This window comes from Chrysemys picta, chromosome 13 (genome assembly GCF_011386835.1).
Source record: "Chrysemys picta bellii isolate R12L10 chromosome 13, ASM1138683v2, whole genome shotgun sequence".
Taxonomy (NCBI): Eukaryota; Metazoa; Chordata; order Testudines; family Emydidae; genus Chrysemys; species Chrysemys picta.
In genome coordinates, this window is record NC_088803.1 from 42,784,986 (window position 1) to 42,900,635 (window position 115,650).

Here is a 115,650-nt window from a genome sequence, read left to right on the forward strand (position 1 = left end):
CACCCAGTTACCAAAATGTTCTTTTTAATAATCCATCTACACAGATCAGAACAATTGGTGTCATTTGTTTCTGAGAAACTGGAGCAACCATTGTGCCAAGGATGTCTGTCATCTCTAGGGGGGAAATATTAAAAGTATCAAATTAATTACAAAATAATATTTTTCCTCCAAAGTTCTATGTCTTCTGGGAGACTGATTTATGTCTTCAACTCCACTACGTTCAAAGAGAGAAACAGAGCAGATAGCAGATTATTTGAGAAATGGTCCTTTACAACCACAACTGTTTTTCAAATGTTTGCATCACAGTCTTGCTGGATGTTAAAGGAACAGAATACTTTTCTGATTCTGATGCTTTCTTCCTAGTGATATGCACTCTGTTAGGAACCCAGGCCTATAGAATGGACCCTGGAATGGACCCAGGTAAAGATCTGCTCATAAGCACAACCTGAGATCAACAGCTGGATTTAACACAGAATTAAATCAGCTGCATGCAGGCATAGCCAGGATTCCTTCTCAGGGTCAATTATGATAGTTATCCTAATTAGTCCTCAATGAAAATTCAGGATCTCCTTACTGGGTAGGTTGAAATACATGAGCTTCACTCTCCTGACACTGACAAGCAAGGACCTGCACTACATTTCAATGTAAAAGCAACAGCTAGAAGGCAGCATTCAACTCCTGTGTTGTATGCTGTCTACATAATCACATGCTATTTTTCTACATCACCCCTGTCTCATTCAGTGCAATTATTCAATATCTCTTTATCTTTCTCATTCAATGTGTGGCCACAGACCTTAGTTAATCTATACACCCAATCCCTGCTCCAAATACACAATTATTACTTTCCTCCTGAGTGTTTCTGTGGCATTCTCATCATAATTTCTGAATGCTTCATAAACATGAATTAATCTTCACCACCCGTGAGATTAAGTGGCAGTATTATTTCCATTTTACACTTGGGGAACTCAGGCACAAAGAGATGGAGGCCAAAATTGTCAAAAAATATCCACTAATTTTGGGAACCCAATTTAAGACACCTAGGGCCTACTCTTGATTTTCCAGAGTACTTAGCATTTTGATAACACTTTATATATTCAGGCATAACTCTCATTGACTTCAGTTACAGTTGTGAGTGCTCAGTACTTCTGTAATTCTAGCCTCAAGTGTCTCTGGGTGCCCGGAAAATGAGGAACACACAATTAGCAAACACCTGTGAAAGTTTGGTTTAAGTCACCTGCCCAGTATCATGCAGACATTCTTTGGAAGAGGCAGGGATAGAATTCAGTTACCCGGGGCAGCAGTCAACCACCTTAGCCATGAGACCATCCCTTTTCCTCCTTCAGTCCTCTGCCTCATTTACTGCACACCTTCCTCCTTCTACTACAAATGAAGCAGGGGTCCTACAGACAACAGCCTCCTTCACTACACAGCTCTGATTTATCCCTAGAGCAAATCCATCCTGTGAACTGAATAAAGCAGCGGTCCTCTGGAAAAAATAGTATGTGATCATGTAATTAACGACTGTATCATAATGCATATGCACAAGGGGGCTGAATTAAGGTTTTAAGGCAACCTCAGTTCTGGCATGTCCTAACTTCTCAGTGATGAAATTGCAACCTTAACATTCTTGTAATGTAGATCATTTATTTATTTCTTTATGTTTATGTAATATTACATTCACAGGATGTTCACAACTCTAGTATTCATCGTAATTACACTTCATTAGTTAGAACAGCCTGTCATAGCAACAGGTATATTGGAAACAACCTTCCAAAACAAGACACTCCACAGCATTCGCTTCTTTCTCTGGAGAAAGGATGAGAGAACAAACAACATGTGACAGATGTGAAGTCACGTTGCTTAAGGCACGACTGGAAGGCACTCAGATACTACACTGATAAGTGTGGTATAAAAAGCTACCTGGAATAGAACAGAACAGAAACAAGAGCAGTTTTGGGGGAATGGGGACTTTTTCTAACAATAGCATTTGCTTCATATGAGAGCATTTTTATAATTTAGAAATAAAAGCCTGCAAAGGGGTTCTAATTTGCAAGCACATGTGGTAATTGCTGCAGCAATGTAATTCAGATGTCAGTAATAGCACGTCAAACATACTGTAGATGATTGGGGGGAAATTATTCCTATTTTTTATCTTTAGTTGGTTCCATTTAGAAGAGTTCAGAAAGGAATTTTTATGAATTTTAAGCTGTAGGTGCTATAGTCCAAGCAACTGTTGTCAGTTTTAGATGGATATCACTTTCCAGCTAGCTTTATCTATCATCTTAAGAAATACTGCAGGGCATGAATTTATGGCACAGAATTTCAATTTCATTGGTAGTGTCTGTGACAGGTGCCCTGCATGCCGAACTGGGTCGCCCCCGTTGGTCCCGTACGGGGTTGGTACACCCCATCACCCAGTCGTCAGGACTCCCTGTTAAGCAGGTGATTGCGGCATTCTGGTCCCCTGACTGGGTCACAAACGAATGCCTTGGGCAGGAAAAACAAACAAACAGTCTAAAGCAGCAGTTCTCAAACTGTGGGTTGGGACCCCCAAAGTGGGTCACAACTCTGTTCTAATGGGGTCACCGGGGCTGGCATTAGACATGCTGGGGCCTGGGACCGAAGCTCAAGCCCCACTGCCTGGGGCCGAAGCCAAAGCCCGAGAGCTTCAGCCCCAGGGTGGCGGGGCTCAGATTACAGGCCTCCTGCCTGGGGCTGAAGCCCTTGGCCTTTGGTCCCCCCACCCGGGGTGGTGGGCCTCAGGCAGGCTAAGGCTTCGGTCCTCCCTCCTGGGGTCATGTAGTAATTTTTATTGTCAGAATGAGGTTGTGGTGCAATGAAGTTTGAGAAACCCTGGTCTAGAACCCTGCAGCCTCCTGGCTGGGGCAAACAGTAGCACTCGGGATGTGGTGGGGGAACCTGGCCCCGCCCTCTCCACCGGGTTCTGACCCAGAACCGTATGAGCTAGAGAACTCCCCATCAGGGTTTCAGGTATCCGCTTCTACAACCTCCCCTGGGTCACTTCCTACCACTAGTTGCATCCTAGGCCTCTCCACAGCTGGTGGCACCTCGGCTTTCCTGTCAGTCCTTGCAGTCAGTGACTTGTCCACGGCGTAGTCTGTGTCTACCAGCTCTACCACCTGGAGCGTCACAGGTACTCCTGCAGGAACCCGCAGTACACGTCCTGCTCCCTCCGCCGACCGCCTCGACAGAGCTGGGCTGCCTCCTTTTATCTGGCTCTTCCACCTGGAGCATGTGCAGCAGGGAAAGGGGGCGTGGCCTCCTGGGTCCATAGTGATTTGTCCACCCCCACTGGTCCTGTGTGGGGTTGGTACACCTTGTCAGTGTCCACTAATGTATATTTTATTAACTGTTCAGCTTCTCATTTCCTCACAGCTAATTCAATTCTTTGCAAACTATGGGACAGATCCTAAGAGGACCTATGAGATCCCAAGTTCCTCTTGCAATAGGAATTGTCAGGGGAGGGCTTTGAGCGCCTTGCAAGAAGTGCACCAGTTACCACAAGGTCAGGGCCTAAGGACTCAGTCCTACAGCCTTTATTCAGACCAGACACTCATTGATTTCAATAGGAATTTTGTCCAAGTATGGATGATAAGACTGGGCTCAAAATATCCAGTAACAATACAGATCGCAAAATAATTCACGTGTGTTAAGCATCTGGTTATTGTATCTGCCCAATAATAAAGGGCAAGATTCTGAAAGAAGCAATTTTTCATTGGTCCGATATCCAACCCGTTGGTTACCAATACATAGAAGCAAGTCACAATTTGCACAAGCAAATACTAAATTGCACACACACACGTGGCTGGGCACAAACAAGCCAGGCAGACCAAACAGCTACCTTTTAAGCTACGCAACCATGAAGAAGAGATGCTGTGCAGATCCTGTTACTTGGGAAACAGCCATAGGAGAACAGGATGCTGACAGCTCAAGGACTATTTCCCTCCAGTCTCACATGTATACAGTTGCTTGTAGGTGATTCAGAAAGTTATTAAGACTGGCAACCTGATGATTGTGTGTCTATGGCTTCCCAGGAGACAATGTCTGCCTGTGGCATGTGAGAAAACTCATTTCATTGTCTCAGCTGGATGGGAACATTATCACTGGTGAAAGACAGCTGCACTTGGTATAATCCACACATTATTATTTTATAATCAAGTTCTTGTTTAACATTCTGTTATTAGATTAGTTCTATCTAAACAAATGGGAACACCTCAGACTTTCCAACCCTGAGGTGAGGCTGGGTTAGTTTAGAATGAAAATGATGAGGCATATTTCAGAATTTATCAAATCCATCATTTCTGTTCTCTGTTATTAACAGCTATTTGCCAGTTTGCAACTAATATATTTAAGGCAGTTTTTCTCCCACACTGCCTTGCTGTTGCTCATTGTTAGAGTAGAGTCACTCAAAAGGGCTGTGCAGGGAGATTTGGTTTTGCTTGGTTGCTCATTGGTGCTGTGCATGCTGATTTGTTATTGTAGGGGTGCTCCTGATTGCTACATCGTGCACATTGTTGTTGTAGAGGTGCTAATAGGTGCTATGCTATGCACGCTGATTTATTATTACAGGTTTTTTTATGTGTTCTCGACTACTAGCTTTTAAGAAAGAAGCACAGAAGAATCTCTGCTTAAGAAGTATCATCTTTAAAGTACAGAGACGTGCCTGGATGAACACCCTGGATCAGAGCTGTGAGACAAATTTGGATCCAGATCAGAAATTCATGGTTGACTTGTATAGTACCCATTACAGTAGAGCAGACAGCACCAGGGTTGCCAGGTGTCCAGTTTTCGACCGGAGTGCCTGGTCGAAAAGGCACTCTGGTGGCTCCGGTCGCTGGTGCCATTAAAAGTCCAGGCCCAGGACTAAGGCAGGCTCCCTGCCTGCCCTAGCTCTGTGTGGCTCCCGAAAGTGGCCGTCAGGTCCCTGCAGCCCCTAGACGCATGGGCGGCCACGGAGGCTCCATGCACTGTCCTGAGTGCCAGTTCCACAGCTCCCATTGGCCGGGAACCATCGACACTAGCTCTAGGTTACCTCTGTAACACCAGCTCTGAACACGAGGCACTTTGGGGAAATCTAAATCCAAGCCTTCTACCTTGGGCCCCATCTCCTAAAGAATTACACCAGTGGTTCTCAAACTGTGGGTCAGGACCCCAAAATGGGTGGCGACTCCATTCTAATGGGGTCACCAGGGCTTGCATTAGACTTGCTGGGGCACGGGGCTGAAGCCCAAGCCCCACCGCCTGGGGTCAAAGCCTGAGCCCCACCGCTTGGGGCTTAAGCCAAAGCCTGAGGGCTTCAGCCATGAATGGCAGGGCTCAGGTTACAGGCCTCCTGCCTGGGCCTGAAGCCCTTGGGCTTTGGTCCCCCTGCCCGGGGTGGTGGGGCTCGGGCTTTGGCAGGACTCGGGTAGGCTCAGGCTTCGATCCCCCCTCCTGGAGTCATGTAGTAATTTTTTTTAATCAGATGGAGGTTGTGGTGCAATGAAGTTTGAGAACCCCTGAATTACACTGATTTTGCAAAACTGATAAAGGAACAAAAGACACAGGGCAAATATTGTGCCTAATCAACTCTGCCTCCCTGGCCATTTGAAGAACAAAATGGGAAGAAGCAAGCCAGTGTTAACTCAGGCTGCCGGGATGTCTGGACCATGTTAGCCATTTTAGGTAACTGCAACCCTTCTGCTAGGTGTTGTTAGCTGCAACACAGGCGGGAGTCAAGGATCTAGCGGTTCTGCTAAAAACTAACCAACACCAGCAACTCGCGCCCCCACCCAGAAACCTGGGAAGAACAAATTACCTTCCCAGGACACACTTCAGAGTCAATACTTCCCCACTTACAAGGACTGAGTCTGCATAGGAAACAAGTAAAGACTATTAGGGGACCATGGAACACAGCAACAATATAGCTATATAATTAATCATAAAATAAAACATCCAGCCCCACAGTATCCTTTAACTCAGTTTCCCACCCACCAATAAGCATCCAATAAACAAATATCCCTTTATCACACTACTTCCCCCCTCCATTACACCCCACTCACAGTTTGGTGTCAACGGTTAGAATAATCCCAGAGTTCAAGAGAGCAGTCAGGCAGCCCTGGCTCCAACCCCAAGGGGAAGTGCTGTCTAGTCTGATTCTGAGACTCCCCCACATAACCCTACTTTAGCAATTTCAGCTGTATTGGTACTGGGAAAGGGGACCCTCCTGGGAGTTCATTCAGCTCTGTTGCTGCCCTCTGCAGCTTCAGCAAAGAGCTGCTTCATCCCAAAGTCACCTCTCTCCACAAAGTCACTGCTGTATCACAAAGTCAACTCTGCACAATCTCTTCTTGTGAAGATGCCTGTATGTTGTCTCTTTGTAAAGTCTTTTCTGGAGCAAGATCAAAATAGCATATAGGACCACTGAGCAGAATCCTTGCCACAAGGTAGGCCTTTCCCCTCCCTTCCCTCTCAGTTCAACTCAGAGTTTGTGTACAGTTCTGGTGTCTCCCCAGACTCTCAGTTGGAGGATTTCTGGGTAGAAAGCTCATTTAAATAGATCTCTTGGTTCACCAGTAGATGGTGTAGAGAGCTCCTTCCCTGTGGAGTTTCTCTCTGCTCTTTCTCCTGTTCACCCACAGATGGTAGTAGCCAGCTCCCTACCCCTAGCCTAGAGCTTCAGGCCACAGGGATTACATAGTATGCTAAAACCCTTAAATTCTCACTCACACACTTAATGAGCTCAGCAGGGTGCAAATACCTTGTTTATTTGGTTGCCAGAGAAACAAAAGGATTGCAAAGAGGCATGGAACAGTTTTCTTTCAACATGGAAGGGTTTCTCTGCATTGAAGCAAGTAGTCAAGGTGCCCAACATTTTACACACTTTATTCAAGTCTTTATTACTGAAAGTTGTTTAGCGTGGTAAAGAAACAGAGGAAAGACTGCTTTGTCTTCCTGGCTGTTTCTTTTAGCTGTACTTTATATAAAGGCTCCTAAATACCCCTCGTTTTTGACTCTTGTGCCAAATGCTAGCTTTAATTATATGGGCGAGAGAGAGCTAAACTAAGCTAGATCTACAGCTTCCTGGCAACCCAAGCTTTAAATGGGTTTAAAGGAATCCAAGTTGCTCTTTTACAATCAAAGCATCTTTTTCTCACTGAAGTAGGTTGGAGGCCAGCGAGCACCCTTACAGGGCTGAGCTTGTGCTGGGGAAGGGCTAAGGCCCACCACCGTAGGGGGGAGCTCTGGGAAACTCACTCTAGGGACCTTGGAGGATGAACCATGCTTTCCGCTCTGCATCCGTCCAGTCCCTGCCACAAGAATGATTGAAGATTTGGGCAACATGCATTATTAGTGAGATCTGTTTAACAAGTTTAAGGAGTGATTTGAGCAAAATCTTTAAGTATCTACATATGGGGGACAGAAATGTGATAATAGAGGGTTCCGCAATCTAGCAGACACAGATATAGCAGTAGCTGGACCCAATGGATGGAAGATGAAGCTAGACAAAAATCAGATTAGAAATAAGATGCTTTTTTTAAACAGTGAAGGTAATTAACCATTAGAACAACTTAGCAAGACTTGTGGTTGATTCTACATCATTGGATGTTTTTCTAAGAGATATGCTCTATTTCAACAACAGCTATTTGACTTGAAGCAGGAATTAATTCATGGAAATCCTATGGCTTGTGTCATGCAGAAGATCAAAATAGATTATCACAACAGTCCCTTCTGGCCTTAAAAGTCTATGAATGTATGAGCCCATCACCTCCTTGCCCAATCCCCACACTCTTGGCACATAAGCAACCAAAGTGCCTGCCTCCTATGCAGAAGTTCTGCCCAGACCAACGAAAGTGCATGGATCATCTTGGTTGATGCATGGCATGCAAGGATCAGTCATATGAGGTGTAATGTAAAGACCTTACCTAGTTAAGGATACATTTTCATATTCCATTTATGCACCTTATATCATGCATGTGGTAACCCTCAGAATTCTACAACTTAGCCAGATTGGTCATAATTTCACCCATGGTTTGCATTTAGGCCCTCTGCTCAATACCCTAACTGACAAAGCATTTTGTTATGATCTTAGCAAAGTTCTTCCTACAATATTTAAAGGACTGCCTCTTGCAGTAACATTTCTCTTGGGGGAAAAAGTAGTTCAGCCACACACTAAACAAGCAATAACTTTACTACTCTTCAAACCCTGAATGTAGTTACAAAAACAGGAGAAAAGGGTTATTAACATCAAAGCTATGCTCTAGAATCTATGAGTCTATATTAAATGTTATTTCGGGCTTGTCTTCACTATGGAGTCTTTGCTGGTACAACTATGCTAGCAGAGCCCCCTAGTGGAGACATAGTGTAAGCCAACAAAAGGAGTTCTGCCTGCATAGCTAAATCACCTCCCTGAACAATATTAGCTAAGCACAGTAGCGCTCTTCTGTTGGCATTGTTACCAACCAATACCCTATACCAGGGATTTTGCCAGTACAGCTATGTCATGTGGGGGCGGGGGTGATTTTTCAAACTCCTAGCTGAGCTAGCTATGTTGGCAAAGCATTGTAGTTAGACGAAGCCTTAGGGTACGTCTATACTACAGTGTCACAATTAGGGTGCTACATCTATGCCACTGTAGCATAGATTCTTCCTACAGCAATGAAAGAGGTTTTTCCATTGATGTAGGTAATAAACCTCTTCAAGAGGCAGTAGCTAGGTTGACGGAAGAATCCTTCCATTGACCTAGCCACGTCTACACAGAGGGTTAGGTTGACCTAACTATGGTGGAAAGCGTGTGAAGTTTTTCACAGCCCTGAGTTGACCTTAGTTTTAGATTTAGACCAAGCTTCAGTTTTGGTTAGTATTCTAGCATTCATACTGTTCCTTTCTAAATGAGCTTCAGATTTTGGTGGGGAGTGTTGGAAGATAAGCCAGGGGACGCTGTTCTTCTTTCCCTTAAGGCTTATCCCAGAAGACTGCTTCATTTAGGGTTGTCTACACAGGGACACTCAAAATAATAATTATTATTATTAATAATAATCTGAAATAACTAAAGGTGTGCATTCAAAGCAGATTTGTTAAACTGCATTAAATCCATGTGTGGACTGTCTCATTCAGAATTAGAGTGGCCTTAATTAGGTTTAGCTTAATTCACTTCCAAAGCCATTGGCCAGGTCTACAATACAAAGTTTTCAATCATACCTATGTTGATCACGGGTGTGAAAAAATTCACACTCTTAACCAACACAGCTCTGTTGGCAAAAAAAACCCTGAGTAGATGCAGCTATACCGGCAAAAGATTCTATAAGCAGCCTTTCCTCTACCGGGCTAGAGGAAATCGAGGTTCTGGCGATCAATGCATCTAGTGAAGACCAGCTAAATCGACAGCAGAGCGCTCTCCCGTCGACCCCGGTACTCCACCGGGAATGAGAGAAGATAAGTCAACTGGAGAGTGTCTCTTGTCAACCCAGTGCAGTGTAGACACCGCAGTAAGTCGACCTAAGCTACGTCGACTCCAGCTATATTATTCATGTAGCTGGAGTTACATAACTTAGGTCGACTTACCGTGGTAGTGTAGACATAGCCTCAGCCATTGACTTCTCTGGGAGTTGGACTGGGTCTTTGTCGAGTTGTGTCTAGAGCTCTAGCCCAACTGTGGATTGCCCTACTTTATATTTTGCAGGAAAGAGCCTATTCACAGGGTAGCATGGTATAGATACTGCTTATGCTGTTCCAGAAGAACATGCATTATGAATACAGCTTGTGTCTGAATTTCCTTCTCACTATGTCTTAGTGGTGGGGGGAAAACACTGACATCCCTCCTAAAGCAACAGCTGTGTTTCAATTGAACTACCACTGGAAGGAAAGTCTCTCATTAAGTTAAGAGTGAATTGAGGTAGCCAAACCCTAAAACATCACTCCCTTCACAATCACATTTTAAAACACAATGGGAGGCCATATGTAGAGACGTTATTTTCACTGACACTCACTCTCTCTTTCTCTCCAAGGAATTCATACTAGGAGCTATTTTTTCTATTTATTTTAACTTATTCATTATCACCAGCTCATCACCCATTATAACGGAAGAATTAATCAAGTGTAAGCCTTATTGTATCAAGATATATATTCCATTTTGCCAATTATTGAAATTAATATTTAATATAATAATTGTGAAAGCTACGCAAGCTTTGTTGTTCTTCTCATCTTTCTGTAAATACTGTTTAATACACTCCCCAGGCAAACGGTGCTTACAATCCTTGTACATAATGTTCCCAAGGTCAAGCAATAGGAAGTAAGATATCAAGAACATCTTTGAATCCAAAGGCTGCATTTAAAAACAGAATTCACATGGACTGTTTACCAACACAGACATTTGTACTTGTGGCATGAGTCAGCACCCCATGGATCTGCTTAGCATAGTAAAGCTTACAGCAGACAATTTTCATTGCTAAGTCGATTAAAATAGTATCCTGTTTCCTGAAGATCTGAGTGGGAAACAATAGGATTTGTCATATGGTTGCTAACACATATAAAAAGCCTGTGGTGCGGTACTGCTATGTAACAGTGAATAGTGGTTCTAACAGACTCAGCTTTGCATAAATGTTGAGGATCCCATCCCTGCCCACCAAAAACCCTCTGAATGTTCCTCCTTGGTACAAATGTTCCCTGGTTAGATATTCAATTTACTGCTCCAGTTTTCAGAAGCAGAAGTCTGATGGCCTTGGTCAATAGCTCAAAATAATTGTTTCTTTCTTTGAGTTCAAGCAGACACAATCATTTCAAACCCACCAGCGGGGGTAGTTCCATATCCCAAGGAGTGACAGCTCTGCCTGGATGATGGCTCAGCGGGCTTAAACTTGATTAATTCTACTGTTATAATGGATGAAATGTCTGTTAACCATTGACTAACACTGCACAAATTGAGAGCAGAGAAGCAGCAAGTAGCCGACATGTCCGGCAAAATTCTTCTCATGGCTCTTTTTGTATTAGTCATTTTTATATCAAAATGAAGATAGCTCTGGCCTAGGGACATAATTTTCAGCAATCATTACTGATTAAGGGTGCTGAGCTTGAGACACCTTTAATAGCCTTCATTTGCAGAAAGTGCTGAGTACCGACCATCTGAAATCAGGGCCCCTTTTAAGGTGTCTCAAATTGGCCATCCAAAAATGGAACCACCTGAAGTCACTAGCAAACTTGGCCTAGCTCTTCGACATAGCTATTTCTTGCTTATCTTGCACATGGCCCATACATAGGGCCCTACCAAATTCACAGACGTGAAAAACACGTCACGGACTGTGAAATCTGGTCTCCCCGGTGAAATGTGGCTATTGTAGGGCGGTCATGGTATTGCCACCCTTACTTCTGCACTGTCTTTACAGCTGGTTGGCCGGAGAGCAGCGGCTGCCGGGCAGGCACCCAGCTTTGAAAGTAGCACTACAGCCAGCATCAGGGCAGTAGTGAGGGAGGCGTAGTATGGGGCAGGCAGGGCTGGCCGTATGGGTGGGCAATGTGGGCAATCACCCAGGGCACCATGATAAGGGGGGGCAGGATCACCACCCTCCGACACACACAGCCAGCCCAAGGCCCCTTTAACCCTGAGCACTGGGCCCAAAGCTAGGGAGGGCAAGGCTGGGAGCTCCTACCATGTCCCAGGCTCCAGCTTCTAATCCCAGATAGACTGAGGAGGGACCCACCTCAGGGAACCTCTCTGCAGCTGCTGGCTGGGAGCCCAGCTCTGAAGGCAGCACCACTGTCAGCAGCAGCGCAGAAGTAAGAGTTGCAATACCATAACCTCCCTACAATAGCCTTGCAACACCCCCCACATACACACAACCGCCTTTTGGGTGGGACCCCCAAGGTTACAACACTATGAAATTTCAGATTTAAATATCTGAAACCGGGAAATTTAAGATTTTTTAAATCCTGTGACCATGACATTTAGCAACATGGACTGTGAATTTGGTAGGGCCCTACCTATACTATTTAAACTTATTAATGATGTGAAGCATGTTGAGATGTACAGATCTCTTGGTGCTGCTGGGAGGGAACCCCACAGCTCTTATGCACCCCAACCCAAAGGTGACCTTAGCAAGAGATCCTGCCCAGCCAGACAGTGAGCTGGGATTTGGTGGAATAGATTTACAGTTCAGGGGCAGCTCAGGGAGGCAGCTCCAGCTGGGAACTAGTTAGGCACAGCTGAGTCTCATTAGGCTCAGCACCTTAAAAGCCTTGGCCTAGCTCCACGAAGGGACTTGGAGCTGAGTTGTGACGCTGAGTGTCAGGGGCATGTCACTTTTAGGTGCCTAGAAAATCACAGGAACAATACTGTGATCCACAAAGCCTCAGTTAGATGCCTATGCTCCTATACAATGAATGGGGAGAGACAGCAAGTCACAAAGCCAGCACGCTAGGTGTGGCGGCACCTAAACTAGCCAATAGGAGAGGCTGCCAAGGGGCGGGGGGGTGTTAAGTCCCACCTTTCTCACAGAGTTCAGCACCTAAAGTCCAGCTGCAGGAAGGTATCTACTAGGGTGACCAAATAGCAAATGTGAAAAATCGGGACGGGGGTGGAGGGGGTAATAGGCACCTATATAAGAAAAAGCCCTGAAAATCGGGACTGTCCCTATAAAATCAGGGCATCTGGTCACCCTAGTGCCTACCTCTACTTGTGATTCACAAAAGAGGGGAAAATAGGCATTCAGCTGCCTAAAATTGCACACAAGGCTCAATTAGGACGTGCTCTCAGAAGTCACCTATCGATCAGGCCCTGCACACAAGTTCACACAAAATAGCTGGGGTGGGAGGGAAGGAGAAGGATGACACCCTCTCTTTTAACCTTTAGCCAAGTGTCTAGGACACTCACCCAGGATGTGGGACACCCTGGGGTTCAAGTCCCCCTTCCGCCTGATGAAAAGCTATTGATATGATGATCTGCTATCTCTCAGACGAGTGCCCTAACCACTAGGCTTAGAGTCATTCTAACACTTTCCTTGGCTCAATTAATATTTAATTATTTAAATAAAATAGAACAACTTCAGTAGCTGAAATTGAGGGAGCCCCATCTCAGAATATCCCATAAGCTAGTGGCTGAGCCACTCACCTAAGAGGTGGCAGATCCCAGTTCAAAACCATGCTCAGTGAGTCTTCCAAATCCACTGGCAAGTTTCAGCCGTTGCTCTGTTTCATCAAACCATTAGCATCTCTCCCCATCCCCTGCTTACTTTACATTTGTTACTCCCATTCCAGAAACCATATAATGTGTGCAAGCTGCTGAGTAGTGGAAAGATCTAATCAAAAGTTCAGTTATAAACATGCTGTAGCTCACTAAAGGCTTCACTACAGATCAGGAAATGCTCTTGTCTGCAGGTCAGAGCAAGAGCCAGGGAGTCAGGAGTTCTAGGTTCTCTTCCTAGCTGTCTTGCTTACTCACCATGTATCTTTGTCCAATTTACTTTGGCTACGTCTACACTACAAGTGCTACAGCAGAACAGCCACTATAGCGTAGACACTACAGCATCAGAAGGGGTTTTTCCATCACTGTAGTAAATCCACCCCCCCCTGAGAGGTGGTATCTAGGTCAATGGAAGAATTCTTCCATCAACCTCGCGGTGTCTGCACCAGGGCTTAAGTCGGCTTAACTACATCTCTCAAGGTGTGAATTGTTCATACCCCAGAGTGGCAGACCTGCCACTTTTACAAAGAGCTGCATGCCATACTTGGTAGAGAACCCACCACCGCCCCACAGATACCTCCAAGAAGCCTCAGTCACAGGCTCCCGGCGACAGCGAGGAGGAGGAGGAAGAGGAAGAGGAGGAGGATGTGGGACATCCAGCTTTGCTGCGAGCCAAGACCTGTTTGAGACTCCACCGCAGTCCAGTTAGTCCCAGCAGTCAAGCACAGGTGAGAGGAGGAGTTGTTACCTGCTTTTCATTCCCCTCTAGAGTTAGGCGGCAGGGAAGGCGGCATGTGGAGCAGTTTGTTATGTCTGCAGAGATGTCCCTTAAATCCTCCTGAGAGATCTGAATGAAACTTTCATGGAGGTACTCTGCAATTCTGTCTCAAAGGTTTCCAGGGGTGGCAGCCTTATTTCTTCCTTTGCAGTCAGACAGCCTCCCACGCCAGTCAGCAATAACTTCGGCAGGCACCATGGCAGTACACAGGCTAGCAGCATACGGGCCCAGGCAGCTTCAGGACACCAGCAGCAGCTGTGTTTTCTGTGCCTTTGTTATCTTCAGGAGTGAGACATCTGCTAAAATCATCATTGCCTGGGGGAAATGGTGCCAGTATTCAGTGCCACTGCCTATACTCATGTAATTCTCGAGCAATTCTCTCCTCATTTCCCTCACTCCTGGCGGGCCAGGCTCACCATAGCTGGTGTTGTGAGTGGCACCATGCACAAGCATTTTAAAGCAGACACGTCAATAAGTATGTCTTGTTTAAAACTTTAGGGGAGCAAGGGAAGGGAGTTCTGAATCTTTTGCTTTGTGTTCTGACTATACTAACAATGGTACCTCTGTGTGTTTTCTCTGTAGCTGCTGCTGTTGCGGCCTTGAGAGGTTCCCTCTCCACACCCAAGAAATGCCTGAGGTAGATGAGGAGAAAAAAAGAGGACTCGGGATGACATGTTCAGCAAGATCCTGCAAGCTGCTGCTGCATCAGACTGTGGTTTGAGGGCCTGGAGGATGAATATTAGAGACTGTATGGAGAAGGAAACAGCGGACAGGAAAAAGTCCCAGGACTCCCAGCAGGAAAAGGAAAGGGAGATGCACTAGGACATAATGGTAGGGTGACCAGACGTCCCGATTTTATCGGGACTGTCCTGATATTTCCTTGTTTGTCCCGCGTCCCGACCGACGTGCGGTCGGGACACTGGACAAACAAGGAAATGCCCCGGAGCCTAGAGCCCGGAAGTGCTCACACCCCCTCCCGCCCCGACTCCGCCCCCTCCTCCCCCGATTGGCTCCCTCCCCGAATCCCCGCCTCTTCCCCGGGCTCACCATTCCCCCTCCCTCCGCAAGCGCTGGAGGGAGGCCCGGGAGACGCAGGGGAAGCGCGGGGCCGCGGTGAGTTACAGTCCGGCCTGGCCCCGAGCAGGCAGGACTCAGTTGGGTGGTTGGGAGAGGAGGGGGGCGACCCGCGGGGCCAGGCGGTGGCTGTTGTTGTCCCCCCGGGCAGCGGGACTCGGGAGCAGCCGCTGCTGCAGCTCCCACTGCCGCGGGGGGAGGAAGCGGCCATGGCGCTCCGCGGCTGCGGCGCCTCCGAACCCCCCGAGCCGGGGCCTGCTGCAGGGACCCAGCAGCGCGTACGCTGGGCCCAGCCCCTGGCCAGTCGCGTCTGGGCTGCTGCCCAGCTGGTGCTATCCCGCGGCGGCTCCGGGGCGGAGGCATCGGCAGCCCAGCCCCGTTCGTTCCCCTGCGGGACGGGGGGGCTGGGGCCTGCTGCCCCCGCTCCGGGGCCGCCGCGGGATAGCACCAGCTGGGCAGCAGCCCAGACGCGACTGGCCAGGGGCTGGGCTGGGCGCAGCGTGCGCTGCTGGGTCCCCGCAGCAGGCCCCAGCTCGGGGGGTTTGGGGGCGCCAGAGCTGCAGCCGCGGAGCGCCATGGCCGCTTCCTGCCCCCGCGGCAGTGGGAGCTGCAGCAGCGGCTGCTCCCGAGTCCCGCTGGCCGGGGGTGAGAACAGCCGCCGCCTGGCCCCGCGGGTCGCCCCCCTCCTCGCCCTACCACCCAACTGAGTCCTGCCTGCAAGGGACCAGGCCGGACTGTTACTCACCCTGGCCCCGCGCTTCCCCTGAGTCTCCCGGGCCTCCCTCCAGCGCTTGCGGAGGAAGGGTTTTTTTTTTGGCCCCGCCCCCCGCCACGCCCCCCCCGCGTTCCCCCCCTCCCCCCGCGTCCCGATATTTGTCTTGGGTGATCTGGTCACCCTACATAATGGAGCTGCATAACTCTGCACTGAGCTCTTCTAACACCATTGCGTCTGACTGTTCAAACTCAGCAGACAGCCATTCCACCTCCCGGTGGCAACTTTTCTCTTTTTAGGTACGTCTTCACTTACCGGAGGGTCCGGCGGCAGGCAATCGATGTTCTGGGATCGATTTATCGCGTCTGGTTAAGACGCGATAAATCGATCCCGGAAGTGCTCGCCGTCAACGCCGGTACTCCAGCTCGCCGAGAGGAGTACGCGGCATCGACGGGGGAGCCTTCCTGCCGCGTCTGGACCCGCGGTAAGTTCGGACTAAGGTACTTCGAATTCAGCTACGTTATTAACGTAGCTGAATTTGCGAACCTTAGTCCGAAGTGGGGGCTTAGTGGGGACCAGGCCTTTGTTTCACAAATATTTTGCAGGACACAGCAAGCAGCCATAGGTGCTGGAACAAGAGGTGTTGGGGGTGCGGCAGCACCCCCTGGTTTGAAGTGGTTTCCATCATATACAGGGTTTACAGTTTTGTTCAATGGCTTTACACACCCCACTACAAAAATTGTTCTAGTGCCAGTAGTTGAATCTTTCTTTGGTGCTGTCAAGGTGGCCAATGTACAGCTTCATGAGCCAGGGGAGCAAAGGGTAGGCTGGGTCCCCCAGGATCACTACTGACATTTCAACATTCCCAATGGTAATCTGCCAGTCAGGAAAGAAAGTCCCTGCTTGTAGCTTTCTGAACAGCCTTGTGTTCTTAAAGATGCAAATGTTATATACCTTTCCTGACCAACCAATATTGATGTCAGTGAAGCTTACCTAGTGATTCACTAATGCTAGCATACCCACAGAAAAGTAGCCCTTTCTGTTGATGTACTTTGTGGCAATCAAAATAGGGATATGCATGCCATCTATTGTTCCACCACAGTTCAGGATCCCCATTGCTGCAAATCCATCAATTATGTCCTGCACGTTGCCGAGAGTCATAGTCCTGCCTAGCAGGAGACAATCAGTGACCCTGCATACTTACATGTTAAGTATTAGCACAATCGCAACTTCAGTGTCTCAAAAATGTTAGTATAGTCTCTGTGCACCAGTTTTCCTAACTATAAAATTGGCGCAGCAATGCTTATCTCACGGGGAGTTGTGAGACTCGGTTAATGTTTGTGGCACACTTTGATCCTTGGATAGAACGTGGCATAAGAGCAAAGTTTTACTAGTAATAATGGCTTTGTGCCAGTGCGGCTGTGATTCCCAGGTCTCTCAGTGTGCGGGATTGTACTTCTGAGGGACAATTTGTACCATTTAACTCAAAGGGGGAGCTAGCAACAGCTAGTGAACACCAGTCTATATATGCATGGCAAATTTTAGTTACAGAAGAGAATGCTGAAAAATAAACACATATATATCCCCCTCCAGGAAAGAGACTGCAGGATATAACTCGTACTATTTGCTTTGGAATAGATCATGGCCTGCAGAGAGAGGTCTTCCAAAACCTATAGTTTCTGACAAAAACATTTCAAAAGTTGGCACTCTGTATACTTTTTTTTTTAAGGCTAAATTCTGCCCTGAGTAGTCCCCATATAATCCTATTGCTTGCAGTAGTTTATGGGAAGTTGTACGGTATAAGTGAGTTTAGAATATAAAACTCTAGACACCGTGACTGGCTCTGTAAGATGTGGAGCACCCTCAAACTCTCATTGAAACCAGTAGAGTTGAGGGAGCTCAGTACTTTGCAAATTGGGGTCCTCAATTAGAAGCAAAATAGCCCAAGCAAGAACAGTAAATTGATAATTATACCAAAAACATTTCCAGGAGGAAAATGATTAGCTCGCACATGGGAGATGGTGTACCATGGAAACCACTCAGAATTTCCATAGGGCTGAATTTTCTGTTATGGCCAATTAGTAATTACGGCCCTGATCCTTCTTTCACTTATATCAGTTTTACCTCAACGCAACACCATTTACTTCAATGGAGTTACTCCTGATTTATACCCAGTGAAAATGAGGGTGGAGTCAGACCCTGAGTTTCATTATGTAAAGTCCTTTGAGCCTGGATCAATAGTAATGCCTTTTAAAACACCCACTTACACATGCTGGGGAACTCTGAAAAACACTCCATTTAGAGACAATTCTGCTTCTCTCTCATTCATCTATTTTTCTGTTTATTTTCTTCTTTTCTTTGAATTATCAAGGACATTTGCATGAAATCAGGATCTTTGTTGTTTAGGATGTCGTCCATTCCTACTGTTTATTCACCATCTAAAGTCACCTGGACAAATTTTCCTCTGATGTAACACTATTCAATTCATTAGAGTTACTCTAAATTTACACCAGTGTAACAAAGCAGAATATGTCCCAGTGACCTCAGGTGCAGAATGTCTCTTTATTCTCAGCCAGCAAGAACAAATGAACTGCTACGTACAGGAACAAAGATCTCGTTTTTATGCAAATATTCCTCATATTAAAAGATAATTAAGGAAGAAAAACAATTACAGATCAAATTAATTGTTTTTAAATAGAATTGTTTTGAAGTTTTCCATGAGCTTCTTAAGCATTTCTTTTGTATGTCTCACCTATGATTTTTCAATATTGTCCTCCATCAAGCAAAGAGAATTCTAGTCCAGGTTTACAACTGAAGCCAGTGCATGCTGGAAAAGACTTTGGGAGTCTGTTCAGTGCCTTGTGGATGCCAATGCTCACAGTTATGTGGCTCATTATTGAATCTCTGTGATTTGATCTAAGGAGTTGACAATAGTCTGAGACAGAATACTAATCAATTGTCTAAAAATTTAAGAGAACTGACTTCTACAACACAGTTAATACGGAGTCCTGAGATTAAGAAACTGTGGAATTAAGATTTACAGTTGAGCTAAGTAAACACTCTGGCTAGATTCTCATTTACATTTGGCTGTGTCTTCTCTGAAAAAAGGTGTGTTTTAAATTCGGGGTAGCTAACTCAATATAGCCATCTCCGTGGAAAATCCTAGTAGAGAAAAAGTGAAGGTAGCTTTTATGTCCAGGTAGCTAGCTGAGGTAAACCCCAGGTGTGTGTGTGTGGTGGTGGGGTAATGGGATTGACCTTGACTAGCTACATCAAGGTGAAGACTAGCTGTACCATGTCTCCTCCAAGAGGACTTGTACGGTGTCTCCTTCACAACTGTACATCAAGATAGTGAGCTCTATTTAAAAAAGCATGTTGCTTTTTTTTTTTTTTATTTGCAGGGAAGGCAAAACCTTTGGCCCCTTTACACTGCCCTGGCAGTGTTGCCTAGTGGCTAGAACACTGGATGGAGACTTGAGAGACTTGGGTTCTATTCCCAGCTCTGGCCTGCTGGATGACCTTAGACAAGTCACTGCCCCTCTCTGTGCATCAGTTGCCCTATATGTAAAAATGTGGATAATGGTACTGACCTCCCTTGTAAAATGCTTTGGGATCTACTTATGAAAAACACTATGTAAGAGCTAGGTATTATTACAGAGGGTGTAAATTACATCCACACTTTAAGACTCCTTAAGACTGCCAGGGTGTCATAAAAAGCTATGTAGTGGAAATGCGAATCAGTCCCTCTGTAGCCGTCACACCTGTTGCAGTACACACTTTGCAGCAAGTTCGAGAGCGTGGTTTAAATTGAGCAAACAGCTGCAGATGCCTTACGCAAGGTAGCTCCCCGGAGGCAAGCTCAGCGGGAGCGTCAGCAAGAGCCGGCAGTGCCATCCATTGACTGTGTGTCGTACAGCATGTACTTCTCAGCATTACAGAAACATTTTGAGGTGACAGCTAGAACTACAACATTACAGCAAACAACATTTCTCCTTATGCTTTCTTATTATTGCAGATAATTTACAAACATGAACGTTAGCAAACTAGGCCTTTGGCACGATATGGACTTCTGTACTGAATCTTCTCCAGAAGCCAGCAGCTGGCAGTCCTGTAACGAGGCATCGCTCACACAGGCAGGATAACTCCCCTTGCACTTGTTGACTTGTGAATATTAAGAAGGATGTTTGTGCCAGCTAATTAGTGGGACAAAAGGAACAGGACAGCTAGCAGGGTGATCACATATCCAGAGCCGAAGAATAGGCTCCTTATTTTCCCCTCACAACTGACAGCACCATAATGCATGACCATAATACCATGGTATTAGTAAAAACTTGTCACACTTTATAGGAACGTCCCATTTCTACACAGGTTGTAAATGGCTAATATTTGATTGGTAGATGTTTTAATAAATGATTAATCAGTTGTTACAGATCAGTCCAACAGCGAGTCCAACAAATCAACAGGCTGCTTATACCTATAGTTTATAATCATCTATGACATCTTCTAGCAATGGGGTTGTAATACATTACTCATGTCTGCAACATGCTTATAACAACTATTAATAATTTGCAAAACATTTTAAAATTAAGGTTCCAGTTATAATGTGACCTTTAAAAATGCTTGTAGCTTTGGGTGCATTTGACTTCTGACTGAATAGAGAGATACAAGAAGGTGCCACCGTTGAGATCTAAATTAGAGCGTATTATCATATCCTTAAAAATGGGTCAGTAGAGCAGACACCAGCTCTAGGAGCCTTGTTAGTGCAGTTCTGCTGGACTCGATTTGCTAGAGAGGAAAGAGACCCAGATCTGGCACAAGGATATCTGGTCCCCACACAGATGGCTCTGACCTCCTGCTGATCTCCAGAGATCCAGGCAGACCCCAGGAGTCTGAGGGGCCTGGTGGCTGATCCTATGGCCTGTTCTGTTGGAAGGCAAACCCTGTGTGGAGCAATCAAGAAAAAGTCTACACAAAGAGAAACTCATGGAGACTCCCAGCCTACTTTCATTTAACTTTTCCTTTGGGTTCTCCAAAGGCATTAGGCCCTCAGTTTTCACTCAGACTATTGACTTCAGTAGGAGGTGCTTAATTAAATTCTTCATCATTTGGGGTTCAATCTTCAGCCCTGCATCCAGCTGGAAACCTGCCCTAAAAGGGCATCTGAACTTTTTCTCAACACAGAAAATCAAAGGTTAACGTAAAATGCTCCAACTTCTACAGACATACCCTGTGAGGATCTGGGCCTTTGTCCCTTCAGGCTTTATATGACTCCATGATGTGGTTTCCATATTTTCTTCAAAATACTGTTCTAATAAACCTCATTGGTGGACTTGATCCTGTTTTATTTGGTCCCAAACACTGATAGGGATCCACCTAAATGTGTTAAGAAGGGACTGGAATGAGGATTGGCAATGTAGTATCCACTTGCTGGCTTTCTCATCACGTATCTCTTTGCCTCCTACACAGTGAATGAAAACTGCCAGAAAACTCAGTGTATTAGGTTTCAAGCAGCCAGTATTTAAGAGTTCTGGGAAAATTAAGATGTATTTAAGAAAATCAGGCTCTATTTACTTATTTAATAACAAAATAAACAAAAAACAACCTCTCGGCAACATACAGTTTGAAAAGAAGTTGTCCATACAAAAATTTGGTAAAATGTCAGCACTGAACAGTGTCATTTAAACTAATTTAGGAAGCTATAAAGTACGGTTGGAAAGGGGTGTGATTCCCAGATCGAGGACACATATTCATGTTAACTCTTATTGAGCTAGTGCGCTAAAAATAGTCTAGCCACGACAGACAAGTGGCAGAAAGGGGCTAGCTTTCTGTGCACCCTTCACAGATGCTAGGTACATACTCAGGGCAGCTAGCCACTGCCGGTTCTCACACTGCAGTGGCTACATTCAACTTTTAGAGTGCTAGCTTGATCAGCGCTAGTGCGGGTAGGTCTCCCTGAGCTGAGAATCACATCCCCAGCTCAAAGTGTAGACGTACTCAAAGGTATTTAAGCACCTATCTCCTATTGAAATCAATGGGAGCTAGGCACCTAAATATCTTTGTGCCTCTGGTCAAAAATCTCAAAAGCCTATCCAATCCCGCATAGTTTATATCTAAAGACTAAATGAGTGGCTCCCACTCATTGCTAAATAGGAGGTGGGGGCCTGGCTAGATCCCAACTAAATGGACTGGAAACTCCTGGTGTGGAAATAGGGTACTTGGTATGAAAAAGGTTGAGAACACTGGATTTCTGCATTCCTAACTTTTATAACCCAATAGCTTTAAAAAAGAATTCATGATCATTAGTGAGCCTTGAAGTGGTATTGGCAGCCTGTAATATACAGGAGATCAGACTAAATGATCTGGTGGTCCCTTCTGGCCTTAAATTCCATGACTTTTATCACAGGACCTGATTCTCCCCTGCTTTGCACCTTGTGTCTTGTACAAAGAGAGTGCAGAATGCTACTAAATCAGAAAAGTGGCATATTATACTCACCTGGCCCTTGCTTTATACGGGTGTAAATGACTACATGAGGGGCAAAGCAATGTCCTTTGGAATCCTACAGGGCTAGAAAGGACCTCCTTGGTCTTGTAGTTCATCCCTCTATGGTTGGCCTCTATGATAAACCTGCCTAGCCAACAGGAGCACCACAAGAAAACCGAAGCTTGTGACTGGCTTTGTCTTAAGACACTTAACTTGCTCCCATGTCCTGAACTCCAGAATCATTAACACACTAAGGCAGTGCTAACCAAAGCTGACATTGTCTGAAATATAACAATAATGGATTAATCCAGGCAGTTTATTGAGATTTGACCCTGAAATGCTCACTGTTGTGTATAAGTTACTCTGTTATCTGAATCAGTTCAGTAACACATGCTGTCCTAAATGGGAAACTATTTTAGATACTTTGAAGTAAAGAGACAAGGAGAGAACATAAGAATGGCCATACTGGGTCAGACCAAAGGTCCATCCAGCCCAGTATCCTGTCTATTGACAGTGGCCAATGCCAGGTGCCCCAGAGGGAGTGAACCTAACAGGTAATGATCAAGTGATCTCTCTCCTGCCATCCATTTCCACCCTCTAACAAAGAGAGGCTAGGGACACCATTCCTTACCCATCCTGGCTAATAGCCATTAATGGACTTAACCTCCATGAATTTATCTAGTTTTCTTTTAAACCCTGCTATAGTCCTAGCCTTCACAACCTCCTCAGGCAAGGAGTTGACTGTATGCTGGTGAAGAAGAACTTCCTTTTATTTGTTTTAAACCTGCTGCCCATTAATTTCCTTTTTGTGGCCTCTAGTTCTTATATTATGGGAACAAGTAAATGACTTTTCCTTATTCACTTTCTCCACACCACTCATTTTATATATCTCTATCATATCCCCCTTAGTCTCCTCTTTTCCAAGCTGAAATGTCCTAGCCTCTTTAATCTCTCCTCATATGGGACCCGTTCCAAACCCCTAATCATTTTAGTTGCTCTTCTCTGAACTTTTTCTAATGCCAGTCTATCTTTTTTGAGATGAGGAGACCACATCTGTACGCAGTATTCAAGATGTGGGCGTACCATGGATTTATATAAGGTCAATAAGATATTCTCCATCTTATTCTCTATTCCTTTTTTAATGATTCCTAACAACATGGGGAATGGAAGCTAGGACTCTGGATTTCTGTCCCTGTGAGCATGCTCAAATCATTAACTTCTCTCTGCCTCTGTTTCACCATTTGTACATTTTAGATATGATAATTACCTACAGTATCCACCTCACAGGGTGGACATTATGAAGCTTAAATAATATTTCTGAAGCACTTTGAGATCCTCTGATGAAATGTAATACATAAGTATTATAATATTTATTATTTGTTTTTAATAAGGAGCAATCCCACGTTTGAAGGAGGATTGGAGAAATGTGTTAAGATGTTTTGCCATCTTTTACTATAATTTTCTGAACTGAATCCTAAAGAACTAGAGGGAAGGTTATGGCAGGATTCTTCCTGGATGGCCCATAACGTACAGAGCTGCTTTCAGATACAGGTGTGTATCTAAAAGCTGCAAACTGTGCTCACAAATCAATGCATGGGCATGGACACAAGAGTACTCATTTGGCTGTGCTATTTACTGTCAGCACAGCTTTAAGTGATATGCTACAAAGTGTCTGGATCGCCTGTCTGAAAACTGTGAGAGCAATTTCACTGACCTCAACATTTAAGCTAATTAGAGGGCTGACTGGCTAAGGACAAATATTGATGATATTCAGCCATTTATACCCGCTGCTCTGAGCACACCGCAGGGGGAAGACCACACATTGTAAATAGCTTGACCAGATCCTCACTGTGGAATTACACAGTGCATGGTGGAAGAGAGAAAGTCTGGCCCTGCATGTTAATTATTTTGCATAAATGCCTTGACATCTGTCTTACAGTTGCACCAGCAGGTTGTAACAGGCAGGAAATCTGTATCTGAACCACAGATTACAGCAACAGAAGAACAACAGTAGTTAACTATTCACATGGAGTTTACTGGGCAGAGACAATTGCCTTCCCACTCTGTGAAAGTAACTTGGAGTTGGTGAAATTCTTATTTTAAAAAATATATATATTCGATTATTTCTCATCTAGTTTTCCTAAATTCTAACAAAGCTAACTTATGTTAGTTATCTTAGATAAACCTAAGAGGATCTAAACTGATGTAATTTACTTCTTCCTACCCCTTCAACACGTAAATGTAACTAATACCAATGTAGACTGAGAGAAAAAATTCAGAGGTCATGAGTAAAGGAGTCTTCAGTAATTGGGTGAGTCTACTGGACTCCCTTCGAGTCAAACTATGTGAATCTAAAATCGTGTAAATTAAATGCTAAGAAGGCCAGAAATAGCAGGGGTAACCAGCTTAGACACACCTCTGAATTTGGCCCTGTGTATTCTGCACAACACACACTCTAAAAGGTTCACTTTCATTGTTATTTACATGAACCGAGGGGAACTAAGTTTGGTTGGCCTATGTGACTTCATCCATTCAGAAAGTTTGGATGTAATTTGTTGGTTGCTTTTCCATAGAGGTACAGGTTTGAAGAGGGCATCTCACTCCACTTTTTACCTGTAGCAAAGTAAATAGTCAGATAAAATCTTATTCAAATGCCAGAAGGCCAAATTAGAGCTGAGCTGTATGAATGAATCAGCAAACTTCACTGCAGTGTGAAGAGGGTAGCTTCTACATGGGTGTTGATGAATATCAAAATATCAAAAAAGGTGACTTTGTGTACTGAGCTAATACTTTAGTAAATTAGATCTGAAAACCTGCTTCCAGTAGGTATCAAAGTGTGAATGTACAGGCACACTCATGGCTCAGGGAATTGGCAATGGGATATTAGAGCCACTCACCTTGTGATTATTGCTTCAAATGCAGACCATATTAATAATGACTGAGTTGATCCCAATAGATTGTTTCTTTAGTGGCTTGTGTGAAATGAGTTTGGTGGGTCAATGTCTGCATCATAAAACAATCTCACAGTTGGCACTTTCAGGAGAGTGGCCAAGGTCTGAATGTTCAGGGAGCCTAGGGTTACCATTCGTCCGGATTTACCCGGACATGTCCTCCTTTTTGTACTAAAAATAGCGTCCGGGGGGAATTTGTAAAGCACTCACAATGTCCGGGATTTCCCCCTCAGGCAGAGCAGACCGAGCGGCTGGGAGGGCTGCAGGGAAGTCCCGGGCTGGACTCTGGAGCAGCTGTAGAGGAGCCGGATCCGCCCTGCATTCTGAGCAAGTGTATCAGCACAAAGTGCAGCCCTCCCCTTTTGCAACTGGGAGCGGTTTCTGCCATGCAGCGTAGCAAAACGGGAGCGAGAGCACTTTGTGCTGATACAAGGGCAGCTCTCCCCTGCAGTCCGGTCCGGGCCAGGGACCGGGTTTTGTTGTGCAGGGCCAGGGACCCGGTTTTGTTGTGCTGGGGAGCTCAGCCACGTGTCCGGCTCGCACAGAGCCCAACACCCTGTTCTGAGCAGCAGGGTAAGGGGGCCAGGGGGCAGGAAGGTTCTGGAGGTGGCAGTCAAGAAACGGGGGGGGGGCTTTTTGGGGGGAGTGGAGAAAGTTTTGGGCAGTCAGGGTACAGGTAGGGGGTAGGGTCCTGGGGGGGCAGTTGGGGGGGTCTTAGGAGGGGGCAGTTAGGGGACAAGGAACAGGGAATCTTAGGTAGGGGGTGGGGTTCTGGAGGGCAGTTAGGAGCAGGGGTCCCAGGAGGGGGCAGTCAGGGGACAAGGAGCGGGGTGGGGGGCTGAGAGTTCTGGGGGGGAGCTGTCAGGGGGCAGGAGTGGGGAGAGGGATCGGAGCAGTCAGGGGACAGGGAGCAGAGGGGTTTAGATGGGTTGGGAGTTCTGGGGGGGGCTGTCAGGGGGCAGGAGTGCGGAGAGGGATCGGAGCAGTCAGGGGACAGGGAGCAGAGGGGTTTAGATGGGTTGGGAGTTCTGGGGGGGGCTGTCAGGGGGCAGGAGTGGGGAGAGGGATCGGAGCAGTCAGGGGACAGGGAGCAGAGGGGTTTAGATGGGTTGGGAGTTCTGGGGGGGGGCTGTCAGGGGGTGGGGAGTGGTTGGATGGGGCGTGGGAGTCCCAGGGGTCTGTCTGGGGGTGGGGGTGTGGATAAGGGTTGGGGCAGTCAGGGGACAAGAGGCAGGGAGGCTTAGATAGGGAGTGGAGTCCTGGGGGGCAGTTAGGGGCAGGGGTCCCAGGAGGGGGCAGTCAGAGGACAAGAAACGGGGGGAGGGTTGGGGGTTCTGGGGGGGCGGGAAGTGGGAGGGGCAGGGGCGGGGCTAGGGCGGGGCTCCTCCCGTCCTCTTTTTTGCTTGCTGAAATATGGTAACCCTAAGGGAGCCTGAACTCTCCTCCAGGTTAGTGGCAAGGCACATGGAGGACAGCTGCTGCCAGTATGTGGATAAATAAAGCACTTCCTGGGGATGTCAATTCTGCACTTAGCAGGAGCCATTAAATATGATTCTCTCTCTCACACACACAAAGTGACTGTACATCACGCCCTCCAAAATGAAAAAGCCCCACAGCACAGAAGTGCTGTGGGGAACCCTCTGATGGAAAGGGGAATTAATTTTGGAATTTCTTCTTCAGCATTGCACCGACAAGGCACAAATGAGAGCACAGCAGGGACTAGCCTTCCTTCTCAATGGCGGGGACTCACTACTCCCTACTCAGACAGAAATACCCTGCCCATCTGTGCACATCCCTCCACTAGAAGTCTGCTGTGTGTACAGTAAGCTTGTTTTATTTTTTTCTTAGTTTCATCTCACTTTACCCACCCTTTCCGACACAACAAAATGGGAACAATGGACAAAGAAGCAGCTCTGCTCAGAGGGTATAATTCACCTCCCTGCAGAGGGCCAGTACAAAGGCTCAAGCACCCAGACCCTCAGAATAGGATGTAAGTGGGACTTAAGTGGTTCTTAGGCCTTGTGCAGTTCTGCTGCACAGAGGTAGATTCTCTTCATGCATGTTACCTTAGCAACAGGGACTATGTTAATCTTCCCAATGTGCTTGCTACACTCACTCTCTCATTTCCTTTATGACCTAAGTCATGTTGGAACCTGTGTCTCCTGATGTGAAAAAAACACTATGTTAAAGCATTTAACAATTTCTCCTTCTACTTTAAAAAAATCCAGGCCACTATAGAAAATCCATCCTAGTTCCTTTTCTGAATGAGGTTCATGATCAGCTCCTGGCTTTCCTCATTACATTAATGACACATGAATACTAATATGAAATTATCCAGCCTCGGACATGCAGATGCAATCACCTCCCACTCATTTGCAAGATCTGTCTCACTCATTTCCCCATTAAAGAGCATCATATGTTGGACTGATCGGCTTCTCAATCCCTGCATTATCAACAGACACAAAAATGTTGTAAAATGTAAATTCAATTTGCTACCATGCATTTTTATGAAATAATAAAAAAAAAAACATAGTAAGCTTTCCTCGTTCTCAAAACACCTCTCTACTTTGACTAGGGATATTGTGAAGAGTGGTTACAAAAATCTGAAGCATCTTTGGAAGTTATTTTAGGGGCTACCAAAATGAATGCGGATGAATTAAGTGTTCTTTCTCACTAAATCATTAAAACTGAGGAACAGGAAGAAAATGTTCAAGTTAAATTAGAAACAGTAACTAAAGAACAAGAAACACTTCAAATGGAGGAAGATGTCAATTTTTTTTTCAAATTCACTGATTCAAAAGAATACATTACATTTTTAGATAACTTTTGCATTAAAAACTTATAAATGGTAGGATTGCCAGCAGGAATGAAAGGAAACGATCTTGTTAAAGATATTCCTATGTTACTTGACTTGATTAAATACTTGATTATAAATTTATTCCACCAGTACAAGCAAGAAGAATATTTCTGAGTCCATCTAAATGAGAACAATTATAAGACTGAAATTCTGGCCCCACTGAAATTAATAGCAAAACTCTCATTGACTTCAGTGAGGCCAGGATTTCACCCATGGTCTTCAATATACTTCAATTGCATATTGTAATTACTTCCTTTATTTTTGATTATGATGATCAATAATAACAGTGTAATAATACAACTCTACCCCGATATAACGCTGTCCTCGGGAGCCAAAAAAATCTTACCGCGTTATAGGTGAAACAGCGCTATAGCGAACTTGCTTTAATCTGCCGGAGTGCGCAGCCCCACCCCTCTGGAGCACTCCTTTTCCCGCATTATATCCAAATTCATGTTATATCGGGTCGCGTTATATCAGGGTAGAGGTGTAGTTATAATAGTGTCATGATGTAAAATGAGAGCAGCTGTCTGGCTGCTCAAAGATTAAAATTACCAAGGGCAAAGTGTAGTAACCCTAAAACAACAGCAACTACAGTTTAGAAACCACAATGGCTACATTCAATCTAGGCAAACAAGAATTATTATAGATAGAAGGTGAATGCAGCAGATAAATAAAGTGTCTGGCAAGTCTGGCTGAAGTTTTCAAAAGTGGACAGAAATTGGGGGTGTTTGGATTTTTGGATCTCCATCTTGAGATATCTTGGGCTTGATTCCCAGAACTGCTGAGCACCGACAACTCCAGTGGAAGTCAAGGGGAGCTGCGGGTTCTCTGCACTTCAGAAAAAACAGGCCTAAGGTGTCCAAAAATGAAGGCACTCAAAATCAGAAATCACTGTTAAAAATGTGGTCCAGCTCACATCACTTCTATGTCATGGCTGAGTTTACTAGAGAAACTAGCTAATATTTCACTCTAGAGAAATGAGCTAGTTTTTAGTGGTAGAAACAGGAGGTATAGAATAGACAACTGATAACACAAATTTCCACTCAGGGCTCCACAGTCTTGAATATACTTGGCAACACATAGTCAAGTCCTGTGTACCCCCTGGCAGAGGGATTAAAGGAGGCAACTCAGATCCTAATATACTTGTAGCAGTTAGCGCCTCTGCTGGTTTAGGGGCCCACAAATCATGAGGTTTAGGATAGAAATAGAGTCAAGGCTTCTGTTAGGACTCACTAGCACGCACATGCAACATTCTGTCACCAGATGGCATTCATAGTCTAACAAGCTCTAGTGCTGGAAACATACGAGGGGGAAAACGTATGCCTTACACACTAACACCTAGGGATGGAGGGCTGATGATTGCGAATGGACATTTAATGTCAAAGGCTATGTTTAGGGATTATTCTGATCTTCCAATAAAGTCTGGAGTAAAAAAACCCAACTCAGGCCAGATCTGGGCAAAGGATATTTCATTTAATAAGAAACAAAATTTGAAAATAATATCTACATTTAAAAGATTTTAAAAATAAAAAAATAAGACTAATGATTTATAAATTGCTTTGGTGACTGTGAACAATGGAGCTGAGGACCCAATAATCCTGCAAGGAGCTGAGTGCCCTCAAGTTCGATTGACTTTAATGGCAGATGAGCGTGCTCACACCTATTAGGAAGCACTCATTGAACACCAGGTAGGCTCAAACCCTAACAGTGGCAAGGGCTGCAAAAATCCGGGGCAGCCCACAGGCATCAGTCCTGCCTTGAGCTCAGTCTGCAAACCCCGTGCCCACTTGGAGCTCAGTGGGATCTTAGCCTGAGCTTGGTACAGCCCTGTACAAAGTAAAATGTGAGAGGCCTTGTCCACTTCCCTCTTCACTTAATGACCAGGTCTAAGACTTCTGCATACACTCACTCACACCTACACCATCACCAAACAAGCGCAAAAGCCATACACTGTCATATACAGGTTCTCAAACCTAGGAGTCATTTGATATCCCTTACATTTTATTATTGTCTCTACGGATGGGATGTGCCTAGTTTGTCTTTTTAAACAATAGCAACGATATTATCGGGTTTTATGCCCTTTTGCCCTCCAGAAAAGATGTTAATTGAATAACCCCACAAGAGAGAACAGGAGTACTTGTGGCACCTTAGAGACTAACAAATTAGAAACTAACACGGCTGCTACTCTGAAACCTGTCATTATGCAAGGCACTGCATTTAGCCGTATGGAGTGAAAATCCATCAACCTCATGAAAATTCCTGTTCTTTTTGCGTATACAGACTAACACGGCTGCTTCTCTGAAACCCACAAAAGAGGACATTTGGAGCCATAAATCCCATAAATCAACTCTATGTAAAAAAGATTGAATCTGTGCCAGCAGCTGCCTGCAGCCACAGAAACTGCCAGTGCAGAATGGTAGATCATTTTTAAAGTGTGGCACGGTGTCATCATACTGCAGCGCTTTTTACAAAAGTCATATCCACTGCAAGAGCTGCATATTCTTGTATTATGGCTGAGCACAAAGCAGGGCATAGTCTTTCTGTCAACCACAAATGAACATGTATTTTTTTAGGTATGTGTGTAATTTTAAAAATAATAAACACAGTGTAAAAAACAGAAAATTAGCCCATTAAACTCGTTTATAAAGCACTTGAATTTTAATTACAACTGACACCTCATGATAATTTTGAGGGGCTGCTGATGTTTTTATCAGCAAAAATACTAATGCAAAAAGGCAAAATGTTAAAAATCTGGCTACATTTATTTAGCAACTACTCCTTCAGTTTGCTTTATGTTTGTATATAAATAGTAACTAGTATACTTTGGTATAGTTACAGTATGTGTATGTAAAATGCCTTGGCTGGGGAAGGGAAAGGTTACAGAGAGATACATAAATATAAGACAATCTTGTGCTGGTGTCTGTTTGAGTAATGGCTATATTAGGAAAGCCTGTGTTTATTACACTGAGACAATAGGTCAAATCTGAGACCTTTTGGTAATCTGGGGAAATGGAAATTACCTACATCTGCCCTCATGATGACCCTGAGAAATGTTGACACCAAAAGTGTTACAAAGCTAACAGAGATGTAAGCACTAACCTACGTTTATATGGAAGCTGAACATGCTACATCCTCTACATGAGGTGGAGGAATACAGAAACCAGAGAAGCAAGTGCTTCTCATTAATATTGAGTAGATATCACAATCACTGCAGTGGATAAAATTTCATCTTTTCCTAATGGGACCTGTAATACTAACAGCTAGTAAATATTTTAGAAGTTCAAGGAGAGTCTTTTAACACAAGGGACTAAAATAAAAGCAAACCAAAGATGAAATATTAATGAGATGTGATACAGCACACCTAGTGTTTAGAGGTTGGACAGCCTGCTTCACAGAACGTTTTCCTGATTGGTGCCCCAGGATTAACTTTGAAAGTTGAGTCCTGGGTGTTTTGCACCAACGACAACTTGTCTTTGGAGGCTATGACCCAATGTGCCCTGCATTCCAGAGGGACATGAAACCAGATGATTCAGATGCTAAAACTGCAGAGCACTAACACACACTTCTGGTGTAGGCTGGGTAACAGTCACAGCACTGGCAATATTAATCCTAGGCAACCAATAGGGCTGCAAACAGCCCTGTTCTCAGTGCCCTGACATGACACACACAACTGTCCTGCCAGCCAGGGCACCATCCCACGTTCCAGGGCTTGCCATGCTCACCACATTCTCCATGGCTCATCAAGGAGGCACAGCAGGGAGTGAATACCCTAACTGTCCTCCTTACCTCCTCGCATGGTACATTTTTTCAGCTCCACTATTAGGATTTCAGGTATTCCCAGGTGTATGGGTAAGTTACTAGAGGCCATAGGACTTCCTAAAGAGGTGAGGCTGGGTTGTGACAACATGAAGGAAGGATATTGCAGTCATAGGTGGGAAAGGAATGGGTGCTGCACATGTGAATTTATGCCAGGCCCTGCAAATCCTAGTAGTGGGCATGCATTCTTAATCTGGCTCTGACAGGTGTGTCTTCTCCCTATGTTCTTAGTCCATTATGCCCAGAGGGCTGGAGCAAATATCTCTTCTCTTGGCACTCGTGTGCTCTCTTTGCTTTATGGTACGTGAAGTTGGGATGTTTGTTTCTTTTTCCGTGTTTGCTGTTATTGTTTCTAATCTTGTACATGGATTGCTCCCTGCCTGGAAATGTCTATGCAAAATGACTCACCAATTATTTTATTTTATGCAGAAAAAGATCAGCCTGACCCTGTAGTTAATATTCCAGATGGCCACACTGCCGTTCTACATTTGATCCTTGACCCCAGTCACTTGTCTCCGAAGTGTCACAGTCTGGAATCATACCTATGAGCAGGGAGTGCCTGGTGTCATCCGCATTGTTGGGTTCAATTTAATTGCCACTGGAGGAGCCAGGGTCTTGTCTCTCGTGCCTAAGCCAGCTGTGACTGGAGCTTGCTTGAGCTCACAAAGAAGGCAGTGCCTTTTGCCATTCACACTGTCAATCAATATGTGGCCACTGTCACCTACAAATCAAAGTTCCTTCCTCTGATTATATTGGGCACGGCTCTGAAACAGCAGCACTTTAGTAGAAGTGAATGCAGTAAAAGAAGAATGCATCATCCTCAAGAGAATGCTTGTTTCTTCAGTGTATTGTTCAGTTTCAATTCAGTAAAACTTTATTGGCAGGGCAAATTATAGAAGTGTTGCCAAAGTGTAAAAATGAAGCTGATCTCTCAGGTATCTGTTAGATACAAGTACAATCCACCCAGGATAGGACTGTACACTGTGTCTGGGGGTGCAACAATTTGTCAGAGGTGTCCATTCCTGATCTGGTGGCAGGTTGCTGCATAGCACAATAACATTTCTGCTGGCTTTTTCCTTTATATGCATTGTATATAGCAGCCTTAGCTAAGGCTCTCATTGTTCTAGGGCACAATCTGTATAACATGTACATGTAATGTACATTTTCTATACTGGCAAGAAGTTCCCCAGAGGAGGGTATGAGCACTGATTAGTCAGCTGAAAAGTTTTCGACATCACAAATTCAGTATTTTAACTATAAAACGACCCTTTATGTAATAATTTCTGTAACCACCAAAACATTAGAAACAGGTGATTGTTTTAATACTGGATTAAAGAAAATGCAAGGTTCTACCTTCACAAGGTTCCTCTTGTAACTTTTCTATCACAGATAGGATCCATGTAGATCATCTGGTAACAGGTACTATAAAAATACCATAGATAGATAGATAGATGGTGGATGAACATGTATGGGGATGGATAGATTGATCGTTAGAAAAGATTAGATTGGATAGTCTACGGTAGTGCTGTGGTTTGGCCTGGCCAGTATGGAACACATCAAACCTGTAAGACCAGAGGCTCTATGCTGATTTTGGTTATGCCTATGAAATGTCATTGCCTTCAGTAGACTTACTTTTCATTAACAATGTAATGAGGTAAGAAACAGGCCCCTGGTATTTGCAGGGCTGTGCCACAGTTCAGTGGCATCATTATAATATGAGCTGGTTATGTTCACATAGGTAAGGCCAAATGGTCATGGCACTACCATGTTAATAACTCTGTCCCCCGATATGGTAAATGCTCCTATGTAGATGGGCAAAGGAAACAAATGTGCAAATGTCTTGAAGCAGTAATAGAAACACCTGGTAGAATAAACAGTTGTGGTCCATATTCCAAGCTCTCAGAAAGGGACTAGATTTATGGAGCAAGGACTAATATGCTTGTACAGTGTTTGCTGCCCATTATGTCTGGAACAGATGCTCATTTAATATATGCAAAGCTCTCCTACTCTCTTCTTTCAAAAGACTCTTCAAAACCCATCTGCTCTGTGATGCATCCTACTGATAATGGCCACCCACCATGCTGTTTCTGCATTGTAGCATTCTTTGTTGTCCTGTGCAGTTCCAGCATGTGTTCCTACACTACAAGCCTTTCCGGGCAGGAAACCTCCTATGTATTTGACACAGTTCTCCTTTTGTACAGGGCTGTGTATGTGTACAGCACTACAGTACTAATAGGGAAGAAAGGATGGGTCATTAGGGAACGGGGAGAAGAAAAACCTTTCTAAGCACAGCTTAGAATTTAAATTTAGATTTATTAAGTGTTTCCATACAAGTTATGGTGATGTAATGATTTCCCCTCCCCAACTTCGGAGCAGCATTGTGTGTGCCATTTGGAAGCCACTTTCACTCCAGCAGTAGATTCATTTGAGCGAAGTGTGAAGTGATTTCTGTTTATGAAGGACTCCAGGGTGAAAGTTGCTGTGTAAAAGCCCAGCTCTGAACTATATTAAATAATGTGAAAGTTGCACAGTTAAAAGTCATAGAAGATTAGGCATTGATCCTGCAAATTACTCCATATGGGCAGACCCCCAGTATGCACACCCCTTTAGGCAGAGCCCCATTGAAGAGAATGGAGCTCCACACAGGCACTGGCCTCCACATGTACAGAATAACTTGCTGGATCAGGACCAAGGTTCCACCTGAGCTATGTAACACCTAGATTGTATTTTTACTTCCTGTTTTCTTTGTTATATTTATAGCTTAGAATTAACAGTCAAGTAGTCAAGTCCAATTTTCCCTGCTTTTGCTGGGAGAGGGGACGATTGGGATCTCAAAGATGTTGTGAGCTGTTTGAGGCAGGGGCCATCTTTTTATTCTGCGCCTAGCACAATGGGATTGCGGTCCGTCACTGGGCCCCAGATGCTACCACAATGCAAATAATTAATCATGATAATAAATGTGTACTGTGACATCTTATGCCAGAAATGAAAAGGCAAGAGCATTCTATCTACCGGTTCACCCAGGTACATATCCATCTGTACCTCCCATGTATTTAAATATAGACATGACAAAAACAATATTTCCTTTTTTCTTCCTTCCCTCCTGTCTGGTGGTAGGACAAATAACTTGATAAGGTTGTAAAGGATTTTTTTTAATGTGTTTCCTTGTGTATATCAATGAGTGGGTCCATGTATATGTATTGAAACAAAACTAAAATGGAAGGTCCACTCTCAGAGACCTTAGCTCTGAAAGTGAGGTCATTCTTAGTCTCCTGTGAGAATGAGTTCCACAGTCTAGGGCCAGCTGCTGTGAAATTTCTGTCTCTTGCACTCCTGCATGAGCCTCTTCACTGTCTACTCATATGGCAGTCTGTGGCACTGTCATAAATTCGCTAGATTTCCAGCTGCCATTAACTCGTCCACCTACATTTCCAATGTGAAAACAACCCTTCTCCACAACCTTCTCTTCCGCTCCTTTTTTTGGTAAGGCAGATATTTTTCAGGACTTCTTTCTACCTCACAAAGAAGCAAAAAAGGACACAAGCCAGTTTTTTTCCCTTTGCAACTCACCTTTTATGATGAGTCCTTAACCATGCCCTGTTCATTCCCTCTGAAGCATCTGGCACTGGCCACTGTTGGAGGACAGGATACTGGGCTCGATGAATCATTAGTCTGACCCAGTAAGGCGATTCCCATGTTCTTTGCCAAACTCAGTGATGCTTAAATTCAGAGGTTTGCATTTAAGGTGAGAGTCACACACACATGCCATCCCAAACAACAGGGCTTTGTGCTGGGAATTAAGGGAGGGCTGTAAACAGGCCCCAGACCCTGTGGGCTTCCCCGCTGCACTCCTGCAGCCATGAGACGTGCTGGCACGGACTCCCTGGCCCTGGGAGTCTTTCCTAGCCTGGTCACCACAACTCCTGGCGTTCTTAGCCACCCACCACTGTGCCAGAAAGCCTAGAGTGTTATTTGCACACCATATTGACTAGCTTCCCCCCCCCCTTGCTTCTGGGGAAGGGTACAGTTTGATTACTAGCAGCTAGTCCTGCTTTCCTTCAGACTTTCTATTCTCCTCCCCAGCCTTTACTTATATAGTCCTAGCAGCTGGGGGGACAGGGGAGTCTTCTCCACCCAACTAGCCCTTTAGCTGTCTCTCTACTCAGTTCATTGGCACCCTCTGCCTTTTACCCTGAAAAGCAGGATATGCAGAGCCAGCTGCTGACTCAACACCCCCCTCCTACACGTGCATCAGCCTGGGCTGCGCTGGCCCCAGGCCTACTGGCCCGTCCGCCCCAGTCTAGGTTGAGCTGGGCTGAGCCCTCCCCCATCGGCAGCGCGGACCCTGGGGGCTGAAGCGGTGCAAAGACGCGACGGTCAGGCCTGGCTCTACTGAGGACGATCTGCGGGGGAGGGGACCTAGCTTCTCCCTCCCCGCCAGGGTCCGGGGAGGAGGCTGCCAGTAGCTGCGAGGGACTGCTCCAAACCGGGCTGCCGTCCCGCTCGCTAGGCAGGGGCGCTGTCTCTTTAAGGAGGAGGGTGCCTGGGCGGGCGGGGGTGGCTGTTAGTCTCTTCGGGCCTGGGCTGCTTCCCTGGCCGGGCTCGCGGGCCAAGGGGCCCTGTTCCAGCAATGCCCTGGCTGGTGCACCGCTCGCTGGGCCCTGGGGCGCTGCTCCAAGCTACCGCACGCATCGTCTGGGGCAAGGTGGGCAGCGGCGGCAGCAGCCCTAGAGCAGCAGCGGGGGCCCCGCCGTTCCTAGGCGGCCACCTGCAGGCTGTCCCCGGTGGAGGCGAAGCTAGAGAGGCTCCGCACAAGAGGCAGCATCGACCCAGCTTCCGACAGGGGTGCAGCTGGCTCGCCCTGGGGGACCTGCGCCTGCAAAGCCCCCTCCGCCTCCTGCCCGCTCCTGCGCTGCTTGCCCCAGCTGATCCCAGCCGCCGGGCCGGCTGCAGAGCTGCTAAGGCGGGTTATCTGCCCCCCCACAAGGGCTTCGGCGACCAACAGCAGGTGCAAGAGGACGCAGAGTTCAGCCATCTGCCGCCCGAGATAACTCTGCAAGCAACTGCCAGCAACTTCCCCGGCAGCGGCAGCTCCGGGAAGGTGGGTGAGGGTGACTCAAGCTGAGTCAGCAGCAACTTGCTAAGTGGGTTTAGTTTTGTTGCTCTGTATTGTCCGTGTATCCCGGTGGCTATTGGCACATACCGATACCGCCCTAGGCTTCCTCCCATTCCATACAATCCACTTGTGTCTTATGAAGCTGCATCATGCATGGGGTCTGGAGTGGGAAGCACTGTCCCATTGAGAGGAAAAGGGGCTGTGCGTGGGCTAGCTCTAAGGACCTAATCTGTGCAACATAATTTCTCAGGTTCTACCGTGTTTCCGTCCAAAATGGGTGTGACGGGTTGGATCACAGAAACCCCCCGGGAGCTGCCACCCGATGTGCAAAGACTACCCCTGCTTTTGTTTTCCCTGCCAGCTCAGGACTCCAGCACCCTGTCTTGCTGAGCCAGCCACTCCCGTCTGGCTCCAGACACAGACCCAGGGTCTGAATCACTTGTCCCAAAGCTGTAGGTTTACCTGAAAACAGCTCACAGAAGTGTGCTTGTCTTTAGCACTTAGATGCCCAACTCCCAATGGGGCCTAACCCCAAATAAATCCATTTTACCCTGCATAAAGCTTATGCAGGGCAAACTCATAAATTGTTCGCCCTCTATAACACTGATAGAGAGATATGCACAGCTGTTTGCTCCCCCAGGTATTAATACATACCCTGAGTAAATTACTAAATAAAAAGTGATTTTATTAAATACAGACAGTAGGATTTAAGTGGTTCCAAGTAGTAACAGACAGAACAAAGTAAGTCACCAAGCAAAATAAAATAAAATGCACAAATCTATGCCTAATCAAACTGAATACAGATAATCTCACCCTCAGAGATGCTTCAGTAAGTTTTTTCTCAGACTGGACACCTTCCAGGCCTGGGCACAATTCTTTTCCCTGGTACAGCTCTTGTTGCAGCTCAGGTGGTAGCTAGGGGATTCTTCATGATGGCTCCACTCTCTCTGTTCTCTTCCACTCCTTTATATATCTTTTGCATAAGGTGGGAACCCTTTGTCCCTCTGGGTTTCCACCCCCCCTCACTGGAAAAGCACCAGGTTAAAGATGGATTCCAGTTCAGGTGACATGATCACATGTCACTGTCACTACAAGACTTCATTGCCCGCTTGTCAGCACACACATATACAGGAAGACTAACTGGTAAACATAGCCATCTGCAGACAATGGTCCTTGTTAATGGGAGTCATCAAGATTCCAAACCATCATTAATGGCCCACATTTTACATAATTACAATAGGCCCTCAGAGTTATATTTTATATTTCCAGTTTTAGATACAAGAGTGGTACATTTATACAGATGGGATGATCACACTCAGTAGATTATAAGCTTTGTAATGATACCTTACAAGAGACCTTTTGCATGAAGCATATTCCAGTTACGTTATATTCACTTATATTTTTATAAAACCATATAGACTGCACAACGTCACAATGGGTTAATTTTCTACATCACCATCAAGATTTATCAAAGGAATAAAGATGCCAAGGAGTCGCCATTGGGGAGATGGTCTCACAGCAGGGTACAGAGGGAGGGAAATATTCTTATTCCATCCCATAGGAAGTTGTTTGAAATCTTTCTAGTTATATTGTTATAGCTAGTGCCAATTTGCACAGACTGGACGTAGTTTTAACAGGCAGTAAAACAACTTCTTTTTTAAAATATAATGTCCTGTCCACACACTGGCCAAAAACATTACTTGTTTTCAAGCTGCTGCAGTTTCTGTAGGATAGGTTTTAAGAATAGAAAGTGTTAAAATAGAGGAAATGGTTCTAGTACTTGTAATGTGTGTGTGCATCATATTCTCATAAAATACAGGAGAAAGATTCTCACTTCCTGCCCTGTGCGGTTTGAATTTTATAGAAGATCTCAAGTACTCAGTTTTTCTGAAGTGACAGTTAAGAAACAAGAGAAAAGGGATGAAATTCAGTTGGAAAGTTTAGGTTGAATGTTCCAGGCAGCGATATCTATTAGCCTGCAGGATAGTTTCCCAAGGTATATGGTAGAGGCCCACTCACTTGGGACACTTAAAACTACACTGGGCAGGACACTTGACAATGTACTGGGGCAGGGGACTAATGGTCTTTCTTATCTCTTTTATCCTCTTCCCTATTTCAGTTCAAAGACAGAGTGTGGAAATGTCCTTAGTTATCTGCAAATGTATTTTCACTGTTCAATACATGTAACTTTAAAAAAAAATAGGAGTGGTCTTGGTTAGAAATGCAACATGAGTCCCTTAGAACAAAATGTGTAATGTTTTAACATTCCATAACTTGGCTGAACTGTATGTGGGTGTTTGGACTTTTTTTCTTTCTCTTTGTGGGGGGAGGTTGTTTTTAAACTTGTTTGTGCCAGAATTTCTAAATGTGAAGGTTTAGCTCCAGGTTAATTATTATAGCCAAGTAGTAAGCCATAAAAAATGCATCTCTTTGGTTTTTCAGAGGTGCTTTGCATCAGCTAGTACCCATTAAAATAAATGAGAGTTCCAGAGTACAGTACCTTTGAAAAATAGCAAATTATGATGGAAGTAATGATACTGTTTTCACTAGAAATGCTGAAGAGAGCAATGCCATGAGGAGAACTGAATGAGAGCCAGTGCCCATCACTTAAGAGCTCTTGACATGAGCTTCTTTCTCTTCTGTGTCAGACCACCCACTGTCTGCACACTATTATCCACATGTATTTTTATTTTATTAGATAAAACACTCTTGTTTGAGACCCTTCTGTGACCTATACTAATTTTTTAATTCTTAATACAGTTAGATTCTGTTTGTTTGTTTGTTTAGGGGGAAATAGTCCTGTTGGTATTGCCAAAGAACATCATATAACTACAGATGCTCACAATTCAAAGTAGTCTCTCTTTTAAAATATATAAAACTAAGCCTTTTAAAATATATTTTCTTTCTTTGCATTTCTGCAGGACTGGTTCTACAAATAAACACTGAATTTCCTTTGTCTCAAAACAATAATCTAAAAATAAAATTTCATTAATATGGATCTGCCTTCACTGAGGCCCCAATTAATCAACCAGATGCATGTGGGCCAGGGGATTCAGCTCCAGGATTGTGGCCAACTCTGTGCTTTTGGTTGCTTTCAGTCACTGTTGAATTCTTAAACACGTTGAGCACCTTAATCTTCTGGTGGATTGATTTCTGGCATTACAGGACTCCCTGGGTCCAAGAAAGATAGACTTTCTACAGAGATGTTATAGAAAATAATTCTGTTCTCTCAGCTTTCTTTACTAAGCAAGTAGATATACAGGGCATGACCACACCGGGTAGTCATAATAAACAGCTGCTAACATGGTACTGGCTTAATCTCTTGCCTCATTGCCAATACAGATTCAGAAGCTGCCTCAATGTATTTTAGTCTAGTGCCCTAGATTAGTGAGAGCGAAATTGAAAGAAATGGAAGCCACTTGGGTGACAAGAACAGGCTACATAGCTCAGATCCTGTGATTTCATTTTGCATTGTTGGCTTTGATATAATGAGCCTGGAGTTCCTGAGAATCCTCTCCTGGTTGTATAACTGCCTGAGATGCCCTTTAGCACTGTAAATTGAAAGCATATATAATATGGAGCTTAACTGGGCCTACTTATTGGCAGACTGAGAGAGTCAAAAGACTGAATGGGCAAAGGAAAATGAAATATTCTTTCTTCTGTCAAGGTTTGAGGCACATTGACTGGTGGGAAGCCTGCATCTGGTGGCACTGCCTCTGCGGTAAATAAACAGGGGGCTTCAGTCTCAGTGGCTGTCAGAATGGTACCTCTACTATTAAGTAAATTGAAGAAGAGGGAACCCTTCTGTCCATCCTATTGTCCAGTAATAAATGAGATGTCCCAAGGTTTTCCCTCTTGTCTTGGCCAACATTTCCTCTGGGGTTAAGACAAGATAATGTCCAAGACTGTGTGTCAGATCTAGTACCTGAGGCTCTACCTGCCCAGTTAGGATCAGGTTGCTTTGAAACCTACTTTTAATATAAAAATTCTGTTTTATACCTTATTCTGTTATAGAAATGCCAGAGGAAGAAATGAAATGGGTTCCCCAATGGCTATAGCAGAAGTCTGTCAGTGGCTGCCAAACCACTGCTAGCATAGTTGCATTTGCTGCTGCTGCAGCAGCATTTTTACAGCCAGGGGATACCGCTGCTTGTTGCTACCGAGCTACAGCAATAATTCCCAGGTTCTTTCTCTATGTTGCTGATGTACAAAATGTGATTTACAAGAGCTTAAAATGTTGGGCCTTATTCAGGGGTAGATTATTTTAAGCTGACCTCTCTCGATATGTTGTGTCAAATGTGCTTTCTGTGTCACCAATCACTTGGCCTTTGGCGAGACAGTGCTCTTTTAATCTGCACTGTGAGGCTGAGCATTGAGGTACAAAGCAAAATCACTCTGGCATGCAAACTAAGGATCCTCTCCTACAAGTGACTGTGTGGGTGGAACTCTGCCTGAACTGAGTCAGTTTCAGGATCGGGATTATATTGTCTATATTTATTATTCTGTAATAGGAAAACTTGCCCTAGTGCTGGGGTCCACACAGAGCTCAATGCAGCCCTTAAGCCTGGGTTAATGGCTCATGTGGACCTTGTGTACTCTCTTCTATGGGGTAAATTGCACCTAATACTATGCATCTTTGTTTTGCCCCCCTATCCAAAGCACCCAAGAACAGCACGGCATAGAGTTCTGTGCTTTTATTTTGCTTCTCAGCAAGTAGCTTGAGACAATTAACTGGAACCTGGACATTGTGTGTCATGTGAGTGTTCGTTCTAAATCATCGTTTTCTTTTTGGATAGGACACAAGTAGATCCCCTGAAAAGGAAGTCACGGATCCCAGTGATGAAGATGAGAAGAAACCCAACAAATCCCAGCAGCTGAAAAAAGTTTTTAAAGAATACGGAGCTGTAGGAGTTTCATTCCATATTGGAATTTCGTTAATGTCTTTGGGAATATTCTACCTGGCTGTTTCAAGGTGTGGATTCTCTTGCAGACTCTCTGGCCTTGGGTAGTCTTGTGTATAAAATAAGAAATATCAAGCAGGCATGGATTTTTGAGGTAGTACATAACTTCTGAGACTAGTCAGGGCCCAATGTTGTGTCTGCTCTATGTGCAGAAGTCTCATGGCATCCAACTGGAGATTCATGTATGAAGCAGTTGCAGATTTGGGACCAGTCTGAGTTGAGACAAGCAAGAGTAAAGATGAGGGTTTGCATTTAAAATGTACCTTGCTCTACACCTGGGGGCATGCAGGATGGGGAGTGTGCCAATGCAGCCATCCGGAAGGGAGTTTATGTTCGTTATTTTGGGGACATGCTGTTTTAATGAAACACTGGCTTGAGCAGTGTAGATCTGAGAGCCACCACTGCGTGCTGGAGCTGAAGATTGTTTTAATTCAGTATAAATCAAATAAAAACAGAACTGTATCCAAAACAAGGTGATTACCCTCAGGGCCAGATTTCCAGTTAGGCACAGTAGGCATGTGCCTAGGGGCACCTAAAAAATTAAGAGGGTTAAAAGTTTCATATATATATATATATATATATTTTTTTTTTACGGAAAACACAAAGGTCACCTGTAGGCAGGGGGCGTGCTAAAGATGCTGTGCCTAAGGACACGTAAGGTGTAAATCCGGCCCTGATTACCCTGGAGATCTACTCGGGCACTTGTATGCAAGAAAGGAGAGCAAAAGAATAATGTAGGCTGGTAGGTTCCTTGAAAGACACCAGTTAGAATTTTGCCTATAACTGCAGAAGAAACAGAAAGATTAAAACAAATATAGGACTGGATTTAAAAAAAAAATAGAAGGGTGACAACTAGGGAGGGGAGAGAGAGAGAGAGAGAGGAGTTTGTACATGGCTTTTGGTGGGATCATGTCCTATTTTTAGAAATGTACATAATTATTTACAGGAACAGAGCACATGATGGCAGCAAAGATCCCTCATGCACTGCACAAACATAACTCTCCCGTTACAAAACAATTAATGTACCATTACATGTAGGCACAGCAGAATTCGATTTTCTTTTGTAAGTTTGACAATTAATATTGATTTTTATTTTTAAGCGTTTTTTTATTTTTAACTATTTTAATTTTCACATTTGTAGGGAATAAAAGGGGGAGGGTTAGGGTAGCTCTGACAGCAAGGCTGCAGGGGGCTCCCTGTGTGGCTGAAAGGCCTGAGACAGGAAGGCACAAGGTGCAGGAGCGGCTGTGGTCCTGGCTTGGCAGAACAGAGACCTTTGGCCAGAGTCATGAGGAGAAGCCACCAGCTGGGGGGGATGCCACCCAGCTGCTGAATGGCTCCTACCCACAGATGACCTCTGCATTCCTGGCTAGGGAGTGAGTCACCAGGACTGCAGAGGGCTCCCTGCAGGGCTGTGAAGCCAGTGACACCAGATTCCTGCAGGTGCTAGGTGCATTTGCCAACTTTTGATGGATTTTTTGTTATTTTTTTGTTTTGTGTCAGGTGAAATTGACACTTACCAATGACTAAGGACATAAATCAAATCCTGCTAAGCCTAATTGTATGGCCAAGTGTGAGAAGTGCAGTGGGGAAAAAGTGGACCATTGCAAGGTCATGTGGGAAATACTCCAGAATTTAGAGCCTATTCTAGACAACTGAAAATAGTATACGTGACTGATCGATGGCAGGAGTTGACAAGTCCCTCTTTCTTTCCTTTGCTCTGTTTTTACATAAGTTATTCAGCATTCAAACAGCCTTTTTACTCCTCCATTAGCGAACTTTCAGCATTACGTATGGGTGTATTGTTGTCTTACTCTCTTACATCAGATTTACTGATGGTCTTTCATTTTGCACGTTGGTTAAACTTTAAATCTTTTAAAGATTATTTACAAACTTCCAATTTATTTTTTTTAATTCAGAAGGTAGAATAATAGAACAGGGATGTTACCTAGGGAGGTTGTGAAATCCTTGTCATTGGAAGTTTTTAAGAACGGGTTAGACATACACCTGTCGGGGATGGTCTAGGTGACCTCTTGAGATCCCTTCCAGCCCTACATTTTTATTATTTTTTAACTGTAAGGGACATATCTGACTATTGGGCTGATGCTGCAGCTATACAATTGTGAAAGCAGAGAAAAGAGGGATGAATGAGAAGGTATTTGGTTTTATAGGGACACCAACCTGGGAGGGGAAAAATATCACATTTCAGTCTGAAAAGTTGTTTCCTACTCTTGTAACAGGCATCATCTGAAATTGTCAAAAATATCACACTGTGCATTTGACAGCACTTTGTGCTTTTTCAGTTTCTGCATGTTGTGTGGGCCTTTCACACAGCAATGGGGAGGAGAAAAATATATATAAAAAAATTAAAAACTTGTAAAACCACAAAAATTGGCTTGGAGGTATGGGAGGGCTCAGAGACAAATGTAATACCTCAAGTTACAATTTATAATTTATTAGCTTTCTAGTTGATGGTGCCTCTTTAAGTCAATCACAGTTTATTGTATTTGTTGGAATTTTAATTTCTTAATGCATCTGTGCTTTAGGTTTTTGATTTACATAGAAAAAGGGAAATGTCAAACCGCATGAGCCTCCTGAATCGTCAGAAAGATTGCAGTCTAATCTCAGTGAGAGCAGTATAAAGCTAGAGTGGCTCCATTTTAGAAACTCATCCATTGTGTTAAATCAGAATCTGGCACACTTAACTGCTTTTTAAGTAATGACATAAAAGTTAACACTGTTCTGCTATAACTAAGGTAGGTGTTCAGTTAAGGAACAGGAGCATGAATACCCAGATTATCCTAAGTAAGGGGGGGAGGGATAGCTCAGTGGTTTGAGCATTGGCCTGCTAAACCCAGGGTTGTGAGTTCAATCCTTGAGGGGGCCACTTAGGGATCTGGGGCAAAATCAGTACTTGGTCCTGCTAGTGAAGGCAGGGGGCTGGACTCAACGACCTTTCAAGGTCCCTTCCAGTTCTGGGAGATGGGATATCTCCATTAATTTAATTAAAGTAAACAAAAGATTTCTTTACTAACATAAGGGAACTGGTACAACTTTTTGATTTAAAAAATAAATTACAATAAATTCTTTTTTCCTTTTTTCCCTCCCCAGTGGTGTGGACATGACCGCAGTTCTCCTAAAACTTGGATTCAATGAAGCATTGGTGCAATCCAAAGTGGCTGCTGGTACAAGCACATTTGTGTTGGCCTACGCTATTCACAAGGTGTTTGCTCCAGTCCGAATCAGCATTACCTTAGTTTCTGTGCCATTCCTTGTCCGATATTTCCGTAAGATTGGTTTCTTCAAACCTCCTGCCTCAAACCCATGATGAAATCTTATTGTTTAAAAAAAAAAAAGTCATGTTCATATAGCTTTTTAAAGTGCTGTGCAACTGCAGTTACCCTATTTGGACTCATGTTAATAGTGATCTCATCTTGCCTTTTTGACTTGTCTTTTCAGGTAAATGTTTCTTTCAGGAAAATGTTGATATCTACTTTCCTTTCCTTCTCTTCCCTTGAGAACTTTGTTAAAATGGTATCTGAAAACTCCTGCAAGTGATAACATAAGCACTTACCTACCAATGAGGAAACTGTTTAGAAAGTACATCTTAGAATCTTTACAGCTCAGCCTTTTAGGCCTTACTTTTTTCTTGGTGAAACACACTTGCTACAGTGCCGCACTAATTCATAATAGTGTATTTCAGGAACTAAACTAAGGTTGAATCCCCATTTAATTATTCTCTGAAGCATACTCTGTCCTATCATGTGACTGCCTCTTTTGATACACAAACTCAGTGCTTAGTATTTATCTGCTGCCCCTTTAAAATAATTTGTTGCTCTGAAAAGACACTCTGGCCATGCTGTACTTCCATACTTCTAAGTTGTATGGATGCTGAGCATCACTTAAAAGCTGTCTCCTGGTTCCAGTAGAGCAAGCTGCTAGCCAATTTTATTTATACTAGAGACCTATAGACTATTTGAGTGAAATCCTGACTTCCCTGAAGTCAATGGAAGTTTTGTTACTGACTTCAAGGGGACCACAATTTCAGTCTGTGGGCATGATCCAAAACCCATTGAAGTGGGTGGCAAGACTCCGATAGGCTTCGATGTGGTGGATCAGGCCCTGTATTAGCAGGCATATCTATAACTGGAACTGAGCTGTAGCAGGTTCTCAACCCCTGCAGAAGAAGCTCATATACATTCCTGAAGTCCACATGCTATAATTCTGCAGACTGTTGAGTGCACCAGCTAGTTACTTGATTCTTATATTAAACTAACATAAAGACTTAATATGGGAGTGATCTACACTTTTAAGACTTTATTGCGTAGCTCATGTCAGATACCATTTCTAAGTGCTATTTCCTTAGATGTTTGAGTTGTCCATTTGGCTTGCTGTTCACAACTCAATATGGCATGTTTCTACAAACTGCTGCAATGTCTATAATTCATCAAGCCAAGAAATCTGCAGGTCTGAGCTAGCTACTATGGGGGTGTATATTAACTATTTTAATGTGAACAGAAAAAAAGCTTAGTTCTGATCTCTGCAGTAAATTCCAAACACTTACCAATGTGCTACATTGCTCTTGCACTGCAGAAGCATCACCGTGAAGTCAAGGGTATGTCTACACTTACCGTGGATCGATGCAGCAATCGATCTACTGGGGATTGATTTAGCAGGTCTAGTGAAGACCCACTAAATCGACCACAGATTCCAGTACTCCACCAGAACGAGAAGCATAAGGTAAGTCGATGGGAAAGCTTCTCCTGTCGACCCAGCGCAGTGTACGCACCACAGTAAGTCAACCTAAGCTACATCAACTCCAGCTATATTATTCACATAGCTGGAGTTGCGTAACTTAGGTCGACTTAACCCGGTAGTGTAGACCTGCCCTAAGTGAGATTGATTTAAATGAGCACTTAGTAGTAGTTTTAGGCCCAAGATTTAGATTTTTTTAATTACAAAATGAAATAGAAATATTTTCAGTAGCTTTATCTGGATGTTCCTCTGCAGTGTTGGGAAAAACGAACACTGCAGCATCATGCAAGTGAAATGGGCTATAAACTGATTAGTTTAGCTTCACCCTCCAAGCTGAGGGAAGTGCAAAGAACTAAGGATCTGTCAAAATTGCATTATCATTAACTTTTAAATAATTGGTTGAAAATTGCTTCTTAAAAATTTTATTACTGTGACAATGTTCCTATCATCACGTGGAGTTTAGTATGTACATATAGCTATGCAATACAGAGTGCCCAAAATAAGTTATTGTGTACGCCTCAAGGGATTTTGATGACTTAGGGCTAGAGTGGCAGCTTGCAAGCTGCCCTGAGTAAGGGGCAGCATATAACTGCACTACCCCAGGAGCAGTGGCCATATTGTGACTAAGAGTTGCAGTGTGGTCCCTGCTTCCTCTTTGTTCCATGGGAGATGTAAGCTGTGCCCGCCTTTTTTCTAATGTAGCTTAAATCACCATCTGCACCTGTTCTGCTGCTCTGGCTGGCTCACTGCCTGGCCAGGAGAGTTAGCTGCTCCTAGGTGGCTGCATTCCCTCTTGTATTGTGACCCATGACACAGATAGTCTGTGCGAGGCAAAATGGGGTGCCTCACATCCCTGCAGTGGTGTGTAAGCTCGTTTATGATTGAGTTCATAAGTAACCCTGAAACCAACTTATCAAGCAGAGTTTACATTTTATTTTAGTTTAATTGCTGGAATGTTTTGACTTTTTTTTTATTGAAATTGCCTTCTGGTGATGCTACTGAATAATGGACTTTCTGGATAAAACTGAAATATCTTTAAGTAACCATTGAAGGTGGTGGTGGGGTTGTTGCACTGTTAACTCCTAACAGTAACTTCCCTAATCTCCTGCAATTTGCTAGCTGCTGAAACATTTGGGGGCCTTTAAGGAAATTTAGACATTCTACTCAAGGTCAAACACTGATTTATTTATTTTTTTAAAGGAAACATTTTTGGTTTTATTCCCTTTCCCATAATTATTTCTAATAGAGTCATTTTCTCTGATGGGCTCTTTATTGCTTCATAGAGAGTTCTCTGATTTTGAGTACTGTTGCAGTCACTTTTTGATATTAATGATATAGCAAGATACAAAAAATTCTACTTTTTAAAGTATTCAAAGTGTCACATCACTTTATTCTTTCATTTCTAAGTAAAATGTGTATTTTTCTATTATCACTATTAGAAAAACAAGTAGCATTCCAGTCCTTCTATAAGTTACTTCCTGTAATGCAGTCATGATTTTGTGGTTTCTGGAAACAATGCTCACTTTAAAAATCACCAGCATACCACACACTGCTTACATTTTAAAAGTTAATTTCATTTGCTGAGTGAAGTAATTAAACTGCACTTGTCCCTTTTAAATCAAACTGAGACACTATTTTTGACCTCTGAATTAGACAAATCTGGTTGTAAAAACTGTCATTTGCAACCTTTGTTTAGATTACACTGGAAAAAAGTTATTTTAAATCAAGAATATATTTTGAATTTCTGAATCATTTGTAAGCTTGAAAACAATTAGTGTGTGAAATAGTAGTAAAGGTCTTATAGAACTGTCAACACTGGTAGAAAATATAATAAAATATTTTTCCCTTCTAGTTGTTTACTTATTTTCCAGTAAGAAATATCTTAGGCTTGTATACATTGCAATTCCATAAACTAAGTCATATGTATACAATTGCAAAAACTGCAGTACTCCAAAACACCAACGGAAGGTGCAATGGAAAAATCTATTGCATGTGAAACAGCAGTACTTAAGTAGAGTTGCATCACTGCATCTTGTAAAAGTGAAGACTGAGAATCATAGGTGTGGACCAGCGATTGCAGATCCCCACTAAAATTGTTGAATACGGGGTCCTGTGTATACTCACTGCAGGATCAATCCTGTGGCAACATGATTTTTTCCCCTATAATATCCTTTTCCCATTTTGCCCCATCACATGCAGTTTACTCCTGGGGGAATTCAGCACCTCTGCAATGCAGAATTTTGCAGAAATGTTGTGCGCACAGAATTTCCCCCACAGAAATTGGCTACAGTGGTGGTAGCTGCTACTGGACTTGGCAGAGCCCAGCTTGCACATAGAAGACACTGCCTGGTGGGGGAGAGGGAGGGAGCTTGAGGGTTCCCAGCAGCTGTGGTTCCCTGAGGAGACAACAGTGTGCAGAAAACTCCACACAAGCCTGGGACCCACCATCAGGTTGTTTCTCCTCTGGGATTCCTGGGCTCTGAGGGGTAAGAGGTTGGGTATGTGGGCTGGGGGACCCTCATGGCTGGGCTTTGGTGAGGAGGGGGTGTGGGCATCTAGGCTAGGGGGCCTGATGGCTGGGCTCTGGGGGCAGGGGAAGGGGGTGTGGGTTTCTGGCCACCCAGCTGGGCTCAGGGAAGGGGCAGAGAAACAGGAACTGGGTTGTTATAGGGGGTTCTTTAACTTTCTGCTCCTGGGGGAATTTTTTCTCTCTATATTACTTGCTGACAGTTATTTTGAAATAAGTTACCAAATTGAAAGTACTGTGATCTAGTGTTGTTTTGACAAAATTTGCAAAAATTTAAAATATTGTGCACAGAATTTCATTTTTTGGCACAGAGTTCACCCAGGAGTAGCAATTGGATCATAGCTAGAAAATACTTGATCAAAAAATCCTAGATTAATTTTCTATAATGGGCTGGGACCACTGTCTGGACTTCTGCATTACTGCTTAAGTGATCTTCAGAACCTCTTCCCTGTTGTGTGCCCCAAGAAAAGAACTAGTCACTTGAGTTGCTTTCCTGAGCTCAGCTTCTCCCCTTATCTCCAAGATGCTTAGCTCACCAGCCTATACTTGTTTAGCTGTACCTTAGCTGCAAGCTGGACTTCAATGACGGCTTTCTAGTGCTGCCCAGCTTTATGAAACAATGCAGGGAATATGTTCTGGGAACCTATTAACTCACTTTATGAGGAAGGCTAAAGAGCAAGAGGCAACTATAGGCATGTCCCAGCAGGGCACTTAAACAAGATCCCTAATTCAGTGGCATCTTGGAAAAAATAAATTCCACAGGCTCCCTACTAGTGCTTCTGTACATACTGACACATTAAAACTAGACTGTACTTTTATTCCCTTCTGAGGATGCAGTCTGAGACGCTTCATTGGAAACTGAACAGGAGAGATTAGCCCACTTCTAACCATAGAGGTCATTCAGGGCCTCACTGCTCACCTTTACGTATGGAAGTCTTGTTTACTGTATCCACAGTAGTGGGCTGAAGCACTTTGAGCTTCTTTTTCTACTACCTTAGTTAATTCAATACAGAAACTTTAGACAAAGAACCAGAGACCCATAAACAGGCTGCTACTAGTACCTCTTTCCACCTCAGGTTTTGGATTTTCCTGGCAGCATGACTACATGCAAAGGAAAATTAACATGAGTTTATTACCTCTAGATTAAGGATACCAAATTTTGTGGAGTTTGACATTTCAGCATTAACCACCTTCCTTGTACTCACATTTTTAAAACCTGCCACTTCAGGCTGACACACACACCCCTTCATTGCTGTTCCCTATGCTGGTTAGGGCAGAGGTTTTTGTAACTTGTTTTTAAAACAGGTGGGTCCTTAAACTTGTGTAGACAGGCCCATACACAGATTAAGTCATGTAAATTGATGTAGACAGTTACAGTGCTGCAAGGGTTACTTTAAACTAGTAAAAATGCTTCCATGGTAGTTATGGAAAGCTACCCTGTTTCCCCGAAAATAAGACATCCTCCGAAAATAAGGCCTACTTACAGTTTTGCCTCTCGTTGTAATATAAGGCATCCCCCCGATAATAAGACCTCCCCGATAATAAGGCAAAAATGTGTACCGTATTCTTCTTCATTGAAAAATAAGACATCCCCTGAAAATAAGACCTAGCGCATCTTTGGGAGCAAAAAGTAATATAAGACACTGTCTTATTTTCGGGGAAACAGGGTAGTTTTGTTTTAAAAGAATTCTTATTAGCCTACTCCTACACCTCACTCTTTACCTCAACACTGGACTTACAGCAGTTATACCAATAATTTAGCTGAATAAAGATTTGAAGTGATTGCTGATGACCCTCCATGGAACTGTAAAGTCAAGTCATTAGGCTCTACAAAACATACTAACGTCTTTAAGATCAGGCTCTCATGTTTCATAGAATAGGAAGTGTCTACATTTAGTTTGATACATTTTGCTATAATTTTCTGGTTTAAGAATGTTGTCTAATAGGTCCAGCAGTATGTGCAATAAAGAAAATCTTACCATCCTGTCAGAATGTAACAAGTCTTTATTTAACAAATGTCAAGTGCCTCACCCCTCAAGACAACAACAGGCCAAAGAGTACACAGAAGCAAGAAATGCACACAATTATTAGGACACATTTATGAAGAGTCACATTCATCTTTTTCCACTCAGCTTCAGATCACTGCACATTTCTGATAACCTTAGCAGCCCAATAAATTAGAATGCAGGTAACTCAAGGATTATTGCACTATTTGACCATGACAGATATCCAGAACCACAACTGTCTCTTGCTATTAGAAAGCATGAGCCAAAAATTAAGACTGTTCACATCATAGGGCCCTTGGCAAGAACACAAGATTTAGCTTTGCCTCACCTCAATGTATATGACCCATATGCAAACTGGACTTCAAGTATGTTGGCTAATATTCTATCAACTTCTTTGAGTGCACTTCTTGTCAAACTGCTCTCAATATATATATAAAAAAGTTTTCTCCATTACAATAGGAAAGAGTTTAAAATGGTAAATAGCTCACACAACTGAATTGTTCCCCGCTTCCCCCAGTCTGTTTTAATTAGCAGGTCTTTTATTAAAGTCTCATTGCAAGCAACCTTTCCTGGCTGCATTACAGTAGTCATGGTTACAAGGCTCTCCTTTTGTTTATGGTTCATTTGAGATTGTTTATAGTATGAAAGGGACACCTTGCTAAGACGGCGTTCTGTTACTGGTAGCAGCCTCACTCTTCCGGCTGCTTGGTTGTTTTGTAGAGTTTGTGGTAATCCATGGGTGTGCAAGCACGTCTTTCAGTGGCAGCCTCTGGTATGGATTATGCTTCAGGAGCTTTACAATTAAGTCCTTAGCTCCCTCTGATACAAAAGGAGGAAATCTGAATTCCACCTAAAAACAAGCAATAAGTTACTATTCTAGTGGTAAATAATATAGAACTAACATTTCCAGGTGTTAGAAATTGTTTGTAGTTGTACAGGGAGTAAAGCAGAAAATACTGGGATGCAGATGAGCCAAAGGAAAGTTTAGAAGAGTGTTATCAGTCAGCCCATACATGAGATCTGACTGATTTTTTTCCCTAGCCTCATGTCACATTTCAACTATACAGAACCAAACCAGGTTACTCCTGAGGGAATTCTGCACCAAAAAAATTAAAAATTCTGTGCACAATATTTTATAATTCTGCAAATGTTGAGTCAAAATAACACTACATGATCACATCAGTTTCAATTATTTTGGTAATTTATTTCAAAATATCTGTCAGCAAGCATGTCTGTAACAATACAGACAAAATTTTCCCCCAGGAGTAGAGAGTTAAAGAAATCCCTATGACAGCTCAGTTCCTGTTTCTCTGCCCACTCCCACAGCCCAGCCGGGTGGCCAGATACCCACACCCCCTCCTCACCAAATCCCAGCCATGGGGCCCCCCCAGCCCACACCCTCACCCTCTTACACCCCAGAGCCCAGCTGTGGCCCCCCCAGCCCAGAGACCCTCAGAGCTAGGGTGACCAGATAGCAAGTGTGAAAAATCGGGATGGGGGTGGGGGGTAATAGGAGCCCATATAATAAAAAGCCCCAAATATCAGGACTGTCCCTATAAAATCAGGACATCTGGTCCCCCTACTCAGAGCCCAGGGATTCAGCAAGAGAAACAGCCTGATGGTGGGTCCTAGGCTTGTGTGGAGTTTCCTGCATACTGCGGTCTCCTTCCCTCAGGGCACATGGGGAACTGCAGCTGCCAGGAACCCTCTAGCTCCCCCCAACAGTGTCTTCTATGCGCAAGCTGGGCTCTGTTGGGTCTGGCAACACTGCAGCCAATTTCTGTGGGGGAAAGGAAATTCTACACACATTAATTTCTGCAAAATTCTGCATTGTGCAGTGGCACAGAATTCCCCCAGGAGTAAAACCAAGAATCCCCCAAATGTGGTATATGTAGCACTGGGGGTACATAAGCTGCATGTTCCATCCATTCACTTCACAATGATTTTTAAGAAGGTGGTATGTGAACCAATTCAGTGTGAGACACTGAGCTAGAAATTTTGTTGTCCTCATAATTACTAAAGCAACCTTTCATATGTGAAGTAGAAGCCTTTGTGCAGCCTGAAACACTGACCAAGTTACAAATTCGACACAATGCTCCCATGAAACTAGGGTAAATCTAAATATCAAATTCAACTATTCAATCGCTCATCATTTCTAGTAGCTGAAATGGAAAAAAGGATAAGAGAAGCCTCTGGAGGAGAAAAAAATGGGAATTACTGTAGGGAAAAGAGAAAAAGGGAAAGGGAGGGGAAGTCCTGGTGTAGGAGAAGGAAGAGAAACAAAGGGCAGAAAGTAGTGGTCCTAAAAGTGACTATTTTCCCTCAGAGGGATGATGAATGTAGCAACAGTGTATTGAACAAAGTTACAGGTAACTGAATGTTATTTACTACATTGATTTTTATGCACACCTCCCACTGACAGTACAAGTTTTGCTGTGGCTTGTACGTTAATTTACACTGGGCTACAGCCCATATTAAGAGAAGAATCCAGCCTTCTCCAAAGATTGATTTAGATAAAATCAGGGTAATTCCTGATGGATCAGAGCTGCTAGGCTGCTCTTTGCTTAGCCATGGGAAACCATAGGAAATTGAGGCCCCATTTTCCTTCCTGTAATTAGTTGAGAAAAAACACATTTCAGTTTTATCACCCCATATCTATTTAATATCACTGAATAGGTGACTTAGGAGGAAGAAGTGAAAGTGACCCAATACTTGCCTTTGAAATACTTCTGTAAGTTTCCTGATATGTCTCTGCCTCAAAAGGAGGTTTCCCTACTAGAAATTCATAGCACAGAACCCCCAGGCTCCAGAGATCCACCTTTTCATCATGTGTTCTCCCTTCAATCATTTCAGGAGGCAAGTAGTCAAGTGTACCACAAAGAGTTGTCCTCCTAAAACACATACAAATGGCTTCATAAAGAAACTGTAGTTTGGTCTTTATGCAGCAGCATTCTCCATTTCTAAGTCACTCAAAGTTACTTTGATAGTACCAGCTTCCACCCACAAATTCTAGTTTCTCTTATACTTAACTATCAAGTTCATACAAGTAGAATATTAACTTTTAGACCCCCATCTTGAGGGCAACATCTGTACTGATAACTTGTGTTACACAAGGAAGTGCATAAGTACACATAGTAGTTGATGCTCCCTTTACTCCAAAGAGCTCACTTCAAGTTTCACACATTGGACAATGACAAAGGGGGCAGGTCTGTACACTTGAGCAGTGGTTCTTAACCAGGGGCCCCCTGGGGAGCCACGAGCAGATTTCAGGGGGGCACCAAGTAGGGCCAGTGTTAAGACTTGCTGGGACTCAGGGCCAGTGTTCCCTTTAATTTTTCCCACCCATGTGCGGAATGAATTTTATGTGCACCAATATGGAGGTGATGTATGACACATCATCTACATATTGGTGCACAAAAAATTCATGTGTCGGGGTGGGGCCGAGGGGTTCAGAGTGTGAGGGGGGCTCAGGGCTGAGCCCAAGGACAAGGGGCTCAGGCCTGGGGCAGAGGTCCGGGAGGAAGGGCTCCGGCTGGGAGTGTGGGCTCTGGAGTGAGGATGAGGGGTCTGGGGTGCAGTGGGGCTCCCCGGGGCTATGGTGGGGAGAGGCACCTCTCTCCCAGCCGCAGCAAGTCCAGGACGGGCTGGGTCAGGGCACTTGTCCCCCAGCAGGTTTGGGGCTGGGCTAGGGTGCCTGTCCCCCAGCCGCAGCAGGTCTGGGGCTGGGGCACCATGGCAGGTCCAGGGCTTTGGGAGAGGCATCTCTCCCCGCTGCAGCCCTGAGCAGCGCCTAATAGGCAGCTGCGCAGCTTAGAGGGAACTTAGCTCAGGGCAGAAAGCCGAAGCCCCACTGCATGGAACTGAAGCCTGGCGCCCTGAGTCTTGCCACCCGAAGCTGAAGCCTGAGCAATGTAGCTTTGCAGGTGGCCCCTGTGGCACGGGGTCCCAGGCAATTGCCCTGCTTGCTACCCCCTAACACCGGCCCTGGCTTTTATATACAGAAAACCAGTTATTGTGGCACAGGTGGGCCGTGGGATTTTTATAGACTGTTGGAAGGACTCAAAGAAAAAGTTTGAGAACCCCTGCTCTTGAGAATTAACAACGGAAATCCTACTGTTCTCCCTAGAGGCATGCAAGGCTCCAAATACACTAAAACAGTGCTTTCTTGCTACACTCTGCACCAACACATTGAAGGGGATTGGGATGAAGGTATGATAGTGACCTGTAAATAAACTGGGCAAACCAACCAGTTTTGGGGTTCTCGTGATATAGTATGCATATTTCTAGGCAAGTTGCAGGCAGAGATTTGAAGCAATCACATTTTTTAATTGCGCCGCTGTAGCTTCAGGCAAAAACCTACTGGTCTGCACTCCAGCTCCGGGCTCCACTCCAAAGCCCTGGTTGCAGTTGTGTGATTCAATCTCTATGCACCATCCTTCCTCAATTAGTGTATGTTCTTTAATACATATTAAGATTTTATTTAGAGCCATGAAGCTTTGTGCTGTATCAAGAGATGATAGGGTACGTAGTGTCCAAGTTCTTACCTAGATGATGGAGCATGCACAGACCATCCAAAGTCAGCAATCTTCAGCTCTCCGTTAGAACCAAGCAGCAAGTTTTCTGGCTTGATGTCTCTATGAATCACTCTCTTTGAATGACAGTATGATAGAGCATCTGCCAATTCTGTCATGTACTGTAAAGAGTGATCCCATGAGATAGTATATATTAAAGACATAGTAACCTCCTTAGCTTAACTGTTAGAGAACTTGGTGTCTAGACATCCATTGTGAAATTGGCAGTGTCGTCAGTTTCATCCCAATAAGGTCTATCTTAACACTTTCTGTTATTTCACCCTTTTAAGTCCCTTTGACTATTTAGTGCTGTACTCTACAGCAGTGATTCTCAACGAGGGCTCGGGGCGGGGCCCTGGACCAGGTTTCAGGGGATCTGCCAAGCAGGGCCGGCATTAGCCTTGCTGTGGCCCAGGGCAGAAAGCGAAAGCCCCACCGCATGGAGCTGAAGCCTGAGGTTCCAAGCCCTGCCACCCAGGGCTGAAGCTGAAGCCTGAGCAACTTAGCTTCACAGGGCCCCAAGCAACTTCCCTGCTTGCTGCCCCCTAATGCTGGCCCTGCCTTTTATATGCAGGGAAACAGTTGTTGTGGCACAGGTGGGTCCTGGAGTTTTTATAGCAGGTTGGAGGGGCCTCAAAGAAAAATGTTGAGAACCCCTGCTCTACAGCACCCTCCCCTCCTCTGTAATTACTTGAGATGTCTAGGACCCTAAAGTAGCAGCCAACAGTGAACTGTCATGATGCACGTACTGACTAAATTTCCAGACTATTCCTAAATATCTAGTTTGAAAACTAAAGATTAAAATCAGTTCTGCTCTTAGTTACCAAATGCATTGACTTCAGTGGAGATGCACTCATGTACTTAGTGTCAGATTTTGGTCTAAAGGTCTAAACTTTATGCTTCAGATAGCTGCATTTGCAAAAAGTTGGTGGATGATAAAAAACACTAGAGACACTTACAGTAGCAGTTCTCTGCTCATCAAACTTGGTTAGCTTCTGCAACTCTTTGTAGACTTCTCCACGAGGTGCATATTCTAGAATTAGGTAGACTCTTGTGGCATCATGGAAGTAGCCATATAGCCTGAGAATATTGGGATGCCTGCAAGAAAATGTGTATATTTTTCTACCAGAAGACATCTCTACACAGACAAACAAAATACTGTTGTTTTTTTTGGGGGGTGCGGGGGGGAAAAACGGGGGTCATCTATATAGATGTTATGTAGTTACTAGTGTCATGCCCTGGAGGAGCTAGACTGCTAGCTGTCTGTCTAACATTTTACTGAACTATCACTCCCTATAATTTACACTAGTGACAAAGCACATGTCAGCTTTAGAATAGAAAGGCCCTTTTGATTGATTTTACTTTGTAGACACTTTTTTTTTTTTTATGTCTGCTAGCTATTGCATTCAAGAAATTTCTTCAGTGTAGTTCTGTAGCATTTCACCTCAGAGTGCTTCTGTTTGGCAAGCCTGCTGTATATCTTAGTGCTTTTAGGCTAGTAATTAAGCTCTAGCAACTCCAGAACTGTAGAGTGCATATTTTTAACTTCCTTTCCTTTTTCCTCAATTGAGCAAAGGTTGTTTAAGCTCCCCCTCCTCCCGTCTTTATATAGCTTTTCAGAGACATCTTATCTGTGTACCTCACTTCTTTAGACAGCCTTCCCAACCAGGCTACCAAGATTAAAGTATATGTTGGTATAACTTAGGTCACTCAGGAGCGTGAATAAGCCACCCCTCTTAGCAACAAGTTATACCGACTTAAGCGCCAGTGTGGACAGTGCTATGTCGACGGGAGAGCTTCTCCCGCCGACATAGCTACCGCTTCTTGTGGAGGCTGGAATAATTAAGTCGATGGGAGCGCTCTCTCCCATCAGCTTAGAGTGTCTATACTAGCAGCACTGCATCGGTGCAGCTATGCCGCTGTAATCTCTGTAGTGTAGCCATAGCCTCAGGGATGTTAAATATTCCCCCCACTCCAGAACGTAGAAGACTAGAAAGTTTAAGGAACATTTAAAGGAGCAGTACAGACTTGTGCCATCTAAAACTAAGCACTGAGTGGGAGAAGTCCCCTTATATAATATTTGACAACAGGGTGTGTTTGTAAGGCCAATTCCTTTAATTGTTTCCTAATGTGTTGCATAAGGGTCAGGATAAAATACAGAGACATGCAATTGACTTGCTGCTTTGAGAGGTTGGCGTGGCAAAGCATAAAAACCTGACCTGTAGATTCATATTGCAAGCTCCGCACATGTGATAGTCTGTAAGATGTCTTGGTTAGATATCAAGAAAATGCTTGGCACTGTACAAAAACTAGAGAGCCTGCCCTAATATCATATAAGTGACACAGGAGACTGGTTTGCCCAGGCCATCCCGAAAGAGTAACTTCACAAGATATTCCTACCTGCCTCCTTTAATTGAGGGTCAGGAGATAGTTGGATTCCATTGTGTCTCTCCTGTTCTCTGGAAGCATATCTAAAAAACTAGTTTTAGATAAATTTTACCTAAGATGAGACTGTATTTCTACTTCTCGCCGCAGCTGATGTTCTACTCCTGCTTTCTCCAGCTGTGTTTTAAACAACACCTTCAGCGCTAGGATAAATTTACTTTGCTTTTCACGAGCCAGATACACATTTCCAAACTTTCCTTTCCCCAGGGGACGGCCAATTTCGAAGTCATCAAGACACCACTGCCTTCTATGAAAAAGTTAAATAGTTTTAAGTTGCTAGAAGTCAGACCAGGGACTAGAATTTCTTGATACATTGGGGTAACGTCCCAGAATAACTCCACATTTATACCAATTTAACCAAGATCAAAATCTGGCCCCAAGTATTCCCCCCCCCCCTCCTAGGGCCAGTCACCCAAGAAATGCAAACCTATCTTTTGGAAAAGGAACACGATATGTAAGGGTCAGTTCTCTTTTCAGACTTCTGTATCCAAATCTTCAGTTGTGCAGGGAATAATGTACATGGCCAGATTGACTGTGCCGAGATAAAAGCATGCATGGACACAAATGCCCAATTTGTGCACACAAATCAAGGTGTGCACATATTAGTGGTTTGGATATACCAGAGTGTATGCACCTAATTTAGTATGCATGCTCTTGCAAGCTGAGCCATAACAACTCTGTCTTGCACATGCTATTAATACATTTTCTTCCTATGTTCATGTATATGTGCAGAAGATTTGAGTCTGGAAAGAGGCATTTTGCATTTAGTTTCAAAATATTATTCTTGTCCAGCTTCATGGAAAAAAATCCCATTAAGTTGTGGTTTTCCATACAAGGGAAAAAAAAAAATCTTTGCTCAGAATAGCTTCTTAAATAAAAAGCGTAGTTCTTTTTTGGCTAAAAAGTATGCAGATTTTCCTTTTTTAAACAACCTTCAAGAGCAAAGGCTTTCATAGTTTATCAGGTCATGAAACAGATTAAAGATATACTTTCATGAAGTTCTAGGATCTCATATTCATAGCTCCAAAATATTTTGTGGTATTTACAAATGCAGAGACAGCATTCCTGATAATGAATGGGCTACAAAACAATAGTTGTGTATTAAGTCACAAAATATTTTGCATCCAGATTGCTATATTATTTAGTCCTAAATACAAAGAGTGAAACCCTGGCCCCACAACCATCAATGGCAACATACCCACGGACTTACTTTTTAGTTTCTTCATTTTTCTGGACGGATGTCCCTTCTGCTTCAAGGTTTTTTGCTACACATAAAAAGAATTGAACACCTTCATAACTATAGTTCATAAACACAACTGCCACTACTGTCTGAAAAAAATCATTTTGGAAGCAATCCGGTTCCCAAGTTTTGCATACAAGCCAGGCTCAGTCTTCAGGGACAGCCTGAACCTATTTAGGGCATGGCTACACTTGCAGATGTAGAGCACTTTGAGCTAAACCAGCCTTCGTAGAGCGCAGTAGGGAAAGTGCTGTAGTCTGTCCACACTGACAGCTGACAGCGCACCAGCATGGCCACGTTAGCAGCTCTTGCAATGGCCACGCATTGTGGTAGCTACCCCAGCATGCAAGTGGCTGCAACCTGCTTTTCAAATGGGGGGAGGGGTGACGGAGTGTGTTATGTGTATGTGAGGGGAAAGAGAGAGTGAGTTTTGGGGGGGCTGAGAGCATGTCAGCATGCTGTCTTGTAAATTCAGACAGCAGCAGACCTCCCCACCCACCCCAACAGCATTCCGTAGTAATGGTTGCTTTGTCTCGGAGCAGATAAGCATGCCGGCTGTCAAACGGAGCTTTCAAAGGGCATATCCAAAACAATGACAAGAGTGGCCACTTGACTTAAGGGGATTATGGGACCTTTCCAGAGGCTGATCAGAGCACCGTAATGCAACACCTCGTTCACACGGACGCTGGGGCGCATCAAATGTTATTCTACTCACCAAGGTGGAGTACCAGGAGCGCTGTAGCCATGGAGTCAAAGCGCTCTACGTGCCTTGCCAGTGTGGACGGGTAGTGAGCTAGTGCGCCCGGGGCTCCTTTAATGTGCTGTAACTCGCAAGTGTAGCCAAGCCCTTTGTTTCTCCTACTGCAACCATTACCATGGTATCTGAGCATCAGTGACCACTATATTAGTCTCATATGAATAAACTACTAATCTGGCCTACGAAAGAGTAAGCAGCATCACATTAGTTAGTGCGTCACAGCTACAAGGGATTTTTTAATTCAGGAAAACTTTCTGTACAAGTCTGAAGTACCCTTCTAACTGGTCTTCCCATTAGTAAAGCATTCTCTTGTAGATTGCAAGGTATTTTGGGCAGGGACTGTCTTTTTGTTCTGTTCTTGTACAGCACCTAACCCAGCTGAGTCCTGGTCCATAATTAGGATTCTCAGGTGCTATGATAATAAAAATAATAGAAAAGGATTATGGCTCAAGGTGAAACTAGACAATCTCTTATGCATGCAGGAAGAATATATGCTGATTTAGTTAATATGCTGCAGTTGACTGCAGATTATTGAAGATGAAACATTTATTTGCACAGTTATATTTACCAGATAGTGAGGTCTGTGGAGGTTCCTCGTTGTTTTTACTTGGAGCCTGAGGCCTAGAAATTGGTTGAACTAGAGAAGTTGGATGAGGCTGCTGCATCAGCTGGTTTTGAGACGGTTTCTGGTTTGACAGCGCAGATTTTTGAGCCCGTGACTGTACAGGAACTCGCTGAGCCAAATTTGAAGGACACAAAATACGCTGTGCTTGAACTCCACCTCCAGGTACCCGATTCTGAGGATGCTGCTGATGCACAGGGAGCCGTTTTGGACCATCCCCAATAGTGGGTAGAGTCTAAAAAACCCAACACATTTAATTACAGTAGAGGCAAGTACAACATACTAGAAGTTCTGCTTTTCCTGTAGTTTATTCCTTGGTCCTGTCCACTTATTAATACAAGCAGGCAAGTGTTTTTTCCTACATGTGCATGGACTAATTAGCTCCATTATACTCAATTAATATACCCATTAAGAGTTAAAAAAGGATGATATCATAAAATCATAGAATTGTCAGACTGAAAGGAACGTTGATAGGTCATCTAGTCCAGTCCCCTGCACTGAGGCAGGACTAAGGCCTAGTCTATACTAGAGCTAGGTCGACATAAGGCAGCTCTCATCAACCTAACTCTGTAAGCATCTACACTAAAAGGTAGCACTGATGTCAGTTGCCCACTACGTCGACTTAATAACTCCACCTCCGTGAGAGGCGTAGCGCTTAGATTGATGAAGTTAGGTCGACGCAGCGTCCATGTAGACGCAGCGTTACTTACATCGCTGGGGGGCCCGGCTATCACTGTGCCATAATGCCACACACAGTTAAGCCGGTAGAAAGTGCTCCTGGTGAGGACGTGCACTGAGGACAGAAAGAGTACAGTGTGGACATGAAACACTGCTTTAATTACTGCAGTGGCTGTACATTGACTTAACTTGAGTCAACTTAATTTTATACTGTAGACATGCTCTAGGTATTATCTAGACCACCCTGACAGGTATTCTTGTTCTTAAAACCTGTTCTTAAAAGACAGAGATTCCACAACCTCCCTAAGCAATTTGTTCCATTGTTTAACTACCCTTACAGTTAGGAAGTTTTTCCTAATATCTAACCTAAATCTCCTTTGCTTCAATTTAAGCCCGCTACTTCTTGTCCTGTCCTCAGTGGATAAGGAGAACAATTTATCACCCTCCTCATTCTAACTACCTTTTACACACTTGAAGACTTGTATCCCCCTCTCTTCTCTAGACTAAACAGGTCCAATTTTTTCAATCTTTCCTCATAGATCTATTTTCTATACCTTTAAACATTTTTATTGCTCTCCACTGGACTTTCTCCAGTTTGTCCCAAATTTGTCCACATCTTTCCCAAAGTACGATGCCCAGAACTGAACACAATACTCCAGCTGAGGCTTTATCAATGCTGAGTGAAGTGGAAGAATTACTTCTTGTGTCTTGCTTGAAACATTCCTATCACTATATCCCAAAATGATGTTCACAGTCTTAGAGATTTAAAGACTCATATCACAATTCTGGCTGCCACCCCACAAGAAAACAACATTTTAAGACTAACAGCATGCAGAAGCAGTCTGTAGAAGCTGTACAAGTTGTATTCCAGGTGGCTAAGTCTCCACAGCAGTGAGCTACTGACAGAGTAGCTTGGAGAATATTCCCTGTGTCAGAGTATAATACTTCAAGAAAAAAGGGGAACCTATTTGATGAAGAGTCAGCGATAATTATCACTGATAATTTGTGGAGTGAACAAATAGAGCCTAATAGTCCTCGTATGATCAAGCCAAGTAAAATGCATTTGTCTAGTAAGTGTGCGAGACCACTTTACCTTGACACGGTGACCAGGGAGCCCATTGTGGTTCTCTTTACCATTTTTCTCCATATTGCCTAAATAGAGAACATTTAATTGCAGAGATATTTCATGTAGGGACATTATTAATTATAAATATCTTATATACAGAGCACCCTCTCCTCATCACCCCTTGCATGTCTTCCTCATACCCCCACCCCTCGCACTCTGCTTTCCTCATCCACACCCTATACCAACCTGCACCCCACTGCAGTGTTCATGCCTTCAATTCCCATCCCCAATGAAACCCGACACCACCATAGATGTATCCTTTAAAGTTGCGCCCCCCCTTCCTCCAGTACAATCCCCTGGCACTGTAACCGACACACATTATAACCCTCAAATCCCGCTCCCCCTGCAACCTTCTCCCCATTACAACGCTTCACCTCCCTGCAGATCCCGCTCACGAGCTGCCTCAAGTGCAACTGCACAGGCCTCATACTTCCCCGCCTGCTGCACCCCCCCCACGCGGTCCCCACCCGTGAAGCCCCCCTCCTGCTGCAACTCCCCACGCGCCCCCATCCACTCCTGCTGCAACCCCCCCCCACACACGCCGTCCCCACCTTGTAGCCCCCAAGTTCCCGTTGCAGCCCCGTTCCCACTAGAATCCTCATTCCCTACTCCACGCCTCAGCCCCTAGGCGACCCCCTTTCCAGATCCCCCACAGCCCCGTGTTCCCCTCACCGTCACCACCCCGCTGGCCCCGACCGCCCGAGCTGTTTGAATTCAAACCGCCCTCTTAGGATACCCTTTAAACCGCCGCCGCTCTCCATTGGCCCTTCCCGAGCCCCGCCTCTGCCACCCGAGTCTCACCCCCGCCCGCCAGTGTTGCCAGGACACAGAAGGCTGAGACCCGCTGCACGCCCCTATCCGCCGCGTGGCCCCACTTCCAGCAACGGGCGATGCTGCCGCAGCACGGACGAGGCGTATGATCGCCAGTCACCCACCTACCGAGGGGGGCTCCAGCCTCTCACAGCCTGTAACTGACGCACGTCTCCTCCACACACACACACACACCCTAGTAGGGGCAAGCGGCACCGTACAACAGATAATCAAACGATCTGCCGATGCTGATTTGATTTCTTTTCAGGCGCCCGCCCGCGGAGGCCCAGAATTGGCCTCTCGAGGCCACGTGACCAGGAAAGCAGCCAATTACTATCATCCGCTGATTTTTTAAAAACAGAGGCAGATGATTGGCCTCCTGAGCCCACGTGATAAGGACAGCGGCCATTTTTGGCAAGCCTAAGGGCAGGGGAGGGATGCGACGGGTTTGCGAGATCACGCTCAGGTCGACGGGGGTGGGGCTTCTTTTAAAATGGTCGTCGCTTCTCGCTGAGAGTCCGTTGGAAGCAACCATTTTAAAAGGAAGTCCTCTCCCCCCAATAAATCCTAGCTGGGGAAAACCACAAGCCCAAAGCCGCTTATGATAACTGCGTTGCCATGGGTGGGCGGCCTGGAATTACGCGATTTGCGTAAGGAAAGGCTCGACCAAGCAGAGACTTTGTAGCGGAAACTCCGTAATTGGCGCGTCGGTCTACGAAATTAGCGTAGGGAGGAAACAAGAGGCAGATGATACGTAAAGAACGCACGTAGCGGCGTTAATACCACGCTGGAGGCGGGAGGGCGCGGCAGGTAGCGGTCACGCATGCGCCCGAGACGTTGAGAGGCTCGCTCAGCAACTAAAGGAACACTTGGGAACCAATCGGCGGGCGGCGCCGTTGAAGAGAAGCCAATCAGCAGGCATTCTTGTTCCTCACAGCCGGCCATTAAGGCCTGGCGCAGAGAGTGCGCACAGAGCCTGGGGGGGTGGGGACGGGAAGGACTTCAGGGGGTTGCCTTAGGAGGTGCTAACCCCCAGCTTCAGGCGGAGAGGGGTGGCTGGGCTGTTGCCTCGCGAGCGTGTCGCCCCTGCGGTCGCTGACGTGGGATCCGCGGCCGTTGCCACGGGCTGTGGCTCTGGAGCACAAACGTGAGTGGGAGCCGGGCCAGCGTGTCGCACCAGCGGTGACGTGTGGTCAGTGTCAGGGCCCACGGACGGTGGGCTGTCGAGCGCAGGGCCAGCGTGTCGCACCAGCGGGGCGTTGGGCGCTCGAGGACAAACGGGAGGGGGACATTGGGCAGTTTTGTTGTACTAGCAGCAAGGCGTCTCGCGTGGTGGCTCCCGTAGGACCCGGGCCGTCCAGCCCAATCGTGAAGGGGCTCTCGAGCCATTGTGTGATCCGTGGCCGCCGGGCCCGGCGCGAGGACGACTTGCGGCCTTGGAAGGAGGGAGCTAGAAAGCAACTCCCGTTGCCACCGCGCTCGTGAGGACAAGTGTGAAAGTGATCTCGGTGTGTGGGGCTGCGTGGCGGTGAGGCGTGATAGATGGCAGCGAGGACAGGTGTGAGGAGGATGTCAGGCCGTCGTGTTCCCTCAGCGTGTGATAGGCGTCCGCTTCCACGGGGCCTGAGTAACTTGGGCTCCCCCGCTCCTGAGCCACGGCCACTGCGGCTGCCTTTCCTTGAGACTGAGGTGAGTAGGGCCGTCTGTTGGGGGCGGGGGGGGGGGGGGTCTGTTCTCTTGGGCTAGGCCTTCAGCACTGCTGCTGAGGCACCCTGAAGTGCCTTGTCTGAACATGCCACTATGCTGTCTGCTAAATTCTGGAGTCATCCCAGAGGCCTGCAGCACCCAGCAGTGAGGCCTCGTGACTTTCAGTTCCATTTGCTTGCAGCGAGGCTTGGGGATGTGGGTGATTCTGGCGATGGCATGGTTTCTCAGCCCAGACCCACTAGAACCCAGCAGTCCTAATCCCCAGTCTCCTGAGATCCCACTGCTCTCACTCCAACAAAGGAATTGAACCCCGGAGTTCTGAATTTCAACTGTAGAGCCTATTAGGCTGCTCAGTGGCTAATCCCTTCCCAGGACCTTCTTTAATGTCCCAAGGAATACTGCCATTGATCTCTGTAGCCTCTATCATTTCTCTGCTTACCATGCTCTGAGCTAACCATTAGATCCTACTTCTGCTAGAGCTGGAAATAAATGAATTGTGCTCTCCTGGACTAGATTGCTGTTACCATTAGAATTCCCTGCGCTTCCAGACTAGGAATAGAACCTGCCTTTCCATGCTTCTAGTCCCCTTTCCTCCCCACAAAAAGTAGGCTTTTGCTAAGGGTTTGTATATGATCACACTTTCGTGGTGTGCATGCACAGGGTCACTCAGCTCATGGTAGTGAACCCTTGGTTGTTTAGCATGTACTCCCCATGCTCCTAGCACAATTTGCTGCTGATAGCCCTTACTGACATCTAGGTATTCTGTTATTGCACTGCCACAATTTGCTATCTCCATACTTCCCTGTCTCCTGGTCCAAAGTGGCCTATTGTGACTGAGGGGAGAACTCCCGTCACAATTTGCTGCCCCTGGACCAGATGATGGGAAGAATAGAGTTAGCAAATTGTGATGGCAGTGCCCCATCTGTCATAATTTTCTATCAGCAAACAAGAATCACTTACTTTACAGGTCAATATTTAAAAAGATCTAAACTTTTATTTTTAGAAACAGAATTAACTTGTTTTTGTGACTTTAGCTAAGTGTACATTAAAATTGAACTCCTCTATTTATTATTACTCATTTGTATTGATTGTCTGATTGCAAGAAAACCAAAATATTTATCTTTAAAAAATTATACAGTATATACATTTTGTAAACACCACAACTATAATTGCACAAAGTTTGTATACTCTTTCTTTTTACTGCTCAGGATGTTTTTATTAGTTCCCTGTGGAAGGCAGAGCACATGTGCCCACCTCTTGCAGGAGTCACACTGTGCCTTTGAAAAATAATAGATGGAAAAAAATGACACTAATTGTGCAAAATATAATTTCCGTTAACTCAAAATTGTAAAATATTTATTGAACTTCTGCTGTGATTTTTAACTTTCTAGCTACGTATCCGTAGTCAAGATATGACTATCTGCTGCAGTTGAAGTATTTATTAATGTAGAATTATTACCACAATCCCGATCCTTATCCAGGTTATTCCATCTGATCTATATGTATCTGTCTAGATACTGGGCCATAACTTCAGTTCATGGCACAGGAACAGATCATATTCTGTTTACTTACCTGCTCAAACATATGGCATGTGTTTCTAATACAATTTTGTGTTGCTTACCATTATGCAATCTTTGTTTTCCTTCTTGCATATGACAAGGTTGCAGCAGTAGACTTCTGTGCTCTATGCAAAATCAATATAATTTAATCAAATGATTTCCTAATTCTGAAAACTAGAAATAGAAATAGATTGATTAATGTCACTTATTTCAAGAACTACATTAATGATTTGCAAATATTTTCCTTTGGGGGGGGTCATATTTAAATAATATTTGGTACCCTTATCTATTTGTCTTAAACTGTTAGATTGTAGATATAACTATATCCTACTGTATTTCAATGCTCTTTTGGTTTCAATTTTTTTTTTTACTTTTCACTAATTAAACACAATATTCATACAGAGAACCCAGTTTCTTTCATTAGGGTACCAAATTTGTGACCTATTTTAATAAATGTAGTAAAATAACTAATGACATTCCACTCTTCCTGTTTACCTTCCCATATACTCTGACCTCACTTGGAATATACACCTCTACCTCGATATAACGTTGTTCTCGGGAGCCAAAAAATCTTACTGTGTTATATCGAACTTGCTTTGATCCACCAGAGTGCGCAGTCCCTCCCCCCCAGCACTGCTTTACTGCGTTATATCCGAATTTGTGTTATATAGGGGTAGAGGTGTATAACAAAGCTATACCTGACCTTTTTCCATTAAGATAATTGCTTTTTTCCCCCCTGTATATACATAGGATATCTTTATGTTCAAAATATGATTCTACAAGCTAATGCATTTTTAAAATAGAAAACTCATAACTAAGTAGTAGTTTGACATTAACTACTTTTAGGATGAGTGGCCCAACAGTTGGGCCCAACCACTAGTATCTTGTGTTCCACAATTTTTGTTTTCCAGAATCATAGTAGATTTTTCCTCCACTGAGAAACTGGAAGAATCTAAACTATAAAATAGCCAATAGCTTACTTCATAATTGGATTTCATGTTTTCATAAAGTCACTCTCAATGTTTAGTAATGGTTTACTTTTTTTATTTAATGAATGTTTGGAATCACTACACATGCATGTACCACTTGCCAGAGTCTTGTGCTATATTTGCTATGTACTGTGCCACTGATAACCCTTTCATACTCCTGCTAAATTTTAGTGTTTTGAGCCCAAGCTGAGTGAAACAGTCACATGCTCAATTCCTACCAATTCAGTCAATGCCCACTATTAAAAAGGGTGAGCACAAGTATGTGCTGTTTCCATTTTTATCTTTACCTATCAGGAAATTAATCTAATTTTGTTGTTACATCACAGCTATCGAAAACAGCATCCCATTAACACTGCATGTTAACTACAAATATCTAAAAAATCATCTCCCAGCTTACAGGAGGGTAGGGAGATGGGGTGAGACACCCCTTCACACCCTACACAAACAAACCTCTTCCAGAACCTGGCTCATATGAGGGGGGCATGTATGAGAGGGCCCCAACTACCATAGATGGGCAGGGCCTCCTCAGATCCAGATGCAGACATGGGCCACACACACCAATGGGGGTGGGGGGAGAGGGGCTTAGACCCCAGGAAGGCAAGTCACCACATATTGCATGGAGGGGGCCACACCTCTGTAGATGGGCTGGGGCCCTCTAGATTGTGGTATATACAGGGGAAAGGAGAGGTGCCCGGTCTTCCTATTCTCCCAGCCCCTGATAACTCTGTCCCTCTTCCCAGTGTCCAGCCCCATTACCTAACCCTCTCAACTCCTCTCCTTCCCACCCAGCCCCATTTATCCCCCTCCCTTGCTCTAAGACTAACACCCTCATTCCCACCTACTCTTCCACCCCAGTCACGTTCCAGGGAGCAGTTGCATATGTAATTTTTTTTTCTTTTCTTAAAAAAAGTTTCAGCACTTTCAGAATATTCTGCTGTACTTGGATTACATTTCCACAAAATCAAAACTCCCTTTGACGGATGCAGATTGGAGCAAACTTTACTTCCTGCTTTTATTTCAGATTTCTGTCCTGAGCTGGATTTGCCACCAGGCTGTGACTTAGGTTTGGTGATCATAACAGTCCCCCTTGAGCCATTCAAGATGTGTGATGTAGAGGTAGTTTCCAGCTACCCTCTCTCTCTGCACAGGCTCAGTATAATCCATGTGGCATGCCATCAAGCACTTTAAAGAGTGATGCTCATAACAGGAGAATTTAATTTTTCAGCTGATAATGTAATTTGATTTCCCCCAAAAGGATAGTGGATACCCTGCACTCTGTTGAGGTAGCTCTCAAGCATTTGAGGCCCTGGTGTGATGATCTCTCAGACCTGGTTTGATCTCTATCTGTGATCAAACATTCATTACCAGAACAGGTGAATATTAAGGAAGGTGGGGGAGGAGCAGGTACTGTATCTCCTGAACCCCTTGTTCAAATGGCCCCAAATTTAGATCAATGCCCAGGAGGCACAATTTCAAACCAGTCAAAGAAATGCAAGGGAAACTAAAGAAGTTTTGATGCCAACCCAGGATGTCAGCTTTAAAGTCATTTGATTACAAAAAAAAAGTACAAATAAAAATTGAAAATTGCAAACTGCAAAATCATAGTAAAAACATACAATGTGAGATGTGATTGTTAACCTCTAGCAACTATTAATATGTTCAATTATTTGCTATTCAGATATAAATTAAATAGTGCAATGGCATCTATTTGCACAATGTAAATGAAGTGTAAGATTAATGAGTTATAAAAAATAAAATTTTAAAAAGTAAATAAGAGGCAGGAACCAGCATTGGCTGTGGATTACAAGAAAGGGGGTCTAATTCAGGGACTGGAACAGCAGATCAGACGAATTAGTGAACTGCTCTGAGGCTTTATGCAGACATATAAACAGAAAAGGAATTCGGTAAAATACTAAACGCGTGCATAGGAATTCTATCTGTGTGTTGGCGTTTCACCGGATTCAGTCTTATTTAGCTGCTTGCTACATCATTTCAGATAAGGAAGAGGTGCCTTATTTAGGCATTGAGATGCACTATGCCTTTAGAAACAGCCCTGGTAAGCGGGCTGTGAGATGGGCTGCTTAGCAAAAGGGTAAACAATAGGCTCCCTGCCACGCACAGCTCATTTTTGCAACCCCCACAGACAATTCGCCCCAATTCTAGTAAACTCCCTATTTGTCTAGTTTCCCCCTTCTCCCCCCGTTGTCTGGCAGGGGCTCTTAACCCCGGCCCCTATTCCCTATGTCTGATTTTTCGCCTGCGTGACTCTCTTGGGCGTGCAGTCTGGCTCCCTGCAGTGCAGGTTCCATCCCATCTCCCCGCTTTGTCGCCGGTCCCGTTGTAACGCGGTTTTGGGAACAACGGGGACGTTGTATAATCCTAGTAAGGGCCCAGGCGGGCTTCAGCAGCAGACGTTCGTGAGCATGTTCACTTTCCACGAGCATGCTCAGTAGCGCAAAGCTGCACATTGCGCTTGGGAGTGATTGGGATACACTTAGCCGCCGCCTCCTCCAGCATCTATCGATGCTCTCAGGGCTCCGGTCGCCATTTTAGGGGGAGAGCAAGGGAGGCAGAAAGACGGGCTGGTAGGTACCGGGGCGGTGTGACCAACTCCTTTCCTACGTGCCCTGCTGAGCTGAGCGGTTTACAGCTTTGCTTGCTTGCCGAACACCGTTTCCTCTGGCCCGCGGTCTCAAGGAACCGCTAGGCAGTTCACTCTCCATCCAGACAGTTTCTCCCCCCGCCCCTTAGTTTGCTTTCACCCCTCCCCGTTTATAACAATCGATTGTTCTTTGGGGCTGGAAATGGGTGGATTGGGGGAGGGATGGCGTGTTGGGTGCAGGGAGGTTATGGTTTTTCAGCTGGTGGCTTCATTGAAAACCCTACAACACACGTTTTGTTTTGCCTCTTGGCTTCTCTACAAATTGTATGTTTGTTAACCTTGTCACTCACAACTGTTTGCCCATTTCCCCACACCTGCTTGATTGAATTAAAGGTTACTGTCGGAGGTGAACATGTTGATTACTAGCCAGTGTTGCTCTTCTCTCACCTTTGTCAGCAGTCCTTAATCACAGTCTGAGTGCTGGTAACTGGTGGACTGTCTCCTCTGTAGTTTTGCTTCTTGGCTCTCTGAGCTGAGGGGTGAAAACATTAGCTACTGTCTGCAACAGCTTTCTGTTATCTCCTTCTCATTTGTCCATTTAGTTTTGAATCTTAGCTGAAAGTCTCTTTCCTTTATGTATACAATACCTTTTTAATTTGTCACTATAACGGCACTGTTTAATGCTGAAAGGTGTTGGGGTATGTTTTGAATGAAAGATTATACCATTGCAATGTAACTGTTTTGTAAGTATTTTTTTCTCTTGTTTCAGGCACCCGCAAGGCATTCCTTGCTCACAATGTATAGAACAAAAGTAAGCTTGAAAGATCGTCAACAACTTTACAAACTGATTATTAGTCAATTGCTGTATGATGGATACATAAACATTGCCAATGGCCTGATAAATGAGATAAAACCACAATCAGTCTGCGCACCCTCTGAACAACTGCTGCATCTGATTAAACTAGGTAAACTGTAATGCAGGATTCATGTACATAAACTAGGAATTGCAGACTTTTTGATGAAGTTCAGGTATGTAGGTCCTGGCTCAGCACAGGGGCTGGGTTTGATGACCTCTAGAGGTCCCTTCCAGCTCTACATCTCTGTGATTCTGTAGTGGACTCAATGCAATCTAAAAGTAAATGTTCTCATTAACTCCTAATGTTGCTGTACAGTTGTCATATTTATGCATAGATAACAAAATACAAGTCTTTCAGGAAATCTTTTCTAGGATCTACTTATTTATTTGTACTTTTTCAAATTATAATAGTGCCTATCCAATGCCCTGGATCCTCGACAGTCTTCTAAAAGTACACTGAATAAATGGGGCCATAGATCTCCTAGATAAAATCAAATAATCCATTGATAAATATAATAGAAACTAACTGACCCACCAAATTGCACATCAACACTAGTAGACCTACTCAAGACCAGTCTCCTCGCAGACAGAGGAGAAATGGTGGGTCTTGCATTATGTCTGGAAGGCAAATAAATGTGGACTGTTACAGATCTGAAAAGGAAATGGGTTTCAGAGTTCCAGGGCCCTCACACCGACTGCCCTGCCAGTCACTCCCTCTCTCTTATGAGGTTTCAGCTCAGTTGCCACATGTCAAGAGGACTGTTTCATGTTGGGGGGAGGGAGATGAAGGAGGCAGGTAGGTCCCAGGTCGTTCAGGGTATATCGTAATAGTCTTGTTATTGACACTGGTATTGCTTGTCAGATCAGAATTCAGTTTTTTTATTGTCTGACAAATGTCTGGGTGCTGGTATAAGTCTAAACATATTTCTTTTTTAAGCAGGTGAATGCACAATGTATTGGAGGATGGAACTTAATAGAAAACCTCTGTTAAAAGTTGATTACTGTCTAATCAGGTGTAATTGAAGCAGTGTGTCCCGTGGCTAGGATATTGGACTGGGACTCGGACCTGGGTTTTATTCTCTGCTTTGTGACCTTGGGCAAGTCACTTCACCTCTCTGTACATCTGTGTTTTCTCCACCCTTTTGTTTCTCTTGTATTTACATGGTAAGGTCTTTGGGATAGGAACTGTCTCTTACTATGACAGACTCTCTTAGTGTGTATAGTGCCTCCTAGTATGCACCACAGGGCCTCATTCTTGGTTGGGGATTCTATATGCTACTGGAATATAAATGACGTTTGGTAGGGTAATTTATTCACCAACAGATACCAACAAAATACAGTGGAAAGTCTTGTAATTGAGTTAGGCAGAAGAATACTAATGGGAAAGTTAGTGAAATCTGCTAAAACCAAAAAGTATTGTGTCCCCGTGTGGTAGCTTAGCTTCAAAGTAAACTTAATCTGTCACTAGTCTGGCTTGTGTGTGTGTTTATTGAAATATTAGTGTTGGGGACACTTTATTGTTAAAGATTTCAGAGTGGTAGCCATGTTAGTCTGTATCAGCAGAAAGAATGTGGAGTACTTGTGGCACTTTAGAGACTAACAAATTTATTTGGGCATAAGTTTTTGTGGGCTAAAACCCACTTCATCGGATGCATGCAATGGAAAATACAGTAGGAAGGTGTATATATACACAGAAAACATGAAAAAAGTCCCCTACTGTTACTCACACCTTCTTGTCAACTGTTGGAAATGGGCCATCCTGATTATCACTATAAAAGTTTTTTTTGTTTTCTCCTGCTGATAATAGCCCACCTTAAGTGATTAGTCTCGTTATAGTTGGTATGGCAACACCCATTTTTTCATGTTCTCTCTCTGTGTGTGTGTGTGTGTGTGTGTGTGTCTATATATGTGTATTATATAATCTTCCTACTGTATTTTCCACGGCATGCATCTGATGAAGTGGGTTTTAGTCCACGAAAGCTTATGCCCAAATAAATTTGTTAGTCTCTAAAATGCCACAAGTACTCCACATTCTTTTTATTGTTAAAGTGACAGAGAATACAAGTATTCTGTTTACTAAAAATACCCCTAATTTTTCCATGGAGCAGATATAATTTTATACTGGGGAGAATTTTTATACTGGCAAAAAACTGTGCTGCAAAATTAACTACCAAATGAGTAAAATTATTTAATGACTATTTAAAGCATTGTAAGCTTTAACAGTCCTCAAGAGCTAGGAAATCACAACAAAGGATCAAACTGCCTTCTTATCTTATTTTGTGTATCGTCTTGATTTGAATCTCAGCATGTCAACTAGCTTTTGTTTGGCTCAGACAAAACTAATGACAGTAACTACAAGGAGCTCCGAAATGCAGCATTTAACTTTATACATGTTGTTTTAGTGTTAAGGCAATTGAGGTCTTAGTCTAGTTATCTTTCATCATGATCTCTTTTTGAAAATCTACTCGAATAATGTAATAGGGTGCATAGCAAATTGAAATAGTCAGTGTTTCACACATCTCTGAGAGCTTAAATATAGTAAGCTTTAGATCTATCTAAATTAGGAAAATTAGGATCCCTAATTCACTACTGATGGTAACAGCAAGCATTTTCAACACCATGTCGTCCAACTCTACTCTGAACAGGGTTAGATGACATAGACCAGGGACACCATTTACCCCTGCTCAGAGTAGGGTTAATGATGTGGTTAAAATGATGAGCTTGTACCCTGCTTAAGCTGCAACTTCCACTAATGAAATGTAGAGGCGACCTTGAAGAGAAGGTGTTAAATATGAGATATAAGTGTGTGGAGGAATAATGTTTCTCATTATTCTCATTTGAATTACTCTAGTACCTAGGAGCTCTAGTCATGGACCAGGACCCTGTTAGTGGCACTGCTTTATTGTGGTGGTTCTGGTAGCCATAATCTCTTTTCTTGGGTATTCTTTATTGAGCTGCAAAGGAAAAAGTTCTGTAAATGTCTGTCCTTTTTAAAAAAAATATTTTTTCTATGCAGGCATTACGGTTTCCTGTGAAAGCTGACTGTAGATACAATCATGGCTACTGTAAGCAGTTACTAGTATATTTATGAAGACTTAGTCAACCTTTTTGTGGAGAAAGTAAATATATTTAATCTCTTGTCCTTCAGGAATGGAGAATGATGACAGCGCAGTTCAATATGCAATTGGACGCTCCGACACAGTAGCTCCAGGAACAGGGATTGACTTAGAATTCGATGCAGATGTCCAGACTATGTCCCCCGAGGCTTCTGAATATGAGACCTGTTACGTCACATCTCATAAAGGACCATGTCGCGTAGCTACATACAGCAGAGACGGGCAGTTAATAGCTACGGGATCTGCTGATGCCTCAATAAAAATTCTTGATACAGAGAGAATGTTGGCAAAAAGTGCTATGCCCATCGAGGTAAAGTATCACATGAATCATGATCAGTCAGTGAATGATAAAAATGCTATATCCATTTTATAGCATTTGTTCTGCCTCTGATAGCATACTTAAGGAAATGTACCTTTTTTGTTGTTGTCTGGAATCTGCACACAACTAGTGGCAGTGCACAGTCTTAAGAATGTTGCTGTGAACAAAATAAGTGCAACATTTGTCTTAATTATTCAAGAAGGGTAGTGAGTTAGAGCAGGGGACTAACACTCGGGACCGCTGAGTTTTATTTTCTTCAGCTGCTGACTCCATTTTGACTTTGGGCAAATCACTAACCTCGGTCAGTTTTTTTGCTTCTCTGTAAAAGAAGGATATTGTATATTTATCATAGGGATGTTAATGACCAACATTTGCAAAGAACTTTGAGATAATCGTTATCATTCTAATTATATGCATAGTTTTTTGTCAAAAAATGCAATCTTTGCTTGGAAGATGAGGCAGGTATTGATGCATGTTTAAAACTCACTTTTTCTCTTCTACCAGGAGATCCCACATGTTTGTTTGCATTTTTCTTTTAAATGCCCAGAGTATAACATAAGAGTTGGATAGTGGTTTATGGTTCCTTCTTTGTCAGAAGGAAACACTCTCCATTGACTTGTTTAAATGTTTTCTGTAGGTCATGATGAATGAGACAGCACAGCAGAATATGGAAAATCATCCTGTTATTCGGACTCTATATGATCATGTGGATGAGGTTACATGTTTAGCTTTCCATCCAACAGAACAGATCCTGGCATCTGGTTCAAGGGACTATACGCTTAAATTGTTTGACTATTCAAAACCTTCTGCCAAAAGAGCCTTCAAGTATATCCAGGTTAGAGGTTATAGTCTTTTTAAAAAAACAAAAAAGCTTGAGGTCTACAACTGCAATGATAGCAATTAGCTAATTTGTGTCTGCATGTAGAAATAGCTAGGTACACAGTAGTATGCAATTATCCAATTTGCAGATACTCTTGTGATAACTATGCATACAAATTAGGTACATAAAATGTGTGCCTGTGATCTTCTCAAATCTGATGTCCGCTCTCCTCTCTACATGTGCCAACCAGGGAAACCTGAAACTGTTAGGGGTGGTGCTTCTGGCATTTCCTTTATGAACAGCATTGAAGTTCTATGGATTTCTTTTTGGTTGTTAAGGGGAAAATTTCTTCCTCTCTCCCCCAACCCCATGAATAGGCATTGAAAATTGATATAGGACTTAGAGCAGTGTTTCTCAAATGCGGCCACAAGGGGCTTTCCTTGCAGCCACAGCCTTCTAGGCAGTGATGTGGGGGGGGCGCAAAGCATTAGCCCCTCCTCCGAGGCCGTCAAGTCTGTAGTGGTTGGGCCCTGCGCCCCTCTGGAGACACAAAAGACGAGGAGCAGGCAGCCAGTGAGTTCCTCACCTTCCCCGGGGGCAGTGGAGTTGGGCTTCAGCAGTTGGGTGGTAGGCTCCAGCCATGGGGCTTCAGGCTCCATTCCCTGGCCGCGTGGTGACAGGCTCTGTCCCTGAACTCATCCTATTGCCTCCCCCATTACCTCAGCCCCCACTGGCTCCCTACCCACCTCCTCGTCCAGGGCTTAATTTGTCCCCAGGCTTGTTGGGACTGAGTAAGTCTGCTGTGAAAAGTGATATTTGTATGTTTGTTGTTAGCACTTTTCACAACAGACTTACTCTCTAGCAAGTCTTAAAAAAAAAAAGGGGGGGGGGGTGGCAAAAGAAACAACAAGAACATGCAAAGCACCTTATTTGTGTTTCTATTCTGTCTAGGTCCAGTAAAGAATAGAGACAACTGTACATTATTTTTAATATTGAGTCTGTGAAAAAATCCTACATAAATAAATTACAATGATTTGGATATGTATATGTGCATATGTATTTGTTTTTCCAAAAGTTAGTTAAGTATTTTAGGAAAAATTATGAGAGCAGCCACCAGTAAGAGTTGGTGGCCACACTCTGAGGCCACCAAAAAATTTTGTTGTGAGAACCTGTTAGAGTATAATCCTGATCCATCTAAATGTGTTACTGCCATATAGTGGAGAGGGGAGTGGTAGTCTCCAATTTGTATCCTGCCCTGAACACTATACTAATTAAGAATTGAACTTCCTTTTAATATGAAAATATCATAGAACTTCAGACTTGTGAATCCACTAGGATTTTCTCTCTGCAAATAGGTTCTTTATATTTATATTGATTTATATATTTCTCATCACACAGGAAGCAGAAATGTTACGCTCCATTTCTTTTCATCCTTCTGGCGACTTCATACTTGTTGGTACCCAGCACCCTACCTTACGGCTTTATGATATCAATACATTCCAGTGTTTTGTGTCTTGCAATCCTCAAGATCAACACACCGACGCTATATGTTCAGTAAACTATAATGCAAGTGCTAACATGTATGTGACAGGAAGCAAGGATGGATGCATCAAATTATGGGATGGTGTTTCAAATCGATGTATCACTACTTTTGAGAAAGCACATGATGGGGCTGAAGTCTGTTCTGCCATCTTTTCCAAAAATTCAAAGTACATCCTGTCAAGTGGAAAAGATTCTGTAGCTAAACTATGGGAGATATCCACAGGTCGAACGCTGGTCAAATATACAGGTATGTGGCAGATGACCTATCAAGCAAAAATTGTTCATGCGGTAATCAACTAGTGATGGGAATAAATATTTGATGCAGTACAAAATTTTTAAGTGCTTAGTCCAGTGACTGATGTGCTCAGTTAAATATGTGAAAGATTTTTCGGAGTTTACTCATAAGATCATGATAGCCTTGTACTGTTGAGCAGTAACCTCTAAAATTAATTGGAAGTTTCTTCTGTGCGAGGATTCCCCAAGGTTTTCTTTCTATTCTTGGTCACAGATAAGATAAGTTGCCTCATTCCATTCTTGACTTTCTTTAGATGTTGGTCACCATCTTACACTAATCTAAGTGGATTTGGATAACTTTCCATCATTACTTCATTTGTTCAAATGATGTATTACTATTCTGCTATCTGGTTTGCTGGCTATTAGCTGTCTGTTAAGGGAAAGCATCATCAAATACAACTCTCTTGGGTTACTCCAGAAAGGAAAACAAAAGTAGACATATCAAGACCTCTTTTTGGCAAAAAGTTGCTGGCTGGCGGCTCCTTTCAGTCTTCCCTAACCGCCACAGAAGATTTTGTTGCTGTGAAATAGATTCCAGAGACGACAGGGCAGTTTGATCTGCCAAAACCAGAAACTGACACTTTGATTCAACCTGCAAAAGTAATTTAACAGTGATCTTGTTGCCCAAAGTATAAACTGGTAATATTTTTAACCAGCAGGGTGCAGCATAAACAACCACAAAATGTTTGTAAAGCACTTTGCTTGATAAATAAGAGAAACATAATCTTTCTAATCAAATCAAGTCTGTGAATGCCATAGTATATCTGAAACATCTTATTTTTTACAAGAAAGGTAATGCTAAACTTCTACAGTGGGAGTAATGGCCTAGCTAGATAATGGTTTATATATTATTTATAGATATTGATAGTGAGAACTTGCACTTTCCTCCATTAGCCGTGCTCTTTCCAATTTTAATTACCAGTTGCTACCTGCTAAGTTTCTCACTAAGAATACTGGAGGGAGAAGTGTTCTTAGGGCATGAGCACAATGCTTCATCTGCTACGAAGGTCTTTTGATTCAGTTGACTGATTCAGTTAGGAAGGAAGGGCTTCAAGTATTCTCTATACTTCTTCTATGAAATGGTGTGTGAATACTTAAAATAATATGGAATTCCTTCACAGGTAAACTGTTTGTTGGAATGTATATAGATTTTCTTTCCTCAAGATGGTTTTTGAACCCTCAAATTGTGGTGCTATTGACTAGCACAATGTGGAATTGCATAGTTAAAAAAAAATAAACAAATGAAAAACCCTTTTATTTCCAAGCAGCTCTTTGAACTTGCCAGATTTCAGCCTCTATATAGGAAAGTATTGTGCCCCGCGCCATTTCTCTCTTTCACCCCTACACCCCCTCCCCTGAAACAAACCCTCCTACTGGAACGAACTCATTGAAAGTCATTTGTAGTGATCACACTGACATATTTTTTAAGTGAGGAAAAAATGAATAATTTATAAAATTTTATTAGCAAAAACACATCTAGACTGCCTAATGCCAATACTGATAGTTATGACTTCTGCATAGGTACTATGTAGGGAGATGTAATATCATGAATTTTCTCTCTAAATAAGCATACACCTTCACTGAGCATCTGAATTTAATGCTTCTGCACATGAGGAACGAATACTGTTGGTTGAGTCAGGTAAAGAGTGGGTAGGTGCTGTGCAAGCTTGGACAGATCACAAGAGAAGTTCAGCATCCCTGTTAAAATAATCTTAAGTCTCTTGAGTAGAAATTGCCCACCATGCTAAATATTCAGCATAAATAAATGGTTTCATCCTTATTCCCAGACTCCTCTCTTATTACTTACATCACGCTTTAAATCCTGACTTAACTGCCCAGAAAGATTTAAAAAATAGTATGAAGGTGTGCCTTCATTTCACAGTTCTTTCTGCAGTCCTCTGGCTTCTGATGGTCCAGTATTAGTTTCAGCAAGTTTTGATGAGCTTTAGTGAAAGGGCATTTTCCCTATCGTAATTGTCACTCTTCAGGACTGCGACTATTGCTGCTTCCCTTAGTGCTACTGAGGTTTTGGCAAATAGCCTTTCTGCAGTGAGGGTGGGAGGAGAAATGTTAGAGCACAATTTTGTCAAAGAACCCTTCTAAATGTTAATCAGTGAACACAAAGCTGGCCCTTGTTGATAGTCCTTAGCAAGTAATATCTAAAAGAGACACTCCTTGTGCTTTTGACAATCTGCCCCCTAAGCAACGCTACTCTGTTACACGTTTTTACTTACACCTTTAATGAGTATCATGTCCCTGCTATTATAGGAGCTGGTTTGAGTGGACGACAAGTACACAGAACACAGGCAGTCTTTAACCACACAGAGGACTATGTGTTACTTCCTGATGAAAGGACCATAAGTCTCTGCTGCTGGGACTCAAGAACTGCAGAACGGCGAAATCTTCTGTCATTGGGGCATAACAGCATTGTTCGGTGTATTGTTCATTCTCCTACCAATCCTGGTTTCATGACATGCAGTGACGACTACAGAGCTCGATTTTGGTACCGAAGGTCAACCACAGACTAAAGACAGTTTTATTAAACAGTGATTACCTAGATGAATTGTACCATCTTATATTAAGTGTACTGCCAACAGATGCCTAAACAAGAGCCATGCTGTGTCTGTATTTAACTTTGTCAAACATGGTGAAAAAAGATGAAAGTACTGAGAAGTAGTTTTCCCTTACTCACTGACCTTATTAGTGTGTATGGCATCAATTGTGGAAGTAGACTCAACTGTTATTTTTGAATACAATTAATCCTTCCTGCGGGGATAGTTTTAAACTTGCTCTTACATGTCTAAATTTTCAAAATGTTAGTAACTTGAGTGAATCTTGTTCAATCTGTGTAGAATTTCTCCATTACATCTGTGCAAACCTATTAAAGAATTTTTTTTTTAAGAATGGATTGCACAAATTCTCAGCAGAACTTGGCCAGATATTTTAATGAACCTTTAAGTTGTATTTCAGTTTTGATTCAGGCACGGTGCGGTGAAAGCTCTGGTTTTGTATCTTTTTTTTTTTTAAATTGGCCAAGTGGCCCTCCAGCTCTGAGCCAGAATTTTGTGCCATAAGAATTTGAACATCCATTTTTAAAAGGTTTAGATGAATTCAACAAATGATGTTTTAGTTCTGATATTAAAGCTCAGACTTGAAATCTGGTGCCTGACTTTTATTTGACTTTTTCTTAACTAACTGCTGTAACCTTGAAGCAAATAGAGGCTTGCAAGCTGACCTGAACCTATCAGGCCCAGAACCTGACTACAAGTGTCAGGTAGCGTGTAATTTGTATAGCATGCATTTGGTCTTTGTTTGATTTTAGGTAGTCTCTTATCACTCAGGGCTTGTATATATGAACTAGTTCATGGCATATTGGAGTGTGAATCGGTACACACACAGTTTCACATGCACGCGCCCCCATGCCATAGACTAACTGCATCCTACTAATGAATACATTAACAGTCATTAATATGCTTTGATCTGGTCCAATTTCAAAGACTAGACTAACGCACATTAATGAGCTGCCACCAGGGTGCGCACAGACAGCTAGTCCACACCAGGCTCCCAGCCTCCCAAAGTCCATATTGTCATCTGACTCCTAACAAGTCAAGACATGAGTCATTACACATCTCTAATCATAAACTTAATCTTTTAAGATCCAGAAGCCAGTAAAGGCCCCACTGCATGCCTACCTACTAAATCAGCAGACTGTTTCAGGGCTAGGAGAATAAGATGGACTTTCTATCCGCTCTGTGAGTCTGTTTAGCAGTAATATCCGTACACCACCACCCTTTCCAACACCATGCTTTTTTCCTTCCCTACAGTGGCAAGATTCCTTAGGGCCCTGATTCATGTTTTTCTCAAGATTGAGAAGCGCCCTCTCTTGTTCTAACAGGGTTGATGGGTCTCCCCTATACCATGTACCAATGAAGCCTGCCTCTTTAGTAACCATTACATCAGCTGAAAAAGTAGGAAAGATGTGGGGGCCCCACATCAGCTGCTCATATATGGCATTTTGTAAGGATAGGGTCACTCTCAAGTTCCTGCCCATATTTGTTTCAGTATTCTAGTTCATTCAGCTCCCAATTTTTTCCGAAATCTCATTCAACCCCAGGGGAAGTTAAACTTCACAAATGTAATGTAATAAGAGACTCTGTGCATTAATGGGACAAAAACATTCAAACCACTGATGGTTGCTCTTCCGTCGCTTGTGCTGCTACAGCACTGAAAATGTAGGTAAGCCCTTATATAAAAGCTTACATGCTAAGAGCTACGTAACACTTCTTGGGAGACATTTTGTACTTCCCTTTAGAGGTCTGGCTTGGGCCAAATTTTGAAGCCAAACATGACCATTTGGGGCCTTTGCAAAGGTTAAGAAATGGGAACTATCAGAGATTTTTTTAAGTGGGATTTTGACTACATCAGAATGTGTTCTAAGTTAGTGAGGGTTAGAATTCATTCCACTAAAGCTTAGGTAGCCTGTTTGTGACTCAAAAATCTGTGGGCAGCAATGTGGAGCTCAATCCAGACCTTTACAAGTCCCTACTCTTTGGCAGAACCTTCAAAATTGGATGCCCATTTAGTCCTGCAGTCATTGTTTAAATAGGTCTTCTACCTACTTCCAACAAATAGATGACTGTTAGCCACCAAGAGTGGAATCCATGGGACAGTACAGTCGGGGGGTGGGGGGTTATCCTACAGTAACTGGTTCTTCATGAAGTGTTGTCCACATGAATGCTGGGACTCACCTTCCTTTCCTGCTTCTACAGCGTCTTATACGAGTGGGATTCTGTATTAGTAAAGGGAATTGAGGAACAGTTGGGGCCCTGTGGGGGGAGGAATGCAGAGTATCTAGGGCACAGGTGTGGCCCCAATAGACACTGCTGGCCAAATGAATTGGATCTCATTTTTAACAGCACATGCACACCAGAAGTAGAATCCACGTGGACAACACAAATCAAAGCACAGTTTAAGTAATTCTACTTTCCTAAGATTTCTGAAAATTTCTGTTCAGCTTGTTTAGTTGGACAGATACTTTTCAAGCATTTTAACTCAACGCTTTTTATGTGCTGATGCTGCACCTAGTTGACGCCAGTCTGAATGGTTAGACAAAAAATCCAGGTGGCTGGATAGCAGATGAGAGTAAATTATATGGGAGCGTCATAGTCCACCATTCTTCCTCTTAAAATGTAGAGGAATCCCAGGGGACCGGATGAATCAATTTGTCTTCTGAGATGAGTCAAAGTTGCTTACATTTTTCAGTGTCTTTTATACAAAATGTACCTTACAACACACATGGTAGTATTGGTGGTGCCTTATAGGGATGTAAGAGCACAAATTCCCTACCCCACAGAGTTTACAGGCTATTACAACACCGCTATAATAAATGTTTTGTATTAAATATGAGAAAATTTTCCAAGATATGGAAAATGTGGGATAAAAATCCCTGAATTCATAGGATTGTGGCAGTCTGTTATTTCATTAAAGTGCTATGCAAACACTTGTAGTAAACTGTTCTTCCATCAAGCTTCTAAATTAGGAACTACAGGAACATGTAGCAAAGCAGAAGGGTGGGTTTTTTGTATCTGTGGTTATTTGCAACAAGTCTGTGACAGATCAAGGAAAACTCTACTTTTCAGACGTTATTCTCGGTTGTTCGGGGGTTTTGTTTTTGTTTTAATCTTGTCTGCTGTCACAGAAATTGACTTTTATGGGAAACCTTTTGTATAGCTACATGCTTTTAGGACAATAGTTGTCAGACTTTTTTTTTTTCTTGCGAAATGGTTCCTGACACATTGTGACTTTGCAAAACAGCTCTGTATGACACTGGTTATACAGTGATTATTTATAATATTGGAAGTGACTCTGCTGGTTAGTGACAGCTATGGATAAAAATACTAGACTCAACACAGCTGCAAAGGTAAGTTGATGGTTTATGAGAACAGAATTTAATGACTTAAAATATTAGGAGCTGAAGTAGGTGATTTTTTTATTTTTATTTTTTTAGTTCAGAATAACTCTTGTAGTATCATACATGTTTTATATCTTTACCAACTAATTGTGGAAAGGGAGTTCTTGGTTTGGATGCTAAGGTACCTAATGTTTGCCTGTATTTCTGCTGTTAGAGACCTGAATGTGGCAGTGTCATTGGTGTCTGAAGAAATTTCGCCTTGGATGGTACTCTGAGTAAAAGGAAACCTAAGAGATTTTATAAGCATTAATTACACTGACAAAAGTTAAGTAAGCCCTAGCTTCTATCTTGAAGGTACCACCTCTCTTATTACCATCTCATAAAGCTCTTTGATGGTATAATAATGTGCTATTATTAACTAAATACTCAACACATTTGTAAGGTAGATAAGTTAGTTCCCTATTTTACAGGCAGGATAAAAAATAAGTTAAATTACTGAGGGTTTTTTTTATTAGACTTACAAAATCCGTTTGTAAGCTTTTCAGGGTAGGGAACTTGTCTATGCGTTTCGTACTCTACCTAGCAAAATGTGGGTCCAACTGCAATATAAATAACTTGCAAAAAGTCACAGTGTGTGTCAGGGTCAAAGAGAATGCTGGTGTTCTTGGCTCCCAGTGCAATGTTCTTGACCTTGATAATGTAAATATGATTGGGGGGGGGGGGGGGGAAGAGGATTGGAGGTTGATACCAGAAATATAAGGAAAAGCACCCAATGCGACTTACATGGAACATTTATTGTGTTCAAAGTTTTCTGTCAAGGTCTATTTGAAAAAATTGACATCTCTTATTCCATGTTAAGTCCATCAGAAGACAATAGGACACATTTTCCTCTCTATTAGTGAGACGAAAACTTGACCCATTTATGTTTTGAAACTCCTATATTAAGAAGTTCTCTTATACCTCTCTCTTTGGCTCCTAACACTTTTGTTTTCAATTTAGCAAATTTCCAGGTATGATATTTTGGGCACAGATGTCAAAATAGTTTAGCAGTGGCTGACTGAATTTAGCAGTATCAAGTTGACTTGTAAATCCTGACACTGTCCTTATACAAATATACACATCTTCTGGAGATGAAGTATGGTAAGAAATCAGGAAACCATTCTGGTGCAAAATGCTAACTGACCTATTGGTTCCTATTATCCCAGCAACTCTGGGGCAATGTCATTTTAATGGCCTTACATCATTTTTTTATAATTTACTCTGAGATAGCAACACTTTGGCAAGATGAGTGGGCAAAAAATGAGTCCTTTTATAGCTGCAGCACAGTGGCTGTCAGCTTTAGCTGTGCAGAAATTCCCATTATGATGAAAACTAAATAGTAGTGTTAACAAGGGTTCCTGAGCACTATTTAATGTGTGAGTGTCGGGGGAGGTAGATTTGCACCTATGTCTGACCCTCCTTTTCCCCTCTTAGCCCCCCCTCCCCACCAGCTTCTTGACACTTGCCCTGCCCATGAGCCCCTATGCCCACCCCTCCAATGTGACCAAACAATGGTAGGGCCATGGCCTGGGTGCCTCCTCTCCCCCCAGCTCCAGGGTCTATGGTTATTACTGCCACCGCTAACCATTAGCAACTTTTGCCCCCCCCCCCCCCCCCCAGCACCGTTTTGCAGGATAAATTGCTTCTGTAAAGGAATCCAGTGCATTAGCATGCTCAATGGACAGCTTGTTAATTTTTTTGAATATGTATTGAGGGCTGATTATACACCCTGCAGGTGCAGAGTCCTATATGCATATACACAAAGTAAAAAGTGTTGGGCGGGGAGCACAGCATGAGCACAGGGGCCCGTCCTATATTAATGAGTTCTGGTGGGTGGCTGCCAAGTTGATCCTGTCTAGCAGCAGCATGAAGTGAGAACTAAAAGATGCACATAGCTAAGCTCCTGTCAGACATACTTAAGTTTACTCTTAAATTTCTCTCTTTAAGAAATGCTCAGTATGTGCGCACGCTTTTTTTAATTGCATACTTGTAAGTAAGTGATCAAGCTTGCAAAGGAGAACACAGCGTAGTGGTTCTCAAACTTTTGCACTGGTGACCCCTTTCACATAGCAAGCCTCTGAGTGAGACCCCCCTTATAAATTAAAAACACTTTTTTATATATTTAACACCATTATAAATGCTGGAGGCAAAGCAGGGCTTGGGGTGGACAGCTCACAACCCTCCATGCAACTTTTGCCCCCCCCCCAGCACCGTTTTGCAGGATAAATTGCTTCTGTAAAGGAATCCAGTGCATTAGCATGCTCAATGGACAGCTTGTTAATTTTTTTGAATATGTATTGAGGGCTGATTATACACCCTGCAGGTGCAGAGTCCTATATGCATATACACAAAGTAAAAAGTGTTGGGCGGGGAGCACAGCATGAGCACAGGGGCCCGTCCTATATTAATGAGTTCTGGTGGGTGGCTGCCAAGTTGATCCTGTCTAGCAGCAGCATGAAGTGAGAACTAAAAGATGCACATAGCTAAGCTCCTGTCAGACATACTTAAGTTTACTCTTAAATTTCTCTCTTTAAGAAATGCTCAGTATGTGCGCACGCTTTTTTTAACTGCATACTTGTAAGTAAGTGATCAAGCTTGCAAAGGAGAACACAGCGTAGTGGTTCTCAAACTTTTGCACTGGTGACCCCTTTCACATAGCAAGCCTCTGAGTGAGACCCCCCTTATAAATTAAAAACACTTTTTTATATATTTAACACCATTATAAATGCTGTAGGCAAAGCAGGGCTTGGGGTGGACAGCTCACAACCCTCCATGCAACTTGTGACCCCCTGAGGGGTCCCGACCCCCAGTTTGAGAACCCCTGACCTAGCACTTAGAATTGTATTTGCATACTCTGACCTTGCAACCACAGCAACCTCGCAGACTCTGCTGTGTGTTGTGCAAGGATTTTAAGCTATCTTTGTGGTCCCGGAGCCTGGGTTGTCAGCCCCTAGCCAGTCAGCCACCAGCAGCAAGTTAGAATAACCTAACTTACACTACTTGCCAAGCACTTTAGGTAACGAGAGGCAGATGTGGGTTATGGAATCTGGAGCCATTCTCTCTTTCTCTACCTTACATCACCTGACCCTCTAGTATAGGAGGGAACTGAGGAGTAGCGTAGGCCTTGAGCGGGCGATATGCTATTGAAGGTTCCTTCAGCAGAGTCGTCGTCTTGTGGTCAGTTATTACACCTTTAAGGCAGCTCTGTGGCAACAGATTGCATTGTTGTTCCTAAAATATATTTTAAAAAATTCTATGGTCTATGGTGGTACATTTGTGCAATTTCTCTGAGCTGAATTATCTTCTTGCACTTTCACAACTGATAATCCCAATGCCTGTCACCTAAAAAGGATCAGAATTTGTTGCAAGTGAGCTTCATTTTACCAGACATTTTGCATGACTAGAAAAGTTGGTTGGATGTTTCTGCATTACCAAGTCCACTCCAAGTGCAAAAGGTTAAATTTAGAGGAAAAAAATAAAAAAAATCCAACTGTTGCCCCCTACAAGACACAGGCACAGTTTTTCATTATAAAAGTGTTTCGGGGAGAAAAAGGGAACATACTCATTGTAGAAAGAGGAAGGAAAATAATGGAGGCAAGATCTCTTCTGTATAAAGGAACCTTTGAAAATTGTACAAAACACAAGATGTTAAACATGAACTGTTCAGCATTGTTCTCTCAGATTCTCTGCCTTTAAAATATGTGGTTTTTCTGCAGTGATTCATATAGCTGTAAAGGTCTTGCTGAGCCATGACATTTCTAGTGACCGGAACATGAAAAATTCAAAATCAAAGTATTTTTAAATATAAACTGAGGAGGAAGAAGAACTGATACTGTCTTGGGGAAAAAGCCCCCAAATATACTAATCTGTTTTAGCTTCACTGCAGTGTCCACATGAACCTTCTTATAGCACTACAACGTCAGAATTCCTATTTTGGTTTCTGCCTTTTCTTCCTGGAGGCTTGACCGAGTGCCATTCCTTCTTTTGCATGGACATAGCTGCAGGCCATGTAACGTTAGAGAGAATTTACTATGTAATTAGTTCCATTCATTCCCAGTGGCTGTTCACTTCACCCTCGGCAGGGTTCACAGCAAGTCCAGCACTGGGAGGTGTAGGCTGAAAGTCTAATACCCAGGCTTCGAGCCAAACCTTACCGTACCGTACTTCAGTCTGAGCTGAAGAACTTCACTTGAGAAGGGGAGAGTGTATTGTGCTCATTTAGGTAATGGAATAATAGAGAAAAGACAAGATGAAAGTTAATGTAAGTACTAAATTATTACCTCTGCTGTATTTTATTTAATGGTATCTCATTTTTGTGAGAATGTATATGGAATGTATATCTGCATCTGCTACAATCTCTGTTTAAAGCATGCTCTATTCCTGTTTATTAGTTCCTAACATGATACTTTGTAACATACAATCTTAATTTTTAACATGCAATCCATAGTTATCTGCAAAAACACTACTCTGTTTTATCAAGAAGAGGGGAAACATTTCTGTCTAAAGAAGTTAGGTTTGACTCAGTCTTCTATAAGTAAAGAATTATACAGTGATATGCTGTACTGGTAAGCAATGTTTATGACAATGGCAGGTTATTAGATGTCTAATTGGCCATTGTGCCTTCATAATTACCATGGAATTTTTAATGAGTACAAGTGATTGCATCTCATCTTCGTTTTGGATCTCATTCAAAAGAGGGAAGCTATACAAATGTATGTGCAGCGTAGTAGAAGATAAATGTATCATTTATGGAACTGTTCAAATACAACCTATGGGCTGATGATTCTCCCCTTGATGTACAAATGTTAAGTAATATGAGTCAGAGTTACATTTGTGCAGAGAGGACAAAATACACTAGAATGACTGAACACATCATAAAATCCTGTTCTGCAGTAAAAACAACAAAGAGTCCTTGTGGCACCTTAGAGATTAACAAATTTATTTGGGCATAAGCTTTCGTGGGCTATCCCACGAAAGCTTATGCCCAAATCAATTTGTTAGTCTCTAAGGTGCCTCCTCATTGTTTTTGCTGATACAGACTAACACGGCTATGCCTCTGAAACCTGTTCTACAGTAATGACTGAACTGAAAAAGAGCAAAGAGCCAGTATGATTCCTTTTGTCTTTAGAAAGTTTTGAATACACTCATTTTTTCATGGGAAAACAACACAGTCCCACGCCAGGTTGATCATATATCTGTTATAAATGTGTCTTAATATTTTGGTCTGGATTTTCAGCACTGCACACACCAGCTTGCTGTAACAGCATCTAAAGATGTCCAGCTTGAGATCCAGGTTGTAATTTTCAAAATTGAGCCTCCACATTAGTCGTAGAAAGCTGAACCGCGGATATTAGTCATGAACATTCTTTGCACGTGTTCCTTCCATCCGATTATCTGAAAACACTTTGCAAAGATTTATCCTCACAGCAAATCTTGTGAATAGTATTTTGCTCCCACATTTTATAAGTGGGCAACATGAGGCACAGAGAAGTTAAATGTTTGCCCAAGGTTATATAGCAGCCAAGCTGGGAAGTCATCATTGTCCAGATGACCAGATCTCTGCTTTAAAAAGACTGCACTCCACAGACCACATTTTTCTATTAACCTCATGATGCCAGGTGCAATGACTTCTTCTAGCATTAGTTTCCTTTGTGCAGAAAGATAAGAACTGCCCCAAACTGGAAAACTCTGTGTTTGGTTTTTGTCTAGCAAATAAAGCTGACCTGTGGCAACTGTAGTTTAGGAGGTAATTCCCCCTCATTACCACATAAGTGGCATGCGAACATCATCAGCTTCAACGTGTTCTAATTATGTTTTCTGCATGTAGGTGGAAGTGTGATTTAGTGATTATGGCTGGTCAAAAAAATTCCATCAGCTTTTGTTTGTTTAAGTGGAAAAGCTAGGTTTTCAACTTAATGAAAAGGTCCACAAAAAGTACCTGCTTTCCTAAAATTTTGAAATCAGAAAACCAAAGCCTTTGGGGAATTTTAAATAAAAACTTGGGAATTTAACAATTTTTTTTCTTTTCGTTGACATTTTCTGGTACCTCTGTCAAGGATTAGGGCACTGGGAGCTAGGAGATCTAGCTTCTAGTCCTGATCCTGCTACTGATTCACTGTGAACAGGCAAAATTAGTCTCTAAGGTGCCACATGTATTCCTCATTGTTTTCTATGAACCTGTTTCCCCAATTTCATTTTATTTTATTTGGCTTTCAAATTTAATTCTGACCAAGTTCAGACAGTCACTGTCATCCTATTTTAAATGTCATATGAGCCTGTGGGATAGCATGCAATTGCCATTATGCTATGAAGGGGAAGAAAATATAACAACAACTAAAATGAAACCTTTGTGATTAGATACATGGCATAAGGTCACTACTGCAAATCAATTTCCTGTAAATCCAGTGGGCGATAAAGGAAACAATAGATGGGATTAGAGCACTGACTAAATCCCTTTGCTGCTCAGTTTCCAGACTTTTTAACAACTTGAGCTTTTAAAAGGTGTAGTGCACAGTGGCAGAGAGAGGATGGCTTACTCAGAGGGGCTAAAGTTGGGGGAAAACAAACAGTCCTTAATTTACAAAGTCTCTTTGGATGAAGCAGAGTAACAAGGTTGTCTTCCAGTTCCTATTGGGTGGCAAAGTTTCCTGGCTGGGCAAAGGACAGAGATCTTTCCTGTGCCTCTTTTCTATATCCCTCCTTTAATGATCCTCTAGTCCAGTGGCTGGTTCTCAAACAGGGATTCAGGGGGCCCACAAGCAGGTTTCGAAAGGTCCGCCAAGCAGGGCAGGCGTTAGACTCACTGGGGCCCAGGGCAGAAAGCTGAAGACTCTCTGTGTGGGGCTGAGACCCGCCACCCCGAGCCCAGCCGCTTGGGGCTGAAGCCAAAGCCTGAGCAACTTAGCTTTGCAGGGCTATCTATGGCATGGGGCCCTGGGCAATTGCCCAACTTGCTACCCCCTGTCACTGGACCTGGGTTTTATATGGTGAAAAATAGTTGTGGCACAGGTGGGCCATGGAGTTTTTATAGAATGTTGGGGGGACCTCAGAAAGAAAAAGGTTGAGAACCCCTGCTCCAGTCAATCCTTTTTGTTGCTTACTTTAGTGATGGGTATGTACAACCCACCTGAAGCTCTCAATATGTCTTGAGATCTAATCTTGGTAATTTCCCCACTAAACATACCTAAAATATTAACAGGCTGCTTAACCCTCAGTATGGCCAGCAAGCCAACACATTTGGAGTCTTTAGGCCAAGACAATTTTGAGATAGAATGAGGCAAAACATAAATTAATTAAATACATTTAAAAATGGGGGGGGGGGGGGGGAATTAATGTTTTCAAAAAGTTAAGTGCAGGGAATTTTAAAAATATATTGTATTTTTAAAACTCATTTATTATTTTTGATCCCCAACTTCCTAGAAAAATTCGTGGCATGTGAAATTTTAGGGAAATAGGGTGAAATTTGACCCTATTGAAGTCAATGGGAGTTTTGCCATTGACTTCAGTGGAGTCAGGAATTGACCAGTTTTGGGGGAGAAAGGAAGGAATTTGAGGAGGGTTGAAAAATAGATTTATAGTAGGAAGGTAGCTTAACTATGGATCAGCTACCAACTCCCCATAATACAGTACTGAGGAAACAGGACTCCATGTATAAAGTCTCCTCCAAAAGGTACCACCCATAGAATGGAAGCCAATTTTTTCCAGTTTGGTAAGATCTTCATCCTTCCAAGAGCTGAGCTGATCCTTCCGGATTTGAAATTTTTAGTTCTTGGGATTGTAAACCTGATGCTTAGATTCGCTGACCAAAAAACCACTTCATTAATGCAGAGCTAAGGTTGCCTTGTGGTATCTCATGCCCTTCCAGAAGAGTTCAGTAACACTGAAACCACTAAAAAACAGGAAATGAACAGTTAATTAGATCCCTAAGTGGTCCTCTAACAGTTAGATAACCCTTTGCATAGAGAATAAAATAGATAGTGTTCCTCTCCATTCCTAGCTCTCAAACACTTATTTATATGCAATCCTGAAAAATTTCTATATGCAAAAACATGCGACTTCTGTTTATGGAACAAGTGTTAAATCAAGCCAAATAGTTAATGCTTGCTACGTTTTTGCTATTTTCTAGTTACATTAACCACAAACAGACCAACAGATGAAATGAAAGCATCTCAGATCATCTGTGGGCCACCAAAAATGTTACACATCATCTACACCAAGAATAAACCAAGGAGGGAGGGATAGCTCAGTGGTTTGACTATTGGCCTCCTAAACCCAGGGTTGTGAAACTGCTGTGAAAGCAGGGGACTGGACTCAATGACTTTTCAAGGTCCCTTCTAGTTCTATGAGATAGGTATATCTCCATATATATATATTAAAAAAAATGGTCAGGCATAGTCAGAATGAAGGCACATATGTTTAGGGAAACTTCAGACAATTTGAGGATTTTTTTTCTTTTCTTCTGCATGTATTAGTATATTTTAACTGTTGGCAGTCTACAGTTAATTTAATTTGTCAAGTTAAATTGGCCTAACTTAGACTACTATTTAAAAAGGACTCATCTGGGAACCTCATTCCACATCTCAAAAGGCATGTGGAGATTGTTTATTTGTTCAGCTCTTTTCAGAGGTGAATAGATTAACTGGAAACAGTTCAGTAAACATGCCAAGACGTGTCACTGATACATCAACATAATTGTTTTGCAAACTATCCACAGCTTTTAATTGTATCTTCTACTTCTGCTCAAATATTTTGTCATATTTTCCTGCACTAAAGAGTACTTTAAAAGTTTTAAAAGACACTCAAAGTGTGGCTACAACATCTTTTAAGAATGTAAGTCTCAATCTGCAGAAGGAATTCCCATGACTAAAAATCTGTGTTCAGATTTTTTAAATAGCTATTTAAAAAAAGGCAAACTAAAGACAATAGAAGGAAAAAATCTTTGGAATCATTTTCTTTAGAAATTAAGATTCTGTCAAATGTCTATCATGCTTTTGGATTGTATTAAATAATAAAATTAATAATTAATAAGAATTTTCAAATACAACTTTCAGGTGCCCATAAGTGAAATGCAGGCATTTTGAGAACCTTGCTGACTACTGTAACATGCAATATTTTGCTAGTGACATTTGCTTATATTTCTACTAGATTTTATTTTCTGTACCATGCTTGTGTCGTTTAGTTCTTGGAGATATTAATTCTATATCATGCTGTAAAATAACATTTTTTCTTTATTTATAAATATATGCCATGTTTTTCTATATGTAACTACAGCTACTTGAGGTTAAATAATTGCATTGTCAGCTTTGTGGACTTTTAACAACATTATTTCCCACTATTTTTCATTAATAAACATACAATTACACAGCAACTTTCATCCTGAAGGATCCCAAAGTGCTTCCCAAATTCTGTACTGCACGTCCATGAATCATTTCAGGTTGGGGGGTGGAGGTTAGCAGCCAGGCAGAACATGGGACCTATATCTGTGCAAAACTTCACCTTTTCAGATTTTGTCTGATCAAGTGCATTATGTGATAAGGAAGAATTTAATTTACCTTTTCAGAAAGGTGAAAGGTTGTGTTGACTGAACTAGGATTCTAACTTGTGTTGCCAGGGAACTAAAACTGCTGCTTTTAGACAGCTAAACCATCTCCGTTATCAGCCTTTAATGTGACTTTCCTCCCCTCAAACTATGTAATTAACTCATGTGGTTATAAATAGGGGTTATACATACGTATTCAGAGGAAAATAAGTTCTCAAAGGGAGCTTGGGGATGATGTTCACTTTCTAGGCCTAAATTCGTTCATTGGCTATCTGAAATTTGCCTCACGCTGGGAGTGATTAACACATCATCTGTTGAGGTACCTTCATGAAGTGTTGTACTTGGTTTCTAATAAATCATGTTCCTTTATCTTTTTATGGTAGCAGTGGGGTTTATGGGAAAATGTTTGTGTCCTTGCTATATGCCTTTTTAGGGAAGATGGGACCTTTAAAGAAGCAACAAACAACACAGAGAAAAATACTTTGATCTCATCTCTGCTGCTTTAGTGTTTATAGTGCATTGAGTATTTCAAGTGTGCATTAAAGAGAAGTATAGAGATCACATAAAACTACCCAAGAGCTGCATACAGCTGGCCTTGTCAGCATTGTGTGGCTGATGGTGTTAGACAGCCAGTTTCCGGTTCTCTGGTAACAAACAGAAAATGCAATTCTCTTTGGCCTCAGAGCAGAACTATCTCTTATCCCAGCAGCCCACAGAGGTCTCAGTGATCGTGGGAATGATTGACTAATAAACACACACACAATCTTCCGGGAGCATTTCTGCTCAAGTAACAGAAAGGGCCTGTGATAGTGAGTCTTTACACATGTCCCAGGCAAGTGTGAAAGACTATTTGGGGCCTGGTTTTGAAAAATGAGCTCAAGTTTGGTGCCCCCAATTCTGCACCCACAAATAATCTTGGGGCAAATAACTGCAGATACCGTTGATGACACATCAATATCTAGCAGCCTGACTGTACTGGCAGATCAGGTAGTCAAATGTTTAAATCTCATAAAATAGGTCTGCAGTTATTTGCAGCCACAAAATTATGCACACAGTTACTGTGGGCACAAAATCAGGTACCAGGCTGAGCTCTTTTAAGAGTCAGTGTCTTATTGTAAAGCATCTCGGAACAACTAGAGCAGGGGTAGGCAACCTATGCCGCCTTCGGCACGCGAACTGATTTTCAGCGGCATTCACACTGTCCGGGTCATGGCCACCAGTCCAGGAGGCTCTGCATTTTAATTTAATTTTAAATGAAGCTTCTTAAACATTTTAAAAACCTTATTTACTTTACATACAACAATAGGTTATTTATATATATTATAGACTTATAGAAAGAGACCTTCTAAAAGGTTAAAATGTATTACTGGCATGCGAAACCTTAAATTAGAGTGAATAAATGAAGACTCGGCACACCACTTCTGAAAGGCTGCCGACCCCTGAACTTGAGCAACCAATGGCTGCTTAGTAATTCACTATGCTTCTCAGAGTAAATGTAAATCAGAGAATGGAGGATCTGAGGCCTTGGCTACACTGGCAATTCACAGCGCTGCACTTGCTGCGCTCAGGGGTGTGAAAAAACACCCCCCCCTGAGCGCAGCGAGTGCAGCGCTGTAAAGCGCTAGTGTAATCAGCGCCTGCAGCGCTGCACGCTCGCTCGCAGCGCTGCAAGCTATTCCCCTCGGAGAGATGGAGTACTTGCAGCGCCGCGAGAGAGCTCTCGCAGCGCTGGCGGCGCGACTACACTCGCGCTTCACAGTGTTGCCGCGGCAGCGCTGTGAATCCGCAAGTGTAGCCAAGGCCTGAGTGCAGTTTTCTATGCTGTGAGAGTATTGCTGAATGGCAGAGCAAAGACCAGGGAATGATGGCTCCTGGTGTTATGCCAGGTTCTGTCAGTGACTCTCTTAATCTCACTGTACCTCAGTTAGTCACCTATAAAACTAGTAAAATAATACCTTCCTCACAGGGGTATTACAGAGGGCTTTAGTCTGCCAATCTAGCATGTTTCACCAGTACTAAATTTACTTACAAATGATTTTCAAAGTGTGTGTGCATCACCCATTCAGGTGCTGGCCCATGACTGGGGCTCCAAAGTATTACTGTGATACAAATAATATGTAATGATAATATAGCTGCTAAAAGCTATATTAAAAGCTAATATAGATTCCTTAGATAAAAGGTACTACATAAAGTATTCTGCTCATTCACTCACTTCCTAGCTGTCAAAGTTATGAGAGTCATGATGACTAACCACCATAATCAGAAAGGAAATGAGAGGGGAAAAAAAGGTACTTACTATATTTAATAATAGATAGGCAAAGGAGAACACAAGGCATGGAACAAAGGCAAAGCTATACAATTTACCATTTTTATGCCCTTCAAAAATGTTCTTTTTTCTTTATTTTGTGGAGCTCAAGGGTTAATTGCAGAACAACCTACCTCACTGGCTTTGTGTTGCTGGTGCTGGCGTAACAATATGCTGTTGTGGTTTTCCCTTGGTCCTTCATTACTGGGAACACGGAAAATACACAGAAATCTGAAACCTTTCAAGGGAGGAAGTTGGGTTTTCGCAACAAGATCTAGATGCAAAATGCTTTACAATTTATGGCAGGAATTGGTGCCAGGAGGTTAAAATAACAGTAAATTAACAAACATTTAGAATTTGGGTAATAATGTTGTAGCACATTTATAAGGTTTCGTAACTGTTTCTGCATGCTCCTAAAATCTCTTCAAATATGAGTGTGAAGGCAAATAGGCCTAAAATCCTCACTAATATACTCAGGCAGTTTCCATGCCTTTTGAACATACAGTGACAATTGTCGTACATCATATCATCCAACAGATGAGCAGACAATAACACCTACAAACATAAGATTTATTATACCAATCAGATTGCTGGTCTCTCTAATCTGGAATCAGACTTCCAGCAGTGGCCAGTACCTATGCTCCAGAGGAGAGGCACAGGAAGAAATCCTATATTATCTCCTGATTGTACAATGCAGAATAGGGGGATAGAAAGGAATTGGCTCCTGACCTCCATGGTGCTGATCATATTCCCTGAAGCACGGGCTTTAACTTAGTATCACTCTAGGTTACATAGCTATATTAATGGACATAACATTACTCTTTGCCCTTCTGTAAATCTCATTAAGGTATTTGTGACACAATGACTTCCCTTGGGACCAAAGTCCACACGTCAATATATGCAATGTAAAGGCATCTTTGTTTTCATTTGTTCCAAACTGACTGCCTTCTCAAATCTAATTTAGCCACAGAACATAGGTAATCATATTTATGAATGTTTGCTTAGAAGTTATAACACACTCTGGGCCATGTGCAGTTTTTATTAATAATGCCAATATCTGTATATCAAGGGACAAACTGACTCCTATACTTAAGAAGATGAGGCCTCATTTTCGCTAAGCCTCCAACTAATTTTTTGTTCCCCCTTAGTTATTATTGGACCTTGATGATGCTTCACCAGATGAAACATTTATTGGTACAGGTCTAATGAAACTTTTCTGTAACACTTTTTGCTGCAGAATGAACTTTAAGATACAAGAATAAAGGATGGGGATTAAGGATTCTTTAGTGTCATCTCTGATAGTGGGGTTGTCTTGCCCCATACATTTACAGTTGAAGGAGACCCATCTATCCCTATGCAAGGAGATTAGAGAGTACTTGACATATTTCCCCCAGAAATGCCTGCTGAAATCACATTTGAGTGTCACTGAAGCACTGATGATGTGACTGTTATTTCATACATTCATATAACATGGGCCATAACTTGTGGTCCTTATTTGCAGAGATTCCTACTGAAGTACATGGGCTAAGCTTAAACTTCTTGTAAGTGCGTTCAACCCTTCTGAAATCAGATAGTTTTATGTATACTGCAATTGCAGACTCAGGCATAAAAATACTTACCATAGCGTTTTCTCAACAAATAATTAGCTACAGATAGGTTGATAGTCAAATGTCTTTTCAAGTCATACCATGGGTATCACCTCTCATTTGCATTGGTGCAACTAGGAAGGATGGTCTTGTGCTTACCACTCCAGTTTGGAACTCCTTCTTTATCTGGGTTTATATCCTGGCTATGCCACAGGTTTCCTGTGAGAGCTTAGACAAGTCACTTAATTACTCTATGCCTCAGTTGCACCCCATCTGCAAAATGATGATATAAATATTCCCTTTGTCCATCCTTTCTATTTAGTTCACAAGCTCTTAGGGGCAGGGACTGTCTGTTACTGTGTGTTTATACAGTGCATAGCACAATGGGACCCCACCATTGGTTGGAGTCGCTCGCTGCTATTGTAATATTACTGCTAACCATACTAGGAAAATCTGGCCTTTATTCACAATTGTGACAATGTGAAATGCTCTATCCCTCTCTGGGTTATACTGTATGATGAGATTACAGAATGTCTCACTTAAACACATGTGGTCCCAAGCATTTGGTATCGTCAAAGTAGAATTTGGGACTGACACGTACAAGGCAACAAGAGCATTTTAATCAAACTAGGACATAAGGTAAGTGGGACTGTTGCTGTCCATCTCTGACAGCTGCTAGTGCAGTATGTGTGGATAAACCCATGTATCATAAAAGGGCCATTGTTCCAAGCCATCCCGATGAAGAAATTTATGCTACCAACAACAGGCCGCTTTATCAGCTGAGCTGACAAATTGATTTTCTTCTCCTGATACTTCAAACCAGCTGTTGCTTTATGGCAAATGCGCTGGATAAAAATACAAGGCATTATGTTTCCAATGCAGACGCTATCTCTTTGGACATTACTCGCACTTCTGGATAAGAAACTGTTTTTCCTAATCCACATTCCATGGAGAAAGTGGTTGATCTTATTTTGAAGCTGAAAATAAATCCATGTATGGGAAATAGTATGTGCATACTTTTTTTTATTCTTTCATCAGCTGTAGTAAATTGTACAAAAATGCCTCCAATGATGAAGACCACGTTTGCTATTACTTTTGGCTGGTTTAATGATAGTAAAATCAATTGCTTACTAAAAACCTGAGTTCTAAGAACAAAACATGTTTAGCCACATACACGTGATCACTATAAACATTAAATAGAGTGGAAGCATAGTTCACTGGGTTAGTATGCTTGTATAGGACTTAGCAGATGCGGGTTCAAGTCCATGCTCTGTCACAAATGTGTCGTATGCCTCAGTTCCCACCTATAATATGTGGCTAATAGCACTTCCTAACCTAATGGAAGTGCAGTGAGGATAAATACATGAGAAGATGCTTGGATGCTATCATAATGGGGGCCATATAAGTATCTTGTGGAGATTATCTTCCACCAGTAAAGTAACTAGCAGCATCATTATTCTCAGATCTGTTATTATGCTCATTGATTTGAAATTTCCTTAATCTCATGTTCCCAGCAGGGGTCTTGCCTACTCTGAATACTTTAGGGAAATCTCTGTCCACCCCACCCCACCCCTATGCTGGCACAGGTGCTTCTCTCCCAGTACTAACACTGGTGGAAAATGCTAGTGTAGACTGGCCACTGGTGATTATATATATATATATTTATTATTTATATAACCCAGAACCGCTGGGTTATTTTCTTGATATTTTCTTGAAATCCTCAGGGTAGTGACTACCAGGTGGTTCATTTATGTCTGGCTCTAAGAAAGGAAATGAATAATAACACCTCCAGCATTGTGTTTTATATGAAAAGAGAGGGAGGATGGATATGTGGTTAACACTCAGAGCTGTGAGGCACTCAGATACCAGATGTGATAGAGTTGTAGATAGATAGCTTGATTAGACAGAAGTTAGGAGATGAGGGTTCTATTCTTGACTCTGTCACAGACTTCCTGTGTAACCTTAGTAGCTTTCTGCCTTAGTACCCTTATCAGAAAAACTCAGCTAATGATATTTTCCTACTTTGCAGGGGTGTTCATGGGACTTATATCATTCATGTTTTCATTGAGATCCTCCGATGGAAGGTGCTGGAGAAAAGCAAAGTATTATTATGGTATTATTTATTTCCGTAACACACTAAAACATGGCAGGCATATGTTCAAAAGGTTTAACTTCGTAAAACCAATGCCTTGAGAACTGACCCTTAGGATAAATATTAGCAGTTTTGAATTTGCATGAATTTAGGTGCTGAGAAATGTTAATCTGGTAGCTCCATATAACACTTCTGAATAATACAAGCAGTGCAAATGTTACTGCATGTGGTTTTTTAAATTTGTTTTTCCTCTCTAGAATACCTTGGCAAAAGCATTATATGACAACAAGGCTGAGTGTTCAGATGAGCTAGCCTTCCGCAAAGGAGACATCCTAACGGTTCTTGAACAGAATGTCTTAGAGAGTGAAGGATGGTGGAAATGTTCCCTCCATGGAAGACAAGGCCTAGCTCCTGCTAATCGCCTCCAACTCCTTGCTAGTTCCCAGGCAGACATGTTGTCTCTCTCCTCTGAGCATGATTCCCAGGAATTGCCCATCTGTCAACAAAATATCTACCAGGTCCCATCAGCTCCCAAGTCTTCCACATTGTCACCTACGTATGAACGGATGGACAGTTGGATTAAGCCACTTCCTTCTTCTGTTTCTTCTCCACCTACTCAAGAAATATATCAGGTGCCAGCTTTAGCTGCACAATTATTCCGTGAAAAGACCCAAAGCCTAACCAATCAGGTAAGAATATAAGCAAGTATTAAGGTGCCAAGTGTTGGAAAATACCAGTGAGGGGAAGGGAAGCCTGACGGTTTTTACTTTTTCAGGGACTTGAGAATTTCAGTTGAAAGTTGCAGTGAAGTCAGTCAAGTAAATTATGCTTTGTTTAGGCGACTTGAATAAATACTGTTATACATTCATAGCATTCTATAGGAAATATTCCTATAAAACTCATATAGTCATCCCTGGAATCACATCAGCCCCTGCCGAAATACAGCCACCTCCGTGACAGTAAGTAGCAGCTATATAATGCCCAACCATTTAGGACAGGAAGTGAAGAGGAATATAATAACTGCTTTGGGTGGAATATAGAGATTTATGGATCTTACAAAATTGCTTAAAACTCCTTAAGCTATAAAATTCCAGAGCTTCATACTTCAGTGGTTGAGGCACAGACACACATTTCTTCACATTTGTGGGGTTTTGACACTTATAGAAGATAATTTGTAACAATGTGGTTATAGAACTTCTCAGTCAGACTGCCATCTTCTCTCACTGAGATGCTGCAACTCTCTTCCCTTTAGTCTCTCCACGTCCCAGTTCTTCAACAAGTTCAAAACGCTGCTGCCAGTCTTCTCATGCACCAGGTCACCTCCTTCTCCAGACAACTCCATTGACTCCCTATCCATTTCAGGAGTCACTTCAAAACTGCTCCCTTGTTGCAGCTTCTCAGTGAGATACCCTCTCTTTCTCTGCTCACGCTTTCTTTAGGCCTGGATGCATGATTACCCAGTTCACATTTGGGTGATCCCATCAATACTCAGGTGCTCCAACAGCCCGTATAAGTGCCAATATTATTTTTATTAAATGTGAATAGAGTGCCCTAACATAGGCAGTTGAAAACTGCCGTCCCTGTAACAAAGAATTGCCTCAGAGGCCTTCCTAATTAAAAATGAGCAGTAATAGCAGGGATTTATCAGTGCAGTTCACTACAGTTTATTTTACTTTATGTTTTGTCTCACAGGCTCATGGGGCCTTGGATATGGGAGCTTCACATTAACCATCCCCTAAATTAGTTCTCAAACTTTTGTACTGGTGACCCCTTTCACATAGCAAGCCTCTGAGTGTGACCCCCCTTATAAATTAAAAACACTTTTTAATATATTTAACACCATTATAAATGCTGGAGGCAAAGCGGGGTTTGGGGTGGAGGCTGACAGCTCGCGACCCCCCCATGTAATAACCTCACGACCCCCTGAGGAGTCCTGACCCCCAGTTTGAGAACCCCTGCCCTAAATGAAACGTATGTTACAAAGGTTAAATGATCTAAGGCAGAGACTTAAATATTAAGTCAGTCTATAAAGGATGCAGGATATTCATCTAATCATTTACTGTAGGCCATCATTTCACTCCATTTACCTCCTTTAGCCATCTTCCCTACCTTTGCATCAAAAGGAAAGATACAGTGACAACAGTGTTGCTCTATGTATTACCTGGTGAACAGATGCTGAAAAACCAAGTGAACTTAGTGTAGCCATGGAGATTGAGGTCCATTTTTTCAAAATAGCACTTCCAGTTTTCATGGGTGATTACCATAATTGCACAATCAAACTGTGTAACTGAATGTTCAAAGGAACATAATTAGCCTTCTGCACAGGCAATGACCTGATCTGCACAGGCAATGACCTGATCTATGCACCTAATTACAAAGAAGGCATACACAAATTGGGTATGACATCTCACGAACATTTTGCATATGCAATTGTGCCTCCAACTTTTAAAAAAAACAGGCCCTGAAATTGTCACATACCCATTTTCTATTGAATTAGGAGCACAAGCTGAGAGTTAGATAGATAGATAGATAGCAAGCAAAGCCATCTATCTATCTATACTGTTGCCCTGTGATACCTGCTAAGCTGCTATGTTATATGTTGTATCTACCTTGTTCAGCTATAACTGTTTTCTTTAACAAGGAAAGAAAAATACTTTAAAATCTTTAAGATGTTTCTAATATTTACACTTTCAGGTTTGCCTGAGCTACATCACAGTTGCTACTACAAAGAACAACTGTACCACAGGAGTCAACAGCCACACATACACACGCATTTAAAGGTGTAGAAGTAGACAGCCCATCTGAGTGCAGCAGTACAAATTGAAGTATCCTAGATTACCCCATGTACATGGTATGGGACAACTGGCATATCTTCTGACATGTTCAGCTGTTCTCTCAGCAGCTGGGTGAAGCTACTCAGTCTTTGAGGGACTCTGATTGAAAAAAATAAGCCCCTCTGAAAAAACCTGTGTGCATGCTCCACCTACATTTTAAAGCTTGTAATTTTGTTACTTCTCGTCCAATAAAAATTTCAGCCATTTGTTGTCTTAGTCTGCCTGATCCTGAAAATATGCAAAGCGATTTCTTTTCTGTAGCAAATCTGGTAATAGAGTGTGATATTCACTAATTCACATTTTACTATCAACCAAATAAGATTGTCTGTATGTGAAAGTAGGTTTGGGCCAAACCAGAACCTTTTAGCTGGACTCTACTTATCTTCTTACCTACTCTGCGCAGAAAAAGAAAGCCTGTTCTCTTATAGTTCTGTCAGTGTAGAAGGTTTGTAAGACAGATGGCTCCTTTTGCAGAATAATAACAGAATTCATGTTCATTTATTTATTTCCTGTCCTTACAAGAAACCAACGTTTCAGTCAGCCAGGCCTTTCTCAAATATGAAACAGGGAGATAAAAAGCTGGGGCCTTGTCCTTCCGCCACACAATATGTCCTTCCGCCACATTGCTCTGAATTTGGTGGGTGTGATTGTTAATATGGTGAAGAAGAACACTGCCTCTCATTCTTAAATGGCTTATTGCAACATAAAGCTTCAGTAGAAGCTCCTTCTGGTCAGAAATTTGGTGTTGCAATGGTTTATTTATAGACCCACTGTGCAGTCCCAAGGGCATCTCATTGCTGAATAGACAAAATTCAGGGTGGTTTCGGAGTGAGTGAAAAATCCTTTCCCCAGTGCTCGTATCTATTAGCAGTCTGCTAGCATTTTAACTAAACATATCCACAGCCTCCAGTCATGGCGGTATTTTCATTCCTATGCCTCTTAAAACAATGTTTCAAGCAAAGAATGAAATAAATCTGTAACTGGTCTATGCATTAGAGCACCCTCATTAGGCTCATGTGCTCTAGGAGTTGGACAGGACCAGAGAAAGAGGTGAGAACAACAGACTTGCTTCTTCTGAGAGAAGTCCAACCTCCTTTATCGTACCATATACTTTAATAATAGTGGTGCTACCACCCACTATAATCTCATTTCAGATGTCTTGCAAAACCATGCTCTGAAGTGTCCCTAGCCTCTGTTTGCCAGAAGCTGGGAATGGGCGACAGAGGATGGATCACTTGATGATTACCTGTTCTGTTCATTCCCTCTGAGGCACCTGGCATTGGCCACTGTCGGAAGACAGGAAACTAGCTAGATGGACCAGTGGTCTGACCCAGTAAGGCCGTTCTTATGTTCTTACATTCCTGTACCATAGGAAAGGTGGAGTAGAAACCCCATGGACTTCTTTTCAGTTGTTCTACTTTTTGGGAGCCAAAAGATCTGGTTGGTATCTGGATCAGGATAGATTCACTACACATCTTTTCTATTTCCTGGGCTATATGTGAGGCAGAATGCCTTTAATCTATCAATAATTCATCTCTGAAATAGAGTGGAAATACTAGTAAAGAGGATTTATAGGAAAAATAAACCCTGTCTGTTTAATAGGTAGACAATGAGCAGTTTTCAAGTTTAGGGTCAGTGAATATTTGACAGAAGCTTTTTAATTAACACCCCCAAAAGGAATTCTTCCAGCAATGGCCATCAGACTCATTACATTCTCACAGATGCCCTAAGATCACTTCAACTTTCTCATTACATTCTTCTTTTCTTCCCCCCTCAAGCACCGGTTTACTCTTCCCACAGCATCTCAGGCCTCCATACCATATATAAAAAATGAGGCTTATGATGTTCCATCACCACAACACCGGGTGGCCTTATTCACTCAGGTGAGTCTTGTCATGTCGCTGAATATGTCCATCAAGTGGGACTGGAATTCAGGACTTCTGAGTTCCTTATCATATGCAACAGTGCTAGAAAATTTAAAAGTAAATTATAACTTTTCTATTCATTTATTGTTTGAACTCTGCTATAAAGATTGGTAGGGAATTCTATAGGAAAGTTTAAAAAACCGATAAGAATCTGATTCTCTTTTAAATTTGATAGATTTTTTAAAATAATATATTTGGATCCAAATCTTCAAAAATTAAGTGTAACATCCAACTGCGCCACCTAGTGCCCATCTCCCCTCCCTACAGCATTATGATTTTATTCAACAGTCCACTCCAGTAGAGTCTAAGAACTGTATCCTGCTCTGAGTACACACACAGAATACCTGCAAGAACTCAAGGCAGTTATGTCCCTAAGTCTTCAAGTTGGTGCTATGATAAACAGTATTTAAGTCAACCTTACTTTTGTATTTTATTAGAGGTGTGCCACTCCACCCACAGCCAGAAAGGGCTCTATACCGATCCCCTCCAAAGAATATATCCAGGAAGAGCGGCAACAGCTTTATGACATCCCATCCAGCTCGGAAAAGGCAGAAATCTATGTCCAGCAAGACCCTCCAGGGAGCAGTGTAAGTGTTACTCACTGAATGGCAGAGAATAGTCTCTCATTAATACCGTCACACTCATACAGCAGAACACATGAAAAGGTGTATGGTTAATCTAATATGCTGTACATGCCTCTGATGTGAGGTGGGGCACCGGCACAATAGTTAAGTGCCTTCAATCTGCTAAGAAGAATAAACATAAAAACAGCACTACTTGAATGTTACATTTCTTTAATATCATAGAACCATAGACATGTAGGACTGGAAGGGACCTTGAGGTATCTAGTCCCTCCCCCTGTGCTGAGACAGGGCCACGTACACCTGTCATAGATGATCCTTGACAGGTGTTTGTCTAACCTGTTTTTAAAAAACTCCAGTGATGGGGATTCCACCAACTCCCTTGGTAACTTATTCCAGAACTTAACTGTCCTTATAGTTGGAAAGTTTTTCCTAATATCTAACCTAAATTTCCCTTGCTACAGATTAAGCCCATTATTTCTTTTCCTACCTTTAGAGGACATGGAGAACAGTTGATCACAGTCCTCTTTATAACAGCCGTTAACATATTTGAAGACTGTTATCAAGTCCCCCCCTTGGTCTTTTTTTCCTCAAGTCTAAACATACCCATTTTTTAAACTTTTCCCCATAGATCAGGTTTTCTAAATCTTTTATCATTTTGTTTCTCTCCTCTGGACTTTCTCCATTTTGTTCATGTTTCTTAATGTGTGGTGCCCCAAACTGGACACAATACTCCAGTAGAGTAGAGCATGACAATTACCTCCCAAGTCTTACACACAATGCTCCTTTAATACACCCCAGAGTACTAGCCTTTTTTTGCAACTCCATTACATAGTTGACTCACATTCAATTTGTGATCCACTATAACCCTCTCCCCAAATCCTTCTCTACATTAGTATTACCTAGCCGTTTTTGTATTTCCTCTTTTTGTATTTGTGCTTTTTTTCTTTCTTAAGTGCACTTTGCATTTTCTTGTATTGAATTTAATCTTATAGATTTCAGATCAATTCTCCAATTTGTCAAGGTCATTTTGAATTCTAAACCTGTCCTCCAAAGTACTTGCAACACCTCCTGTCTTGATGTAATCTGCAAATTTTGTAAGCATATTCTCCACTCCATTATCCAAGTCATTAATGAAAATGTTGAATAGTACTTGACCCAAAACAGACTCCCACAGGACCCCAATAGATATATCCTCCCTGTTGTACAGTGAACCATTGATAACTATTCTTTTAGTGTGGTTTTTCAGCCAGTTGTGCATCCATTTTATAGTAATTTAATCTAGTCCACATTTGGTAGATTTTTTATTTTTAATATTAAGTAAGTTTAAAGTAAGAAATGAGACTAGTTATACTGGATATCTGCTGGAGATGGAACTATCATTGTATTTGTTTGCTTACTATATTTAAAGTGACATTTGTCACCAAAAAAGGTGACTCAAGGAACTATTTGGTAAGTAAAACAGATGTCAGATTCTTATATTCTTGAATATCTGCATGTTTGTAACCTTAAAGCAGAAACAAATAACTTGCATTGTATTGTAAGAAGAGAATGTGATCTAGTGGCTATCGCTCTGCCAATGACTCATGCACAACCTTGGGCAAGACACCTAATCTACGTGTATCACAGTGTATCCACTTAAAAATAGGAATTATATTATTATTAATAATAATTGTATCATGCCAAAAACTGTGCTGGGAGCTTTACAAGGATAGCCAAATAGATAATGAGATCCATGTTCCAAAGAACTTACAATTTTAAATACAACAGATGCAAGAAGTGAGGTTCTTACCCACGAAAGCTTATGCTCCCAGTACTTCTGTTAGTCTCAAAGGTGCCACAGGACCCTCTGTTGCTTTTTACAGATTCAGACTAACACGGCTACCCCTCTGATACTTGAATTTTAAATACGTAATACTTACACCTCATGGGGATGTGGTGAGACTTCACCAGTATTTGTAAAGCATTTTGAGATCCTTGGGTGAAAAGTGAAAACTGTAGGCTCAGTCGTGATGAGTGGACACTGGCTTGCTTTGGGGGTAGTGTGAAGCGGCACACCCCAGCTTAAACTCTGGGAGGGATTGTGTCTCAGTGAGCATCCCATTGTTCAGGGGAGCCATTAGAGGTGCAGCTTGCCCATGCCTTGTATATCTGGCCAGCTGCATGGACCAATGAAGAGGGGAAAGTCAGGGATCCACCTCTTCCCTGCCACTTGTGAGGGTGTCTTGCACCCCTGGAAACCTTGGCAAACCACAGACTCTGCAATTGTGCCCAGCGACTGCATACTCCTGTTGCATCTTGAACTCCCTCCCCACTACCCTTGTGAAGCAGCAAAGCACTATCTGGCCCGAAATGTATAATTATTCTTATATTGGCCTTATTGCACCAGAATCAGTCATCGTTCTTCAGCTGTAGAGGTCAGATGTACACAAGCAGCTATTGTATGCCATTGAATAAGATCAGTATGCATCTCAGGAAGCCTTTGAAAATGTAAACACAGTGCAATTATTTTAGTGTGGTCAGCTGTGTATTTTTTTGTTTTAATTTGCGTGTGTGCATGTGTGTATATGACTACTGGAAATTAAAGAGGTTGGAATCAGTTCTGCTAGTTAACAGGCTCATGAGATCTTGTTTGCTTCACTATATGAAACTGTCCTTGATCGACATTACCTTGCAGTTTGATAATCTGTGGATGTGACAAAAATATACTTGGTCACAATATTAGATATTTCATATTTGCAATGTGATTGTGCATTTCAGAGAGGAAGCAGAATTAGAACTATGTGCCAGAGCCACAGCTGGTATAAATCGGCATAGCTACATTGATTTCATTGACCTATGCCTATGGATCTGACCTTATATTTCTAAATGTCGCTTGTAAACCTTGTGTACTGCTTTCCAGGTGTATGATGTCCCCCCCACAACTGCAAGAGACCATGACATTTCACTACAAAATTTATCTCAAATAAAATGTTTGGGTCATTATACTACCTTGCCAAATCCTCGGAAGTCAGAATGGATTTATGATATTCCGGTATCACCTGAAAAAATGGGTTTAAAAAAAGATCCTTCCGGTCGTTCCCTGGAAAAGCAGGTGCTGTATGACATACCGCCAGCCAGATATGGTTCTAGTTTGCAAAATGTTCCATCAACAAATATCAAAAGCAAATCAGTGAATCCACAAATGTATGATGTCCCACCAACACAGAGAAAATTAACCTTTCCTGATATCCCTCGTTATAATGTACCATCCTCATGTGACATGCAACTTTTGCAGCAAAACGGTAACTATCATGTTCCACCAAGCTTTCTGGCTCCAAGGGTTGAGCAGAACTCTGAACCAAATGTTTATGATACTCCAAAAGTGCTGCCTACTGCTTTACAGCACAGGAAAGGGACTGAAAAAAACAACAGTAGTTTTGGAAACCATACTTACAACATTCCTCCACAGCTGTCAAAAGATTCCAAATTAGAACAAGACAGGTTATCAGTTTCCAGTGTGGACAGTAGAACCAGTACCCTATCTACATTATCAAGCACTTCTGCTGAGTCCTCTTCTATGTCATCATCAGAAGAACCTGCAAAAGAAATTGAATTGGAGCTTGACTTAGCCATAGAAGCATTGACCAAGCTGCAGCACAGTGTATCGAGTTCAGTTGCAAGTCTGATGATTTTTGTAAGCAGTAAGTGGAGATTCCGGGAACACCTGGAGACAAACCTTGAGGAAATCCATAGAGCAATTGATCACATAAAAGTATCTTTGGGAGAATTCTTGGACTTTGCTCAAGCCATCAAGGTGAATGCCTCTTGCGTCACTGACAATAACCTTCAAACCAGAATTAAAACACAACTGAAAATTCTTACAGACTCATTCCAGATCTTGGTAGAAACAAGGGAAGCACTGAATAACTGCAAGTGGTCACTGGAAGTTCTGGTCATTAAGAAACCTCAGAATAACCCAGATGATCTTGATCGGTTTGTTATGGTAGCCCGCACAATTCCAGATGATATCAAGAGATTTGTATCTATCATCATAGCTAATGGAAAGCTTCTCTTCAAAAAGAATTGCAAGGAAGAAGAGACCAAGACACCAAAAATTGGTACAGATTATAAAATGGCAAAGCCGATCCCAATACCCAGAAGAAGAGAACTTGATTCACTCCAAAGAAATACTTTGGATAAACCAAACAAAAACAAAGTCTCTTCTGAGAAATCAAGAGAAAATGTCACTGAAGAATGTGATTATGTTCAGTTACAGGTCAGTGTAACATGATTTGCTGCCAATTTTCTGCTTCATGTTGTTTGCAGGTAAGTTTACTTGCTCTATTTTAACTTTGTTTTATCACAAACCTCGCTTTGGTTTATATTCAGTTTCACCTGCTAGCCTGATTGCCTACCTCCAGGCCTTCGGGAGCCACAACCAAGGCAGCCAGTCAAATATAGAAGGACTAGAGAAGTGGGGCTTGTCCATTCTTAGAGAGCAATTCTTGAACCTCACCACCCAGATGTGCTAAATTTTCAGCCCAGCTTCAAACAATGTGTTTCTTTAGGGTGCTATTTGTTTCGTGTCAGCATATTTAACGTTAATGGTTATGGCACAATTTTGTATTTTGGGTGCACATCAACTACGGTGCTCAGATGCAGGAAATGTCAGCTTACGTGTTTGTGATTTGCTAGAAAATGTGGCTTTGAGGTGTAGGGGTAATTTACAAAATGTGGTAAAACATAAACCAAATGGTCTGAGCAACTTAATCTTATACTGTAGATTACCTGACCTATTTATTAATTTTCCAGGTGCTTGTCAGTTGAGTAATTTTTCCCGAAAGGGAGAAATGCCAGCGACTCCAAGAAGCTCACTAGGAACATTGCTCTAGCTCTTGCTTTTACACGGAAGGCACTCAGATACTATGGGCAGCAGTATAAAACCCTGAAAGAGAGAGAGAGAAAGTATTTAAATCAAATGCCAGGAAATAATATCTCTACTTAAACAATATTGGAAGTTACTCTGGGAACAGAGTATAAAGAACAAGTATCAGACAGTAAATGGCTCTGTCATAACTGGAATACTATCATTAGCTGGAAGTAGTTCATTGATAATGGGCCCGATTCTACTACTCCTTTCAGGATCAGCTCCTAAATTCTGTAATAGAAATTACAGCTGATCAGTTACGCTTCTAACAGCAGGTGCATTGTATACAGTAGCAACATTTTGGCTGCATGTAAGTTTTAAAACAAGGAATTCTTATGCCACTATCTAAAACAAAACCTGACATAGTATATTGAAACAATATATAAATCATTTAAAGTGTTTTCATTTTTCAGAAGTCTCCTGGGTTGGAACAGGCACAAAAAACCCTTTCAGCGAAAGAGGTGGCAAAGAAGAATGCAGATTTAAAAAGAAAGGTATTTCTGATTTTGAAAATTGTTGCTAGTAAAGGCTTTTGGTCCCTGAAGTTATATATGGCTTCTACACTTTGTTGACATTTTAAAAAGCTAGAATTTGACTGGAAAAATAAATTTTTATGAAGGGATTCTTTTTTCTTTTTTTACTGATTTTTTGTCTGGGACCAGTGCTTGGAACAATTTACAAGTCCTGAAAGCATTTGTACTAGTCTAGGGAAGTCCTTCTAATCCTCATGTCATGAGATCCTGGAATTTTAAATCATAGCATTATTTACTGTCTTGCCCTTTTCACTTTATTTTGAGTATGGCTGAACCAGCTAATATCTCAAAGGCCATGATAAGAGATGAAAGCCTTGATTTTCAGATTTCTGATTACCCTCAACTCCCCTGAAGCCAATACCTGGTACAATCAGGCCTAAATGCTTCATAGTATTTGAAAACTAGAATTCCAAGTGTTCAGCCTTTTTAAAGCATTGATTTTTAACTCCAACAGTTCCTGTGACATCAGCTACTAAAATAATGTTGTAAGTGAAGTGTGTGTATGTGGGCAAAAGATAGATTACAATTGGGATCATATCATTTTAAAATCTGATATTTCATGGCCTACCAAAGCTAGAAATAGTGCTTTATAATTACAAAAGGTCTCCAGGCTGTGACAATTTTGGGGCTGTGGCAAATCAGCTGCAGCGACGAGAAGAATAATTTATTTAATTGAAACTACAGGAGAATACAGGATAAGGAAACAATTTCTGTGTTACCAAACTGAATATCTTTCTTGTTTTCTTTTCCCTTTTTTAGGTTTTCCCACCTTCAAAAAAGCATAATATTCAGAACAACCTGGACTTGGCAAAGAAAATCACTCTCTCAGAAACCTGTAGACTGTATTTTGGTGCCCTTCACAAGGCCATTAGGGTATTTACCAGTAGTCTTAGCAATAATCAACCGCCTGAAGTCTTCATAGCACAGAGCAAACTGATCATTATGGTGGGACAAAAGTTGGTAGATTCTCTCTGTCAGGAAACTCAAGAAAAGGATATTCGGAATGACATCCTCTGCAGCAGCAGCCAGTTTTGTAGCCTGCTGAAGAATTTGGCTGTTGCCACCAAAAATGCTGCAGTGCAGTATCCAAATACAGGTGCCGTGCAGGAACTTCAAAATCAAGCTGATGAGCTGTCTAAATACACTCAGCAGTTTAGAGCAATGATGGAATGAAGAAGTCTTTCCATTCTTAGAATAGAATGGTGAAAACTTTAGGATCTCCCCCTATTTCTGGGTTTTAACCCCTCAACTATGGTATCCTGAGAGCCAAGGAAGACAGGACTCCATAAAGAACCCAAATGCCAGTATTAAATCAGCCATACCCTGTAGAGGTTGCTGTTGGGCAATGAAAGGTGTACTAAGGCCCTGAGAGCAGGAGACACTAGGAACGTTACACAGGCTGCGGCAGCAAGCCTTGGCCTCCCAGTCTGGGTTGACAGATTTGGGTTAGTGGGGCATGCTCTGGTGCTCTAAAAACAGATGTATAGACAGCGCTTTGAAGTGACAGTGAAACTCAACCCCTCCTAGGCTTCAGAGCTTGTGCTCCAGCCCAAGCTGCAATTTCAAAGCGCTGTCTATACACCTATTTTTAGAGTGCTAGTGAAAGCCAGCTACCCCGAGTCTATCACCCTAGGCTAGGAGGCTGACTCCCACGGGCTGTGTAGAAATGCCCACTATGACCAGGAATAGAATTTGTTCTTTCCACACAACAGTTTAGAGCACTGTCTGGAAAATGCTGAGTCAACCCTTCCAATCAATCGTCTGAGTGACTTGGCAAAAATTGCCATAGAGCATTGTTATACAATTATTTTATTATTTGTCTGATTTCTTATCTTTCCAAACAAAGCAGTTAAATATATTTTTCTATTCTTTTTCACTTGGAAATGTAAGTGTTTTACTGGTTTTCCTGATAACAGACCAAGATTTAAACTGTGATACATTTTTATGTGAAGCCATCATCATTCTCCCTTTTCCAGGGGATTGTTTACTGTATTTGTTTTAATCTACGGATATTTTTAATAAAATGTCATTTACAGATCTTTCATATTACAATGTTATGAGCACATTATGGAACAAATTCTGGCAGATTATGTGTATATAGGCCTCAGAAAACCCATACCCAGCACCATAGAGAAAGCTGTGTTCCCCATTCTGGTTCTCATCTAAACCCACGGAGCAACTACTGCTTCACAGGTCTTCCATGAAAGAAGCTATAATGGACCATTACAGAATTGGCCTCAAAGTTTAGGGAGCATGGTCAGCATGTTTATGATCACTAAACACACATAAGATCTGTGCAGGTTGTTCATGCAAAATTAGGGTGAATGTCAAGACAGGAATAATCCGTTTATTGGGTTGCTGCTGGCCAGAATATGGGTGCACAGTAATGCTGCTCTTGCAGGATACATGTGTGCTCATTTTGAGGACACTTCTGCATAGTTCAGGAATTTGATCCAATGATTTTTGTATGATTTCGCTCTCTCTCTGGGGTTCAGATATTATAGTGATGGGGGCCATATAAATACCTAAATAGGTTTTTGTGTGTTGTTTTGTATTTTTTTTTAGCAATTAATTTATTTTTTAAAAAAATATGGCTTAAATTTTCAAGTCTTGTCTTCCTTTTGTAGGTACAATTTGTATCTGTATCTTCGGATAATCATGCAGATAGTTTTGCCAGTATTTGCAGTCACAATTCATTTGTGGATGCAAAAATTTGGGTGCAATTTGTCCCTGTAAAGAAAATTTGGCTGTCTCAGTGTAATGTTCCAACATGCAACAGAATGCATTGCTGAAACAGCTGGATTCAGACAGATTTACGATGGAAGTGCAAAGAAAAAATATTTAAGCCGCTCTTTATTTTGAGCACACTGTACATATTTTGGCCTGACCTGATATCTGCAGAAATTTGTTCTCTGCATTTCCGATGTTTAATTTTGTTCTTCTATTTTCCCTTTTAAATGAGTTTTACAATTTTTGTAGTTCACAAAACATTAATAAATAACATATTGATAAAAATATGTTTAATTTATCAATATACCATTGCAAAAATGATGTTGTGCCTAAGTCCTTAACAACTCTCTCACAGACTTAATTGGGCAGGGCAGGAGATGGGGTACTTGGTTTAGGTATCTCTTTCCAGTTATTTGATGCAAGAAAAGGGAGCGAGAACAGGAACAAGTAGTGATGCGGCTAATTCTATCAATTCAGACTAATAGCTGAACCAGTTGTTTGTTCATTTCCCCATATTTTCCTAGCTGTGTTTTCTGAAAGCATTTTAATTTTAGAACCTTCTTATCAAAACAAAAAACAAAACCAAAAACAAACAGAAACAAATTCTGCTTTGAATCAGTTTAAACGATGGTATCAGTTAAGTAGGTTTTGTAACTCTGAGCTATAGCTTGCTGAAGAGCACCTAAGAAACAACCACAAAGAAGTCTAATATAGTATACACCTCTACCTTGATATAACGCTGTCCTCGGGAGCCAAAAAATCTTACTGCGTTATAGGTGACACTGCGGAATATTGAACTTGCTTTGATCCACCGGAGTGCGCAGCCCCGCCTCTCCCCACCCCCCCCAGAGCACTGCTTTACCGTGTTATATCCGAATTCGTGTTATATTGGGTCACATTATATCGGGGTAGAGGTGTATGTATAAATCCAGGGCAGAAGTAGGCCCTTTGATGGGGAAGTTTCAGTAGTATTTTCTCTTGAAAGAAACTGAACACTAACATAACTATTACTATTTGTTATTCCTATCAACAAAGAAAGAATGGAAAAGGATACATGTTAAGGTGAGGATTTTCAAATATAAAATGGGCAAGTAATTTTACTGCACAAAATCCAACAGTAATCATTGGAGGGGTTTTAAAGGAAAATTTCATTGCACTATAAACAGTATTGCAAGTATCACATTCAGGTACAAGAAGAGTAAATTACTAAAAAACACAAGGGTCTTAATATAATGAAAATGGTTTATTAAAGAGACTGGCCCAGGATTTGGTAGAAGGATATAGTACCTTTTACTTATAGGCTGCTTGTTTAAATTCAACCTTTCTGTTGCCTCTTTCAGTGGCCTACGTGAAATCTAGTCTTAGTCTAGTTCTCAGTCGGAGGGTGTCCACATAATGACTGTCATCCTTTTAGAGTCTCAGCACTAAGGACATGGTCTGAATGGACCTTGAAATTTACTGAATGGACGCACGAGGAATCGCAATAAACCACAATCCTGCAATCTTAACTTTCGAAAAATTCCCACAGTCAATGGGAATTTTGCCAGAATAAGGGCAGCAAAATTTGACCTTTTTTTGTGTGTGAAGGTGAAGGAGCTAGAGGAGGTAAAATGAAGTGCATGAGAAGTGTGTATGTGAGAGAGACAGACAGGGAGAGAGAGCAACATCACTATTGCTGCTTTGCTTTCACACTGACATAAATCAAGGTCAAAGGTACACAAAAGAGAGACCCTAAAGGCAGTCTGTTCTCAGAGGCTGGCCAATGAAATCTGAAAAAGGTTCAGAAAAGGGCTCATTTCATTCATGCCTCCAGTGCATGAGTCCATTCTGTTGACCTGTTCTCATGTCTCCAGGCCCAGGGGTTTGTCCCTGTGTGCCAGGACCCGTCTTTGTGTGTTATCCCTGTGTGCAAATATGCCAATGTCCATCCCCATGTGCCCAGGCCATCCTTGTGTGCCCACATGCCAATGCCCAGTCCTCTGTGTTTTGTGCCTGTGCTGTCCCTGTGTGCCGACATGCTAGTGTCTGGCCCTTATACCTGTGCCATCTCAGCTTCCCAATATGTCAGTGCCCACCCCTATGTGCCTGTGCTGTCGTGGTGTGCCTCTATGCTAATGTCCATCCCCATATACCCGAGGGTTGCCACCTCTGAGGTACAAAAACCCATGACATCCAGGATGGTCCTGACCCCCATAAAAACTGGACAGCTGGCAGTTCATACTGAGGACCCTTACAGATTTCCCAGGACGGCTACCTCAAAAAAGGGATGATCTTGGGAAAAACTGGGCAGGTGACAACCCTATGGTGCCCATGCTGTCCCTGTGTGCCTTCATGCCAGTGCCTGAGTGGTCTGAGTTAAACATGGTCTGAGTTAAACAGGATGAAGTTTAACAAAGAAAAATGCAAAGTGCTCCACTTAGGAAGGAAAAATCAATTTCACACATACAGAATGGGAAAAGACTGTCTAGGTAGGAGTATGGCAGAAAGGGATCTAGGGGTTATAGTGGACCACAAGCTAAATATGAGTCAACAGTGTGATGCTGTTGCAAAAAAAGCAAACATGATTCTGGGATGTATTAACAGGTGTGTTGTGAGCAAGACACGAGAAGTCATTCTTCCGCTCTGCTCTGGTTAGGCCTCAGCTGGAGTATTGTGTCCAGTTCTGGGCGCCGCATTTTAAAAAAGATGTGGAGAAATTGGAAAGGGTCCAAAGAAGAGCAACAAGAATGATTAAAGGTCTTGAGAACATGACCTATGAAGGAAGGCTGAAAGAATTGGGTTTGTTTAGTTTGGAAAAGAGAAGACTGAGAGGGGACATGATAGCAGTTTACAGGTATCTAAAAGGGTGTCATAAGGAGGAGGGAGAGAACTTGTTCACCTTAGCCTCTAAGGATAGAACCAGAAACAATGGGTTTAAACTGCAGCAAGGGAGGTCTAGGTTGGACATTAGTAAAAAGTTCCTAACTGTCAGGGTGGTTAAACACTGGAACAAATTGCCTAGGGAGGTTGTGGAATCTCCGTCTCTGGAGATATTTAAGAGTAGGTTAGATAAATGTCTATCAGGGATGGTCTTGACAGTATTTGGTCCTGCCATGCGGGCAGGGGACTGGACTCGATGACCTCTCGAGGTCCCTTCCAGTCCTATAATCTATGAATCTATGAATCTATCCCCATATGTTTGTGCCATTCTAGTGTGCCTATATATCAGTTCCCATCCCTGTGTGTCAGTACCTGTCCCTGTGTCCAAGTGCCCATCCCCATGTGCTTGTACGTCAGCGCCCATCCCCATGACCCAGGGCCCATCTCCATACGCCTATATGTCAGCGCCCACCCCCATCTGTCAGTGCCCACTCGGGCTGCCAATTTTGGTTGAGTGTATTCCTGGAGGCTTCGTCACATGACATAA

The 115,650-nt window shown here is 42.7% G+C and overlaps 4 protein-coding genes across 15 annotated transcripts; 3 read left to right on the top strand and 1 right to left on the bottom strand.

Moving 5' to 3' along the window:
• Positions 1 to 36,150: 36,150 nt before the first annotated feature.
• Positions 36,151 to 48,524, top strand: FAM210B (family with sequence similarity 210 member B). The gene is made up of 3 exons (XM_005284195.5): positions 36,151 to 36,944; positions 41,756 to 41,931; positions 45,032 to 48,524. Exons 1-3 carry the CDS (start codon positions 36,474 to 36,476, stop codon positions 45,246 to 45,248), a joined length of 864 nt encoding a protein of 287 aa, XP_005284252.2. The 5' UTR covers positions 36,151 to 36,473; the 3' UTR covers positions 45,249 to 48,524.
• A 2,664-nt stretch (positions 48,525 to 51,188) lies between these two features.
• On the bottom strand, positions 51,189 to 63,868 carry AURKA (aurora kinase A). 5 transcript variants are annotated; one of them, XM_005284196.4, is made up of 9 exons: positions 63,583 to 63,868; positions 62,615 to 62,673; positions 60,790 to 61,078; positions 59,435 to 59,489; positions 58,280 to 58,471; positions 56,739 to 56,877; positions 55,753 to 55,901; positions 53,925 to 54,099; positions 51,189 to 52,058 (listed from the first exon to the last, which is right to left on the bottom strand). In XM_005284196.4, exons 2-9 carry the CDS (start codon positions 62,666 to 62,668, stop codon positions 51,867 to 51,869), a joined length of 1,245 nt encoding a protein of 414 aa, XP_005284253.3. In that variant the 5' UTR covers positions 62,669 to 62,673; positions 63,583 to 63,868; the 3' UTR covers positions 51,189 to 51,866. The 5 variants fall into 5 exon arrangements, with proteins under 5 accessions (XP_005284253.3, XP_065422126.1, XP_065422125.1 ...); XM_065566054.1 differs by having other exon boundaries at positions 63,587 to 63,659; XM_065566053.1 differs by having other exon boundaries at positions 63,384 to 63,584.
• Positions 63,869 to 64,602: 734 nt separating this feature from the next.
• Positions 64,603 to 80,418, top strand: CSTF1 (cleavage stimulation factor subunit 1). 3 transcript variants are annotated; one of them, XM_065566048.1, is made up of 6 exons: positions 64,603 to 65,146; positions 71,084 to 71,279; positions 74,319 to 74,596; positions 75,243 to 75,440; positions 76,824 to 77,214; positions 79,530 to 80,418. In XM_065566048.1, exons 1-6 carry the CDS (start codon positions 65,000 to 65,002, stop codon positions 79,787 to 79,789), a joined length of 1,470 nt encoding a protein of 489 aa, XP_065422120.1. In that variant the 5' UTR covers positions 64,603 to 64,999; the 3' UTR covers positions 79,790 to 80,418. The 3 variants fall into 3 exon arrangements, with proteins under 3 accessions (XP_065422120.1, XP_065422122.1, XP_065422121.1); XM_065566050.1 differs by lacking the exon at positions 64,603 to 65,146 and adding an exon at positions 68,973 to 69,085; XM_065566049.1 differs by lacking the exon at positions 64,603 to 65,146 and adding an exon at positions 70,188 to 70,297.
• Positions 80,419 to 83,031: 2,613 nt separating this feature from the next.
• CASS4 (Cas scaffold protein family member 4) lies at positions 83,032 to 111,552 on the top strand. Of its 6 annotated transcripts, none has more exons than XR_006176411.2 (8): positions 87,334 to 87,472; positions 98,670 to 98,753; positions 98,990 to 99,421; positions 103,345 to 103,449; positions 103,929 to 104,078; positions 106,975 to 108,380; positions 109,395 to 109,475; positions 110,274 to 111,552. XR_006176411.2 is itself a non-coding variant. In XM_008172491.4 (8 exons), exons 2-8 carry the CDS (start codon positions 98,718 to 98,720, stop codon positions 110,685 to 110,687), a joined length of 2,574 nt encoding a protein of 857 aa, XP_008170713.2. In that variant the 5' UTR covers positions 87,334 to 87,472; positions 98,670 to 98,717; the 3' UTR covers positions 110,688 to 111,552. The 6 variants fall into 6 exon arrangements, 5 of the variants coding, with proteins under 5 accessions (XP_005284255.2, XP_005284257.2, XP_042714302.2 ...); XM_008172491.4 differs by having other exon boundaries at positions 106,975 to 108,330; XM_005284198.5 differs by lacking the exons at positions 87,334 to 87,472; positions 98,670 to 98,753 and adding an exon at positions 83,032 to 83,181 and having other exon boundaries at positions 106,975 to 108,330.
• Positions 111,553 to 115,650: the final 4,098 nt, after the last annotated feature.

What these genes read in the sequence shown, in the direction of transcription:
- FAM210B (XM_005284195.5), top strand. Translation starts at nt 36,474, where the DNA reads ATGCCCTGGCTGGTGCACCGCTCGCTGGGCCCTGGGGCGCTGCTCCAA. An exon ending in GCAGCGGCAGCTCCGGGAAG is followed by an intron (nt 36,945 to 41,755) that starts GTGGGTGAGGGT and finishes CTTTTTGGATAG; the next exon opens with GACACAAGTAGATCCCCTGA. An exon ending in TTCTACCTGGCTGTTTCAAG is followed by an intron (nt 41,932 to 45,031) that starts GTGTGGATTCTC and finishes TTCCCTCCCCAG; the next exon opens with TGGTGTGGACATGACCGCAG.
- AURKA (XM_065566053.1), bottom strand. Translation starts at nt 63,408, where the DNA reads ATGGAGAGCGGCGGCGGTTTAAAGG. An exon ending in TCCACAGACCTCACTATCTG is followed by an intron (nt 59,490 to 60,789) that starts GTAAATATAACT and finishes TTTTATGTGTAG; the next exon opens with CAAAAAACCTTGAAGCAGAA. An exon ending in ATGAGCAGAGAACTGCTACT is followed by an intron (nt 55,902 to 56,738) that starts GTAAGTGTCTCT and finishes CACTCTTTACAG; the next exon opens with TACATGACAGAATTGGCAGA.
- CSTF1 (XM_065566048.1), top strand. Translation starts at nt 65,000, where the DNA reads ATGGCAGCGAGGACAGGTGTGAGGAGGATGTCAGGCCGTCGTGTTCCC. An exon ending in TGCCTTTCCTTGAGACTGAG is followed by an intron (nt 65,147 to 71,083) that starts GTGAGTAGGGCC and finishes CTCTTGTTTCAG; the next exon opens with GCACCCGCAAGGCATTCCTT. An exon ending in GCTGCATCTGATTAAACTAG is followed by an intron (nt 71,280 to 74,318) that starts GTAAACTGTAAT and finishes CTTGTCCTTCAG; the next exon opens with GAATGGAGAATGATGACAGC.
- CASS4 (XM_005284198.5), top strand. Translation starts at nt 83,146, where the DNA reads ATGGATAAAAATACTAGACTCAACACAGCTGCAAAG. An exon ending in CCCAAAGCCTAACCAATCAG is followed by an intron (nt 99,422 to 103,344) that starts GTAAGAATATAA and finishes TCCCCCCTCAAG; the next exon opens with CACCGGTTTACTCTTCCCAC. An exon ending in GTGATTATGTTCAGTTACAG is followed by an intron (nt 108,331 to 109,394) that starts GTCAGTGTAACA and finishes TTCATTTTTCAG; the next exon opens with AAGTCTCCTGGGTTGGAACA.